Raw genomic sequence first — 140,835 nt, forward strand, 5'->3', positions numbered from 1 at the left:
GAGTTCAGCCTACATAACCATGCCTTCATCTACCATAATAATAAGAGGAGAGCAGTGCCATCCCATTACTCAAAGTCATCCAACTACTACCTAGACATACTATTTCTAACTACAGATGATTAACATGACTTCATACTAATTCTAACAGCACTTGGCAGCAAACTAGCCTAACTACATATGTTGACATGACTTGATACTACTAATGAGGAGTGTCATCCCACACCTCTACACAAGTCATGCAACAAGGACACCAACAGGTGCGAACAAAATCCAACGCCTACAAGGTAAACTGGCCTTGGTTGAAGCCAGCAAACCTCTCTGCCACAGCGAACTGGTGTGGATAGATGATCCCTTTAAGCCATCCAACCCTGGTTCCTTGGCAAGGGCAATGGTGAGCAACGTTCTTGTTGTTGGTGTAGGTGCCGTCTAGGGGGCGTGTGCCCTCGCTAGCACATGCGCCCTGGCATCAGCCTTGATCCAACCACGGGCCTAACGGTTGGGGCAGATGGGGCACACTAGGCCGCCATAAGGGCTAACATGCAAGAACAGATTTGGACCTAGGAGAACAGGCATTGCATAGCCATGCAAACAATCATCCTCTGAGTCCATTGTGACATAGCCGGAGAGCCGTTGGACTCGAACTCAGCGTAGGCCAAGATGTCGGCCACGGCCTCAGCCTCGGCCAAGGTGTTGGCCTCATCGTCGACCTCGACCTCGACCTCGGCAGATGATGAGGGGGACCGCGATGGTGTAGGTGACCCACCCACATAGGGAGTGGATCTGGCAACGGAGAGCGGACCCGGCGATAGCAAGCAGGATCGCACTGGGGCTGGCGGTGGTGAGCTAACCACCAGTGCCGGTGGCATCAATGTTGTCACCGAGGGTGATGGGGAGAGCAGCAGCCTAGGTGATGGCATGAGTCTCAGTGATAGGAATGCCGATCTATAGGGACTAGACATCACCGCCGCCTCCACTGACACCAACCCAAGGTGCGCCATCAGACCCGCCTTCGTCGGACAACTAGAGGAAGCGGGGACTGTAGCTGGGCCACCGACGCCCTTCATGGCAACCGACGGGGTTGCAGAGGTGGGTGGCGAGGAGAGCGCTTTTGCATAATGGAAGGTGGAATGGTAAACAATATGAATTGGGGTGAGGCCAGGCTTTATGTATACACAGGTGCACTGTGGCTTCTAAGACAAGATACTTCATAAAGATTTATTTATACACATGGACGCTAAGGCTTCTAAGGCAAGATACTCTATGAAGATTTATCTTTCCCGGAGGTGGATGCCATCGTGCTCGCTCGGGAATCGCAATCGTATTTACATCGACGGTTGTAAAAACAAAGCACGTCTCCTCCATTTACGCTGATGAGATAGCGTGAGTCTTGGCTCGACGACATCAATTGTGTGGCCACCGGACTTTCTACCGTGCACAGTAAAATTTCATAGTTTGTGATCGACTACACTCACTTGTCATTTTATCCAATATTATTATTAATAGTAGTAGGGGCATGGTCACATGACCGTGTTCTCCTTGGCTTTTAATTTAATAATTCCTAAAAGAAAGTAAAGTTTTTCATAATCTATGACATGGAGCCAGAAGTACATTTGCACAAATGTGTACGACATGTATACTATCTGACGCGTTCAAATATAAGGTGGCAGGACTTTCTTGAGTGTGCAATAGAATTTTCAACACCTATGACTCATCTATTCTGCATTAGGCTAGGTTTTCTCCTCTCAAAGAAACCTTGCTCGTTTGCCGAGAATGAAGTGAATGCAGGATGAAAGCTGGACAGGAGTGAAAATTTAAGAGATTTTGACCACCATGACATGGTTGAGACTTGAAATCCTGGTGTGGTTGTGATAGGTCTTTTCACTCCTATCCAAGCAGTCACAACATTCGAGGGGCAGACAGTAGAGTGAGGAGGAGTTGCTTTGGTAAGTAATTTCTCTTTTGAAGAGACATGCAGCGGCTAGCTAGTGATGGGTACACTTACTATTCAATGAAAGATCCAATAGACAGCGGGGGACTTTCTGGCGTGTGCAATAAAAATGCAACATCTATGCCTCCTCCATTGTGCATTAGATTGAGTCGAGACTTGTTCAGATGAACTCCTCACTGCATGGCTGTTACAAGTTCAACAATTTTTATCAGACACATGCAAATAAGACAAGTTGGGTTCATGACGGATCAGAGCCACTCATTTTGAGCATGATTAGAGCGACTCATGACTACTACCACTACCGATATGTGTTTGGTTCACCAAATCAAGGCACAATGCAACCATTGCGCGGTTGGCAAGAGTGAGATGTGTCCGGCCCAGTTAGATTTACAATGCTCGGACTATCACGTGTTCAACGAGATAATGGTAAATGTTCCTTTGTGAACAAAAATGTTTGCACAAATGCGTATGACACAAATACTATCCGACACGTTCAAATATACAGCGGCAGGACTTTCTGGTTGTCGAGACTTGCTCCTCTCAAAGAAACCTTGCGTGGTTGCCGAGAGCGAAGTGAATGTAGGATGAAAGCTAGACAGGAGTGAATTGACCACCATGACACGGTTGAGACTTGAAAGCCTAGTGCGGTGGTGATAGGTCTTTTCACCCATTGTGGGCTATCGCACTCCCTTAGGAACCACAGCTAGTCATACCGCAGAAGGCATGTTCATCCAGAGATGTAGGAGTATTGACGTTCCTAAGCGTACACTGATAAAAACAGAGCATGTCTCCTTCATTTACGTCGATAAGACGATGTCAGTCTCAGCGCTAGTTTTTACTGTACATGTTAGCTCCTCCACTGATGCCCCAACACTGTGTGCACTCCTTGCATTTGTGACAACACCAAAAACATAGAAAAAGAAAGCCAACCCCACACCTCTCCCATGAGAGGAGAATGAGAACAGAGACATACCAGCAAGGATTCCTTAAGACTGTCAAGTTCCCTAGTTGGCACAGCGGGGCTACAAGAAGACATGGCAGGACTGAGCTAGAGCAACCTAGAGTGCATGAAGATCCTTCTTCCTAGATTGTATGCAGAAATGTTGGCAAGTGCCTGTTTTCTATGTGATGAATCTGATCTGCTAGGGTTTGCCCGTTTTCTAGGCATGGCCACGACATCATAGGTGGAGACGGTGTGGACGGAGCTATCGTCCGCATAGGCGGGCACATCTGTGGTGGGGCAAATAGTGGAGGCCGCACCTGAGGCATCCTCGATGGACGTGGCATGGCCTAGCACAGCCACGATGTCGTTGGTGGAGACAGCACAACCGAGGCCATCGTCCGTGCCGACGGCTGCACTCATGGCGGGGCAAACAGAGGAGTCCATGCTCGGTGCATCCTTAGCGTCACGATGGCGGGATAGGCTTCCTCATCCGCATCACCCATGCCCTTGACTGTTGGGGGGTGTCCTAGGGTAGTTGCTACCACGAGAATGATTGGCACTGCCTGGGGTCAGCGCTGAGGTGTCCTGGCCTCTAGTCTTGGTCGGCGATGACCCACACTTTTGGGGAGGACCCCAGATCCAGTGGCCCGACTGGTGGAACCCAGGGGCGATGCTCTTTGCCCTCGACGATGCCGCAGAGGAGAGGGAGTGGGGGCATGTTCACTCGGGGGTCGGGATCATGGTCAACAACAGGACCACCACGTTGAACTTGCTGTAGGATGTCATCATGCTGGTCGGCTAGGTATGTCATGTCTGTGTCTCTGACCTTCATCTCTCTCCTTTGTGCCTCTTAACTCATGTCCTCTCCGTAGTCTCTCATGGACCACAGTCGGGAGAAGTCCCTGTTGCTTTGTTGTGAGAAGGATGTTTGGGACCGCCTTGCCAAAGAGAAATGGTGGCATGAGGAACTGGAAGCATAGCTCGCTGTTGCCCGTCAGGAGGTGGCTAAGCTTGCCCCCATCCGCTAGGAGTTGGCTAGTCTCTAGATCAAGGAAGTGGAGGCTCGCATTAATGCCTAAGAGGCTAGGGAGAAGCTCGAGGCCCTGCTTGAGAGGGCATGCATGGATGAGGCGGAGGCCAAGCAGCTATGGAAGGAGTGGGACAACCTGCTCCAAACCATAGAGGGGTTCCACACAGAGCGTAACCTGGCTCATTAGGAGCGTGCCAATGCTCAGCAGCGGATCTACCTCTAGGAGGGTGAGCTTCAGGGAGAAAAAGACCTAAAGGTTGTAGCGGAAGCATTGACCACCAGACTTGCCATGGAGGCCAGTCAATAATGGGAGTAGATCCAGAACCTAGAGGCCAAGGTGACCCAGCGACGTGATGAGGCGCGCAAGCTCTAGGCAGATGTGGACGGTAATCCTCTAGTTTGCCTTGTTGTCCTTTTCCCTAGAACCAGTGGTGAGTCCTTTAACGTGGTCATCATATGACCTAGACAGGCCTTGATGGTAGGCTCATGGTGGAGGTGATGAAGAGCCATAGCCAAGAGAAGGAGCTCGGAGAGGTAAAGGCCACCCTCCTAAAGGAGAGCGAAGAGCACAATGCCCTATGCGTCACCGTCCAACTGGTCTACAGTCACCTCAAGCTAGCCTAGGCAAAGGAGACGAGCTCACTCATGGTTTACACCATCCAGATCATGGATTGGGCACATGCCATTGCGAGGGACACGCTCCACTTTGGCGTCAATTGGTCGTTCATGATCGCTCGCTCTCACTATGAGAACATCGATCTAGCAATGATGAGCCAGGCTTCGCGCCCAGCTACTCCAACGCTGAGCTAGAGAACATCAAGAAGGAGGTGGCCCCTCGAGCACAGGACTTATCTACTAAGATAGAGGATGAGTCATCCCCCCCAAAAAATTAGTTAGTTAGATAAACGAAGTGGTGGTCTTGTAATAAATGAACAAGTTTTAGTTCTTTCGTGTTATAAAAAGGTTACTGCATTCTGACCCTTTTGCGTTGTTAAGGCTATAGAGCTTAAGGCACAAGGAAAGAACCCTGATCACGCTGGTGAGCAAGAATGTCGTAGTCGCTGGGTCATAGGTTCCTTATAGTCTGACCAACTTTACTTAGTGTTTGTTTCCATAGCTCTTGCTTTTAGATCTTAACGTGAGAAGGTGTCGGGCACAGCGATTGTTTCTGAGTAGGTATGCTCTTATCAACCCTCGGGTGATGCATGGCCCCATGCCATTGCTGGGGTTGGGCGTCACTAAGGATCGAGGATGAGATAGCGAAAAAGAAAGCATTTTTGTATTTCAGAAACATTGTTCTTAGTTTTCATGATTACATGCATATGCTAAGGGTAAAAGGACATAGCTACTTGATGTTCCATGCATTAACGAAGACCTTGCCCTCGATGGTCTTGAGCTTGTAGGTGCCGAGTCGGAGCACTTTTGCGACGATGTATGGTCCCTCCCACAACGGAGAGGGCTTGTGATGGTTTTTGTTGCTCTAGACGAGGCGGAGTACCAAGTCCCTGACATTGAAGGCCCAACCCCATACCCGATAGATGTGGTACTGATGCAACGCCTACTGGTATTTAGCCAAGCAAAGAAGGGCAACATCGTGCACCTTGTTGAGCTGATCCATGGCATCCTCGAGGGACGCCTTGGCTCCCTGTTCATTGTACACCCTAACCCTCAGTGCTCCATAGTCGAGGTTGGTCAGGAGGATAGCCTCAGACTCATAGACCATGAAGAAGAGTGTGTAGCTAGTGGCCCAGCTGGGGGTCATCCTCAGGCTCTAGAGCACCGTAGGGAGCTCCATGACCCATCATCTGCCAAACTTATTCAACCGGTTGAAGATCCTTGGCTTGAGGCCTTGTAGGACCATGCCTTTCACTCGCTTGACCTGCCCATTCTTGTAGGGGTGTGCCATGGTGGCCCAATCGATGTAGATGTGGTATTTATCGTAGAATCGGAGGAACTTTTCCCGGTGAACTACGTGCCATTGTCCGTGATAATGGAGTTTGGGACTCCAAAGCAATGGATGATGTTAAGGAAGAATAGCATGGCTTGCTCGCCCTTGATCATAGAGATCGGCCGAGCCTCTATCCACTTTGTAAACTTGTCTATGGTGATAAGCAAGTGCATATAGCCCTCAGGCACTCTTTAGAGAGGTCTGACCATATCGAGCCCCCAGACCATGAATGACCATGTGATGGGGATCATTTGGAGTGCTTGGGCCGGCAGGTGAGTCTACCGAGCATAGTATTGACACCCTTCGTAGGTGTGCATAATCTGTTTAGTGTCAGCTACTGCGATCGGCTAATAGAAGCCCTATCGGAACACATTTCTAACCAGGGTCCTAGGTGCGGCATGGTGCCCACAGACCCCACCGTGGATATGTGGCAGAACCGCCTAAAATAACACATTTTCAGAGGCGCTCGTCTTCATCTCTTCTCATTAGTATCCACATGAGTCCTAGCATACTATGCAAGATGGTTGAAGTTGTTCACATACTCCATCATAGTCATGTTTCCTTGCTTTAGCTCTAGAAACTCGGATAGCTTCCTATTCAACAAACCAGCAGGAATATAATACTAATGGAAAGCAGTGGTAAACTCCCACCAAGTCACATGGTGGTCCATAGGCTGCATGGCGTTGAAAGTGTCCCACCAAGCACTGGCAGATCCCAAAAGCTGTTGTGCGGCAAAGTGCACCTTCTGCTCGTTAGTCACATTGAGCAGCTAAAACTTCTGCTCTAGAATACGAAGCCAATGCTCCACGTCCAGAGGCTTAGCAGTCGGCGTGAATGTGGGTCGGTGTGTCCCCAAGAAGTCCTGATAGGAACAAGGCCTCTTGGGACCACAGGCACCACCCCTATTCCCGCCATTACCACCGGGGCCTCCACGGGCGAAGCCACCAATAGCCTATGCCAGCATCTCCAAGGCATGGACCAACTCACGATGAGCAACCAACATCTCTACCATCATCTTGGCATGGGTCATCGGAGGCGGTGGTGGTGACGGAGGAGGAGGACCAAGGAATGGGGCCTTGTGGCTCTCCCCATTGGCATTGCTATGATCATTGCCACGACCATTTTCGCCCTGGTCTTCACAAAGACCACAGCCCGTCCCAGCACCAATGCTCCCACGACTAGACCTTAGGTTCATCTATAAATAGATAGGAACCCACCATTAGGGACAAAGACTCCATATTTAGAAACAAAAGGTTAAAGAGATGATAAGGCCCAATAAATGGTTATTAGCGAGACTTTTTCCTTAAGAGTTTAAGCATTTCTCTTTATTTATTATCCTATCAATTTACTATCCAAAAATTATAAGTGTGCGGGAGTTTAGTTTAAGCAAGATTCGCTTTTCATGATGCATGGATCGACCTATTCATTCACTCAAGTCGGAATATAGCAGCATTCGTATGTAATTTTTGGCATAGCGCACACTCACTTCCCGTCCGCTAAACGATCCTTATGCAGCGTAAGTTAGTGTACCTACAGAAGATTGATTAGATAAAACCAGTGCCACTATCCTAGATAGACCATATTACTAGGGCTTATACTTATTTACATAATTTATCGCATCCTACTTTTCGCAAAGCTTTTGTTGGTCAAATTTTAGGTTTTGAAAAGAGTTTTTAAACTCGTAGACTCATTATTGGGCTCTGATACCACCTATGGTAGAACCACCTGAAATAACATGCTTTCAGAGGTGCTAGTCTTCCACTAGACACTAAGCACGCTGAAAGTTAGCTATACCGGACAGTTCCATCGAGCACACCCCAAGGGAGAACTCGAAACAATCAACGTTTACATCCAGAATCCGATAATGAGTACGAGTTTACAATACTTAGTCTATTTCATACAACAAGAGTTCTTAGAAATTATTTATTACAATACCAGAGTTCAAAGTGCGATAATGAAACATCAGAATAAAAATAAATATCTAGCAGAAACGATACAAGGATTCGTCTATGCCCACCAGAAGAATTCTCCACACAAGAGCTACTCCTCAAGCTACACCTGCAACAGGGGTAAAATAAACCCTAAGTACACAACGTACTCACAAGACTTACCCGACTAGTGGGAATAGTTTCCTGACTCCAACTTGTATGATAGGCAATATGGGTTTGTTGTTCTCTTTTTGTTTGGGAAAAGCTTTACTAAAAGTTCATCCTTACAGTCAAGTTTTATTAGCAGTCATGATTACTTCATTAGCTAACCATTTTAGGTAAGCACCTATTCTACTTTCAAGCAAGGGTTGAGCCATTAGAACCATTTTACCATCTTTCATCTTCTAGTTCTTACTATAGTGCTAGACCATAGCCAAGTCATACCATCTCAAGGAAATGATGATTAAGGAACCAATGTATCCTAGCTGGGTACCCCAAAACACATGCCCTGTTTATACTCTAGGCACAAATAAGACCAATCCATTCCACTCCTATCACAGGGTCTAGGTCTCCGTCCAAACTTGGACTCCAAGCCCCCACACTTGAGACCTAGTATCAGTATGGTGCTTAGACCTCCACCTTTCCCCACCTCCAATCAGTTGGTCTCGAAAGAGCTGGAACCCATGACAAGAGCATAACGAGCCTTCCCGCTCCCATAAGCAAGTATGTGCTTAGGGTAATAAGTATGTGACTTGACTACCATCCACAGCAATGAACGGTCCTTAATTGACATGAACATGGAAAATAGTGTAACCAAGCTAAGCCCCGTTGGCTGCGGGACACAACCTATTACATCCACCAATACCAATACCATATCCCTACCATGTCTCCATTTTATCTTTCATCATTTTATCATGAAAGTAATTATAATAATCATCTATTGTGAGTAACATCAGGTTACTCACGCTACCAAAAATCTAAGCATAGCAGCTACTTGAACCTGCACTAGTTAGACTCTTAGGACAGATATATTTATGTAGGTGGTTTTCATAAAATTCTTATAACGTAAATGCGCATTATATATATATATTCAGTGATTATAAAAAATAAGGGTCATTCACCGGGTGATGAGGACATGACACCCATGCATATGACCATGTTTGGCACATGGTATGGAGGGGTAGGAGGCCAGCAAGGGTGTCCAAGTCAAGAAGGAGGTCCAAGGCTAATTTGGTTCGAGTCCTCGAGGTGGAGGCCCAAAGCAACTCAAGTATGAGTCTGTCTCGGCCTCTAGGACTAGTCTACCTTAAACTGGTCACCCAGGACGCATCTAGACTCCGTTTTTAACGATCCACATATGGTTGGAAAGCTAATTTGATAAGGAAGCCAATCCAAGTGGTTTCACATCAAAAGACCATCGGAATCAATGGGAATCGTCGAAACAAGTCAGCATCCAGAATCTGTCAGGGTGCTGCAACACCGTCTTTTGGTTTGTTGGACCGTGTATCGTGTTTGGGCCCATTAGGGGGCACGTCTAGGGGGGTGACACCCAAGACTCTATAAATACCAGCCATCACTCTCCTTAGGGTTTGTATTTTGTTTAGTTCTTGATTTCCTCATGAAACAGACGTCGTTTTGCTGCAACTGTCGCCGCCAAGGCCGCTGGCTGTGAACCAGGGCCCCAGTTCTTGATCTTGTTCACCTGTGGCGATTAGTTCTTTCGAATAAAGACTTGAACTCCTTCTTGTTATTATAATCCTCATATTTATTTGCAATTTTAGATTGTGTTCATCTCGTTTTTGCTTGTGTTCTCAATTCGCTTGTAGGAAAGCCTTCTCGGCGAGGTCAATCGCGTTCGCGTGGTTGATAACCAACGGAGCAGTGGTGTAATGGTTGTGGAGGTCCGAATCAGTCTTGGTTCAAAGCCTACATCATGAACATCGAGTCTCCACTAATCGACGCTATCATACCTATCAGAAGATCGGGCCTAGTCTACATCATAGGGCTTGCCTTGGGCAGGTGGGGTGTCTGCTAAGTCAGTCGTCGGTGGCTATGAGAACCTCCTCCTATACGAGAACCTTCTCCTCGTACTCCTCAATCACCTCCTTGTACTCCTACTCTCTGGTGGTCACGAACTTCACCAACTCGTTCTCTATATGCATGCAATGATGATGCAACCCTTAATATTAAGGCAACAACAATTCTTAAAATAAGAATACATCTACTAAGCAATTAATCTAGCTCTAATGGCAAAGATACTAACTACCTATCATTTCCATCAAAACAGGTATGGATTCATCTAACAGGTATTAACTTAGCAACTAAAAAGTAATCTTACTCTTATTAGCGATTTAACTTATATAACAACAAGGAGCACCTAACTATCCTAGTGCTTAGCCTATTCTAGGGCTAAAAAAATTACAGGAGCACATAATAATACAATGAAGCTACTGTAAAATTTTCAAAGCTAAAGCTATCACCATTTTGCCACAAAAATTCCCACAATATTTAAACTAATAATATTAAGCATCCTAATTAATTTAATGGCTCCTAAAGTCAACATATATTTGCACAAAATAAATACACCAATAGATAGAGAATAATTTTAGGAGTCTAACAAAATTTATTTCACAATTTTTGGACATCTACATAATTTTAGATTAATTACACAAAACTGGTTCTTAAATAAAAATACAAAATCATTTCTAATTCTTTACTAAAAATATGAACCAAATTGGCCCAACGTGGCCTACACGGGGCGTGGCCCACATGCGGAGGCGGCCCACGGCGAGGAGCCCACGTGCAGACTGACATATTAGCAAAAGCACCCCTAGACTCTGAACAAAACAACCCATCGTTTATGTTACTATTCCTAAAGACAGCACCTATGCAAAAAGACCCTTGCACTCTCTCCTCTTTACAACAGCATGGTCACTTGCCTCCCCTGCACTCTCCGGCGCGGCAAGTGATGGTACTGGCAACAGCGTCGGCACCCGAGACCCATGCTAACCTAGCTAAGAGACTGAATCTCACCAAGGGGGTCAACACAAGGCGATGGGCGGTGGTTGCACGAGCTGGGACGCCGTAGAAGGACCTCCCCATGACGGCGGGCGACCTACGGCGGCGGCAACCGTCTTCTGGTGAGCCACAGCATGCAACAAATAATAGAAGTGATGGGTAAGCATTAGTGACGCACCATGATCCTACCCGTTGTGGTGGCATGGACGGAGATGCCCCGAGGAAGTCTAATCGAGTGCGCGCGGTGAGCTCAACGACGAACCATAGCGACACAGCCGTGTCAGCGATGTGGAGGCGGCTATAGGGCTATGACTTGGGTGCGCACGATGAAGAGGGGTTCTAGGTGGGGCTAGTGTTGCGGTCAATTCGACGCGAGATGGCGAGGTTGGAGCTGGCCACAGTGAGGCGGGCTGGGCCTTAATGGCGCGGTGGTGGGAGCAAAGCTCCAAAATTGGAGCTCGGCATGGCCATAATCAAGGCGGGGTAGGGGCGGTTGATGAGAGGCTGTGAGGACAGAGCTATGGGTGCTTGGAATTGATGGGAGACGACCCCTCGCAGGCAGGTGCATTGGCATGGCTTGACGAAGCGAACCTTGGTGGGACGCAGTTGATGCAACCAGCGTGGCCTGCGCCAAACGCTAACCGTCAGGCGTGCATGCTTGCGACCGACATGGCCCATACACCGTAGTGCCATAAATGGCATGGCGATGGCGGTCTAGCCTCGTGCGGGTGGCATCAAAGTGGCCTAGTGACGTAGCATGGTGCAGCGGCAAGCAACACAGTGTGATGTAGCGGGTAGGCGCGAGCACAACATGATACGACAGTAGTGATAGCAGCTGCGTCTTGGAGCGAGGTGGGTTGGCAGCGCGACAGTGTGCGGGGTAGGGGCAGCGCCGCTCAGCCGAGCAAGCCAAAGCAACGGTGGCTCCTCGCGGTCAAGTCAGGGCAACCAGGCCAGCCAAGCGCGGCAGCGCACGTGCGCACACAGAGCACGCCAACGCCATGATGGCACGCCCCCACGGCCTGGTGACCATGCCTAGCCCAGAGGGCTAGCCCGAGAACATGTTGTGCATGGATTTTAAAGCAGTGACTACCACTAAACCATTGCCTCTAAACTGAAACCGACTTTACCACGATCAAACTTATACATGAGGCTGCTCAGACGAGCTAAAACACCGCATCACCCTCTACCCAATCTCTCAAAATAATTTGCTTAACATAGCAATGTCTAGCTGTTGACAGACTTGAAAATTTTCTAAGTTTTGAGCTGAATTTGATTTTAATTTATGATTTCTAAGCTAGTGGAAATTTTAGCTAGTAATATCACTTTTCGACAGCAAGCATTTCACTGTCATCTACAAGGTTTGTCTTCAAACTTTATTTACATGTCACATATATGTTCTATAGCATTTTTGTTCAACAAAAATTAGTTTACACCCCTACTTGTTAATTGTATGAATCATGGAGCAACTTTCGTTTCGCATTTTTATTGATCATTTTAAGTTACAAGAAATTTATCTAACTTTTTCTATCACATGCATTAACACCTAAACATGATGCTCATGACATGTTTTGATAATTGATTTAGGGTGTAACACCGAGGGTGTTACAGGATATCTCTCAGCAAGTACTTCCCTTATTCGATGGGGATGCAGCGCTGCAGGATCCTAGTGTGGCTTTGCTTGTAGAGCTCTCCCTCAATAACAATGAAGGACTTGGCATGACGCGTGAGCCATCAAGCTCTTCGGAGGTGACAATTGCCGTGGTGTGTTCGCAGCACACGACCTCGCACTCGTAGGCACGCTAGAAGGAGGTGCCGACGGTAATGACCCCACATGGACCTGGCATCTTCAACTTCAGATAGGTGTAGTTGGGGACGGCAATGAACTTCGCGTAGCATAGACATCCTTGTATGGCATGGTAGGTCCTGTGAAACCTAACCACCTCGAAGGTAAGGGTCTTCATCCTGTAATTGGTTGGATTCCCAAAGGTGACGGGCAGATCGATTTGCCCAAGCGGCATGACCTACTTTCTAGGCACGATGCCATGGAAAGGTGCCTCGGTTGGCTAGATGTGCGACCAGTCGATGCCCATGGCGTCGAGCGTCTCAGCATACATGATGTTAAGGCCGCTGCCACCATCCATCAACACCTTGGTGAGCCGCTTCGTGCCGACGATTGGGTCGACCACGAGTGGGTATCTTCCCGGTTGTGGGATGCTTTTTTGGGTGGTCAGTCCAATCAAAGGTGATGGCGGACTCCAACCATCGAAGGAAGGAAGACATGGCTGACTTGGCCACATAGACCTCGTGGTGCGTAAGTTTCTGGCGGTGCTTGGAGTTGTAGGCCATTGACCCCCCGAAGATCATGAGGCAGCCATCCAGCATTGAAAAGTCACCGTCCTTCCACTCAGTGTAGTCTACCGCTAGCTTGCGCTCCTTCCTATGCTCTCCCTTGTTGGAGCCACCGGACAGGAACCGCTTCATGAGGGCACAGTCTTTGTATAGGTGCTTGATGGGGAAGGTATGGTTCGAGCATGGCCCTTCGAGCAGCTTCTCAAAGTGGCCTAGAGTACCATCAACGGGCTTCCAACCCCCTTGCGGATGATAGTGGCCACGAATGAGCCCTCGTGCCCTTGCTTGTTCTTCTTCTTGTTGGGGCAGTTGGAGGCACGTTCGCCAGTGTCCTTGTCCCGCTTTGCCTTGCCCTTGGGATAGTAAAAAATTGCTCTGACCACCTCCTCGCCCGAGGCATGGCTGGTGGTGATGTTGAGGAGCTCCTTGGTGGTTCATGGGCCCTTGCGTCCTAGCTTGTGAACTAGAGAGTTGCAGGTGGTCCTGGATAGGAAGGCTCCTATAACGTCGGAGTCGGCGACGTCGGGCACCTCATTGCACTGCCGAGAGAAGCGTTGGATGTACTCATAAAGAGTTTCCTTGGACTTCTGTCGGTAGTTTTTGACATCTCACGGGTTTCTAGGACACGTGTATGCACCCTGGAAGTTTCCTATGAAAATCTCCTTTAGGTCCGCCCAACTTTGAATCTAGTTGGGCGAAAGGTGCTCCAACCATGTTTGTGCCGAATCGGCCAGGAACAATGGGAGGTTGTGGATAATGAAACTGTCACTATCTGCTCCACTGACTTAGCAAGCAAGCCAGTAATCCTTGAGCCATAGTCTAGGGTTTGTTTCCCAAGAGTATTTTGGGATGTTAGTCGGTGGTCGGTACCGCGGTGGGAAGGCGGTGTTGAGGATGTGTCGACATAAGGGTTGAGGTCCTAGTAGGTCAGGGCTCGGGCTCCGGTCCTCGCTGATGTCATTGCCACAACGAGGGTGATAGCCACGGACGGCTTCTTCTCTCTCGCGCGCTTTGTCTATGACTATGGGCATCTAGGGTGTTACGTGTGTCACAGTGGAGGCCGAGACGCTCATGCACCGGGGCCACGGCACGCCCCCATTGCCGCACAGTGCCTGGTGGACAGACAGGTCCCTGACATGTTGTCCCGAGGGCGTGCGCTGACTGGCGTCGAGCTCGCGTCACTGAGACAATGAGCTCTCCGCCTGCTGCACCACCGCGTGCTCGAGCAGCATGTGGATCTCGCGATGGGCTCGACGATCCTCGGGTGTAATGGGCTTCAGGAGCCCTCGAAGCAAGGCTGATGCAGCAGCGATGTTTTGGCTTGCCCGGGCAAAGTGTGGGAGGGCTCCATCGTCTTCGATATCCTCCGGTTCGTGTCGCGGGCCATGGTGCGATCACGCCCACCGTCTCCACGGTGCTCGGTCTCTCGCTCGAGCTCTATGTGCTCCTGCTCGAGTTGGAGCCATGCATCCTCGAGCTCCTGGTGCTGCGCCCTTAGCTGTTCTACCCGCATGCGAGGGAGGGCCCCTGTATCTTCCTCGACCTCATCATCGAGGTCGTTTGGTGGGGTAGCCCCTCCCTTGTGGACGCTTTCGATGCGTCCCTCGGGGGTACCTACCATAAAACATTCTCGCGAGGGGTGATGGCTCCCCCTGCTGGAGTTAGAGTTGGAGAGCGACACTGAATCTCCTACAAAGAAGGTTGTGGAAAGATTCTACGACGTATTCAGTCATCTCCACAAACTCGTCATTCGTAGGGGATGGGTGCAAGCGCTGCGCCATGAGGTGGCCAATAGTCCCTGCAGCATTGCGCAGACCGAACGAGAATGCTGCCGGGGCGCCCCGGGTGAGGTGTTCCGGGGAGAGCGGTTCCCCTCCGGCGAGTTGCATCACGGCGTTGGCGAAGGAGAAAGTAAGACAGCGTAGCTCCTCTTGGGACGGTCGGGGTCCTAGGAAGGCGTCGAGTTGGCACTCCAGCCTCCCGTAGTTGAAGCCGAGGAGCCGGTCGCTACCGGGGACACGGGCCTCTGGCGCGTGCAGCTATAGCTCCTCAAGCGCCTCGACGATCGCGTCGAGGCTGGTGGAGTGGAGAGACTAGACAGCAGCGAGAGTCTACGCCAACTCTCCCTCCGTCGTGGCGATGAAGTCCATACTCCTAAAGCGCATGTGCACGTCCAGGACCCAGCTGACGCCGTGACTAGCCATCTGAGGCCTAATGTGGACGTCGAGACGCGCAAAAATCCCCTACCTGGCGCGCCAATCATCGATGTTTCGGATTACCGGCTAGTAAATTTCTAGTTTGCGTGTCTGGCCTGGATGGTGTGCTCGAAGAACATAAGGATTATACTAGTTCGGGCAGAACGTTCTTACGTCCAGTCTACTACTGCTTGTGTTACCGGCACTGTCTGTAGTAGGGGTTACAGATGGGCGAGAGAGAGAACAGATTCCAGGTCTCTGGTGAAAGGATTAAAAAGTGCTGAGAGTTTATTCAGCTGCTCAGCCGTGTGCTCGTGCCTATATCCCTGTGTGTGTGTGTTGCGTTGTGTTCCTCCTTTTATAGAAGAAGGGGGAGATGCAGGTTACATCAGGAAAAGAGAAGAGAGAGAGAGAGAGGGAGAAAATCGAGGAGAAGAAGCCCTCTGGGACCGCCGCATCCTTCTTCTCCTTCATGAGGGCCCCACCGACGTTGTAGATGGTGACAGGGACGGCTCCACGTTGGGCTCCTGTTCACCACTGGTGCTATGCCCCGACGTCATCAGCTGGTCGTGGCGTTCCATCCCGTCCCAGCGGACAGCGTGGTGAACCGACATGCCTGTCAGCGGTCGTACGGGGATTATGCAGCACAACGCCCACACATCCATCACTGTTGGCGATGCAAACCCCCGGGCATGGCCTGTCGTGGCCACGGGTCATGTCAAGGCATGCCCGCGCCACTTCTGATGTCAGAGGCTTGATCCAGGACCACACGCTTGGACCCATAGTGGTTGAGGTGGTACGGACCCCGCCGGGCGAGGCGCAGCCCGCGCCTGAGGGGTTGGGCCAGAAGGAGCCTGCGCCCGAGGGGTCGGGCGAGACGAAGCCCATGCCCTCGGGGTCGGACGACACGGGGCCCGTGCCCGAGAGATCTGGCGAGGCGGAAACCGTTTCTTCAAGATCGGTCGAGACTGAAATACGTAGTTGAGTATCTAAACAAGTTGTCATCCGCGGTCGTCAGATCTCTTGTATGGTATCGCTGATAAATGCGGTCGACGGATACCTGAATTTGTGGTGCACCCGGCCATCCAGGCGATCCCAATCCAAGTCCAAAAGCAGAATTAGGCCTTGCATGCATTTGCTGTGGACGCAACGCAATAATGCATACGCCATCACAGCGCATTAAGGGGCACGGTGCCGTCTCCCCTGCGTAATATTCCATTACGTCCTGCATACGTGTTGCATCCGCCAATTCCGGCCGCTTCGTCGAGCTGCCATGGCCCATGGGTGCTAGTGCTACGTCGCCTAGCTAGCTTCCCTATAAATGCATCGCCAATGGCGGTCCAACGGATCCGCGCTCATCAGACGACCAAAGCACGTCTCAGTCTCTGCTCTCGTTTTCCTCTGCTCGCTCTGAACCATAAATGGCGGCGAGCAACGGTGGCGCCCCGCTGGTGGTGTTCGACTTCGACAAGACCATCGTCGACTGCGACAGCGACAACTGGGTCGTCGACGCCCTCGGCGCGACCAGCCGGTTCGACGAGCTCCTGCGCCACCTCCCCTGGAACCACGCCATCGTAAGTGCCGGCCGGCCGCTACTGGCTGCGCATTCCTGCATGCTCTGTTTTCACGGATTTGGAATCGTCGTTTAATTTTTCGATCCATCACTGAAGAAAGGAGACTGAACAGCTTCGATTCACCGATGGATCTCCCTGGCTGCAGGATGCGATGATGGGCGAGCTGCACTCGGAGGGCAAGACGGCCGAGGACATCAGAGACAGCCTCAGAACGGCGCCGCTGTCCCCGCACGTCGTCGCCGCCATCAAAACCGCCTACGCCCTCGGGTACGTGCTCTCTGCTGCCTGCCGGCCTGCGCTGCGCATGGCCCGCATGGGTTCTTTCTTGATCCACTTCCACTCCCGAGTCCAGATCCTCTCTTTTTTTCATTCACCCGTAATGGCGATGTGGCGATGCGAGCGCATGATGCATGCAGGTGCGAGCTGCGCATCCTGAGCGACGCCAACGCCTTCTTCATCGACGCCATCCTCGCGCACCACGGCCTCGCCGCCTACTTCTCCGGCACCCACACCAACCCGGCCCACGTCGACGCCGCCGGCCGCCTCAGGATCCGCCCCTACCATGAGTTCGGCGCCGGCGCACACGGCCACGGATGCGCGCTCCCGACCTGCCCGCCCAACATGTGCAAGGTGGGCATGCATGTCCGATCAGTCGCTTCTTGGCCATCGGTTGCCGGACCTGGCTCGCTCTTGACGCCGATCATATATGTTACTTGCTTTCGTTCAGGGCAAGGTGATGGAGAGGATCCTCCGCCAAGAAGAAGAAGCAGCCGCCGGGGCGGCCAGCACCACGAAGACCCGGAGGAGGAGGACCGTGGTGTACCTCGGCGACGGCCGGGGCGACTACTGCCCGTCCCTGAAGCTACGGGAGGGTGACTACGTGATGCCGCGGGCGGGGCACCCCGTGTGCGACCTCATCGCGGCCTCGCCGCCAGCCGCCGCCGTCCGCGGATGGGCCGGCTTCGAGGACCTCGCCAGGGTGCTCCTCGGCATTGTCGACGCCGAGATCGCCCGCGCCGCTGCCGCCGCGGAAGAAGACGCTGGCGCTGGCGCTGGCGCGGGCGTGGGCGCCGTCGTGCCGGCGGACTGCCGCACGCTGCCGGCGCGTCAGGAGGCGCTCATGCCCCAGGCGGTCCGCGTTCCCAACTGATGGACAATGCGCGCCAAATTAGTACAAGTATTAATAACTCCAGGCTCCATGGATTGTGCTGAGTGCTGACGACTGGATCATGCTGGAAATCTGCTGCTTCGCCTGAAACTGAAAGCCAGTTAATTGCTGCTTTCTTCAGTATGTACCATGATATATACTAGTACAAGTGTCCACCCAAGATATTCCCTTGCTGCTCGATTCTGAGTGATTCGTTGCGTCAGGCTAATTAACCTTCATCTTAAAAATCGACAAAATTCAGAGACGCGGGCAAAACGGGACAAAAGTGATCGTAAGAAGAGCTAGAAACGCCGGCTTGAAAATGGCATGGATTTTAAGGTCCAACGTCCAAGCAATTGGAGCAGCTTCCACTGGGCCTTTTTAATTGAGTCAACTGTCTCTTTGTTATTGGGCCTAGGGTGGTTGCAATAGAGAATGGGCTTGCGTCAAAACCTGACGCCTGGTTGAAAACAATGCTCCTTCGTCTGGAGAAATTCTGGAGGAATTTGGATGGTTTGAAAAAATTTGTTTGAGAAAAATATGGTTTCAGATGAAAAAAAGAAAAGGATGCTAGGTTTAAAGGCACGCGAACGAGGCCAAAGAAATGTTGGCCTGGACGAAGATGTTGCTCAAAAAAGAGAAAAAAGGATAAGATATTCGTTATTCTCACAATCCCTTTGTACTTTGCACGTTCAACTAACAGATTATGCGAAACGTATCTTCTTTTTTTTGCGAATTATGCGAAACGTATCTACACCCATTGTAAACTCAACTTTGCTAATGCCAGCCATGCACCTAACCCAAAGTCATCTATAAGTGTTTTACGGACATTGGTGTTTTACGAGTTAGGTTCGTATCACAAAGCATGCCATTGCCATGCATACGAATGGAGGCAGCGACTCCGGCTGAAAACAGTCTACATAAATCGTTCCGTTACGTATCAATAATAGCTTAGTTCATAGGTGTTTTGCGGACATATGTGTTTTACCATAGATAAACAAGATGTCCCACTTTTAAAGGTTCAATAGTACATCATTCAACCACACTATGGCCTCGTTCGTTTCGCTAAAAAAATAAGTCGAAACACTGTTCCGGCTGATTTGGTGTGACAATTAGACTTATGTGTTGGCAGAGTTATTATACATCATGCCAGTTAGACCACCGGATGAAACCATGTTAATGTTTTTCTCAAATACGCAAAAGATTTACATATTTTTTTAATTAAGTTAGAAGAGTTTAAACATACGAATGTCGCGCTTAAGCGAGTGCCCTAGAAGGTCTAGAAGAAGCCGCGTAAGGCCAGACCGTCCTAGTATAATGATATGAGTTACTGTATTACTCAGAAGCTAAACATCCAAGAGACGGGCGACGCTTCAATTCAAGAAACAGCCTTCTGTCGACGCTGCTTCTTGCATGTCCCTGCTCCCTAAAATGTAATAAACATGGACGTAAAATGTAATAAACATAATCCATGTGCATCGATGCAAAAGGTAGGAACACCATCTTTATCTCAAAAATCTAAAAATGACTAAAAACATTTCAACACTAGCAATTACTTTTAGAAATTATTATTTACAAGAATTTTCGTTGGCATACCAGATACCACGTGCACAACAAAAACTATCGAGGTAGCATGAACCACGCGTGTCTATTTTACTCTATTTAAAACATTCTCATCTCGGCGGCCACGGCTGACCGGCGGCTTCCTTTCGCTTTCCGCCGCCGCGTCCACGCGGCCCCACACTGCTTCCACTTACACGTGGGCCCCGCGCCGCTTGATTCGCCTGATTCCCTTCCGCCTTCCGCCCCGCGGTCTCCCTCCTCCCTTCTCTTCTCTTCTTCCACCTCAATTCGCGTCGCCTCCGCCTCCCTCTCGCTCTCCTCCCGCCGCGCGCCCGACAGGAGCGGAGGGGACGAAGCGGGCGGGGGCGCGCGCGGCATGGACGCGCGGGCCAGGGAGGCCGCAGAGGCCAGCGGCCCCGGGCTGCCGCTCGCCGTGCGGGAGCTCCTCGCCGGAGGCGTCGCTGGGGGAGTCGCCAAGACCGCCGTCGCGCCGCTCGAGCGCGTCAAGATCCTGTTCCAGGTGCGTCGCACACACGATCCTTGCGCACCCGCGCGGCCGACAAGTTTGTCTTTGACAACGGATAGCGATGTATCTTGGTTCAATGTTGCCGTGGTATAATTTGCCTCTCTGGGGGCCGGGAGCTGAGATGCGTTTTCGTGTGGCGGCTGTTCTCGCCCGATCTTGGACGGTGGATTCTTTCTTCGTTCGCGCACTGTGTTGGGTTCTGCAGTATTTATTGTAATTACAATTATAGATGCAAGTTGCGTGATCACGGAATCTTGAATGGTAGGTGAACTTCAACAGTCATGCGACAATCTAGTTACAGTTTGCTGGAGGGGATCGGTTCTTGGTAGAGGCTTTTAACTGTGCCATTATAAAAGTCGGTAATTATCCATAAGTCATTAAAAAAATTGAGTTCTCATATGTGCCACAGCTCTGAACTCTTTTACCCTACACGCCACTTTCGTCAGATTTAGCACTAACGGTGTCCAACTACGGACGTAAAAAGTCAAAAATACTCTTAGGTTTAAATATGTAATTAATTTTTTTGAGCATCTTAACGATCTTAAATGAAAAAAACTCAAAACTAGAAAATTATAGATCTTATCAAGATCTACAATATGTATATAAAAATTATTTTCATTTGATTCTGTATAAAAAATGTGATTTTTCTAAGACATATTAATCATATCAAATCATTTTTTACGGAATTAAATGAAAGATAACTTTTTTACAAAAATTGTAGATATTGTCGAGATCTACAACTTTCTAGTTTTGAGTTTTTTCATTTGAGGTCATTAACATGCTCAAAAAAGATTAATTGCGTATTCAGACTTGAGGATATTTTTTACTTTTCACACCCACAATTTGACACCGTTAGGGCTAAATCTGACGGAAGTGGCATAAAGGACAAAAGAGTTCAGAGCAGTAGCACTTATGAGAACTTAACTTTTTTAGTGACTTGAATGTAATTACCAACTTTTATAATGGCACACGGGTAAAAACCTTTTCTTTGTAACCCGTAACTCATTCTTTGTTCTTGGGCAGTATTGTGACTGCAAGGGTCTGTATGACAAGAAGGCCCCGTTCGCATGCCCTTAAACCCGGCTTGATCCGCTTCTTTTTTCATGTGAAACAGTGTTTTCCTCTCACAAATTCCTCCAAACCGTCCAAATTCCTCCAGAACCATACCATCCGAATGGGGCCGAAAGGTTTACGAAAGTGGTTGGTTTCTTTGTTCTTGAGATTGAATGTGGTAGAAACATGCTCCATTGGTAAATTAGACGGAACCTCTGATAAAATATGAACTGGAACAAGATTGCAGCGTCTTGATTGATGTGATCATCATGTGTAGCAGTCTGAGCTTCGATGAAAGGAGATCCCCATTCGGTATTCTATCTTAGATGACTACTGTCTCTCTTTGGTGAACTCTCTGTATTCAGGTGAAGTATTATGTTGGGACAAAAAATGGGTGCATACAGCATCCACCGAGACTCCATGCATAGTGCGCCTCAACAGGTGACACGTGTGCGTGCATATCAGAGACTCCTCCGCTCGGCTTGAGTCATGACGTCAGCCGATGCACGAGCGACTAAAACAACGTGGAGAGGTGCTTGACAACAAACGTAGGATCTGCAGGCTCTCCACGCCTCCTCCATCGGAAAGGGGTATGTACGGAGTTCGGGTGGATGCTGTATCCACCCAATTTTTTTCCATTATGTTACAGCAAACTACTCCTTTTGGGAAGGAAGTTATGTATTACAGCTTAGCAAACATTCCCAGCAACCTTGGTATCAACTTATAACTGTCTGCTAGGTTGGCTGATAGTTGGAATTTTTCTTTCAGAAGTGTCTTGTATGTGCATCACATTTAACACTGGTAGCTAAGAATTGCCATCATGAAACTTTGCTTGTTGTCACTGTTTGAAAGAATTATAGTCCAAGTCAATTATTGTCATGCTTTGAACCTGCGCTTATAAAGAGTCCTGTTCCTCTATATCACTATGAATATTAAGTAGCCTTCTAATATTTAAAACTATGTTGGAGCTTCCAGACAAGAAGAGCAGAGTTACGTGGTTCTGGATTGATTGGAACCTTCCGAACAATCTATTGGACAGAAGGTCTTTTAGGGTTTTACAGGTTTGCCTCTTCCTAATTTGCATGACAAATGGTAGTCTATTAATACATGTTGCACACTTGAGCTTGACTTTTCAATTGTCTTTCCTTAGGGGAAATGGAGCTAGTGTTGCTCGAATTGTTCCTTATGCAGCTTTGCATTATATGGCATATGAAGAATACCGCCGGTGGATCATTCTTGGCTTTCCTAATGTCAAGCAAGGGCCTGTTCTTGATCTCGTGGCCGGATCGATAGCAGGAGGAACAGCTGTCATATGCACATATCCTCTTGATCTAATCCGCACAAAGTTGGCTTATCAGGTTGGCATCCTTCGCTGAACTGGAAAACCACACTTCTGTTGGATTTCAAGTCACATTTGCTGTACTGTGTATCAACATATTCTCTGAAAAAGGATATGATTAGCATAATTTACTTATGAACATATGTCCCATTTGATTGTTTATACCTTTGTAATTAGTTGTCCTCTCTGCAGGTAAAAGGTGCAGTGAATGTGGGTTTCAGAGAATCTAAGCCCTCTGAACAGGTTTATAAAGGGATCATGGATTGTGTCAAAACAATATACAGACAGAATGGATTGAAAGGCATATACCGTGGCATGGATATGCATGTATTTGCATTTCACTCTTTTCTCAAGGCCAGTTTCTGATATACACCCAGCTATTAACTAAAATGTATTGTTCTTCAGCTCCTTCACTATATGGAATCTTCCCTTACTCTGGTCTTAAATTCTACTTCTACGAGAAGATGAAGAGCCACGTTCCTGAAGAACACAGAAAAGATATCATAGCAAAGCTTGGTTGCGGATCAGTTGCAGGTTTGCTAGGTCAGACAATAACATACCCCCTGGATGTTGTTAGGCGGCAAATGCAGGTATTGTTTTGCTCATAGCATGTGGCCATAAAGCATTTATATGTTCTAAATAATATGTGGCGCATCATTTTCAGGTTCAAGCACTTTCATCATCCAGCCTTGTGGGTAAAGGAACATTTGAAAGCCTGGTTATGATTGCGAAACAGCAAGGTTGGCGACAACTATTCTCAGGAGTATCTATCAACTATTTAAAGGTGAGATATTTCCTTTACTGTTCCAGTAAAAGTTTATTTAGTTGTTTTTTTCTTTCTAATTTTGGCTGCTAGACGAATGTGACAGGTAAGCAGAAGCTGTTAAAACAGTGCAATTCCCATGGTCTTGACTGTAGAACTTGACTTTGGCTGAAGTTCTGATTTGTATTGTCCCTGGTCTCCAAAGTTATTTCTTCATTTAAGAACTTGCCTTTTGATGTCAATTAATTAATTAATTTAGCTGAATAATGGAGTTGTTAGAATGTTTTACCAAGGGCTGTGGTTCTGGTTGTGTGATCATTATTTACTAGTACTGCTATTTTATTTTGGACACATCTGCATGTTTTCCTTTCAGTTCTGTGCTGCTGGCATAAAAGAAAAAAAAGAGTGGCTTACATGATCTGCATATATTGATGACTTATGAGTACTGCATATATAATGTTTATCTCTCATTATTAATTAAGTCAGTAAAGTAAATATGCTGAATTTAATGTTCAAAATATACGTCTTACACTTGCTTTCACAGGTGGTGCCATCTGTAGCCATAGGATTTACTGTTTATGACTCAATGAAGGTCTGGCTAAAAGTTCCATCAAGGGAGGACACTGCTGTTGCTATCTTGACAGAAGAACGAAGTAATACAGCTCCTATCCCCTCCAGTTAGGATGAGTCTTAACTCTCCTGGTGATGTGATGCGATGCATACCATTCATAAGGCGTGTAGCATAGCATTCTTTGTTGGAGCTGCATCACCCATAGCTACTAGTCTTCTCCAACAGGAGGAATAGAATTCCAGGCGGATTAGCATTTCTGTGTCGAATTCCACCCTGTACAGACTCTGTATAAAGCTGAATAGCTTGTGTCAAACAGAGAAGCTCTTGGAGAAAGTCTGAATTCAGAGCAAACATGCTCATGTTCATGCTTTGGATCTCCTACTGTCATAGTACTAGGTAGCTTCTTACAGTAGGTTCGAGCCTGCAGGTTTCGACATGTATGCGTCCCCCTTTTGCAATGAGTACAAAGAATCTATGCCTAGCATTCCCCACCCTGTTGGATTCTTGCGGGTTGCACAACACGGCATCTAGGATTTTGGCCAGATTCTCGCAAATTTCAGATTCCTTACCTCTAGTATGATCTACTATATGGAAGTAGCCTCTAGCCTGTACTGGTTCTCTGGATTCTTTCCAAATCGAATTCACATTCACATTTACAGTTGAAGTTTGTATGAATGTACAGTACTACCCAGTTAACTTGGGTAAGGAAAGCTTGTGTTCTGCTCCACTATTTACGATTGAAGAAAAAAAATCTGTCATGTTCGCTTGGCTGATAAGTCATAGCTGAAAGTATTGTCGGCTAATTTATTGTGAGAGAAAAATATTATTTGTTGGCTGAAAAAAGTATGGTTTATAAGCCAAGCGAACAGGACGAAGGTTTCAGCTTTGCAGCATGTGGACTTCATATATTGTATGCTTGACATATGATAAACAAAACTGCCTTTGCATTACTTGAGAGGTTCTCAAAAACCTTCTGTGACCATCGCTTGAGGCTTGTTAAAATCGTAGAGTTGTTCACGCGAGAAGGAACGGTAAAGTTGTTTTAGTACAAGACGTACAGTACTGGTATGTACCAACTACAGCAGTGGGTGATCATTCGCGTCACGCGGAAGGCTCTCGGCATATCCCAGAACCTCAGTTTTGCATTGCCATGTGTAGGACCTCGATGCTTCACTTGCATAAGCCACCAAGTAATATCTTCAATCGCAAGATAAATCTATCTATATTTTTCTTTAGTTAAACATTTTTCCCATTTTATTTTTGACAGTTAGAAAATGGTACTCTGTTGTCTCAAAAAGTAGTTCATTTTAGCTTAGGTATATAATGTTTGTTATGCACCTTAATGTTGTTTAGATACATAGTATATACTCCCTCTGTTTATGAGAGAATGTAATTCTAGTACAGTACCAAGTTAAAGTACATTGAGTTTGACTAACTATATATATATAAATATTATAATATTTGTATCTATATATTTAGTCAAACTTTAAACATATTAACCAAAAATACACCTATGGTTTTGTGACAAAGGTAGTATTTATAAAAGTCAAAATAATCTATAATTTAGAATAGGGGTAGTATAAATTGATTGATGACACATGGGGTGATGTTGTAAGGAACCTAAAGGAAGGGATAAGGGAGTGGGGGGGATTAAAAGAATTAGAGGTCAACCACATAAAAAATCATTCAATAGTTAGGGTTGGTTTGACACTGCTTCTCCTCGAGTGCTCCTCTCAAGAAGATGTAGTACCTAGGATGAGGAGTCACTTTTTTAACTCCAGCTCTTGGCAAAAAAAAAACGACTCTGGCTTTTTTAATATCAGAAAATAACCCACCCTCCTAAAATATTTGGTACGGCTCCCTCCTAGAAGATGCTATCGAAGCTGGAATTCGAATAGACCTTTAATCCGGACGTGCAATGCTACCCATGTGTTAATCTTTTACAAGTCTGCGCCCTTCTACCAATTCTATTCTACAAAACCATACATGGGAATCAAGAAAAAAGATAGTACTCTGTCATGCTTTTTTTTTTCCGCCTTCGCTGCGTTCTGTTTGCATCTTCGGAGTTAAACCTTCGCACTAGCAAACATTGTTTGCTGTAATAAATTGTCGCTCTATATTTCAGCACTACTTCAGTAGTATTTTTAGCGAATGAATAGTGTTTTTCCTCTCACAACAAATCAGCATCAGCAGTCTAATTTCGGCGAAACAAACAGGACCTATCCCGTTATTAATCACCAAAACTGTATCAGAGGGTCGTTGATTTCTTCCGTTACTGGTTTACGACGCGCGAGAGTACTCCTAGATGGCTAATCGTAAATGACTATAGCTGATCACATCTCCTGTTTCAGAGCTAATCGTAGATGACTATAATCACATCTCCAAACACCGAATATCTGACAAATTGCATCACGGGCAACACATGTTTTATATTAAAAAATGAATACTGTACAGTGTGCAGAAAGGCAACAATAATAAGAGTTTTTTGTCTGGTGGACACCGTTAAAACGTGGTTTTGTGCCAAGCACACTCAATTTGCCGTTTTAGACTCCTGGACACTGCAAAAGGCATCAATTTGTCTATTACACATCGGATCCATTAAAAAATGATTTCCTGGTCGGAAGGGTGATGGCGTAGCCTAGGAAGACCAAAATACCCCCTTCAGATACACCACCTGCACACCGGCTCCGCATCCTATCCAGATTATTCACGGCACCATCCTGTAGTCGCAACGCATCTCGCCGCTGCCTCCGCAATTTTTCTCGGCTTGCCATAATCTCTGGCGACTCTTCACCGACCGCCACCAATCACACACGCCATGCCTCCTGCCACTGATGCAACTTAGCTCCAGTAAGTTCTCTCCATCCGCGAGCTGCACTAAGAGACCAGGCCCGATGGTTGCGACTCGGTCCCCACTCCCCGGTCTTGGAGTGGAGCGACTATGCAGCGATGACTCCCTAAAGAAGGTGTCAGACCTGTCCTGGGTTCCTGACGGGTAAGATTCAAATTTCCCCCAAATGATTTGAGGATTTAGGGTTCAGAACATGACATGGGTTCATGAGATTTGGGGGCCTAGAGTTCGTTAGATATATATTTGGGCTTTAGCAGTATCCTTATAGGAGTTGATTTCATCTGTGCTTGTAGGCTCGGGCTCAGCATTCATCAGCCGCCCATAGAACAGAGCATACATTCTGTTTCTTGTGTAGTAGCAGATCCGCATGCACAACCCACACAACAGAGCGCATGTACCACTCTAGCAGATCTCTCTGATCCTGTTATTAAATCTGGGACTGAGGAAAACCCTACAGATGATGATCCTTGGGGCGAAAACGATGAAACTGAGTATGTTGGTGTAGATGGTGAGAAGGTCTTTCATGTTGACTTGATTTCTGATGATGAAAATGAATTTGATTGCATTCCTGATTCTGATGAAGACAATGATGATTGTGCTGTTGATGGTGAACAAGGCTGTGAGATTGTTGACCATGTAACTGACTTAGAAAATCCAAAGATTGAAGTTGGTGTGACATTTGAGGATGGACAAACCTTTAAAAGAGCAATTAGGCAATATGCTATTCTAAATGAGATTGAAATTGCAGCTCCTTATAGTGAAGCCAAGAGGTATAGAGGATATTGCAAGGCCAAAAAGTGCAAGTGGAGAATACATGCATCACAACTGCAAGATGGAAGGACATGGATGGTACCTCCTTTATTTATGTTCCTTTATTTATGTTTCTTAATTTTGTTCCTTAATTTTCTATTTCTTAATTTATAGCCAACTCCTTTAAATTATGTCATTGTTTTTTTGTAGATTAAGAAGATACCTAACAAGCACTACTGTAAAAGCACAAGCAAACTGGAGAGCAATTGTATGGCTGACCAGTTTTGGGTTAGGGACAGGGTAGTTCAATGGCTCAGGGAAGACCCAACAATTGGCCCTGCTGCTTTAAAGAAGCTGGAAGAGAAGTACTTGATCCAATTATCATATTGGATTGTCTACAATGGCAAGGAGCTAGCTATTGATGAGATTTTGGGCAAGTGGGAGGATAGTTTTGAACACGCTTTTGCATTCAAGGAAGAGATAGAAAGGAAGTCTCCTGGAAGTATAGTTAAGATAGATTATGAAAAGGTTGGGTCCAAGATCAGATTTAGCAAGATGTTTGTTGCTTTGAAGCCATGTATAGATGGATTCAAAAATGGATGCAGACCATACCTAGGCATTGACTCCATGGCTCTTACTGGAAGGTGGAAGGGGCAACTAGCTTCTGCCATAGGTATTGATGGACATAACTGGATGTTCCCTGTGGCATATGGAGTATTTGGATCAGAGACTAAGAAAAATTGGGGATGGTTCATGAGTAACCTAGCAATGGCAGTTGGATCCCCACCTGGACTTGTTATCTCAACTGATGCTGAGAAAGGCATTGACATAGCGGTGACCAATGTCTTCACCAATGGAGTAGAGCACAGGGAATGCATGAGACATTTGTACAAAAACTTCAAAAAGAGATTTCATGGTAAAGTCTTTGAGAAGAATCTATGGCCAGCAGCAAGAGTTTACAGGAAAGATTTGTTTGACATGCACTACAATATCATGAAGAAATCATCGCCAAAAGCATTGAAGTGGATTGAGGATAATCACAAGCATTTGTGGGCAAGATGTTACTTCTCTACAACCAGCAAGTGTGATTATGTGACCAATAACATTGCTGAAGTCTTCAACAATTGGATTAAACATGAGAAGTCGCTTCCTGTGATAGATCTAATGGATAGAATTAGACAAAAAATCATGGATAAGTTATTTCAAAGGAGAAGACTTGCCATGAAGCTCAACAGTAAAGTGCTTCCACACATTGTGAAGGACCTCAATGCAAAAAGTAGAGGATTAGTTGGGTATTCAATCCACAAAGGTGTCGGACACACAGCAGAGATAAGTGGTGTTTACAAGGACTTGACTCCTTGGAGACATGCTGTGAACCTAGAAAAAAGAACATGTACTTGCAATAAATAGCAAATCACTGGACTACCATGCACCCATGCAATCAATTTGATATGCTCTTACAGGGGTCTAGAGTTGGAGGATTATGTTGACAATTGTTACTCTATATCTAGGTTCAAAGCTGCATATGAAGGTTGGATTGAACCTATACCAGACAAGACACTATGGCCTCAAGTGAACATAGGATTCAAGCTATGGCCTCCAATACTCAAGAGGTCAGCAGGTAGACCAAGGACAAAGAGAGTGAAAGGAGCCGAGGAAGGAGGCAGCAAGAATAGGAAGAAATGCAAGAGATGTGGTCAATTTGGGCACACTCAGAAAACTTGCAATGAGACTATGTACGACTCAAATGCTCCACCACCAGCACCACCAAAACCTAAGAGAAAGAGAGCCAAGAAGCAGAAGGAAGTCATAACAGAGGAGGTAGCCGCCAATACAAGTACACCTAAGGAAAAGAGGACTAGGAGGGAAGTCATCACAGAAGTAGCAGCAACAGCTAGCCCTAGTACACCACTTAGGCTCCTGTAGGGATCATCAAGCCCATTTGACCTTAACTGTAGTCCTGGCGCACTGACTAGGAGGTAATTATTTTTCATTTAACTAATAAGCAAAGTTGATGAATTTGAAAATAAAATTCTCCTTACTTATTGCCATCTTTCATAGCCGAGCTAGGAAACTTGATGAGATTAACTGCAGTCCTGGAGCACTGACTAGGCAGTAAGTATTTTTTTCATTTAACTTGATGAGATTCAACCAAACTTGATGAGATTCAAACTAATATTTTTCCTAATCCATGCCATTTTTTGCAGCCGTGCTAGGAAACTTGCAATAGAGGAAGCCGAGGTGCATGGTATAATGGCACTAGACCATCTCATGTAGATATGATATTTGTGTATGCGTGTACAAGAAAACTGGAAGAAGCATTTTGACATGCCAAATTGATGTAAATTTGGGACATGTTAAGGTTTTTTGCACCTCTGTATGATGCTGCTCACATAGAGAAGACTTTAGTTTGTGACAAGTTATTAAGTTGTGCTCTGACGTGTGAGGCCATGCACTTGTTAAGCTATGCCGGTTTAATTAAACTTTGTTTCATATTGTCTATTTGATGCTGTGCATAAATACTGTCATTTGATATTGTACCCAACATGTGAAATGTTCTTGAATGGGGCTGGCGTCCAGAATCTATCTCCATTATAAGTGAGGTCATTTTGGTCTTTCATGTGGCACTATGTATGTACCCAGACCAGAAAAGCATTTTTAACCGTGATAATGTGTAGCGTACAAAAGCCTCATGTTTGCAGTGTCCAGCAGCCTAAAATAAACAATGTAGTGTGTTTGGCACAAAATCACGTTTTCGTGGTGTCCTAGAGAAAAAAAAACTCCAATAATAATGTAAGCGTGCAGTGCAGACGCAGCAGAGGGCCGGGAACCAGCCCTGCACAGGTAGCTAGGGAGCAGTGCAGTGAGCGAGGGAGGGGGCAAGGCTATTGCCTTGCACCTCCTTGCAGTGGATTATGGGGGCGATTGGTTGCCCTGCTCGTTTCGTTCAGAATCCCATCCGCTATTCGTCCTGTTCGTTTATTGGTTTCAGTCAGCCTAAACCAGCTAGCCAACAGTATTTTCTTCTCACAATAGACCAGCATCAGCTAGCCCAAACCAGCCCAGAAACCAACCAGCGAACAGGCCGATTAAGTGGTGCACTGTGGTGATGTTAGGTTCCTCTTTTTATACGTTTTGTCTGTTTTGTTTTATTCATCTGCCCCCTTTATCCCGCACGCCTCCATCTTTTCAATTTCATCTTCCCTCGTGAGCCGGGATGGCTTCATACACGTATGATGCAGAGGCCCATGTGTCAGACACTTAAAACTTTGATGCATGTGTGCAACCAAACACGATCTCATTTTGTATTGGACTAACAATAAAGACAATCAAATACAACAAAGTATATAGTCTTATCATAGAAAGAGCCTTGACAGCCACTCCATCCCGGCTCGCTAAACTTGGAGCAACCAATCACCCCCTGTGTACATTGTGCAGTGGCGGGGGCAGGCGTAGGCGTGCAGCCCTAAAATGGCCTGGGTACACGAGACACACCCACCACTTCGCATCAGCCGCGGTGAAAAAATGGAAACGGTAACAAGTTCGGGTTTGGTCGGTGGTTGATTCCATCTGAAATCGGGAAAGGGTACTAGTTTTTTTTTCATCTGAAATCGGGAAAGGTTACTACTTTTTTTTTTCCTTTCCATTTTGTTCATTTTCTGTTTTTAGGCCCTGTTTAGTTCCAAAAAATTTCACCCTAAAGTGTCACATCGAATCTTGCGGCACATGCATAGAGTACTAAATATAGACGAAAAAAAACTAATTGCACAGTTGAGTGAGAAATCGTGAGACAAAAATTTCGAACCTAATTAGTCCATAATTAAACACTAATTGTCAAATACAAACGAAAGTACTACGGTAGCCAAAACAAAAAAATTTGCCATCTAAACACGCCCTTATTGTTGCTGATTCCGGTTTCAAAAGAAGGCAAGAAATAGGCAAAGGAGGAGCGCCCCGCCTCCATACAGAACAGCACGAAACCACGGTATGTATCCTCTGGTGTGTCTTCCCAAGGGTAGAACAGTAAAATTATACTTACTACTTCGTGGTTGCTGCCAAAAAAAAAAATCAAACCTAACTCTATCTTTGGTCAAACTATTTAAAACTTTATCAAACTAGCATCAATATTTATGACACTAAATAGGTGTATTATAAAATATTTCATGATAAATCTATTGCTACTTATTTTGTATGGTATTATTAATATGAGTAGTATGCGTCGTGGGTCCTTGGACTTGTCTTGGGGTGCCACTTAGGTCTACAAACTCTTAAATCGTACTTCTGGCACCCTAATGTTGTTTAAGTATACCACTTAGATCCATAACTCATCGGAACCAGGTTTTGGCCGACGTGGCGTGGACAACGTGGCGTAAGCGCACGTGAGCTGCGCGTGAGCCTGCGTCGTCCGCCGGAACTCGCCGACGTCGTGAGACGGGTCGCCCGCGTCGTCGTCCTCGACGAAGATCTTGCAGCTGCCGTAGCACGTCTCACACGGCACGAACTGGACGTCGCCGCAGGCGGCGCACGCCTCCATGTACCCGAGCTTCCGTGAGGGCACGGCCTCACACCCCTCCAGGGCACGCCCGAGCTCGACCGCCTCGTGCAGGAAGTGCACATCCTCGGCGGCGCCGAGGTACTGGCCGTCGACGAACACGCGCAGGAGCGCGTCGCCTGCGCAGCCGGGCCCGAGGAGCTCCACGAGCTCGGCCTTGAAGACGACGTCGCGCTCGTCTAGGCGCACGCCGTAGCGGCGCAGGATGCGAGCACGGAGACCAGCCCTACCCTCCTCGCGCGGCCGCTCACCGGCGAGCCCATGCCCCGGCGACTCCTCGTCCCCGCCCCAGCGCTCCCCGGCTCTGCTGCGGCCTGCACCGCACCGTCGCCAGCCACCCCGGCCTGCTCTACTGCCGTGCTGTGCTCGGAGCCTGACTCAACCCCTGACCGTCGCAACGCGGCGTCCGTCGAGCTCGCATGCTGCCGTGCTGTGCCCGGAGTAGGATGAACATAGTCCGGCTCCGGCGCGGCGTCCGTTGAGCTTGCATGTGCGCGACGGGGTGGCCATGCTCCTGACCGCATTTGCCGGTGGCGACGTCGTAGCGGGACACCCAGTCTAGTAGAGCGCGCTTCTCCGTCCTGTGTGCCAGCGTGTGTGTTTGGCCCGTGTTGCTGCGGCGACGGCTGCGGCTAACCTGCGCATCGGCGCTCGTCGTCGGTGCTCGCCCGTGCGATCGCGGCAGCTGCTTGCTCGCGCACACCTTTGCACCACCGGCGGTGGCTTCTCGCCTTCTCGCTTGCGCGGTCACAGCTCGCGAATGTGTCTATGCGCACCGGTGGCATCTCGCCCGCGCACATGTGCGCATGCCTGTCCGGCTGCTCGCAACACACATTCGCATCGGGAGCCAACGGCGCAGAACGGCAAAAGGAAGAGGAAGGAACCGGCGGCAGCGGCACCCTCCCCCTCAGCGAACCTCGCAGGCACGACAGCTCGCCTCCTCGGCCCTGCGACGCTGCGCGAGCACGACCTTTGCGCGGCTGCGCCCAGCTCGAGCGGCCAGCACCCGATGGCGGCGACGGCGGGGACGCCGCGAGCGCGGCACCCGGGCAGCCCATGACAGTCACGGTTTGGGAGCCGGCTCGCCCGCGCGCCTGTGCGCAGCCGCGGTTGGTGCTAGCCTGCACGGCGGCGGCTTGGGCGTGTGCCTGTGCACAGCCGCGGGCTCGCCTGCGCGGCGGCGGGTCGTGCATGTTCCTGTGCGGCTGCTCGTGCATGTAGCTTGCGCCGTGCCCCTGTGCATGATGCTCGCCCATGCCCTGTGTGGCTGCTCATGCATGCTGCTCGCTGCGCGGCGGCTGCTCGTGCATGCTGCTCGCCCATGCCCCTGTGCGGTGGCGATGGCAGCGGCTCGCCTAGGGAAGACGATGATTATTTTCAAAACAGTCCCCCAAACCAGGCTCACGCGCGGCTCACATGAGCTTGCGCCACGCTGTCCACGCCACGTCGGTCAAAACCTTGTTCCGATGAGTTATGGACCTAAGTGGCATACTAAAACAATATTAGGGTGCCAGAAGTACGATTTAAGAGTTTATGGACCTAAGTGGCACCCAAGATAAGTTCAAGGGCCCATGCTGCATATTACTCTATTAATATCTTTGTTTATATAGTTTTATTATCAGAAAAGCTATATGTCAACCGGCTGTTTCCCTTTCATCTGTCAAATGAATTTGTGATCGTCCGATTTGCGCTTGTTTGGCATGGTGGGCGGCCGATCCCGTATCTAGCGGTGCTGCCCTTGCCGCACCTTGTAGGCTCTTCGGCCTCACGGTTTCGTCGCTCCCAGACCGCTATTGGCGCTCCGCCACCGCCCCTAGGCCAGCCCTTCGGCCCCGCCTCCGTTGCTCCCATTCATTGGCCACCTGCACGTCGATGTAAAGGGCCTTGGACCGCATCCTGGCATGCTACCACTAATACAGAGATGGGCTTTACTCCCAGTGGGGAACCCCCTCTAGTCCCGGTTCCCCACCCGGGAGCAAGCATCCGGGACTAAAGGGGAGTCCTTTAGTCTCGGGTCAGGATCCCGGTGCGTAACACCAACCGAGACTAAAGGTCCTCCTAGCTTTAAAAAAAATAATGCCTCCCACCGCTGCGTCCCGTGAGATTCGAACCCAAGACCTCATGCATTGCCTCGCGCGTAGCTTACCACCCCACCTACACAACACATCTAACCATGGATGGGATGCTTCCCTTTTAAACTAACCCATCGGGGGACCTTTAGTCCCGGTTGGTGTTACCAACCGGAACTAAAGGTCCTTTAGTTCGGGTTGGTGTTACCAACCAGGACTAAAGGGTCTACCTTTAGTCCCGGTTGGTGTTACCAACCGGGACTAAAGGTGTAGAACTTTTAGTCCCGGTTGGTGGCTCTAACCGGGAGTAAAGGTCCATCTTTAGTCCCGGTTGGTGTCTCCAACCGGGACTAAAGGTCCCCTGCCACTGTGCCGAGCGCAGTAGCCGTTGGGCAGGGACCTTTAGTTCCGGTTGAAGACACCAACCGGGACTAAAGGTCTCTCTAGTCCCGGGCGCAAAAAATGCCGGGACTAGAGCCCATTTTTGCCTCGGATAAAAGGTCTGTTCTCTACTAGTGTACGAGCCCCTCGTCTACCTCCTGCCTCAGCCCTTCCACGCACTGTGTCGTTGTCGGCATAGCGGACGTTGCACGGGACCTCCTCAAGCACGAGGCCAGCATTCCGGAGCAGCTGTCACGGTCCGCACCACCACGGGCCACCTAACGTCCGAATCGGACGTAGAAGAGATGGGTTCGATCTGCAATTTGATGATATCTATGAGCAATTTGATATATATTCTCTGATATCTAGAATCCATACAATTAATTTGTAAAATTTTCTGGAAAATTTAGCATATATTTGTATTGTCCTCAAATTACACCACTGTGTTCAATAAATTACACTGAAGAAGTTAGTGTAAATATAGTAATAAGTCAGTATAAATATAGCTAGAAGATAGTGTAAGTATATGAGAAAAAATTAGTTGATAGGTGGGGTCAAAATAACCGAATGTCGCCTAGACAGATCCTTTATTATTAGTCGAAACAACTGTTTAGCTGATAGTTTTTACGACTGATAAGTCAGTTGAAGCTAATTTTTTATAAAAGAAAATATTGTACCGTGATAGATAAGTTAAGCTAATAAGTTCAAACAAACTGTGCCTTAATACGATAGTACTGGTGTTAGAATAGTCCCGAGGGGTGCAAAGGAGGCCAAGGGAAAGCGGACAAGCCAGATTCCTTGGGTTCGGCCGTTCGGGGCTCGCTCAACAAGAGAATTGAGGCCGCGTTCAGAAGCCAAAAATTTTTGGTTTTGGTTACTGTAGCTCATTTATTTGTATTTGGTAATTAGTGTCTAATTATAGGCTAATTAGGTTTGAAAGTGTCGTCTCGCGATTTCTCACTTAACTATGTAATTAGTTTTTTTTATCTATATTTAATACTTCATACATATGACATAAGATTCGATGTGACAAGTATTGCGCAAAAAAAAATTGGGAACTAATCGGGGCCTGAAGCGTCCCTCTCCCTCCGTCCGTAGCCAAACCTATGCAACACAGTGCCTCTTTTCAGTTTTCAGTGCCCCCCTTTCCCCGTGCATGCTGCTACAGTGACATGCCATGCCAATGGTTATACACGAGGCCCATGACTACCTTCTGTACTCCACGTTAGAAATCTTCGGCTATTGCCCATTGCGTGCAAAAGCACCCGACCAGTTCGTTCCACGGAAGATGCATCATGCATGCTCCGTTCTCTCGTAAGCGAGCCAACTACTGGTTCGAAGGGTTCTTTGTTTCTCTCGTCCCACTCACATAGTTAGTTTTTTATTATTAATATATAATCCATTTATCTTTCTCACAAAGTTTTTTGTTTCTTGTATCAGAGCCGCCTGTAAGCTCATATACCACTTGTCTTTTCTCTCTTCTTCTTTCTTCTCCACCTTAACATTTAGCCAGCTTATAGCCTCTTATTATACTGCTCTAAGCTAGCTGACCATTGAACATGCATATGCATACGAGTTAGAGAAAGAGTAATAATAGAGCGGCTATAGGTTAAGGGGGTGTTTGGTTCTATAGTCGTTCATAAAATTCATGTCACATCAAATGTTTAGATACTAATAAGAAGCATTAAATATAGATTAATTACAAAACCAATTACATAGATGAAGACTAATTTTCGAGACAAAATTTTTAAATCTAATTAATCTATCATTAGCACATGTACTGTAGCACCACGTTGTCAAATCATAGACTATTTAGGCTTAAAAGATTCGTCTCGTAAATTAGTCACAAGTTATGCAATTAGTTTTGTAATTAGTCTATATTTAATACTCTATGCATGTGTCCAAATATTCGATGAGTTAATGAATAAACCAAACAGCCCCTAAGTTATTGTATCTTCTATTTGTTTAAAAAAATATAATTTGTGTAGCCGGGGTTGGAAGTATCGTTACATGAATCACTGTATATTTTGGTAAGGAATTTATTGCCAATCTATAATCTATGGCTGCGTTTAGTTCGTAAAATGAAAATTTTTAAATGTCACAGCGGATGTTTCGGTGATGTCAGAGGAGGTTTTCGGATACTAATAAAAAAACTAATTACATAGCTCACCTGGAAACTGCGAGACGAATTTATTAAGCCTAATTAATTCATCATTAGTTCATGTTAGTACTGTAGCACTTATGGTTAATAATGGACTAATTAGTCTTAAAACATTTGTCTCGCGATTTTCAACCAATCTGTATAATTAGTTTTTTCGTCTATAATTAATACTTCATGCATGTGCCGCAAGATTCGATGTGATAGTTTGGGACGAAAACTTTTGGAACTAAACCAGGCCTGTATAGAAACAGCTAGCTAGCCTACTACTCGTAGGAGTAGGCACCTGTAGCAGGCTTGCTGTGGCTGTGCAAGTGTGCATGATGAGGTCAGTCACAGACAGGGTCCATCTCTCTCTGTGATACCAGTACTGCTCATCCTTGCTTCCCCAGTCCCACCGTCTTATGGCTAGTCTGCCAGAAATCTACTCGCTAGATTTTGCTGACATCATCGACATGTCCATGCCTGTACAGTACTAATCTTTTTTTTGCTACGAGCATGGTACTCCTACTACTCCGTTGTACGGAGTAGCCTTCAGGATCGACTCATCGACGTCGATGCAGAGCAATGCACCCTTTTCTTCCACAGTCGTCCACGCTACGCTCCAGGGGTATCCATCCGGGTGGAACAAGGAACGGAACAAGAACAACCTCATCTTTCCATCCAACAGCTCTCCGTAAACGCTCTTTTTTTTTCTGAGGTGTTTGGGACTTTGGGTCGAGAAACACGTGAAGGTCAGAAGGTGACCTGTCTGCCACCTTCTCACGCTGCTGTAGCCCTCGTACTGTTGTTGTTGTTTTGTCCCGGAAAAAGACCATCGTTTAGGATCGGGCACGTTTACCAAGATCAGTGATAAATTACAATATTGCCCCTGTAAATATGCAATTGCTCCCAATCTTCTGTCGCCTCCCACCGTTGTCTAGCTCTCGAATCTTCTCCGTTCTTCCGCGTGCGTTTGATTCGCCGGCCGCTCCCCGAGGTTCGTCGCACCTCCTTCCTTCTCTTCCGTAGCCCGATTCCATCGGGCCACTCGACACCATCCCCGCGCCCCTCCCCATCCCTCTCTACCGCCTCTACCATCGCAGTCGCGGCGCCGCGCCGCCGCCGGGATGGCCACGCTACGCCCCTGTGCGCCGATAGGCTGGCTGCGCCGAGCCCCGCGGGTCGCTGGGCTGGCCGCGCTGCGCCCCCGGGCAGAGTGGGGACGGCCCAGCCATGGCCGCCACCGGCGCGTCGGCTCCGTCCTGCCATCGCCGCCGTCGAGCATGGGCCTGATCCCCTTGGCCGTAGCCGGTGCATGGAGTCCGACCTGCAGTGGCCGCAGCCTGGGTGTGGCTAGGCTCAACAGAAGGAGCTGGAGATTCGATGGCGAGTGGGGAGGTGCGGGAGCAGGAAATGAGTGGAGGAGAGTGCGGAGCAAGAAACGAGTGGCCGAGAAGTTTTTTTTTTATTACTACACCGGCCCGCGCACGTGAACTCTCCCGCGACTAGCCCTGACTAGCCCTGGGCTACCGAGCCGAACCGATCGGTTCTTCGGTTTTTGAACAAAGTTCGGTTTTCAGAAAACCAATATCGATTGGTTTTTTCAAAAAAAATATGGAACCGACTAAGTTCGGTATCGGTTCTTTTGGTTCGGTTCCGGGTAGAACCAAAAAACTGAACAGTACCCAAAATCCATGTGACAGCATGTTCAATAACAAATTTTGACAGCATTTCAGCAGGATTGCATACAAAACCACAGTGACAAATATAACAGTCAAACAGAATAACAAATATATAAATAAAGTGCTAACTTCTGAAGCAAGGCATCAGCATTCAGCAAGAGTGCAAGACACTAAGACAACACACTACTACACTATTTTCGGTTCCTCGGTTAGTTCGGTTAACCGAGGGGGGAACCAATTTTACCGAACAAATTTTGGTTCCTCATAAATGAGAACCGAATAGGGAACCGAGACTTCGGTTCTCAGTAAATTCGGTTCGGTTCTCGGTTTTTTCGGTTCGGTTCTCGATAAAATTTGCCCAGGGCTACCCGCGATAGTCTTTGTGGGAAAAAATTTGAACTGGTCGATGACGGTCTTTTGGGTACGGAGGGAGTACTTGAGAGGAGTGATCCCATCCGTATCTCTCCCCCTTCTCAAAAAGAAAGACAATATATTTTATCCTAAACCAAAAAATATATTTTAAGTCATACTATTTCAAAATTTAATCAAGTTTATATAAAACAACACCTAAGTGCCATTAGATTCATAATAATAAAATAAGTTTTATGATGTTATAAAATTATTTTTTATAAACTTGGTCAAACATATATAAAATAGTTTGATTTAGGATAAAACTAAAGAGTCGCTCTCTTAGATCGAGATAGCATTTATCAACTTACATAGACCACTCTTGTGAAATAAAGTGATCACTATATAAAACCAAACAACCCATTTGTCAACCGGCTTCGACCTCCTAACTTATTTGAAATAAAAAAAAAATTGTCAACCTCAAAGTTATAGATCTCTTTGAGCTAGATGACTTTGATATAAAGTTTGTCCTCATCTTACTTGATTTCAAAAAAGTTATGATCTTTTTGTGTTGCGCCTAATTTTATAGGCGGACCACATTGTCAGCCGTCTCTAGAAATCAATTTCTTAGAGACGGGTGGAGTTTCTAGCCGCCTCTAAAAATGCTTCTATTTTCATAGGCGGTTGGAAACTCTAGCCGTCTCTACAAATGTGATTTCTAGATGTTACTGGAAAACTAAAAGCCTATAGAAACCGATTTCGAGAGGTGAGCAATTTTAGAGATGGTTTTTTATTGAACCGTCTCTAAAAAAAGTATAGAGTCTCTCATTTAGAGCTCATTCAAGGTATCAAACTAAATGATCAAATAGGACCATGCTTCCAAAAAAAAAGACAAATGCAAGATGACCCAATATCTCCAATTCTATTCAATATGATTGTAGAATAGCGATTATTCTTGCCTAAGCTAAGAAAGATGAACAAGAGTAAGGTGTAGTGCCACTGTAGTAGAAGGTGGTCTGTATATATCTTACAATATGTATACGAGACAAAAGGTTATATATATTTATGGACCATACTATTGAGCTTGAGCAAGATAAAACGTTAAAGGTATTACTTTGTGCCTTTGAGAGCTATCGGGTCTCAAAATTAACTTTCAAAAAAGTGTTTTTTTTCCTATTGTAGCAAAAAATTCAATTTCGTTGTCAATATCTAAAATTGTTTGGTTACAAGTCAGGCACCTATCCCTTTAGGAAACTCAGGGATAGATCGAGATTACAGGGTTAATGAACATAGGTAAAAGTGAGTGAGAAGGAATACACTTGTTGATCTAGAGAGGCTAATTTTGATCAATTTGGTTCGATCTAGCATACCTATGCTTATGCTTTTTAATGATATTCCTAGATGTACTATGAAAATTTGGAGTATTTTAGATAAAGGATTTTTTTGTTAAAATGGTCAACACGGAAATAAATACATATGAGCATAATGGACCATTATTTTATTAAAAAGATCAAGGTGGGTTAAGGATTTAGAATTTTATGTTCGAAACAAATTCCGACCACACATATGGTTGTCTGAGCTATTATATGAAAAGGGAGATTTGCAAGAGTTACTAAAACACAAATATCTCAAAAACCAATATGATTTGGGTCAAGCACAAAAGAAACCATGAGACTCAATTTTGAATAGACCTAACATGAGTTAATGAGCATTTTCTAATCCTAGGGAGCAGCCAATTAAATGATGTCAACCAAATTAGGTTTGCACGATTATGGATTGGAATCAACCCCTCAAACACAAATTCCCATCTTTGTTTAATATTATTGTTGTCAGTAAATATAAAGCAATCGACAAAGTTTTAAGTAAACATTGAATGTCCTTTTTGGAAGAGCACGGATGGATAACAAATTGGAGGAGTGGCATAATTGGTTGTATGTACTATAAATGTCTAGTTAAATAAGAGAACGATATTATCTAGGGTGTCCACAAAAATGGATAGTTCACTATTAGATAAATATATAAGTTTCTAGAGTGATTCTAGAGTGAAACATTTCGTGCTTTTGTACTACGGGAGAGAATCGGTGAAAAGGTGATTTCTAGTGATTCTAATTCTTCCTTTTCACCTCATATTTTTTTTTTCAGTTAATGCCTTTTAAGTGGGACAAGTAAAAATATGTTGTATTTAAGTTGTTCTTTGTCCACAAAATGATTTGAATTTTTTGAAGTATATTGTAATTTCTTGGATTATTTATAAATCAGAATAAACCTATCAGCCAAATGGTTTCACATAGGCCCTGTTCTGCTGCACTATTTCAGCAGTATTTTTCAGCGAACCAGCAGTGTTTTCCTCACACCCATCAGCATAAGTCATCTGCCATGTTTTTTTTTGAGAGAATCTGAATCAGATACATCAAGAATCCAGAAACCTTGATATATAAGACGTTTTGGTTTAGATATGTAGCTTTTGCTATGCACCTTGATATATACTGTGCCTAGATACATAGTAAAAATAATATATAATATATCTATGGAAAACCAACTTATCTTATAATTGGAACAATTATAAAAGGCTTCTTTGGATCACTGATTGCAGCAGGGTGGTCGGTATTTGACAGCACAGGCTTAGACACCGTTTGGATGATTTTAAGAATCTCAATGAAAAATTTTCAGAATTCTAAAAAATCCAATCCAAACAGGCTATAGATTCTAGTGGATTTTAACACACAAGCACTGAATATAATAAAACACATCAGAATTTTTGTAACCCAAATTCATAAAATCCCTTTGGACCAAACAAGACCTTAGAATAAGGTAGCTTATGGGATTCAAAAATTTGAGATGGATTGATAACAGAGGAGTGAAACCATGGTCTAAGGTGTTAGGATCAGCTGTGTTCTACTACTGTCTGGGTGGATGCAAACGTAGCCTTAGCTGCTGCTGCGTCAAGGCCAATAGGCAGGTAAGTGCATTGTTCCTGTCCAGATTACTGGATCTTTCTTTCATTAGACTAGCTTGATGTGATACACGCCAACCTTGCTTTGTTGCTTCAACTCCTGTGGATGATGAGTGTTGTCCACTTGGGAAGTGAAACGCTTATTTAGCCACGTGCATGACGCACCACTTGCACTTCGTTTTGTAGTGTAATGCAGCTTCCGTTCTTGTCCAAGAAGGATGTACTATATTACTAAACACTGCAAAACAGTGTGCGTTTGGATTAGCAATTTCTCTATTTCGTGTAGCTGAGGTTGGCCAATCATGAGATGAGGTGATAAACCCCATAAACCTCTTATCCTGTCCCCTCACACCCTTTCTTGCAAGTTGTTGAGCATAACTAAACTGCTAAACTGAACAGGCCTCAACTCTGATGCCATGCCAATGCCAATGCCACTGTCCCTCTGCGTTGGCCCAGTACTATATAGGATAGGCGTGTGTGCCTGTATGGGTGCCAACATATTGCCCAATTTTTTTTTTAATTTTAACCTCTTTTTTAATATAATTTTAAATCTAACACTGACGATTTTTTTTAAAACTAACACTTTTGGCCGCGCCATACTAACACTTTTGGTCGCGCCTATTGCCCTGGCGCGGCCAAATGTCTGTGCCGCGCCATGGTGGCGCGGCACAGGGCTAACGTGGCGTGGGGCGGCCGGGGGGCCGCTGACGTGGCCGGTCCTGCCGCGCCACCCATCATGGCGCGGCACTGCCGCGTCCTGATCCACGGCGCGGCAGGGCCAAATAAATATAGCGCGCGAGCCCCCCGCCCGCACGCACCCCTGCCCACCCGCGCACGCCGCCAGCCAGCCGCCGCGCCCCGCCGCCGCCCAGCGCACGCCTCCCGCGCCCGCACGCGGCCGTGCCCGCCCACGCCGCGCCCGCCCGCGCCCTCGCCGGCCACTCCTGCCAGCCGCGGCCACCCGCGCCTCGCAGTACCCTCGCCGGCCGCGCCACGAACGCCGGCGCGTCAAGGCCGCCCGCTCCTAAGGTACCTCTCTCTTGATTTAAAGTTATTTTGATTATTATTGTATTAGGATAATTAGTTTGTGATTTACGCAGGTAATTTTTAGATTTTAGGTATTTATTATTTAGTTTGTGATTATTATTGTTTTAGGATATTTAGTTTGTGATTGATTAGGTATTTATTATTTAGTTTGTAGTTAGTTATTTAGTTAGGGATTGTAGCGAGCCGATCGATGGATCGTAATTCATTCGAATGTTTCGATCGTGGGTTAATCCTACCGTGGCCGTAACACTGAGCGTAACTCGCTCCCTCGCTTCTTGGTTGGTGTTTATTTTACGATCTCTAGCCCCTATCCACGTCCATAGCACATGACCATCGGGCTTTACCTCTTTTGCTCGCTTGTTTATCCTAGCCTTGTGCCGATATATACATGTGCTTTCATATTGTATTACAAGTAGTTCAAATTTTGCAATGCTACATAATGTTAATTTAAATTTTGTTAATTTAAATACTCTAACGCTTTGTTTATCAATTTGTAACAGGATGGCTCCTCCCACGCAGCACCCGTTGTATCCCATTCTGGAGGTGGAGTACGACGACCAGCACCGAGCACACATCTTGAGTAACAACGACGCAGAGGTGTCCTTGCCTCCTTTGAGGCTCCGCACTCATACCAGGGCGCATCAGTGGAACGAGCATTATACACCGTACATATGGCGTGTCGGCTTCCTCGAGCTTGTCCGTGTTGTCAACCATAGTCTTCCGCTCCTTGACCCAGCACTACTTACTGCAGCTGTAGACAGGTGTGAGTGCATTCTTTGTACGTAAACTTTCTTGTAACAAATTAGAGGCAACTAACAATCGTTCTATTCTTATAACTGGTGGAGGCCTGAGACCCACACGTTCCACCTACCTTATGGCGAAATGACCTTGACGTTGCAGGACGTGAATGCTATTTTAGGCCTTCGGTTGGGGGGCTTCTAGTGACAGGGATAGTTGACAACGATCACTGGAGAGAGCTGGTGGCTTAGTTTACTGGTTTTCTTCCACCGGACGACGAGGCTTCCAAGAAAAATAAGTGAGAAATTCAAGCCTATTTAATACTTGCATTGCTTTCCTGCAGCAATCGGGTCTCATTTTCTTTGATCAATTACAGGAAAAGTTCTGGTGTTTTGTCGTTCTAGATCACAGAGCGCTTTGAGTACTTGGACCCACAAGCTGAGTAGGCACAGATCGATAGGTTCACTCGAGTGTGGCTCTGGCACTTTCTTGGTGCTTTTCTCTTCCCAGACGCCTCGGGCAATACAATCAGCTGGATCTTCCTTGACATACTTCGCTAGTCGTGGAAGAACATAGCGGAGTATAGCTAGGGTAGCGCAGTCCTGGCATAGACGTATTGACAGCTATGCGTTGCCTACCATCGTACCTCAGGACATGCGAACCTTGGGGGTTGCTCCTACCTACTCTAGGTTTGGTGTTGGGAACGATTGCCCGTTGAGAGGCCCCTTAATAATGGTTTACCGGTAAGTACTTCGGTTCATTATATTCTTCTAGGCAGTTAGATATGATGAGATTATTTGTTGCTAATTCATTATCGTATTCAATGCAGCAATGGAACGGGCATGATACACTTTCTACAGCTCTGTATATCTGGACGGAAGCACAATTAGTTAGAGGGAATGCGTGGCGTAAGTACAAGGAGTATACGGACGGTCTCGACGTCCTGACACAGCACTATGTTACGCTCTCTATACTATCGTAGCAGTGTCTTCTTCGATGTACACTATATCACAATCTAACACAATTACGAAATTTCAGGTGTTTTGGTGTCCTTGGGATTCTCCGGAGCTCCAAGACTATCAGAGTCCTATCACTAGGGATGAGTCACACGAGTATCGCTGCGACGTCCCTCTTATTTTCTTCCATGTGGTCGAGATTCACTTGCTCATCCGGGTCTGCAAACAGTTTGGAAGAATGACATGGTGCCCACCACCACTTTACTCCACCAATCAAAAATTGCACGGGTACGTTATCGATTAATAACAAAGCTACAATTCAGAGGTGTGTTTGGTACAACTAACATCGTTTTGTTGTAGGTTTGACCGTAGGAAGAGGTACAAGACTAAGGATTGGCGCATGACACACAGCTCGTACATCTATTTGTGGTAGACCAGGGTACCACATGCGGTCCTTGAGGGTTTTCCACACGATCAGCACACCTTCGACGAGTACCTGCGGTGGCTTCATAGGTCTACGAGGACATATATCAAGCCCGCGTACACTGACGTAGCGATTAACGAGGACTCGAAGGAAGATGTCATCGAAGATGTGTATGACGTCACCACTAGGGAGGACACACAGCTACAGAGAGCCCCACTTCAAAGATACGTGGTAAGATACTTAAATGGTATAATTTATTATCCTTTTGGTATTAAGTATGTGTACTAAAACTATCCAACCGTGTTTCTATACTCAGGCGACACAATTGTCAAGGCTGTCCAACAAAGCAGCATTCTGGCTTCACGAGTCTAGAGGGCAGGGGCCAGGCGTTCTCGCGGCTTTTGTGGAGGTAAACATAAACTTGTCCGTTTTGGAAATATTTCTTTATTGTATATGCGTTTGGCTAATGAACTAACTTTAACGTCTATTTATGCAGAAGGTGAAGAAGAGCTGCAGGAAGCTAGCTCAGAAGTTGAGCTGCATGGACATCCCTTATGAGGAACCGCCACTCCCCACGCGGTCGTGTGGCACGTCTTCAGCCTCTTTGAGGACACCAGCCGGCTCTTCTCAGGCGATGACGCAGGGTGCCACTTCCGCGGTGCGTACACCACCACATCTTAGCGCTGGGAAGGACCCTGTAGCCGAGGACGACGATGACGACGACGACGAACCCCCGGGCTTCTGCGGACAGCACGGCCAGTGGGACGAATGGTCGCATAACGAGATCGGCATGTCTCAGCTAGGTGGTGCCCCGTTTGGCACCCAAGGAGCCTCACAGGTACTAACAAAGATAGTTTGTTTCAGTACGTAGGCTCCATGAACTAACGATCATAAAGAATTATAAGTAATCGTGCGTATCATATACCTGCAGGGTACGAGCCGTACGCACCATCGACGCGACCATACCGACGTTGGCTACACTCCCAATGTATTGCCAACAAATCCGAAGAGACAGAGGCATCCGAGAGATCCTTACACTCCTGGGTCTTAGTTTGTTTTGGTCAAACGAACATTGACATCCAAAACTTGTGGGGTTATTTGGTTATTTTATGTCAAACTTATGTCAAAACAATGAATACGTTATGTGGAAGTTTGTCAACTTGCTTCTTATTTGTTTCGTTGAGTCGTGGCAGCACCGCCGGCGAGATTAAGTACCATGCGTTCGGGAACCGGCAGTCCCGGCGTATCTGGACACCGGTGGTAATTTTTCGTAATTGATTAGTTAAAATGGTGCATAACCGTATTATGAAAGACGAAAAACTAATCATTGGCTTATCAAATTCTCTATTCGGCCGTGAAAAAACTCAACAATATACTGGCGCGACGCGTTTCGATTCTACCATCCAGGTAGCCCGGGCCGGCGGCGGGCGCAGCGGCAGGTGTGGCTGCTCGTGCGGTATGTTTGGTCCAGCCGCGCCACGCAACACGGCGCGGCACTGCCGTGCCATGATGGATGGCGCGGCAGGACCGGCCACGTCAGCAGCCCCCCAGCCGCCCCACGCCACGTCAGCCCTGCGCGGCACAGGCATTTGGCCGCGCCAGGGCAATAGGCGCGGCCAAAAGTGTTAGTTTTTTTAAAAAAATCGTCAGCGTTAGATTTAAAATTATATTCAAAAAAATGGTTAAAATTTTTAAAAAAAATCGCCATTGCTGCATCTGCTTGGGAGAAGCACAGTGGGGTCCCTCCATATTTCCCATGGTTTTGTGACTTGTGAGCAAGCCCAGGCCAAACACATCTGACCCAGCAGCGCCAAGATCCGGGTCCAGGAGAGAGAGACCTGCTCCTGCTCTTTAATCTCCATCGTCATTCATGCTTGCTTGCCTGATAAGTGATGTCGTCTCCCACATCCCCAATTGCTGTCTTGCTCCTTGTAGGCGTTCCATTTGAAGTGCTCATCTTTCCATTTCAGGACGTACTCCTACATGGGGAGTTGAATCTTCCAAAGAGTTTTGAATTTTTTTTCCCTTGCTGTCTGTCTCCCTTGGTTCTTGTGTTCGTCTTAGGCCCTGTTTAGTTACTGCAGTAACTCCTAAAATTCCTATCAAATCGAATGTTTGGACATATGCATAGAGTATTAAATATAGACTAATTACGAAACTAATTACACAATTTGCGACTAATTTGCAAGACGAATCTTTTAAGCCTAATTAGTCCATGATTTGACAACGTGGTGCTACAGTAAACATGTCCTAATGACAGATTAATTAGGCTTAAAAATTGTCTCGCAAATTAGCCTCTATCTAGGTAATTGATTTTGTAATTAATCTATATTTAATACTTCTTATTAATATCTAAACATTCGATGTGACATAAATTTGAGGAGCGACTAAAGAACCCAACACCCTTTAGCATATTTTGTCGCTTCTGCTTGCTGTGCCTCCCCTGAATCATTGCCCTACTACTTGTTTAGTTTCATCCAGGTCCCTTGCCATTACTTCTCTGTTTATCTCCGTACTGATAATTACAGTAGTTTATTTGTTCATACACCCATTCCATTCATATGCTTGGATGCAGTTTGGCTCTATGTGCCTTGCAATAATGACAAGATACTAGTAGAGTAGTAGTAGTTATCAAAAACCTCTTTTTCCTTCCCGATGAATCATTTCGCAATCACCATGGGGATCTCTTTAGGACCAGATTGCTAGAGATCCGGCTTCAATTAAAACAGTTTCAGTTATAACTTCACTGGTAGAGCAGATTCAGTCGTGGAGCTAAATTAGTTTTTTAAACCGTTTAACAAAACAATTTCGCCTGCTAGTCTAAAATGATGAAATATTCATAATACCCTCTTTTTTTTTCTTTTCTTTTCTTTTTTCTTTTTCTAATTTCTTTTCTTTTCTTTTCCAACGTTATCTGATTCCCACACCGTCTGTCGGTGCGAAAAGTGACAAACAAGTAAATATCTGTAGTTTTGTCGTACGTTGTGATCGGATGTGGCCTAGCACCCAATGACACAGGATTTATACTGGTTCAGACAACGTACCCTACGTCCAGTCTTAGTCGGTCGGTGACTTTATTCCTGAGCCTGGGTGCTCAAAGTTTGATGTGGGGTTACAAACGGGTAGAAATGAGAAGGGGTGCTAAAGTCCTAGTCAGACTATGAACTGAAGCGGCGAGAGTGACGGGTGCTTTAACGTGCGCTAATTATTGGAGCATATGCTCGGTGTAGCTGTTCAATTCTAGAGCTGTTGAGCTGTTCGAATGCTCAGATTATCTAGAACCAGAGAGAACGTCCAGCCTCTTTTCTTTTGAGAGCCGAGAGAACGTCGTGTGTCGAGAGAACGTCTAGTGCCCAGCGAACGTTCCTGGAGAGGAGAGAGCGTATCCCATTTTATAGTTTGAAGGGGATTGTCTTACAAGTCAGAGGAAGAGAGAATGGATACGTGTGCTACCTAGTCTTGTTGCCCACGCTGTCGGGTACGAGATGATCGTCGGCGCCCATAATACTGTTTTATGTCAGACGCATGTGGCAGGCTCTACCGTGTTCGTCTGGTACGGCAAACGTCGACGCCTACAATACTGTTCGTGCTCTGACACGTCTGGAAGGTTGCAAAGTGCCCGTCTGGTATGGCTTGGTGGCACCGTCCTGCAGATGTGCAGGGTATGACAGGGTACAGTTCTCGGTATTGCGGTTGACTTGAGCGACTTACCTTATCTGCTCTGCTTGATCCCCGGGCCCTCACCGAGCGGGCGTCCCCAGTCGAATCCGACCGTGTCGGTCGGAGAAGAATCGCGAGCAAAGGTCCAGCGTATCCTCCGTCAAAAAAGGAGGTCGAAGTCAGACCGTGTCCCCACCTTGGCCAGAGCCTTCCGGTCGGGGACCAGATCGTTACCATGGCCTGTCATTACGTATCTGGGCTGTCCCGGGAGGTGCGCGTTGTCGCAACGTCATCTGCTGGGCCGAGTTTTTTTTATAGGAAAGCGAATCCATTGGGGACCCCGAGTTTATGAACCCAACACCGTCGTATCCATACGCAATCCCACCGCATCCACATAACCGCATCCCCTTCAACCTTATCTCCTAATCACGCGGCCGCACTCTCCTTCCTAATCTCCATCGCCACCGCCAGGAAGTGCGTCGCGGCTCGACATCCTCCGCCAGTCCGCCCCCACGCCCGACGGACACAGCGACCTCGGTGGCTCGCATTAGCGGCCCCGCGACCAGCGGCTTTCGAGTAGTGTCTCTCGGCGACCCCGCACGGCCCACACCGGCAGCCCCGCGCGACCCCAACGGCCCCTGAGCGGCGTCCCTCGGCGGCCCCGACCTCCCCGTGCCGCCTCCGTCTCCCCGTAGCTCCCCGCCCGCCCCTACCTTCGCACGGCTCTGGATGGCCATGTCCGCGTGCTCATGCTCACGGCGAGGGCAAACTCGTCCAGGGCCCATGCATCTGTCGACAGGGGACCGAGGGAAGCTCGATTTTTTGGCTTCATCTCTCATCTTGGCTCTGTCTCAGCGCGTGTTTAGTTTCAGGAAGTTGGAATTTGGGGTTACTGTAGCACTTTCGTTTTTATTTGGCAATTAGTGTTCAATCATGGACTAATTAGGCTCAAAACATTCGTCTCGTAATTTCCCGCTAAACTGTGCAATTAGTTTTTTTCGTCTACATTTAATGCTCCATGCACGGGCCGCAAACATTCGATGTGATAGGTACTGTAGCACTTTTTAGGAATTTGGGGTGGAACTAAACAAGGCGTCAACGTAATTTCCATAACTTCTCCGATAAAATTTATTGATCTGTTCGGCTGATATTAAAGTCGACTGATAAATCAACTAAAACTGATTTATTATGAGAGAAAAATACTGTAGATTCTTGCCGATAAACGTACTAAGCGAACAGGCCTTGTGTCCTCGCACCCGTTTAACATCAGGAGTCGTAAACCGGCTCCCGGAGCCGGTCCGGGAACACTACCAAAGGGTCCTTGCGCGGCTCATCTTCTTACCTTCTTTTCTAGCGCTACAATTGATCCGACAGGAAAACTGCAGAGAACAACGAAGTGTTCAGTGTTCTAATCCGTGCTGCTGTCCGTAGGAGTGCTGAAATCACTACAAAAAATTCAATATTCCCTGGCTGGCTGGCCTACAAATGGAGAGTGATCCGTCGTCGTTCTCGCCAATCGGGGTGGACGCCATGAGCGGCGGCTACTTCATGGCCGGCAGCAGCGGCGGCGGCTATGGGGGCGGCGGCGGCATTATGAGCGCCGAGGTGCCGCACTTCCACCCCGGCATGCTTCTTGACCACGGCGGCTTCGGGTTCGGCCTCGGCGACGCGGCGGGATGCGGCGCCGGCGCCGCGACGGCGACGGACCTGGTGGGCGCGCACTACGCGGCGAACAACATCGTGCTGGCCTCCTTCGCCAGCCAGCTCTTCGCCAACACCACCGCGCCGCCGCCGCCGCCGCCGCCGCAGGATGATCGTACCGGCGGGAGGACGCCTCCGGAGGAGATGGACGACGACGTGTACGGCGTTGCCGGCAGCGACGGCCGCGTCGCGGCGAGCTTGCGGTGCCCCAGCCAACCGGGGGCCATGGCGGTCTGGTCGTCGCCATCGTCGTCCAAGAAGCCGTACGGTATCTGGACCAGCGCCGGCGGACCAGTAGCCGTGTCGGCCCATGACCCGTACCACCTCGCCGGGGCCAGGCTCCCCGAAGCGGGAGGCGGGTTCCACTACCCGCTTGCCGCCGCCTGCAGTGGCGCCAACGCGTCCGCGGCGCCGGCGAGCGAGCTGTCGCTGACGCTGTGCTCCAAGTCCATCTTGTCCTCGGACAGCGCACTGAACGCCGTGGAGCAGTGCTCCTCGGGAGGGAGCCGCTCCGCGCTGACCGAGCTCCCGCAGGTGCTGCACCCGCGGGCGCGCTCCCGGTCCGGGATGGTGCCGCACTTCACCGTTGTGGTGGCGCGCTCCCGGTACGCGGCCGTGGTCCAGGAGGTGCTCAACGACGTCGTGGGTCACATGCTGGACGGCGTCGCCGACGTGGCCGACGACTCGTGCAGCGGCGTCGACGGCGGCTCGGTCGGCGCGCCGTCCGCGGTGAGCTCCAACCGGTTCATGGTGGCCTCGTCGGCCGACGCCGGCGCGCGCTGGGGAGAGGCTCAGAGGGTCCGGAGCAAGCTCCTCAAGACGCTTCAACTGGTGACCATTCGTTCGTTCACACTAATAATTAATTACTCTGTCAAATTTTGGATCTTTATTGTGTTTGACGATGATCTGCAGATGGACCAGAAGTACAACCAATGCTTGGACGAGATCCAGAGCACGACGGCCAAGTTCAACAGCCTGATGCACTCGCCGTCGGGCGCCGGCAACGGCGGCAGCATCTGCGCGCCATTCGCGCACTGCGCCGTGTCGGCGATGTACCGCGGCCTGAGGCGGCGGCTTGCCGGCGAGTTCATGTCAGCGGCGAGCAGGGCCAGCTGCTGGGGCGAGTCGTCGTCGTCGGTGACGGTGACCGCGGCGGCCAGCGGCGGCGTGGAGCGGAGCTGGGAGTCGGCCTTCATACAGAAGCACTGGTCGGCGCAGCAGCTGCGGCGCGCCGAGCAGCAGTGCTGGCGGCCCCAGCGCGGCCTGCCGGAGAAGTCCGTCGCCGTGCTCAAGGCCTGGATGTTCGAGAACTTCCTGCACCCGTAAGTCCGTCTGTTCACGATTCTTGCTGCGCGAATGCTGAAATGCGTTTGCCAAATCCGACATTGTTGACCAGGTGCTCTGCTCAGGTATCCCAAGGACCATGAGAAGGACGTGCTGGCTGCAAGAAGCGGCCTCACCAGGAACCAGGTAGAGATCGAAATCCCATCAGACTTATTTCAAGATCAGTGTTATGGGGGATGGATTTGAGTGAGTTTTGCGTTTTGCAGGTGTCGAATTGGTTCATAAACGCACGGGTTCGTCTGTGGAAGCCGATGATCGAGGAGATGTACCAGGACCTGAAGAGGAGCTCGGGCGCAGGAGGAGGAGGAGGGCAGGGGCCGGCGATGGAGCAGCAGCAGCAGCACATGAGCAAGCGTCGACTCTGCCAGCTAGATGATGGTGGCCAGTGAACCAGTTCCATAGCTGCATTTAGAGCTGTTCAGCTGCTGCCGTCGATCGATTTACCATTGGGCCTTGTAATTCCCTTGTGCCATGTTTATGTACAGTACATATCATTGCCAACGCCAGCATTTTCAAGTAAGATCAATCATCTGTGCATCCTGGTTGACTGGGAAGAGCAGGGGAGGATACTGCTGAATCAGGTTTTGAATGAATTGAGCTGAGCGTACGCTCTGTTCAGTTCATCATTCAGATGGTTGGCAACGTGGGCAATTTCAGATACAGCAGATTTCATGCTTTCTTTCTTGTCAGATTGCACATTGCAGTAGGCAATTTCAGCAAAAATTGGAGCTTGATAATTGCTAGGATCATGAGCAAATCCCAGTTTCAGCAAAACACTTGTCTCGGCATGTGCCATGTCTCTAGCAATTTCACACTTTCACGTCCCTGAAACTGCTAAATGGTTCATCCTAAGGTCCAAAACACATGATAATTTGATAAATCATTTTGAAAACGTGCTGTGCTATGGTGACGTTGACGCTAACAAGGCGTATGTCAGAGAGAACATGGAACAAGTGCTATGACAACATGGATGGATGCAAACAACTAAACAAGTCGTAAACCGGAGACTAGGGTAAACATGGAAGAAGACCATGGTATGGTAAGCATTAATTAGTAAGGTCCAGTCCTTAGGTGAACCACTTACATTAGGGACATTTTTTTAGAAATTCAAAAGGTTCAGCTTACGTGACTGCATACAGCCAAGTTGTTGCAAAATTTTCGGCTCAACTATTCTTGAGGACCGAGGTGACCATTGTCCAAGCTCAAAGATTTCGACGACAGGAAGTGGGAAGCCCAAAGACTTCGTCAATCCACAGCAAACGGAGCAGTGAAAATGTGGGAAGCCCAAAAGACTTCGACAACATGGAGTAGAGTATGCCGTCAAAAAAAAAAAACATGGAGTAGAGTAGTGAGTTAAAATACTAAGGCCAAAATTTGGGGCAACATATTATATCTACATACGCAGGAAAAGTTACGTATATATAAAGTGTAGAACAACTTAGAGTTTGGAATGGAGAGAGTATAACTATTAGATTAGATAAATAAAATTCATAAAATGCAAAGAAAAACGTAAAAAAAAGTTCAGTGCACACTTCTCTCTCTCTCTCTCTCTCTCTCTCTCTGTCTCTCTCTCTCTCTCTCTCAGTATTCTCTCTTTGCTCCTTGTGGACATATACCGCTTTATTTTTGTTCTAAGTTAAATTTATCTAGATTTTAACAAAGTTTTCAACTGTCAAGATATCTTTCATGATGAATTTTTAAAATCGATTTGATGTTATATATGCTAGCGTATTTTTATAACTTAGTTAGAATTAAAGAAATTTAATTTAGGACAAGAGTGGCATGCAATTTGTAGGGAGGGAGTATTTTCTTGTAGATAGGCTTTACGATTCCACCGAATGTTTCCACAGATTTGAAAGCCTCGGTTGCCCAAAGTACAAAGCTATGCTGTTCTAGATTGAACTATCTGCATAACTGCGTTAGAACAGTCAACAGGAGTGCTACTTCTTGAATCCTAGCTAGCGAGCTAGTGCCCCGTTTCTTGACCCAGGATGTCGCCCCAAAATTCGGCACATGAAGGCACATGAGATGTTGGTCCTGATTCATTGTGTCTTCACACAAGTTGAAGTTGTCGTCGTCTGTGTGACATGACACTTCATGAAAACGAAAAATATTAACAATCATGCAAAAACAAAAACAGAGATATACAACTACACCACCATCGAGGACGTGTGCAAACGTTCCACGCCGCTGGATCATCGGATGTTACTTAGGACGTGTTTGGCATAGGATTCTGTGGGGACTCGCTCGTAATCTGCCCGTCCGTCTCAATTCGACCTCACTGTGCCCGCCACCATCCGTTCAACCCGCCTCGCAGGCACACCCCGTCCCGCCGTGCCCCTGACTGTCGGCCCAGCGTGCCATATGCTACGTCCGTCGGTCACCGGCTCGTTGCACCCCGTTCCTCGACAATCGTGCCGTGCCACCATCACTCCTCTCAGGCCCCTTGACTCATCACTCCTCTCAGGCCCCTTGACTCTCCGAACGGAATGAAACACGTGCAACATTAAACATTTAAATATAAGATATGAAACATCTGCAACATATATATGAAAACATATGCAATGTCCTGATAGAACATTTGTAACTTGCAACATGAAACACTTGCTGCAACGGAAGACTGAAACAGATGAAACATTTGAAACATACTGTTGAAACATATGTGTGAAACATATACAACATTCAGATCAAAACGATTGCAACATATGCCTAGAACAGATGAAATATTTTGAATAAACCCTTGCAACATATCTCTGAAATACTTGAAATATATGTAACTCTGATCTATTTTTGTAATATCTATATAAAATAATTGTAAGTCTAAAAGACTTAAAATATATATTTATAATTGAGGTGGGAACCTGCGGCGCGCGCGACGGATAAAGCGAGCACCACTGGCGCCAGCGCGCGAGCACGAGAGGACCAGAGAACGGGACTCGAATACCGGTCCAGACGATCATCAGTGTCAGACGGTGTAGCCGTGTAGGAATGCTGTGAGCATTGCATTGCGTTCTGATGAGCATGAGCTGACGGTTCATGGGCTCATGGCAGAGGCTGCAGGGCATGGCAGCAGTGTCTGGGCATGGGTCCAAACATGAAGTAGCAGTAGCGCGGTAGGGGACGGACCTGATTGTGCGCGTCAGTTATTTCGAGATGGACACATCATCAGCATCATCGCACATCCACGAGCGAACGTAATTGTCGTTTTTTTTTTGAACTTCGACTAATTTTATATAAAAAAGTATTAATATTTATAATATAAAATAAGTATTATTAGATTAGTTATAGAATATATATTTTTATAATAAATTTATTTAGAGATATAAATATTAATATTATTTATTATAAACTTAGTTAAACTTGTACTTGATCGGCACGTTTTCATAATTATATTTTTTTGCGGGCAAAGAAAGTACTGTACTGCTTGGCGCTTGCGAGCTACCCAAATGAATGGAATGGAAATTGGAAAGTCGTCCTCTCACGTGCCAGTTCTGCTTGACCGCACGTGACCGACTTAGCTTCTGGTACTAGTACTAAGTACGCCATTAAGGATATGTTTGGTTGGTTGGATTTGTATGGATGTGATTGAACCATCCATGGATCACTGGCGTTTGGTTGGATGAATTACTGGGACTAGTAAAATCATGGATAGGGAATATATCCCGAGATGCTGGATTTTTTGGTTCGTAAAAATCTTGCGAACTAGCTTATCCATGTCTTCTAATCTTTGTCATTAGTAAATAAATTAAGGATGATTAGTATGTTATATTATTACTTAGTAATTATGATGGTAGGGTTAGTTTTGATAAGTGCTAATACGTTGATTAGTGCATGTTTCGTGTGCTAACTAGGTTATTAGTTGTGCTAATTAACACATTTATTTTAAATTAGTGATTTTCATGGCAAAATTAGTATTAGTGCATATTTATTAGTGTCTAATTAATTGTTATTGTTTTTAAATAATAGATATAATTAGAGAACTATTCTAATCTCATCCACTTTTATCCATCTAACCAAACAAAAAAAATAGCTCGTCCTATCCATCCAACCAAACATATATCATGGATATCCTTATCCCAATATCCATGGATCACCATATCCCATCCAACTTCGTCCTCGAACCAAACGCACCCTAAGTTCTGCTAAACCTATCTTAGGAGTATATAACATCCCAAGAAAAACTTACCTTATATGATAATGAAGTGCTATAAGAGAATCGAGATCATCTCATGGCACATTAGGTTTACTACAGTACATGCTCGATGGCAATTCCTTGGCTTGGCTGGCAGTGTTGAGTAGTAGTACAAGTATTATTATTAATGAGTAGCAGGGGTATATCTCTATTCTCCCTGCTGGTATGGTGGTATAAAACGACTGCAAGTCAGGGATGTTGACTACACGCTGCACCAGCATCACACTCGAATACAGAACCATGCATGCATGCAGCTTGCAGCAGAGAAAGGGGGCCTCTTCCTTTTTGAGCTGGGACAAGCAGGCCACAGGGCCGTCGGAATCAAAATTCAGGCGGCACAATCGCATGCCAGCCCGGTTTTTTAGCTGCTACTGCTAGCTAGCGGCTGAGACAGCAACTGCATGCTTCGCTCGTCTTGTAGCTGTTGCAAGCAAATATACTTGTCAGTGACACAGACGCAGAGACTTGTCTCGTGTACACACTGTTGCGGCGCTGCTGTGCTGAACACCAACTCTCCCTTCGACTCGTCGCGTCAGGTCGTCAGGGCGGTCACGGGAAAGCCGTTGCGCCGCCTGCCCCTTCCGCGGGCCGAATCTATACCCAACTGGCCCAAGCCCATGCTTGTGGAACAGCCCGCCTCCAATCTCTCGACACTGATATGCATATGCACATGCTTTCGTTCAGGTACTAGCGGTTGATCAGAAACTGTAAATCTGCATTAAACAGTACGTTGGAGGAGAACTTCTGTACGAAGCCGGAAATTAGCCTAGTACAAAGTTCCGATGGAGTACTGAGGTAGGATTGTGATTTTAGGCCACATGTTGCTGAAGTAATTGTTGGTCAAAGTTTTATCATACTGAAATAAACTATATGTTGTGTTTTCCCAAAATAGTTGGCAATTTAACTATAAATCTGAATAAATGCTGGTTGACACTTTGTTACAAATCTGGATAAACATTTGTTCAGATTTATTCTAGCTAAATTAACTATTTTAGAATAAAGAAAATATGTTTTTGGCCCTGTTCGTGTGCCCTTAAACCCGGTTTGATCCGCTTCTTTTTTCATCCGGAATAGTGTTTTTCTCTCACAAATTCCTCCAGATTCCTCTAGAATTCCTCCCAGCGAACGGGGCTTTATAATTTGAAATGGAGGAAGCAGCGCGTTACAGGAGCGAAGTAGAGATGTGCAGGTGGCGAATTGGAAAGGCAGGCAATGGCGAGTAATCAACAATGGGTCAGACAGAAGTGAGCAGCAACAAAAGCTGCCCAGGGTAATAAACGTGTCATTGATTTACCGAAGCGACTAGCGTCCGGACGTTCGGACGCGGTGTTCGTCCGGACGGGGCTCCTGTGCCCGCGCCCGACGCACACCCACCCGCGTCCAACGCACGCTTCGCGCCCGACGCACGTGCTGTGCTCATCCCCGCTCAGAAGGCAGCAACCGTCCGCGTCTGCGCCCGAGCGCACGAAGAATGGAGGCATGCGTCCCATCCTGCCCGATGCGCCATGCCCGTGCCATCCTGGCCGATCTACCGCTGCATCCCATCCCTGCCGCTCTCATGTTCGCGGCCTTCATCTTCGCCACACCAGGGGCTCGCGGAACTGGACCACTGAGGGCTTAGGCTTTCTCCACACCTACATCCAGATCTAGTTTTACAACACTCAGATGAACACAATTGCAACATAAGCCTGAAACGGATAAAACATTTGAAACATACACTTGCAAGATAGTCATTTGCAACATATGCAACATCCATATAAAACACTTGCAACATACGTCTGAAGCAGATGAAACATGTCTTGAACACATGCGTGTGTAGCCATAGTAACATATGCAACATCCAGATCTACTTTTGCAACATCAAGATGAAACACTTGCAACATAAACATATGAAACATTTAAAACATAGTACGCTTGAAACATGCATGTATAGCCGTTACAACATATGCAACATCCATATGAAACACTTGAAACATACGTCTAAAACAACTGAAACACTTGAAACATAGGCTTGCTACATGCCCGACAATGCCTGAAACACATCGTCGCAGGCGGTCACGACCTACCTGGTGGGAAACTGCGGTAGCACAGGCCTCCCATTCCTGCCGACGATGCGAGGTGGATGGGGGCGCAGGCATAGGCCTCCCCCGCCTCCTCTTCTGCGATGGGCGAGGACGCGAGATGGCTGAGGGCACGGGCGGGACCGAGCAAGGGCGTGTGGGCAGGTGAGGCGTGAGGCGCATGGACCTAGCGGGGGCGGACGAGGCGTGTGGAGCAGTGGCGTGGGTGACGAGGGCGGTCCGTCCAGACGGGACGGACGCCCGTGGCGTATCATTTCCGTTGATTTATGTGTATCGTGACGGAGCCAGGCCATCGCCTTTTCTTTCGGCACAAACATTCATCCGATTCGTATGTACCCCTTTCATCCTTAAATAAATCAAATTTTAGATTTTTTAAGTTATATTTTTATATTAAATTAAATTAATAGTAAAACAAATATTTGAATTAACTTATGTATTTATTTTTAATATAAATTTAGTTGAATAAAAAAGGCTTAAGATAAGTTTATAGCAGTTGTGCCAAAACTATCCAATTTATAAGCGGTAAAGTATGATGACCGACATCCATTCTGAGGACTAACAACAGCTACCTACTTGAACTTTGAACCCATATAAATCCGATACTCTGTCGAGTGCAAGACAACCAACGTTTACTACGTCATGTTCATTTCGCTGAAAAGCCAGGTTGAAAAGTATTGTTCGCTGATTTGTTGTGAGAGAAAAATATTGTACCATGGCTGATAATTAGAATAGTAAATTGCAGAGATATAAAACCAATCCATACTTAACATTTAGAGTTAGTATATATATTGCCACCTGTATATGTGTACACACACACTAACTTGGGCTTATGGCCCCGTTCGACTGGCAGAATTTTGGCTGAAACTGGCTGAAAAACACTGTTCTGGCTGAATTGTTGGGAGAGAAAAACACTGTTCCGGCTAAAAAAAAAGAAACCGAACAAGTCAGATATGGGATAAGCCGAACGGGGCCTATATGTGGTTGTGTCTACTAGCTTACTTTCAAAAACCAGATTTCAAACTCTTCACTATAGCTCGATTCTATTTTAGCAATAGCTTTAGAAATAAAAAATAGTTTTTAAAAATACTTAGGGGAGTGTGTTCTACTCAATCCTAGGCTCTGATATAAGCAAATAATTTATTTAGTATTAAAATAATATATTGTATGCTAATGATAATAATTTGATATCATAATCTTCATGTTTTTATGAACTTGGTCAAACTTAAAAGTTTAATTTAAAACAACTTTAAAAATTGATTTATTCATAAATGGAAGGAGTATATTACAAGCCACACCAGTGTTCGCCTTTGGTACTGTTCTAGCGAGTCATCATCATACAAATACAAATCTTTAGATTCTGGGACAGCACCATCGTCTACAGCCCCACACTCCGCTCATAGGTTCCTGCCCGTCCGATCCATGTTGCCAACGGCTCTGCGTTCCTACAGTACTACAGCGCCACGGCCTCGCCAGGCCCTCCGATTCGCAGCGCCAGCCCCATCCAGCCTTCCAGCTCCTTCGTCTCCTGTCCGCGTCGACTCCGACCCCACCTGGCCGCCGCACCCGCTGCCCCCATCTCGTCGCACGCGCCGCTTCCGTATCCTCCCTCTCCTCGACAGCTCCATCGTGGCGTCCGTCCTCCCTGCCGTCGTGCTTCAGCGCTCCGGCGATCCTCCCTCTCCTCGACAGCTTTGCCGGCGGCGTCGGCCCCCCATCACGCGCCGCACCTGCGTCTTCCTCCAACCAGCTCGCCACGCATGCACCTCACCCACGGGACGCTCGCCTTCGCCGTCGGTGACGCGTGCAGGGCCGCCGTGCGCCTCGGCCACCGAACAGCGCGCCGCCGCACGCCAGTTGCCCGGGTCCTCTCGACGGGACCTTCTTCGGCGACGAGCACCCTACCAGGTATGCCCACCCCTTCCCTTGCCGTACTGCTGCACGAAGCCAGAACACCGAAATCCTAACCTATGCTATTTGGCTATTTCTATTCGGCTCTCATCTGATTACTGAATTTACAAGCGTGTTATGGCTATCCTGAAGTAGCTCTTACATTTCCAGTTAATTGATTGGGTTGTGAGTGCCATGTCGATACGCTAAAAAAATAGCTCTTATGTGACCATTGTTTCTACACAGTTCTAAACTTCTAATGCTGACAAAATACGTAGCAGCACCCAATTTTCATGATAAACTTTTGCAGGTTGGGATGAAAAGAGCAATGCCTAAAATATATTGGTTATCAGGTCCAGTTGTTCTACAGCTGACACAACTGGATGTAGATCAACCCCTCCAAGGTTTGGTCCCTTCATAGATATGCTCATGATAAATGTATGTTGTTGTTCCCAACATTTTCAGCCTTCCATTGGGTTATGCTTATGTCGAATTTTAGATTGCGTATATGCATGTTCTTATTTATGGAGCCATCCAATTTCAGCACAAAAATTTTGCTCAACTATTACCATAGTTACCATTAAAATTTGTTCCTTACACTTCATATTTATATGCTTATTAATTTCATTGATTTACATGTTCTAATTTCTATGGTTGCTATTGTCATATAATATAGTATCACTACATATGAAAGACCTTAACTGTTTGTATGATATTTTCAGCAGGGCCTCATAATCTATTTGCTTCTACAAGATTCCCAGGATCACATCATCCAAGAGACCAAGACAATGACCGATAACTATTAAGCTCAATTCTATACATACAAAACAGACCATCTTGATTGCCTGAGTCATTACTATGGGCTTCGACATACTGAGCCTGACATAGCCCTTCTTCAACAACAAAGTTTGTATTTGGGATGTAAAATAATATGAGCTTGTGCAGTTTTGAAATGTTATTTTTACCGTTCAATAACAAAATCCGTGCATCATGGACACAGAGCGGGAGCTCTCTGCACTGGGTACGCCCTTTATGGAGATTGCCACGTTGTAAACAGATAACTAGGGATCACACAGTTTCTTTGATTGCTCAGTAATAGCAATTAGCTTAGCCCTTCAGTTCTACTAAAATATATAGAGCAACACATTTTGGTGCAAGTTCCAGTTCAATTAATTTTTTCAATTGTCTTAAAATTTTTCATTTGTCTTCTATTTGGTAGGTTTGCCTCATTTGCCTAATAAGCTACAGGTACATGGATCTCCATTCTGCAGATATCAGTTAAGGTATTTACAATATTACATGTCTTCTGGATTTTTTTGTTCAGATACCTAAACTCCGCTGTTACCCCCAAAAGGTACCCAGTTTAATCCTGACGTTGGGGATATGTACTAGCTAGAATAATTCCATGAGTTCAATTATGCCCTCCATATAACTTCAGAAAACTCTATGCCTACATCCCGATTCTATAGCTACATTTAGATAACGATGTTCTTGCAGGTTAACTGCATCGCATCACCGAACAGAAGACCTATTAGGTTCCATCTGCCATTTGCAAAGGTCACTATGGAGTGTGATATCCCTTCTCATTGTTCCATGACATCCATTGGTACCAAGCAGGTATGATGATGTGCGTACCGTTTTGGACATATATTTTTCTAAATGCATTGGCTTCCTCTGAAATTGAGACATATATGCAGCAAAATAGCATCTCCATGCTATAAATAGAGAAATCGGTGGTAGGTTTGGCATTCCCCTTTTCAGTGTACAACCACTCAAACATAACAGGGAAATATAAATAAGCTCACCGTAGTCTGTACCAGCAAGATATTTAACAAATCTAGCTATCACCACTTGCATGCGCAACAAAGGTCAAGAATTGTCTTAGTCGTTCAAAGCCAACGTCATTCAAAAGTCTTATTTTATTTTCAATTGTCACTCAATACATATTATACCGCTCACTTAGTCAGTAGTAGGATTGCATAAAAAAATGCATGGTAGCATTAACTGATATTCATGAAACTATGCTAACGGGCTTTTACTATATGCCTCAAATAAAAAAGCCGAACTGTGTCCTTTTCTTACATTCCTTTTCCTATATGTTTGTTGATGCCAAACCATGGTTCTGTTCGTGATGGTCCTTCGCGAAAAAACTGCTCCAGTTAGCTCCATGCCTTTGCTTCCTACAAGAAAATGTGGTGCCCGGAATAGGCCAAATGTATCTATGTAGTATGCTATATCCCATTTGTTGCAGTTGTTGCAGTGTGTATTTTGTATTTGCCTGCTACGATGAACAGTTATGCTTCTGACCTTGCAATTGCTATCGGCTTGATTGCTATCGGCCTGATTGTTTTGGCCTATACAAACTATCCTCTGAATTTTATTTGACCTCTAACAACTTCCCCTCTTAAATTACTTTGCACGTACCTACTGCTCACTACAAAATTTCCACTTCCTAATGTGCTAATCTAACTTTTTTAAATGCATTTTTCTCTTCCATATATACCCATACACCGCAGCAAAGCGCGGGGGCCAACTAGTACAAATTTTAGTTCCGAAACCAAGGTTCACCGGTGCACTGTTCACACCCACAGTTCCAGTGTTGCACTGTTCATATCCACAGTTCTTTGCATCGCATCCGTCCGTTCCTTCTGCCTCCCCCGTCGAGTCCGTTGGCGTGGCCACGTCTTCCTACGTCAGAAGCTTCCCTGGATACACCTCGCCTTTATCTTCCCCACGGCACGCGGCTCTCGCGTCGCGGATGTGGCCCCCGATGCCGCGGCGGGCGGGGAACGCCGCTGCCCGCTCCCCGCATCGCCCCCGCCGGCCTCTTCGTCGCTCTCCCTCTCCCGATCTGTACACGTGTGCCTCCTCGCCGACGAACGCCGCCACTGCCTCTCCCGAGCAGCGTCCCCATCCGCAGCGGCGTAGCCTTTACGTCCCCATGGACCTACCACCACAACACCATGGTCCATGGACATGGAGCAAGGTACGTTTCATACTCCATGCATGGCTATTCCACTATTGCATCCTATGTGTTCGATGATATGCCTCTGTGCTGTGATGGTTAAATGCTACTCGGTTTTCTCCAGTTGTCTGGTGCAGCTAATAGTGGTTTCAGCTTCATTCAAGCAGTCTAAAAACCCTTGATGTTCCCCCCTGAAACGAAAAAAATAAAATTTTAACTGCAATGCCTGATTAATAAGAAATCGCAGGGCATTTAACAGGCACAAAATGAACAGGCTTACCTGCAGCTGGCCGCACTAGCATAGGCTTACTAGGTTTGAGGAATCTTTCAGTCATGGACGTTGTGGAGGACTTTCATGTATTGGTACACCAACTGATCAATAACTTGTGATTACATCATGCTTGACTGCATAATTATCACTTTATCAGCTTAATTGTGCATGACCTCTGTTTGTGTCTGCCGGTTGATTGTTCAGGATTTTTGTGTAGTAGTAGATTCAGCTCTATGCTCCATGGTCGAGTATTTTGATAAACTTTCACATGAACATGTTACACTGCCACACATACATGTAAGTTGTCATCTGAAGCAGCAACTAGCTGCATGTTAATTGGCTTCCGCTTTGGTTTTATTTGTTTTTCTTAATTACTGTTATTGTGCTATCAAATAATTCGTCGTGTCTTCAGGAAGTAAACCTCTGATACTTTTCATTTGGGTTCTTTACCTACCGCCAAGCTACTGGAAACTGTCCAGCCGCCTGATGTTCATCTCACTGCCATAGCAAACAAGAGGTCGCTGCTCTTGAGGGCCACCTTCATGGCGGTGGCCCTCAAGGTCCCCAAGGAGAAGACTGTCCCTGTTCCCAAGTTCCACTCAAGCACACAGGCATCAATCAGGTGCGCCCTTGATCTCTGCTCGTCTGTGTTCGGTATGTCCTCGGATCCCCTCATCTTGTCATCTCTCATGCAGGATGTGTTCTCATCAAAATAAAAAAAAGCAAGGCATCACCGCAGGAACCCCGTGAGGCCACACAAACATGCGTGCACTCCAGGCCCTGTGCGTAGGGCGGTGCCCACACAAACGCAGTGGCCATCTCCTCGGTCAGGTGCCTCCTTGGTTGTGGAGAGATCAAGATATGCATAAGGTATTTGCTTTACAGTCTCAGCTTCGATTTGCTTTCACTTGACTACCATGATTTTAACCTGTGCTACGGCCTAGGCGCGTATAGCAGTTCCTGTGTTCCTTCTAATGAAAACTACATGTGCAGGGTTTCTTTCAGGGATCCATTGGAAGGTCATGATTTTGACCTGCGCTACGGCCTACATACATCCACCAATTCCTGTTCCTACTCACCAAACTACATGTGCGAGGGTTCCCTTGCACGGATCCTTTTCAAGGTTCAAGGTATGCCAATACAATTCCTATCTCCATGTTATTAATGTTGCCTAATTTGTAGAAACGTTAGGATCGTCAGACTATTTAGCTTTGGAGCTTTAGGTAAATGATCCACAATGCTAATTGGGTTCTATACAACAGCATGTGCGTTTTCTTTTCTTCACAAACATTCCTAAATTAGAGAAAATAATACATTATCTTTTGCCTCATGGAAACCATATGGCTAAGATATAATCCTCTATATCATACTTTTGGGTCCACCATTTTTATTGGCAAAAATTTGGTATCACCATCCGAAGGCCATTATGAGGCTTTATTTGTTGCCTCATCCTAGACAACCTTTCATATCTTTCAAAGTTGGACAAAAAATCTTTTTATTTCTATTCAGGCACAAATCACAGACATTGCTTCTTGGAAAGCCTCTCCCCATACTTTTGCTTCTTTGTCATATCATCTGTGCATTAAAGTTTCTCCAATGATGATATGACTTGAAGATGCACATGCTGGATTAGAGTACAAAAACTGTCACAGTATCATGCTGATTTATCCCTCCATCATCCAGATCATTGCCATTTGTATATTGAAGGTGAGTCCCTGTCCCCCCCAATCTTGTGATCAGCAACATTTCTGTGGTGAGGTTATGCCACCGCTGAGCTGCAGGTACCCCCATTGCTACTACCTGCTAACAAAAATGCCTCAGTGCTTCCTTAATTAATATATAATTGTCACCTTCATGTTTTTTTTTTTGTTGAGACATACTCTGCACTTCCATCTCATTGATATTGTTACTGACTTGCATCCATGCCAGTACAGCTTTCAATGCATTTCAAGCAGGAAAAAAAGTCCTACCAGCATGTCATGTGAAAAATGAATCAGTTCCTGCAAGCATAGATTATTTACAGATATTGGGGAAAAGAAAGGTTCAGCATTTGATCTGTTTCGTCCAATCACAGTGTACTTTTGTGAAATCTGTACTAAAATACCATGACACCATATTTTGGCTTTGAACCATGGTGCTCCTTTAACAGAGAGGGACTAAAGAAGTCATTTACTTAATGCTATACATGGGTGTCTCTAATTTTTTTGCGCTTTAAGTTCACTAATGGTTGTTTCATAGTATATAAGTACATGTTTATTGTAGTCATAGCAAAGTTAGTCATACCGGATCTCAGTTATGCTGTAAATAAATAATCTACCCTGTGAGTTCCTCAATTACCTGACTCCCTAATTTTTCTTAATTAATATCATTCTGTTTGATTTTCAACCATTAACAAGAGGCAACACATCACCTTCTGTTTCCTATCCTGGCTACATGTACCAGCAGTTTTTCACAGGGACGGGTCTGTGAGGCCATTAACAACACACTGATTATGTTGCAGTAGTTAAGATCATATTTCAAGCTTTCTTCTACCTGCAATTTAGTTTGGTTAACATACTACATTGATGTCCTCTTTCTAGCAAGGCATCCGTTGTCTAAACTGAAAGCAAAATGCACTGGTAGTTAACACTGTTGATTCCGTGGTAAATTGTAAATTTGATAGCCCTGTTCTGGGCTCAAACAAAGTTTTAATATGCAAACTGTAGTTATAATTCAGCCTGCCCGCAGCGAAGCGCGGGGTGCCATCTAGTATCGTACAGATCCTTAGTTTCTGAGACCAGATCACTGTTCCACTGTTCATCGCTGTTCCAGTGTCATCCGGTCCGTCTGTTTCACCACCGGCCTAGCAGCCAGCCGTCCGTTCGTTCACTTTATTACCGGCCACATTGGCCGTCCTCCCCGGAAGCTTCTTGACGCTCGCCCCGCCACCGCATTGCCTCCAAAGCTTGCCCCACCGCCACATCGTCTCCTCCGCACCCTCTCCCTCCTCGCGGAGGCTCGCCGCCCTCGTGCTGCTCCACGCGGACGACAGCGGGGCTTGCGGCGGCGGTAGCGCCCTCGGTGCGTGGGCCGGCGGCGCCAGCGCACTCGGCACGTGCTTCGCCGCCTTTTCCTCTCCCCCAACGTCTGCGTCGTGCAGATGCTCGCCGGTGGCGGCGCGCAGATGTGCAGTCCGTGCGTACGCCTCCGCTTCTCCGCCCGACGCTAGGTGCCCAGGCCTCATCTTCGGGACTTTCGCCGGTGACGAGCACCAAACAGGTACGCGCATCCCTTCTCTTCCGTTCCTGCTGTCCGAAATCGAGTACCCAAACCCTAGCTATCTGTAGTTGGATCTTAAATCGAGTACCCAAACCCTACCTATCTGTATTCGGATCTTATCTGATCCAGTTACAACTGTGGATACATGTATTGTGCCTACAAACTTTTTGGGTTTCCTTTTGGCGAGAAGGATTGGATTTACATGTGTACAGCCATGCCTTTTACTGGATCTGACCCTGCCTCGATCTTAAACTGATTCACCCTTCCTTGGGTTTGGTTAGGTTGAAAATTGAAATACCTCGACGACAGTGGGGCGCACGGTGCCTTCCGATGAAAGGTATTTTTTTTCTCGCTGCTTTCTGCGGTTTGGGGCGTTTCGCCTTTTTCGTGCAGATTTGTGTGCATTTGCTGATGCAAATTGGTGCCTTTGGAACCCTACAAGATGAGATCGAGGCCAACGACACGGAAGGACAGGGATGATATGGACAGCATGACGATCACGGCGACGATGATGACGCCTGGTTTTCCTCGCAATTTCTGCGTTGTCTTCACTCTGGCTTGCGCTGCTTGTGGGGTGTGCACTTTTCTCCCAATTAAGGGAGCAGTTTTCCTTATTATTTTTTCATTAGTTTTTAATGCTTTGTTTTTGCTGTTTTTTTATTTCCACCTTTTTTGGTTAGTGTCAGAATATGATTTCTCCTACGGCTCACGATGAATTTGAGAAGGACGACTTCAGAGTGGATGACGGCAAAGAAGAAGTGGAAGGAGACGAAGAGGACCAAAAGAGTGATGATGACAGGCGAAGAAAGAAAAAGAAAAATAAGAGGTACCTGCATTTGTTCCTACTACAAATAGATGTGAATGTATTCCTCCAGCATATTTAGTTATGTGTAGAAGCATATTTGATCCGATTAAAGTTTTGGCTCCCATCTCTTATTGTCTCAGCCTGAGCTATTTACTCCAATCACGTGATTCACTTCTGTTTTCCTTCACATCATAAACTTGGATACTGCTTCGACGGCTACATTCAGATATACCTTTTCTTATAGATGCAAATGATATCTGTATTTTTAGTTTGGGAAAACAAAGTTCTGCGAATTAATTACTTGCGGTTCAGCGATGCGAAATTCTGATTATGCATGCTTGCAGGGCACACAATTACTAGGTGCTTTAACTCTGATAGTTGTTTATATCTTGGACTCTTTTATGTCCAGTTGGTCATTGCATTAAAACTACAGCGCTCCTAGCAGTTCAATGATATTGTCAATATTGTCAACAGCCTCCGATTCAAATAGGTTTTGTTCAAGAATTATAGTTGCCCCTCCATCCATTACTCCATGTTGCTTCCTACGTGCACAGGAGCATATGACTGGACCCTATTCTTTTATTTTCTTTCTTTCAAAGACAGAAGTACATGGTTGCCTCATCTTTGATTTTGTTAGCTGCATAAACCGCATGATATTTATGCAACAGGAGATAGGGTATGCAGGATGCACGTCGTACAGGTAAATTAAAAAATCGTTATGAACAACTGATTCTTTTCCTTATCTTTGTGTCTACAATAGTCCCTGTTCTAGCCTTATAGGAGACATACAGTCAGACTTTTCCCCCTCTCATATCAGGTCCATCTACCATTTGTTACTGATTTGTGCTTTGTTCCTCCAGATGCTGTTTCTGTGGCTTATAAAGCCGGCTGATGCTGTTTTGTTGTGAGAGAAAAACATTATATCATAGCTGATAAGCATGGCTGATACGATCAAGCGAACATGGTGATTGTTTTTCCATGTATATTGCAGAGCAATAGGACAAACAAATTACTTGCCTGCTTCTTTTGTTCCCGAGATAATTCTAGATAAGTTTGGATCAGTTACGTACTTACATTAATATTGACCTTTAGGTTTCCTTAATGGGTTCCTAGCATGTCTCCCAAGCTAAAACATATGTTCAGATAACACAGAAGAAGCATCTTGCAGGGTCATGATGCCTGAAAAAATTGTCCTTACATGTTAAAGAATACTACCTCTGCATTTTCTACATTTTGTCCGTCGCGGGTCTATCAGGTTTCCTATATGTCTGAATCGATTTTGAGTCACTATGGTTCACGTGCTTTATTATTGGTATAAGTATCTGTGCTTCATAAGCCAGAATGGTATAAGTATCTTTGTTGCAGACATGTAGTTGTTGCAATGAAGTTCCATATTTTACTGCGTTCTAAAAGTACTCTGGGTAGAATTATAAGGCACCGCTGCACCATCAAAATGTCTCCTTTTCGTACACTACCTGCTGCCCAATTTCATACGTAATCCTACATGGTCAACGCAATAAACTGTTCTTTCTACATGCCAGCAACAGCACGCCACTTCAGTTAATCTGCAGATGACTCATACCATACTGGCCTATAGATTTGAAGGATGGCCTGCAGCTATTTTTGGCCTTTTTATCCTTTTTTTCCCCTTCAACGTCTCTTATCATATGCTTCCACCATCGCCTCCCTTCCAAACCATTTTTTTTTACAAATGAAGGTTTCTAGGCCACTGTCAGACATGCCCCGTGTTCTCTTTAGTTTAATTCAGTTCTATGTTGTTTGTTATACATGGAGCATTTTTTCGAAAAATGATGTATGATGCCCCAATTCCTCCTACCTGCTCAACCTGCTGCTATTATTGCACACCGCCCTGTCCGAAAAACGCTGCTATTGTTTCCTTTCATCTCCCCCCTTGTGTTTTCCCTTCTCTGTTTCATGCCTCGTGATTGCAGACCACTAGCCCTAATGGATGTGTTATGAAACCCATCATGTTCATGTTTCTTACTGAAATCATGAAAACTTTTTTCCACCTTTGCTTCTCTTTGCTATCACATTGACAGTTTGCTACATAGGCTCTTTATTTTCCTGACTAACTTTGTACAATTAATTTCTATGTATGATATCCTATTTCTCACAATGTGTAGTCTCTGCCTACCTTACATAGTGCAGATATCAAATTTTGGACTATGCATCTCAATTTTTTGTGGTCCACAAGGGAGCATGTTAGTCGATGCCGGCATTCAGCTACCCAAGCTACAAAGAAATACTTCTACTCCAGCAAGAAAGGCACTCCCTGCCTTACTCCATATCACGATACATCTAATGACATGTAAAAATTAGATGAATAATAGTGATAGTCAACGTTCCAAAGAGATGTCTCATCATTTTTGTTATTAATTAATCATGTAAATATTAGCTATGCAAAATTTTACCTTTGCTTCGTACAGTTCTATTGATCTCTCGGTACCATGTCAATACTAGATACGGTAAACACACGCAAAAAAATTACCCTGTTCAAAGCGTCACTTTTCCTTCAGGTGCTCTAGCTACAAATATAATATATTTATTACATAATGATCTTATTCATGTCTAGTATCTATTGTTGTTTTTTTTGGCAACGGGCCAACGGTCCTGGTTAAGCATACGATACGATAAACGTAGACTAAATCGTGTATGTGAGTCCACCAATTTATGCTCCCCACGGACAAAAAAATCACAAGATATAAACATTAGATATTAAAGTTTAATAACTATAACTACTACATAATCAAAAATCACTGACGGTTACCAACCATATTTATATTATTATTGTCGGTTTTATCAACTTGTTGCAATGGGCAAGGGACAGCGCTAGTTTCACACGTCACTTTCCAACGGTATCCTCCTTTCTGGTTTCCACAGCACAAAAAAGAAAGAAAGAAAAAAGCTTTCAGCCGCTGCAGTTCTCTGTTCTCTCCGGCGGCAGCGGCGCTTCCGTTCTCTCCAGTCCATACGTGTGTGTCTGCCTGCCGGCTGCAATGTGGGCTACTCTGTTGCTGGGCCTTAGTTGTGGTGGGCTTTAGAGCTAGATTGATTTTTCTTTTCTGGATATACAACATACCCACAATTAGGTGGACTTTAAACAAATCAGACTAGCTGGTTCTGTTGGCTAAGCAACAACTTTTATCTTTTTTTTATTTAATTCTTTTTTTTTTCTAATTTACATCCCGTGATCATGAACCTCATTCGACTCATCGACCTCAAGAATATTGGATCATGTTGCCCCTTTCAAGCCATTGTTCCAAAGAGGTACCCGACGTATCGAGAACATGAAAAGTATCAATCCTTGACATTGATCATGGACCTAGATACAATAGTCAAACCAAGTTTGAACCAATCAGACACAACCAGTCATGATTGACATTGAACCAGACCAAGCACTAATCAATTCAAACAAATAAGAACCTAGTTTTAAACACTAAGGACCCAATTGGAACCAGACCCAACACCTACCGGTTCGAGGAGCAACTCCTAGAGTGTTTTTATATCCTTCCTGAGTGATAGGAATAGAGCTTTTGATGAAACCTCCAATAGCTTCTTTAATTAGATATTCAAATATTTCTATCCTTTATTCCAAATCTCTCGCTAGCCAAAGATAGAAAGTGGGGTTGACACTCTAGAGTGCGCAGAAGATATAAAAAAATTGTTGTAGGGTGAAAAGATTTATAGAAAGATTTTTATTCAAATGACTCTTTAAATAATGATTTAAAGAGTGAGTTTAACAAAGACTCTTGGAGATGCTCTAACCAGACTAGTTAGAACCAATGAGAATCCAGTTGGCACCACACTAGCAACAACTCGTTTCAGCCAGATGCACTTTGAACCGGTCAGAATCTAGTTTGAAGAATACACCCAAAGCAACAAATTTCACCCTGACCTAGTTTGAACTTTGAACCAATCAAAAACAGAAATAACCAAAGATCCCGGGACAGCTATCGTCCCCATGCTCGGTGTCGTGCGGTGCCCTGAGCCAGTAGGGCCGCTCTATAGCCAGTTGTCAGCTAGGCCAGATAGACAAATTAAAGTCAGCTGGAAGAACTCGCTCGGTTGGACGGCCTGGATGTCTCTCTGTATGTTGTGCTTCATCTAACGGACGCACCTTCAAATACCAAGAACTTATTAACAGGTGGTGTTAGCTTTGTTTCGTGTTGAAATAAAAAGCAGGAGACCTTTTCTCTAAAAATATAAATATGTATGTATAATATAATGTGCTATATATCAGCACAAGTCAGTACCATACAGCGTCACGAAAACAACATGTAGATAATGAAGGCAAAATGTTGTTGGCTTGGATTAGTTCAGCAAACTTAGACTGCAGGAAACCATTAAATAATTCTGCAACATTTGCCTCCTTTTTTCTTTGTGTTTTGCATTATGCAAGGATAATAACTTGTCTTGTGATGACCGTACAATTCACTATAACGCAAGTTGCATGTTTCTAGATGCATCATATTGTTGTTTAACCCTATTATCAAGAAATTGACACATCTAAATATGTGTACTCTTTTCATGCGTACTGTATAAGCAGTTGTCGTCGTGGCAGTTGACCATCTGGTGGGTCCCGTGTTGCGTGGGGAAAACGCCATTTTTAATTTTTCTTCAAGGTCTTCTTTTGCATCGTCCATTAATTGCTGGGGCACTGCCGCAGCCTGCAGTACGTTGCGTTGCTTCGCTTACCAAGCAATGCTGGCCACAGCTTTTTGCAACTTGGCCCTTATTTTGGGATGTACACACATGATTTGTTAGGTCATAGTTTCCATCTGAAAGGCACTGGAAACAATAAATAATCTTCCAATTGGTATTATTTAAACAACTTTTTATTTGTTATATTAGTTAAAAGCTTATTACTTGTCGAAGGGAGGCCCTGCAAAGCTAGATTTGGATTCGCAGTACTTCTATTTTACTCCCTCCGTTTCTTAATATAAGCCATATAGTTTTTAGCACCAATATTAACGCACGGCTTAGGAAAGGATGTGAGACCGAGGAAAAAAAGAAAATCAGGCTATCTTCTCTCTCCCAATCAGATTGCTTCCTAAATCTAATGGACTGGTTGGGGCATGTGCTATGTACGGTGGAAAAGTTTCCAAACTAATCGGTGTGGGAGCTGATACGTACCTATATTTTAGAATTTTCTTTAGAAATCTATATGACTTATATTAAGGAACGGAGGGAGTATTGTTTTGAGGTCTTCTCTTTGTTGTGTGTCCACATATATGAGGATCGTCAACACATTTGGAAAATCAGTAGGTGACCACACCGGTTTTCTCGTGAAGGGCACACAAATATAAGTAGTTGCATTATTTTGCGAATTACGAAAGCAATGAAATCATGCAATGGAAACTCTCAACAGCTGATGATGTTTTTCTTATGAGAAGATCTAAATAACAATTAAGTTATGCTAGGACGGATACCCTTTATGTATGATACGTCTATAACAATTTTGTCCAATATTAACATATGTAGGCGCTTCCACTCAATTGAAAGTTAAGTATATGTTGCTTTAGAATTCATGTCAGTTGAGCCTTAACTTTGGTTAATAATATATAAAGAACTGCATAATTTGGTAAAATAGGATAGATGTTACTGGTTTCACCATGAAAAGTAGTTTCAAAAATATTTAACTAGCTTTTGTTTGTAGTCAAAGTACCGACTTGGCTCACCACGTTGATATTCGGACGTGTTTGGTAGAGCTCTTGCTGTTTCTGATTCTATGTGAAAAGTGATTCTTTGAGAGAATTGGTTATCTTGGATTATCTAAGATAAACTATAGGTGAAAGGTGATTTTGTGCGATAATAAGTGAATCAAGAGAAACTAATTTTTTCTAGCTCCCTTGTGAATCATGTAAGCACCGGTGATGAATCAAATATTTGGCACTCGTGGCTCCGTCATATTAATTTTGGTTGTATGCCACAGTTAGCTAGTATGAGTATAATCCCCAAAATTTAATTTGGTCAAAGGTTCTAAATGACATGTGTGTGTGCAATCCTCACAAGGCTGCGGAGGCAAGGGACCTGGCATTGTTAAAACTTGTTCATTCCATGTATTAATCAAAGGTGGTAAAAGATATTTCATGATACTTATAGATAATTGTACTAGAATTTGTTAGTGTACTTATTAAACTCAAAAGATGAAGCATTGCATAAAGATCAACTAGAGTACATAGAAAATCAACATGAGAGGAAAATCAAATGGTTACTGTCTAATCGAAGTGGGGAGTTTTTTTTTTCAAAAGAGTTTTCTGAGATTTGCGAGAAACATTTGATTATTAGTTACCATATTTATCGCTTCCTCTTATGTTTTGCTTGTGTAGCCTTTACATTCCTAGATTAGCCATAGATCAGGCTGCAAAACTTTTTTGTGGGTTAAGGGTAAGTTAGAGCACACTAGAACCTTAAGTGCACATCTTGCTAAAATAATTTATGGTTTTCTATTGGTGTTTTAATTTGATCCCTAGAATTATGGTTTGAAATTAGAGGCACCCAATTCAACCTCCCTCTTGGGCTCTCATGGGACCTTACAATCTTCATATCTCATTTCTCGACCTTTTAATGTATGACCCTGCTCAGTACAAGGTCCATACATTCGCCTTTTGGTACATTCATCTACTCCCTCCAGCATCTCAACTTTTAGGTCACTTTAACTTTGTTTTAAGTAAACTTTTTCTAGTTTTGAACAAATTTATAAAAAAATATATTGACGTCTATAATACCAAATAAATGGACTACGAAGGTACACACCATCATGGCATGACCGGTGCCTCCTCTCTGTCTCGCGCACAATCAACACCTAGCACACCATTGCGTTCTCTCTGTTGCAGTTGCTTCTAGTTTTCCCCGCCACAGCTGCACACACATGCGTTAGGAGAGCAGGCTTCTGTAACCGTTGCCCATCTGCAGCACTTCCTTAGGTATTATGGACGAGTAGGTTTTTGCAGAGCGCACCATTGCATGACTACTCGCTCCATATCAACGTCTGCTGTTCACAGCACACTTCTGTTCCTGGTGATTCAGTACACAGCGAAGGAGAATGACTACTTCTAGGTGACGTTCCATACATGGTGTCCTCTCTGCACTGCATCAACTATTGATCATTTGATCGGCTACATCAAACAACCTATTATATTGACTAACAGGAACGACACCACCGATGTTTCGACACTGGTCCCGGCCACTTTGAGGTATACCACTATAACTTCTATTGTTGTATCTTTTGTTCATATGATCAGGGCAGCAATCACAAGTAGATCATGGACATGCTTGTCATAAATATCTTGCTTTTTTTTTTGAAATGTTTGGAAGCTTCGTGGACATAATGTGCAGACCTATGATTCATACTTTTATTTCTAGATTCTCTAATTTGACAACTATGTACCCCATCCTAAATGGTAAGCGTGTTTTGATTAGAGAGAAGTCATACAAAACAGATTTTGACTTAATTTTCTCTTATGATATGTTCTCATTTTCTAAAGAATCAATGTCATTTCAGAGGTACTTTAAGCCAAATCTAATAGATGCAAGTTTTAAGTTCAAAATTTGAACACTTTGTTGACCAAAGTTTTACTTTTCCTTATATAAAATATTCTTATCGTTTATTTTGGATGAAGGAAGGTAATATATTTTTGTCGACATTAGCAATGTTGGGGTGGCAAAAGAACTTGGGGTGCCATAAAGCGGCGATGCCGGCGAGCCATGGCCGGAGAGGGTGAAAGCAGCACTCCAACAACAACCATGAGGATCGGTAGAGAGCTTCATCAATTGGCAAGCCTGGCCTATTTGGAACGTGGAATTTTTTTTTGTGTTCCTACGTTTTCCTGTAAAATTAATAAACTGATTCATGTGAAACTCTTGCACGATTTTTATGAAATCCATGTGTTCCAAATAGGCCCATGAATTCTTGCATCGAGGCGACGAAGGTGAAGGCTGAAGGGCCCTTGCCCGGAAGTCCCTCATTTTGTACCCGTAGCAATTTTGCCTAGATAATCCAGGCATCACATGATCCATTTGACTTGAGGCTAGGGAAGAAGAAAGGTAAAGTCTCAGCTGAAGCACATGAACACACTTTATTATTTATACACATCTAAATAAGGTGCCATAACATGAACATTTAAGTGCATGCCTTCTAGTTTGCTCTTTCTTCTTCGTCATATATATATAAACTTGAAGAGTATTATAGTACAAAAGAATCAAACAAGAAATAGATGTCTTAAAAGTATGGGTACCAGCTACCCGGATCGACTTTATTGACAAAACCAAATAGACTGACGGTATTATGACACTGCAGGGATAAGGATAGAGCAGAGACGACGTATATATATTTACAAAGAAATAAAAAACCAAGGATAAAATAACACCAACTTGCACCCCCTTTCGATGTCACCAATTCATCAGATTTGCAACAACAAAAGAGGCTGAATTAATTAAGATGAACAAACAAGAAAGAAGAAGAAGAAGAATGCTTCGCCATTTGATTACGGTCGTTTGTAGCAAACTGTTGGACAACATTTTTCTCTCTAGCTTCTTGTTTGTTCCAAAGAGAAACGAAAACGATCGAGAATGAGAAGCAAGCAAGAAGCATCGATCGTCACCATGCAGCCATTTGTAGTGCATGTAAATAGTACACAAGCAACGAATCGAACAGGCATGCCTTGAACGCGGATGGATGGATTATATATAGCTAGGCCTAGGAGGAGGAATTGGAGGCCGAAGACGAGGTGGCGATGGCGGCGAGCTTCTGGAGGTTGAGCTTGACGACGGTATCGGTGAACATGCGCGTGTCCTCCTCCGTGTTCCCCTCAGGGACGTCGACGACGTATGACTCGACGACGACGCAGTACGGTCGTCCCGCTCCCTCCGCCGGCGGCTCATCCGGCCCGTGGTGGAACTCGGTGACGGAGGTGACGGAGCGGTAGTTGCGGAGGCGGTGGTCTCCCCCGACGACGCGGAAGCTGAGGATGTGGCGGTCGTCGTCGAGGATCTCGAGGCGCTCGGTGCTGGTGGACGCCGGGAGGCCCGACACGACGGTGACCTCGCGGACGCTGCCCACGGTGGCGCCGTCGCCGGCCCTGAGGTCGCACGACTTGATGAAGTGCTTGTACCGCTGCGGGGTGGCGAAGCCGCGCACGATGGGCCACACGGCGGCCAGCGGCGCGTCCACGCGCTGCGTCACCAGCGACGTGCACGTCCCCGGCGCGCGCCCCGGGAACGTGTGGTGCGCCCGCACCACGGGCTCCAGCTCCCGCTGCTCCGCCTCCGACAGGCCACCCTGACGCAGCGCGCTCTCCATGTGAGGCTCCATGCCCATCTGCCGGCTGCTGGCTGCTGCTGTTGCGAGCTCTCAGTCTGTCTCTCTCTCTCTGGACCCTCCGTGGGTTGCGATTGTATTATAGCAGTGTCATCAAATGGAGTAGTAGTGCTCCTCCTCCTCCTCCTCCTCTCTCTCTCGGTACTGTAGCGGGCTGGCTGGCTGGAGGATTGATTGATGATTGTTGTACGTTGGGAGGTCGGTCAGGAGGTGTCTCACCTTTTATGGCTGCCTTGTTTGGGTTTAATTTGGTCCGTTCAGGTTCAGCCGGGCGGAGGGACCATTTGCTCAAATCATGAGGAGGAGCTGTTCGGTTGAGCACCGGATTTTTAGAAGAAAACATAAACTAGTTTCATATTTTTATAATTCAAAATAAATCAATTACGACCTTTTAGAGATCGAACCGAATTTTTATTATTATTAGAAAATAGAAAATCGCTTTTGAAACCAACCGATGACCAAATTTGTCTGGTTTTGACAGTTGAAGGGTGTTTGTTACCCGGTTTCATAGTCGAAGGTTGAAAATCGAACTTCAGTGCGAGTTGGAGGTTGGAAAATATATTTTACCCTTTGCTATGGTAACTTTTGGCGGTAGAATATTTGCCAAGATGACGTTATGGCCCTCATAGTTTCAAGTTGTTCGCTAATTTCCACGTACATAAACATCGATTAAATTTACTGAAACAACCGTGCAAGATCATAGACAATGTTAGAGACACAATATTTGCTGACGACATTCAGCCAAACCCGTGTCCACGAGACTAAGCCGGGGCAAAATACCCGATGCCCATTACCCGTACCCGAATTATCCAAACCTGAACCCGAATTACCCGAACTCGAGGTACCCGATCCTAAATTCGTACAGCAATTCTTATTACCCAAAATAATTTGGGTAATTCAGGTAATATCTCCCGGTACACGAACTACCCAGACTATCCGAATATGTGTCTGTGTCTTTGTGTTTGTGATGTGTTGTCAGTTGAGCACTTGAACTTATCATTTTATTAGTATATGATTCTCTTTGTTTGAACAAGTGACTGTAATATATTAGGATTAAGTCCACTTTTGGCCCCTCAAGTATATGGTTCGTTTAATTTTAACTCTCAACTACAAAACTGTCTAGCGGTGATATCCCAACTGTCAAAACCATTTACTTTTAGCACCTAGGCACGGGCAGAGCTGTTTTGTCCTACGTGGAGCGGGTTTAACCACCATGTAGGATGCCAACCTCCATCTCAGTGACATATGGGGCCCACAAGTCACCCACTCATCACCTCCCTTCCCAACGAAGCCACGTAGGGCTGCAAGACACAGGCGCCTCAGCCAGGAAGATCTGGCTGTGGGCTTCGGCTGCCGGGGGTAGCCAGCCGCAGGCTTGAAGGCTATCGCATATTTTGAGAGGGAGGAGAGCGCCGACAAGGGCAGCGAAGGCGCGTGGCCAAGCCGCTGCTACACCTACACGCACAACCATGGCGGTGGAGGAGGCCTGCCGGCGAGGAGGCGGGGCGTGGCCTGCTGACCACGCATGCTAGCAGCCCGGCGGCCACGATCGTGGAGGGGAGAGCTGAGGAGACCCCTGGCCCCCCATGCTCGTCGATGTGGCGCCCACCGGCACGGCGCGGTTACGCCGAGCAAAAGAGCGATGCGCCGGCCAAGCTAACGAGTCTACGAGCATATATGGACCAAAACGAAACCCTGGGCGGCGGTTAGAAGTTAAACGACGAACTCTAGCGCTCTGACCATGCCGACGGTGAACTGGTATGGCGGGCGCGACTAATCCGGCAAGCCTAGACAGTGAGGGAGTGGTAGAGATTGAGTGGGAGCATCCACGTCTTACTCTAGTGCTAGCAGTGCCTACGGTTGAGGCCGAGGGTGTTGGTTAAAGGCTGGCCACGTGCGGCAGTGAGATCGGCGGTGCTCCGCGGCGGACACAGCCGCCTTACCGGTCGAACGGCTACGGTAGAGGTTCAGGCGAGGTGAGCACGAGCTATATCAAGTCTCGGCGAGTCTATTAGTGATATTTTATTGAGAAAATTTCTTATTTGGCCCTGATTGAAACTTACCTTTCTTTCTTGGCACTGAAACAAATTTTCTTATCTATTTGGCCTCACTTGAACTTTTGATTTCTAATCTGACCTTACCGTCACCTCCGTCCAAGTTCATCCAGATTGAGTTGTTAGGTTTTCATTAAACTGACAAAAATGTCCCTGGATACTACAGGGCCCAAGGAGTTAGGCATGTCTCTCCTTCGTGTCATCTCCTCCATCTATCCCGTCTCCCTCCCACTCTCCCTTCTCAACCCTATCGGTGGCAGCGGCGGGGCGGCAGGCCGAGCGATCTCTGTTCCACCTTCCTCCTCCTTGGCTTTTGACCCACTCGGCGGCCTCCAGCTTTCCCAGTCTCCACCACAAAGCCAGTGGAATCTTTCGGCAATCGAGCAAATCGATCTCCGTGCAATTCCACCTCCCGAACCGAATCCCTCCACCGACCCAAACCCTAGCGCGCACCCACGCCCCTTCCCCTTTCCTCGGTGTTCGGGCCGGTGTCGATGATGCGGGCGCTGCTCGTGGATGGCGGGATGGCGCTGGCGGTGGTGCCGGAGGCCAACGAGTCGTCGGGCGATGCTGCGGTGTCGCTGGGGCCGTTATGGTGGGCGTCGGAGTGCCACGGGGTGTTGTACAGCCTGGCGGTGATGCTGCCGTCGCTGGCCTTCATGGGTTCCTGGCGTGGTAGGCGTGGCGGAGCTTCTGTAGGCTCAGCTATGGCCGCTCTCATGTCGTCATCGTCACGTACTACGCGCTCCTCTCGGCCGTCGCCGTACTCAACCTCCTCTGGTGCTTCCTGCAGGTTCGGATTGGTTCCTTGTGTTGCTTATCTCTAAGTCCCGTGTGCCTGGTTATGAAACTCTCCGTGCTTTGATTGGGTTGTTGATTTGGTTATTTGATGATCATTAGGGGGAATGCTTTCCATTAAAAAAAGTACTTTGCTGTGCGTGTAGTTTAAGTTATGACTAGTGAAAGGCAGGGGGAATTTCTTCTTGAAAAGTAGGGGCAAGTGGAGCTAATGAGAGATGAACTTGTTGGTAAAACTGAGCTGTGAGAAATCTATACCAGATCATGACACTTTTGAATTGTATTTTCAGGTTTGAATGATAATCAGTAATGTTTGTATGTTTTGCTAGTGTTCAATGGCTGAGTAGAATAAGTAGGTAAAAGACTGGAAATTGGGAATTAGGTGAACTTTTGGTCAACATTAGCTATACTCAAGTAGTCTTTTGATGTTTCAACTCGATAATGAAATAACTAAAGACCACATCGTGATCGAATCCTATGGGTAGGATGGGTAGGCTAGGAGCTGGTCACTCGCCAGGGAGTCTCAATGTTGAGCCAATAGCAAGGCTTGGTGGGTTTTCAAAAAGGAAATAGCAAGCTCCTAGGGTCATGTTATAGCTGGTAATGATGAACAGGTGGGAAGCTCAGCTGGGTTAAGGAAAATTAAAATCCCTGATGGCGGGTGTTGATGTCAAATAATATTTCACATTGGTCTGGTTATTAGGCTTAGATTTGTGGTGCACATCTTGGTATTGCTACTAATGTAAGTGGATTAATCCATTTTTAGATTTGATATGGTCTTGCTATACAGAACTACAAAAGGAAAATCAGATGAACAATCCTGACTTATGAATCCAAAATGTATGCCTGACAGGGCATTCTCTTGGAATGTACTATCACTGTCTACAAAATCAGGAATGTTATTCTTGGAAGTCAGTCTCATAGCCTTTCTACTTCAAGGAAATGATGCCAGTGGTTTTGAATCTTTGGCACGAACCTTTGTTATCTCTGGAGCTGTAGTTGCTGCTGATGTATTGCTCAAGGTATGATCTACTCCAAAATTCAGGCATAGCGAACAGTAACTAACTTTTCTTAGAAGTGATGTGTGTTAGGTTTCATTACTTAGTTGTTGCAGTTTTTGGAATTCAACTAGAATTTTTTGCGATGTTGTGTTGTATTTGCTTTCTTAGCAACATTCTAAGTTAATTGACTGGTGTATCTGGTCCATAATGTTAATTTATTAGAGAACCTAACCTGACACACCTTTCCTTGTTTCAATGTGTTAAATCATGTTGCAAGTGGAAAGCGGATTAATACTCTAGTTTACTTGTTGCTTATGGATTCTCCACAAACTTGTGCTTACTGGAGTCTATGGCCTGATTATTTTCATGCATCATTCAAGATGGAGAGACAGGCTGCCTAGTAATTTTATATGTGTAGGAGGAAGACATGCTCCTAGAGAATGTCTACTATTCTGAAATGAAGGATGCTGGGTTCTTTGATGCTGACTGGGATTGATCTGTGGCTGCTGCGCTGTATGAACTACGCTGTATTTTTGTTATCTGTGTACTGAACATAGAACAGAAAATGTATGTAGCTAACCGTGGTAATGAATGGAAGTATGTAAATCTCACTGCTGCATACTTCAGATATCAAGTGATTTCACCATTGAGATTGCCACCCCAACGATGGGTGATAAATTCACGTCTATGATACAAAACTATGAGGTGGACCGTCTGATCTGCGTTTTTGCAGGCTCGTTTATAAATGCGATCTTATCACCTAGGATTCTATCAAAGAAGAGTATGTTTGCTAATGCTACGTGCAATACTACATTGCTTTCTCAGAGCCTTGTACGTGTACCGCGAAAATTGATGCTCGTAGGTTCGCTTTTCTTGTCTTACGTCTGCGTTTCATTCTGAGGGGTAAGTTAAGGCTATATTAGAAATCAAAACTTCAAATGAGGCCAAATAGGTAAGAAAATTTGTTCCAGGGCCAAGGAAGAAAAGCAAGTTTCAATCAGGCCCAAATAAGAAATTCTCTCTATTTTATTAGACTCTACCGTACGGTGGAGCTCAACCCCCAATTTCTACTGTTGCGACGACTGAAGTGACCGGAGGGTGAGGGAGAGGTGTAAGGGCAGCAGAGCGCATAGAGGAGGCTCAGCGCGGGCGGCATTATTGTCGCGGCGCGTGCGGTTGCTCTGTCCACGGTGGGCGCAGTCGCAGCGGCAGAGGGCAGACGGCAGACGACTGCTCTGTCGTGGCGAGCTCGCGTGCTGCCGTGTTGCTCGGGCGCCGTCGCCGCAACTTGCTCGCGAGCCACCGCCCTGCTCGCGAGCCGTTGTCGCCGCCTGCTCACGCACCACGGTAGCCTGCTCGAGCATCGTGTTGCTGTGCTGCTCGTGCGCCACCGCCCATAACCTACTCGCGCGCGCCACCCTACTCCCGCACTGCGTCCTCCGCTGCCTCCTTCACGCGCGCAGGAACGGGAGGAAAGAGGGCCTGCGTAGCGGTCAATGCCAGCGGGGCATGGTCAAAACTGCTCCACGTAGGACAAAACAGCCTTACCTGCGCCCAGGTGCTAAAAGTGAACGGTTTTGACAGTTGGGATATCACCACTAGACGGTTTTGTAGTTAAGGGTTAAAATTAGATGAATCCTACAATTGAGGGGCCAAAAGTAGACTTAATCTAATATATTATTCTCTACAAATTGTTGTTGAAATTTATACAAATCGCTGCTGAAGTTATGTATAAAATTGCTATAGAAGTTTTGTGCAGTTTGCTCTTTTATGTGAATTCGGGTATATCGGGTATACCCGAATCCGAATTCTGAAATTTCGGGCAGTGTTATTTTGGGGTGAATATGGGGTAGCAATTTTCATTACCCGAATTTTGAATTACCCGACAAAAAAATCAGGTAACCCGAACGCCCAGGCCTGCCCGAGACATGACTATGCACACTCCTCCCGAGTATAGCAACAGAGGCCCCTTATTTGACTACTTGAAAAGTGAGATGTGAAGTTATTTTGAGATGGATAGAGTAAAATACTAATACATTTATCCTAATATACTTAATGGTTTAGTTTTATCAAAAATCAGATTATCTAAAGTTTGACCAAATATATACAAAAGAATATTCGTATTTATATATTGAAATAATTGCCATTGGACTCATCATGGAATACACTTTCAAATTATAGTTTGTTAGTGTCATAAATGTTAATAATTTTTTCTATAGATTTCATTAAACTTAAGATAGCTTTACTTATAGAACAAAATTAAAGCATTAATTTTCTGGTACGGACGGAGTATAAACTTTGGAGATAATGTTGGTTGAGGCCGGAGCTTTTCCTCGCCCCTCCCCTAAGCAAGTTTGGTTTGCATCTACATTGAAATCGAAATATATATACTTGCATGTGTGTGTGTATATATATATAGGCAACGTATCAGGTGCAAACTAACTAACCTGTGCAAACTTGAAAATTACCCATCAAGACCACTAGATGTTTATCCAATGGATGGGGTGAGAGGTGGGATTTTTTTGCGCTTAAGCCCCTCACCCGCCAGCCTTTTTTTTTGGGGCTCTTGCGTTTGTACCCTTGTTTTGTATCGAAATTGTGATTTTGCCCCTATTTTTTTGACTTTGTGAATTTACCCCTACTGTGCCATTCACGAAGCACCAGTTTGCCCCTGCTCCGTCATCCACCCCTAACGGTGTTAAACTTTGTACAAAAGACATGAATGCCCATGCGATTTTGCCCCTTGTTTTTATGCCTAATTGTGATTTTGCCCCTGTTTAGCCGAAAGGATTTGGTGCCTCTTCCTTCATGTCAAATGGACAGTAGAGCAGCTCAAGGTGCACCTGTTTTAATCATGTATGCCACGAGGAAAATATTATGTACCTCTATGACAGCACCCCCGATGGATGATAACAAGGCATGGTAAAGCTTGTTCCTCAAAAAGAAAAAGAAATAAGACTATTTTCTAGGGTCAGGGAAAGGAAAAGTGAGCAGTGCTGCTTTCATGAAAATCAGGCTCACCTGACCCCGATCTTTCCTGTCCCTTTGAATCTCTAGATCTTTTACAAGTTTTAGCTAGACATCCTTCAATTTGCCTGGTTGTAGATCCTTCAGCCTGACTTGAGCACAGCCAATCAATTCAGATTCTTGAATGCCATCATCATAAATCTTCACGGTTACACTCTGAGTATCAGCATCTTCAACAGTAAACTCAAAGTGTTCATTCCAGATAGAGTTCAGATCATTGTTCTGTAAAGTAGTTGAATAAAGCGATTAGAAATAACCCCAAAAGACAGAGCTCACAAACAAGCAACTAAACTTACAATTGTTTTACTTCTCTTCATTTTGTCTGGTAATAGGCGTACATATACAATGGCAAAAGGATCCGATTTTCCTATCAGATCTTTGTTTGTCAAATCTCTTGCCTGCACAAGCTTGACTTCCAAGGTACCAACAGGCTTCAGTTCCAGATCACTGTATATATAATCAGTTATGAATTATGATCTTTCCTATGTGATTTAACAATACAGGCTAGAATGACATTAGGATCCACGAATCAAATTACCTGTAATCCCCAGGTATAATAGGAATGACTTTCCTTACTGGCCATGTAATCGAATCTCTAGAAAGAAACAACATCCCATATATGTCTCATCTCCTTTCACGATTCTCCACGATGATGCCAGTTTCTAGTTCTTGCTATGGCTAGCTACCTACACAATGTTCAGGAATATCATCATGCCAACAGACTCCAAACCCTACAGAAATTGCAATCCTCACCATTTGGCGGTTTGAGAATTGAGATGAATGGGTGAATTTCTATCTCATTGTACTTTTACATTGAAACCTCTAGGTCACATGATAGGAATATTTGAATACATCTATCTACATATATTTATACTTTTTGACAACAATTGATTGACGTCCATTTGACACCTGAGATCATTTCAACTTCAACACAACCGGACACAGGCCATATTTTAACCATACTGCGATTTTGATCTGCTAAAGTGCTAGATGCCGCTTACATTACTACAAGCATCTGGCTATCTGCTATAGGTTGAATGCCAGATTTTGCTGCAGACAATGCAGCTTTCATACTCCCTACTTCCAACTCACCTCGGATACCAGTATGGCAAAAGTTGCAAAACCACATTAGTCCTAATCAAGTCTGAGCTCTAGATATCAAAATCAAACATAACCCAAGGTGGAGTCAATTTGCTGGTTCCTCAGAAAACAAGAACCAATTGAATTGTTTGTTCTGTATGCATCCTGAAGCATCATTTTCGAACACACAGATACGGATATGGACTTACATTAAGTTCTTACGGTCTTGTCGGCCGGATTTGGACGCCACCGCGCTCTGCGAACCCACGCTCCCCTGCACACGAAAAATACAGTTCAGTACACCTGTCATATACACCAAGTTAGAATTGAAAGATGAGGAATGAGGAACGCATCGCACCGGACCTGGTCGCCCCGCCGCAGCAGCGAGTAAGCCCCCTAGCGCTGAGGAAACGGGAAACCACCCCCAATGTCAGCAAAGCCTCAAGCGCACCAGCCGTGCATCAGGCAGATCTGAGGCCGGAGGATCCCACCCGCACTGTGGGGCAATTGGCGGCTAAAGCCGCGGCACGCAACGACGAGAGCGAGGGCCGAGACCCGAGAGGGGTCGGAGTCGGAGTCGGAGGAGGAAGCAGCGCCGGGAGGAACGCGCGGAAGGAGCTCCTGCCGCTGAGGCACAGCGCGTCCACCAGCGCGGAGGGGTCCATGTTCGCGCACGCCGCGGCGACGGCTCGTGTCAGAGCCGACGTCTCTCCGCCGCTTGCGTCGTGCGGATGCTGCAGCCACTCCCCTTCCTCGGCCTCGTCCTCGCGGCGTTCTCTGTCTGCACCGGATCCGCGCCGGGAGGGGCTCGCCTGCCTGCGTCGGGAGGGGCTTCGCCAGATCCACGCTGGGGAGGGGCTTCGCCAGATCCCGCGCCGGGGAGGCCTCACCTGTCTGCGTCGGGGAAGAGAAGCCAGGGACGCCGCCGTTGCCACCCGGACTCGCTGTCGCGAGCAGATAGCAGCGAAGAGAACGAGCAGATAAGAACGATGAGGAAGGGCATTTAAGTCATTTCGCATTTGATTTTATGTGTTTTATTTTTTTTAAATCGTTTAATCAGCCCCCTAATTAACGGACATCCAAATCAGGGGCAAACGGCTCCTTCGTTTCAAAATAACAGGGGTAAAATCACAAAGTTGAAAAAATAAGGGCAAAATCACAATTGAGCTTCCGGACAGGGGCAAAAACACCGTTTTCCCTTTTTTTTTTGCGCTGAAGCCCCTCACCTCATCCATTGGATCAGCATCTAGTGGTCCTGATTGATAGTTTTCAAGTTTACACAGGTTGGTTGGTTTGCACCTGATATGTTGCCATATATATATATATATATGTTGCCATATATATATATATATATATATATATATATATATAATAATTATCGAAAAGGGTCATGGGTGGGAAATAATGTGCTTAGGAGCACTTCCTTTTTGTTTGCGGTGTGAAATTCGTACGGATTACTTTACTGAGAATATCAACTGTTTCAAACAGGACCAAAATAGAAGATACAACCTATAAAACCTTTGTCTTTCAGGCTTCAGAAGATATAACGTGAGGATGGGAATAAAGGGGCAAGTGTTTGATAGAGATGCGATGCACGGGAGCGAAGGCTGGGGAAAGTCCACATTTCACGGAATCCTACAGGCTCATTGTGCATGCATGTGACTGGCAGTGGAAGTATGATGCGACACAGTTGACCATCACTGTTCACTGCTAAAAAAAGCACTCAACTCGTTTTGCTTGGTCGCAAGATAAACAATAATCGAAGACCCCTTTTGGATTCTTAGAATTCATTTTAATAATAATAATTTAGACACATATTAACTAAGCTAATATGGCTGTATATGAATTATATTTGTATATTATTATTGGCTATACGAGAGAAATATTTATGTGTTGTATTTCTACCGTAGGGGGGCGAGTTAAAGAGCGTATTATAAGTTGCAAAGTAGATGATCTATAGAATTAAATTCCTCCCACTATATGAATTTGAGATAGACTTATATTTGAACTTTGGAAAGTGGAATGTCAAATTCCAAACAAAATAGCCTAATTTATTAAGTAGATTTCAATTTCTCCAAATAAAAGGATCCAAATAACCCCTAATTAAAATACACCCTCCGTTTTTTATTTTGTAGGTATAACCTGCGCTATCTAAGTTTAGTCAAGTTATAAATAATATTTTAACATTATAATCATCAGAGGTATGCACTATAAAGTACAACATATTTTATAGTTTATTATCTGGTGAATCTTGTTTGACGTTATAGATATTTATGTATTTTTTTATAATAAATTTAATCAAAACTAGAAAAGTTTGACTTAGAATAAAGCTAAAACAGCTATAATTTGGAAACATATGGAGTATTTTATCGTGTTATGCCAACTCAGTTTTTCGGATGTGCTCATAGAAGTAGGGTGTGCGTGCGTATGTTCATTGGGGTAAGTGTGCGCTCGTGCATATGAGGATCTGCATCTGTACCCGGGTCTCGTAAAAAATTCGTATATGACAATTTAAGGACCACTATATGGAAACAACTGTTTTTTTAATCCATACGGTAATATGAACAATTGAACAAATGCAAGGGTATGCACGGGAGCTTTGGTACGAACTACTAGGACACAGGTGATGTACTTTGAGGAAAACAGCAGATGCACACGTGCATACGGAGGCTGTCCAAAGGGAGGAGGAGAAGCCGTGACATTTCTAGGGCACGTGAGCCTGACAGCGGCAAGCTTAAGGCAAAGGCAGCCACTGGCTGGCGGCTGGCCGCTGGCCAACTACTACTCTTCCCCAATTATTGTCACTTACTTAAACCCTGCTATTTCTATCAGTCGATAGAAAACGAATTGGGGAAGGGGGAACTAATAACTAATAAAAGTCTCCAAAAAATGATTGGACTGGGATCGGTGTCATGCTCTTTTTTTTTTTTTTGGCAATGTAGTCCTAGCAAATTCTAATTAGCAATTATCATGGCATGATTAGTGCCTTAAGTCTTAGTGCATATTGATTAGAGTGATGAGAACGTAGCTCTGCATTGTAAATTTGCAATATTATTATTTGATCGATACATCTTACTCATTCCACTCTAAATTATAAATCGCTTAGATTTTTTTTAGTATATTCATTTTACTATGCAGTTAGATATAATATATATCTAGATATATATACTAAGCTCTATGTAAAAAAGTCAAAACGATTTATAATTTACATCAGAGGGAGTACATGAATACCTCCACCCTTAGCGTCAGTGCCCACGTATGACATACATACACTGTTCGACAACTGATACAGTTGACTAGACCATGGCGACTTCTTGCAAATTACTGTATTTGATTTATTTTTACCAAACATGTCCCTTATGGGGAAGATTGCTTCTATTGAAGCAGTGGACGGCCACCGCTGCCACGTGTCCAGGTGCTTCACCACCGCTTTGACCATTTCATACTCTTGATGGAACGGCTGGCTGAGAAATTCATCTACAGGCATCCACACTACAAAAGAAAAACCCAAAAGTGTTCGTTTCTTCTAACAGTGAAAAGACAAACATAACCATCTTTTTCAATCTGAAAAGCATCCGGATCTTGACGAGTACCATTGTAGCCTTTGTGATGTGAATCGACAGTGGCTTTGAGTGTGCAAAGAAACATTATATCATAATTCTAAAAACAGGCTTGTGCCCAAACGGACAGGGTATTCGGACGTCTACACCTACAGTTATTTTTCGCACCGTTTCGCATGCCCACGTGAGGTTCGCGCCGTCTCGAACGTCACCAGCATCGAGAAGAGAGGGAGGAGGTGACGGATGCCTAGACGACGCCGGGAGGAGACACTGAGACGAGGCAGCAGAAGGCTAGGAAGGAGATACAACACCCGATCTACTTTTGAAACATTCAAATACTACACCTGCAAAATTCGTCCGAAGGCATATGAAATACTTAAAACATGCACCAAAACACTACAAAAACACCTGAAACTATTGCAAAAACATACGCAACATCAAGATAAAATACTTGCAAACATATGTGTAAAACATATGCAACATCTAGATAAACACACTTGCAACATACGTCTGAAAAAACAAATGAAACATTGAGAACAAAAGCTTACAACATACGATGTGCAACCATTGCAACATATGCAATATTTTGATATACTTTTGCAACATTCATATGAAACGCTTGTAACATGCCTCTGAAACATCTAAAACACTTGAAAGAGACGCTTACAACTTGTGCTTTCAAGTGCAACATCTACTTGCTGCTTGGACGAAAATGGAGGCTCGTCGATGCAGAGCTTGACGTCGGCATGGAGCTCGATGCTACATAATGGCGTGGAGGTCGCCAGTGTGGAGGTCGTCGGTAGCACGAAGCATGGCAGAGGCCACGCCAGGTGGATGGAGCACTGCCCAATGAGAGGCACGAGTACGGGCAAGGGCGGTGCGGGGGAGGGCGAGATCCGTCCCACGAGCAGAGGTGCGTGGGGGAGGCCAGGATCCGTCCCACGAGCGGGGGTACGCGGGGGAGGTCAGGATCTGTCCCGCGAACAGGGACGCGTAGCGTGCAAACGTCACAGAGCGAGCTTGCGATGCGGACAGAGGCGTCGCAGACGGGGTCCTTTCCGCAAGCCGGCAACTCGGGCAAGGTCCGTCCGTCGGTCCAGACGACGAACAGGAGCATTACCGTTCTAAAAAGTGACCTGGAGTGCAAAGGAATTTTCAGTGGAATGGTTAACGGCCAATGCTGCTACTTTAGCGGCCACAGCGCTGCCGCTGCTTCTTTTTATTACTGACTGAACCAGTCAGTGGAACAAGTCAAACCATAGAGGAGAATAATGCAATTACCTGAGCCTCTTCTCTTTTTTTCACAAACACGCAGAAGAACTATGTATCTTTATACAGTACTAATGCGAAGAACAAAAAAGGGTAAAAGAGCCCTTACAACACACACCCCCATAGGCCCATACCCTTTTGGTTTCAGAGATTACATTCGCGCATGTGCCAGGAAAATAACTACCGGACCAGACTAACCACCCATCTGTGAGGAAATTAGCCCTGCTAAGCCCCATAACATCATCTCCTCGCTGGCCAACAGATGATTGTTTACCAGGTTTGGTGCGGCTCCAACGAAAACACATCAATTGCAAAGATTCCATGGTGACCATACCCCTAGTATGATTATGGAACTGAGACCTTGCCGGACTTGACAGTCTATGGCATCACTTTTTCTTGTCCATCACTCATCAAATGATAAATCATCAGGCTGAGGAGACAATGACTGCAAACCAATTTTAAATAGTACGAACCAGAATTGCTGGGCAAACATGCAATTAACCAGCAGATGGTCAAGTGTTTAACCTTCTTCATCACAAAGCAAGTAGAGTGTGAGGTGCTGACCACGTCGAGCGAGGCAATGAGCCACATGAAAAAGTGACATTTGCCCGATGCTCAGGATTTCCAAATTCGCTACCATGGACCAAACTCCATAGCACCCTGAAATAAGCCAACATAAGTAGATTTTGCAAAATATACCCAGTTTCTTCTCTTATGGTCCAGCAAACAAGTGTTCAGGCTGAATGGCAGAAAACAAATATAGGGATAGTAAAAAAACAACTAAAATATATTAACAAAAAGCAACATTTTAGAAACTAAGCAAGTACATCTTCTGTTCCAAATTGTATTAGACATATCATATATCTAGGTGCATAGCATAAGCTATGTAACTAAAAAAGCCAAAACGACTTACAGTTTAGAATGGAGGGAGTATAACCTATGATGGTTGTTGCCTTATCAGTCAGTTCTTTTATTTGCGTGTTGATGATTGGATCCTTATTGACAAAACCAGTAGGAATCTTCCAAATGCCTGAACAGTGTAACGGCATTTCCTTTCCTTCCTCTCCGCAGATTTTGCGGGGGAAAGGCTTGTCTCGGTTTATCCCTTCCCCATAACTCACTCATGTGGGAGGCTCCGGCACTGGGTCTGCCCTTTTGCCCCTTTAAGGACAAGCACCTAAATCGGAAAAAGCATGTAATACAACCACAAAGTGCATAAAGAGTTATAATCTTATTCAGAAAGTAATATTACTAAGGAAATAAGTACAACCTAGAAATTGTTAACCTCTCTTTTGTCACTCATGATAAATCCTCAAACGCCAATTTGATGCAATGCATGTAAGGCGAAGCAGTAGGGCGTTTTGGAAGCAAGAAAGTTCACATCACAACCTTGTTCTGCATGTTGATAAATGACCCCGCCTGAAGCAAATTAATCTAAGGTTAGTGGCACCTGATATGATTTCTGAAGCTTAAGTTGTAAGCATTCTGTTTCCATAAGCTTGAAAGGCAGATAGCATATATGTCTAACATAAGTTACAAAATCAAGAGATTTTAAAATGTTGAATCAACAATGAACATATAACCACCCAGGGAAAGAAATGAGATTGAAGGTAGCATTTTCATACAAAAATAACTGGAACAATAATCAAAGGGGCGTTTTTCCTCGCAAAAGTATAACAGTACGACTTGCCTTTATTGGTATAGGAACTAGATCATCTTGATCTTCCAGTATCTTCAACTAGACCCCACTTTTTTGTTGAAGTATGAAACCCATCAATATCTTTATATATCCATTTATTTAATTGATGTTTGCACACATTAGCTGTTGACTCCAGTAAGACAGCAAGGACTGGAGTGATGCAGCAAATGCATTTGATGTATTTGCCTATTTGGTAAGAGAATTAGGGTTAACCACAACTGCACCATATTCATCTTTGAAGGCATCCACAGCACATCAATAACCCCAAGCAACAGTGTCATGGGAACAGCCACATGAACACCCTTCGGCAATAAATTTCCAAAGAAACATGGAGCTGTTCCAAATATTGAAGATTTCAAGCAGGGCCATCTAACTGCTGAAGTTGTCAAAAGTACAATATTGTAGGGGAAAAGTATGGGATCCAGATAGAAATTAGTTTGTAAACTGCGGCAATATATTGCATGAGAAAGGGTCATTATATACAATAATGAACTAGTTGTTTGCAATGACGAACAAGTAAGAAAACACAGAGGTTATGTGCATGAAAGCCATCATAAACTGTTGTTGCTTCTACTTTCTCCTATAGCACAAGGTTCCCCTCCTCCCCCGACACATCCCCAAACAGAAGATTTAGCATAGAATTGGTGCATTGCCACTTGCTACAGGCCTGCAAAAATCAAATTGTTTTGCATCTGAAGTCTTTGGGCAAACCAAAGAAAGATAGCACCTTAAATATGCTAAGGGGTGCACACAGAAAATGCTATTTTTTATCACTCACTAAACTTGAAGTTCAAAAGAATTGGCAACACAAAGAGGCCTGTGTCTCTTAAAGAGCATGGAAGATTGAATTAGTCACAGAATATTTGATAAGGCATCTACATTTTTTAAGTGGGCTTTGCACTATTTTATATATAAAAAAGAAGAAAAATGCATCTATCTATGGTTATGAACCCCATTTGAACCAGCACATAGCCTTGTCAAGAGGGAGTTCCTGAAAAGACGCCACATTTGCCTCCTAAATGGAATCATCTCCAAGTCTCCAACTTTCTATACAAAAGCTCCTATTGGATCGCAAACAATCAAAATAGAAAATACAAATCTATCCCGGCCAGGAGTGAGGTGGTGGTGTTTGTAAGGGGCCGATCCTTTTTCTCTCTATAATGCAATGATACGCAGATCTCCTGCGTATTCGAGAAAAATAGTAACACACAACTATAAATGCATAAATTCCAAAAATAATTCAAATAGGAGTGTAATTTATGAGAGTAAAATTAAGATTTTTTTACTTCCAAGTATCTGTAAAAGTAAACATCATAGGCAAGTTCTACAAATATAAAAAACTGCAAAATGGATCAATCTAAACATTCTTGAATGATGGACTCCAATTTTCAAACTAGAATATTTCAGTTATAATTATCATAGAACATGTAATGTATGTAAAATTTTAATCGATTTGACACTGAAAACAATCTTGTAACTATAAATTTTAAATTTTAGTTTAAGTGTTAAACATCAATCTGAATTCAGAACAATAAATTCGACTTAATTTTTTTGAAATAAAATTTATATCTATAAATTCACATTCAACCTTTCATATCAAAGCTCAATATAAATCCGTACTTCTTAATTTTTAACATATGGCTCAAAATTCAAAACTTGATACATCTAAATTCTGCAAAACCAGGATATAAATCTATACACAGAATGTCGTTCAATGTCTTGGATTGAGAGAAGACAAATTTGTACCAAGAGTAGGTCGGTATGAGTATGTCTGGCAGCTTATGTCTATAAAGGACAGCCATTTGGTAACTTCTAATGGCTGGGACTCCTTCAACCGGCAGCTTATGTCTAGCTAGACACAAATTAGAGGATTTATGACCATAAATGGCAGTTAATCAACTTGGAACCGGTGGATGCAGAACCTATCAACGTTTCATAAGCATGTGGATAGCACAGAAGTTTGGAGCTTCAACAAATCAGGCTATTTCTCAACTAGTGCTTCTATACTCTTCTGGAAAGTGAGAAGTGCAAAATCGAAGCAATTTGAGGGCGGTTTGCGACCATACGCTGTTCAACTAGTAATAACATAGCTTTATGATTTTTGCAACTTGGTTTTTGGAGTAGCATATAAACCATCATTTATACTGACATGCATTCAATATTTACTTTTCTAGTACAGTGTTCAGATTTGAGAATGTTCTTCAAGGCATACCAAGCATGTGTTCCCACACAATTTCATAATCTATGTGATGCAAGCAGTTGCAACAATGCCACTTTATTTCAGCTTCACATTATAAAGAGTAAAGTATATTGGCGGTCCTTAATCTTGTCTCTGTACGTCTTGTAAATAATTAAGCAAGAGGATCAAATTGTTCAATTATCAATTTCCAACTTACTGATGGTGAATGGGGATATAGATTTATACCCTGTCCAGGGGCGGAACCAGAAATAGACTAGGCCCGGGACTAATCCTGTGCTAATACAAGGACATGTCCTTTGAACAATTGATACTCTGATGTGTTTTGAGTGGATTTTCATTGTTTTGGGGGCCTTGGACAAGGGCTAGAGCCAGGGACGCCAGGTGCTTGGCTCCACAACTGGTCCTGTCACTCTATCTAGCCCACAAAACCATGAATACAAACCATAGTTACCTTTCTTTTCAACAAAATAATGACCACTTCATTTAATTTGGTAGCCTTGATTCCAGATTATATTAGTACGATACAATAAAGCATTGAATTGATGCAAGAAAAATAACATAGGTTTAGCTTCTAGAGAAATGACACGGAGATGAACTATGATAGCCATTCTACCTTTTCAGCTAAGTAGCAAACATTATAAGAATAGGAACTGGTTAAAATAAAAGAAAAATACTCCACTTCACATGGTTCTAGATGTCCAGATTGTCTAACAATTTGAAGCATATTCTAATGTTCTAGTGTTGCTCCTAAACACTGACAGCAACAGATCATAACCACAGAAAATTCATCCATATCTTATCCTATTGGACTAGAAAATTCTTCACAACTTGTGATAATACAAGGATACAATGAATTACGAGGTTCACAAATTGTTTTTACAAACTAAAATTTCTTTCAAAGGAATATGATTTGATTACTCCAGATCACCACCTCATTGGTGACATAGACAGCAGCACCTCATAAAATTGATGGATACTGCCATGCTAGGTAGTTGAACAAGTAGTGCACCGAGGGCGAAGTCATTTCTCATAACACCTGACTTTACATCAAATCATATGAAAGCAAATAGAACAGTGTCATGAAAATGCTTGCTGATGACAGCTCCTTTCCACTATTCAAGGATAAATTTTTCCTAGGCTAATGTATAATTGTATACATCAAAAGATTTAAGAAAAAAATACTTAGCTATGCTAAAGCTTGTTGTTGGCAGATTCAAGGAGAAAGTTATGTTTCATCTGAACAGGAACAGTTCAGGCATTCTCTCCCACATACATTCACAGATCACAGAAGAAAAGGAACTGCCAAGGCTACAGCGATGTTGCACAAAAGAGAAAAAAATGGCACGTGTCTTCTTCATAATTCCCTTCCGCAGTGCACACAAGTACACAACCTTCCATCTATGACCCACCAGTCTTAGTTTTTTAGATGCATATAAAAATGATCCAAAGACCAAAACTGAGGCGAGAATGAACTGGATCTCTGGTTCCATTTTTTTCCCAGCTAAACTGCTGGCCCGATCTGGTTTTAATAACTATGAATCTAGGTACTAACTCTGAACTTTACAAGATAGATCCTCACATCTTGAAAACAGTCTTCTAATAAGATGACAAAGTAGAGATGTTTTTACCTCTTCTCAAGATGTCCATCGTCCACAAATTGTTCAGAACCGAGATATCGACAGCCATGCAATACTATTTATACTTATCATTCTGATGAGTCAGGACTACTAGATTGTTTTCACGGTAATTGAGCAATCATTTGTTGACATTATTGACCTGCAATACATTTGCAAGTTTGCATACAGACTGTTTGTCCTCAGCTCCACTACACTGGAGGTATGCAACCGAAAGAACCAGGGTAGGTTATCATACTGGACTTATAACCCAACCTGTATTCCGACTTGGTTTACGTATTCTTACAGTTCGTTGAGATCTACTTTCCAATCTCTCAAGTATTGAGTAAGTTATCGAGTCAGGAGTCAATCCCTGTTGCTTCAGAGTTTCATAAAATTTATGAGCTTCTGTTGTCTTCCCACGTCTCTCCAAACAGTCTAATAAAATGTTATAGGTTACAATATTAGGAACACATCCCTGTGCAATCATCTCATCAAACAAGCTGCATGCCATATCAACCTTATTGGATTTCCCAAAGCACTCAATTAATATGCTGTAAGTGAAGACATCAGGATCATATCCTTTCTCTTGCATATCTTTGAAAAGCATGTGGGCTTCATCGAGATCTCCATTTTTTCCAAGGAAATTTATCATAGAATTGTAGGTGATGACATCAGGCTTGCAACTGCCATCCTCCATTTCCTCAAAAAGTTCAGATGCCTTGTCAACTAAGCCAACCCTACCAAAACTTGAAATCATAATATTGTACGTGAAAACATCAGGAACAACCCCATTGGCTTTCATCTTATCATAAAGACTGCTCATGAAAGACACCTGCTTCAGCTTCCCAAGAGCAGAAAAGATCATATTATACATTCCAACATCTGTAGTAATCCCCTTTTCAGGCATCATATGCAGTAGATCAATAGCTTCTGCTGTCTTTTCTGCATTGCATAGTGCCTCAAGCATTGATACAAAAGCATCCCGGTCTCCTTTTTCATGGGAACTCCACATACGACAGAATACACTATGAGCCTCACTTGCATGCCCAGATTTGCAGAGTGCCTTGACCAAATATGAATAAACTGACCTATTCAGATGTCCAATACAGATATCTAGAATCTCACTCAGCCTGTGGAGTTGTCTCCCTGTTGATAAAACATCCAGCATAATGCTATATGTGAATTGATTGGGCTGGCAGTCACTCTCAATCATTTTAGAAAGCATAAAAATCGCCTTGTCAACCATCTTGTTCTTACCAAGAGCCTCAATAACAGTATTATAAGCAATCAGATTAAGAACACATCCTTTGGACACCATTTCCTCCAAAAATGAGACAAATTTAGTGGTCTTCCCAGCCTTTCCAGACATTCTAATTAGTATAGTGTATGTGTATGCATCTGGATCACAGTTGTTTTGTTTCATATCTTCAAAGACTTGGTAAGCTTGGTCAACCTGCTTGAAACAAATTTCTACTTGTCAATGGATTATATGCAGTTAGGTTGAAACTTTTCTTGGGAAGGAACAAAAATTCAGGGTTCCTAGAAACAAACTTTTACTGCTGTAAAAGGACTAAAATGATGACTCATGGTACACCATCCCCTCCACCTCCCTTACTATTAGACTCTGTCAAAGCAAGTTAGCCCATGGCCCACCTGTAAGCATAGTACTAAATAGCATTGGTAGCACCCGCAACAGTGTCCACTATAGCGGTAGCAGCCCTCTACCGCTACAAGGTAGTGGACCAAAGACAGTGTGTTGGAACTTAGTGGCCGCTATTGCAAGCCGCTATTACTGTTGTTAGGCTGCTATTCGCTATGTGGATGGTTCAAGTGACATTGTGGATGATTCCAATGGTAATCAAAATAATAAGATAGTGATTTGGACCATGATAAAGAAGATGGGATGATTGATGATATCCTTTTCAATTGATATAAAAACTTAATGAAAATTTGTCTCCATGTGTCTTCTTTATATCTTCATCATTTATATGTTTCTTTGTGATTTTATGTCATTAAATGTAATAATTAATGAAAAACTTATATTTATTTTAAGAAAACATGATATTAGTATTGGTATATGCTGTAAATTTTGACTATTTTTAAAATTCCACTATTTGAACTTAGGGGCCGTTCAGTTCCATTTCTCATCAGAATCAGAAGAAACGGCTCCAAACGGGAATACTGCCACTGGAATCGGAGCGGAAATGTTCTGCTTTTCCTTCCGTGGTGGCCAAAACGCTGATCGGGTGGTTTCGCACCAATTCAGGGAGCCAACACCTTGGCTTTGTTTTGCTGAAAAAATTACAGAAGTGCCACCATCTCCATATCCATTCGGCTGCACTAGATGTCAGTAGTTAGCCTAGTGTTCTTGTTTTTTCATGTTACCTGCTATAGATATTTACTATTCTCTGTAATGTGTTTCCTTGGCAACCAAGTTGATCATGGTGCCTTGGCAACCAAGTAGGAATCATAGCATCTGCTTTATGCAGTTAGAATATGCTAAGGAGTAGGTACACCACTTGCCTATATATGCAGTGGTTAGCATCTTTGTATCTCTAAGTCATTTTTGCAATACAATCCAAGCGGCCTGTTGGCCAAGCTGCCCTCTGGCAGCCAACAATTGGTATCGGAGCCGGTTGAGAGATAGGGAAGAGCATGGCCACCTCCGCAGAGAGAGCAGCAGCAGCAGCCGCCGCCGCCGCCGAGCACCGGGCGCAGCAGGCCGCGGAGGCCGCAGCAGCAGCAGCTCGGAACGCAGCCGCCACGGCCGCGGCTCTGCGTCGAGAGTTGGTGGAGGAGGATCCGCCGCGTGATCGCCGCCCGTTTCCGCGGAGGAGTCCGGAGCGCGAGCGCAGGCAGACGCGGTCGCCCGATCGGGATCAGGATCGCCGCCGCGGACGGGCCAGGGGCCGCTCGCCGGTGATCCAGACCGTGTACAAGGACTCTGGCGCAAGTTCCACCTGGCCGATGCTCAACAAGACAAATTACCATGAGTGGGCTTCGATCATGAAGCTGAAGCTCCAGGCGCGGCAACTCTGGGATGCGATCGAGTACCAGGACCTGCCATACCATGAGGACAGGCGCACGGTGGAGGCGATCATCGCCGCCGTGCCACAGGAGATGCAGATGCCGCTGTCCGAGAAGGGATCGGCTAAGGAGGCCTGGGACTCCATCGCCGCCGCGCGGATCGTAGTCGATCGAGTGCGCCGCGCCACGCTCCAGCGACTCCGCAGCGACTGGGAGAAGCTCGCCTTTCGTCCAGGAGAGCAGATCGAGGACTTCACCCTTCGCTTGATGGCCCTGAAGCAGCAGCTTCTTCTCCACGGCGACAACGACATCGATGAAGAGCGCGCGGTGGAGAGACTCCTGCGCGCCGTGCCGCCAAAGTACGCTCAGCTCCGGATCGCCATCGAGACGCTTCTGGACTTCCAGGACCTCACCATCGAGGAGGTGTCTGGACGCTTGAAGACGGTGGACGACATGGAGGCGTTGGACGCGGAACCGGCCGCCATCGGTGGACTGCTGCTGACAAGGGAGCAGTGGCGTGCCAAGGAGAAGGAGGAGGCTGCCGTTTCCGCGTCGGGCAAGGAACCACGACGTCGTCCACGCGGCGGCAAGAAGCAGCGCGGGAAGGGAAATCGCGGTGGCGACGATCGCGGGGTAAACGACGACACCTGCCTCAACTGTGGTGATCGCGGCCACTGGGCGCGCGACTGCCGCCAGCCGCGCCGTGGTGGTGGTGACCGCGGTGGTGGCGGTGGCAACCAACGCGGAGGAGGCAACCGTGTTGGAGGTGATCGAGGTGGAAGGCGCGGTGGAGGGCGTGGCGGTGCTGCTCACGTCGCAGAAGAGGACGATGATGGTGCTCTGTTTTTCGCCCACGGCTTCCTCAAGCTTGACGAGAAGGACGAAGCCGTCTGCTCCAAGGCCACGGTCTCCCTCGACATCAACGAGCCGCGCGCGCGTGTCTTCCTCAACACCAGCGCCAACGAGGAGGCGCTCGACGGATGGTACCTCGACAGCGGGGCCACGCATCACATGACCGGCCGCCGGGAGCTCTTCGCCGAGCTCGACACCACGGCGCGCGGCACGGTGCGTTTCGGCGACTCGTCTCGAGTGGAAATCAAGGGGACCGGCTCCATCGTCTTCCAGGCCAAAAACGGAGATCAGCGCGTCCTCCACGGCGTCTTCTACATCCCAGCGCTCCGGAACTCGATCATGAGTTTGGGGCAGCTCGACGAAGGAGGCTCCAGGGTGGAGATTGATCATGGAGTGCTCCGCATCTGGGACCGGCGTAGTCGTCTTCTCGCCAAGGTACATCGCGGGCCCAGTCGGCTGTACGTCCTGCACTTGGAGGCCACGCGGCCGGTATGTCTTGCCGCCACAAAAGAGGACGAGTCATGGAGGTGGCATGAGCGCTACGGGCATCTCAGCTTCGAGGCGCTGCACCAGCTCGGCAAGAAGGAGATGGTGAGGGGGATGCCGGTGATCAAGCATGCGGAGCAAGTCTGCGACACCTGCGTCACTACCAAGCTCCGCCGCAAGCCATTTCCGCAGCAGGCGCAGTACCGCGCGCAGGCGCCCTTGGACCTCGTCCACGGCGACCTATGTGGGCCGGTGACGCCGGCGACGCCAGGAGGGCGCCGCTACTTCTTGCTGATGGTGGACGACGCCACCCGCTTCATGTGGGCGGTGCTTCTGCCGACCAAGGATGCTGCTGCGGATGCCGTGAAGTGGGTGAAGGCCGAAGCAGAGAAGGAAACCGGCCGTGAGCTCAAGGTACTGCGGACCGACAATGGAGGAGAGTTCACCGTCGGCGAGCTGGCGCAGTACTTCGCCGCCGAAGGAGTCAAGCGGCACTACTCTGCACCACACTCACCGCAGCAAAACGGTGTTGTGGAACGGCGCAATCAGACGGTCGTGGCGACCGCGCGCGCGCTTCTGAAGCAGAGGTCCATGCCGGCCAAATTCTGGGGGGAGGCGGTAATGACGGCGGTACATCTGCTCAACCGCGCGCCGACAAGAAGCTTGCAAGGCAAGACCCCCCATGAAGCCTGGCACGGACGAGCGCCGGCGGTGAGCTACCTGCGTACATTCGGCTGCGTCGCCTACACAAGGGAGCTCGGACACCTGCGCAAGCTCGACGACCGCGGCAAGGCTGGGGTCTTCATCGGCTACGCCGAGGGCGCCAAGGCCTATCGGGTCCTCGATCCGGTGACGGGACGCGTGAAGGTGAGCCGCGACGTGGTGTTTGATGAAGGGCGCGGCTGGGATTGGTCCAATTCGGCCGCCGGGACGTCTGCTTCCGCCTCCAGTGACTTCGACATCGAGTTCTGGGGAGTCGACATAGACGGAGCTCCGCCGCACACGCCGTCACCAGCTCCAGGGGAGCATGATCCACAAGCTTCCTCTGCTTCACCAGCTTCCTCTGCTTCACCAGCAGCAGAAACCGAGAAGGCGGACCCAGTTGAGTTCGCGTCACCGCTCGAGGACGACGACGATCGCCTTGATGCCTCCTACGGTGGCGAGCAGCTGCGGTACCGTACCATGCCCAACATCATCGGGGACGCACCCACACCGCTGCCGGCTTCACGTCTCTTCGCCGAGCTTCATCTCACGCACGCCGGCGAGCCAGCCAACTTCACGGAGGCTGAAGGCGATCCTGCCTGGCAGGCCGCCATGGAGCAGGAGATCAAGGCAGTTGAGCAGAACTGCACTTGGGAACTTGTGGAGCTTCCTCCCGGTCATCGGCCCATCACTCTGAAGTGGGTCTACAAGCTCAAGAAGGACGAGCGGGGCGCGGTGACCAAGTACAAGGCGTGTTTGGTGGCGCGGGGCTTCGTCCAGCAGGAAGGGATCGACTTCGACGACGCGTTTGCTCCCGTGGCGCGCATGGAATCCGTCCGAGTTCTCCTCGCGCTGGCAGCCCAAGAAGGATGGCGCGTCCACCACATGGACGTCAAATCTGCTTTCCTCAACGGCGACCTCAAGGAGGAGGTGTATGTGAAGCAGCCGTCTGGCTTCACTGTCGCCGGGAAGGAGAAGATGGTGTACCGTCTGCGCAAGGCTCTGTATGGCCTACGGCAGGCTCCTCGAGCTTGGAACGCCAAGCTGGATGCCACCCTCAAGGAGATGGGTTTCCAGCAAAGCGACCATGAAGCTGCGATGTACAGGCGAGGAACAGGGGAGGAGCTGCTGCTAATCGGTGTCTATGTTGATGATTTGATCATCACCGGTGCCAGCACTCAAGCCATAGAAGGTTTCAAGGCTCAGATGAAGAAGGTCTTCGACATGAGCGACCTCGGCCTTCTGTCTTTCTACCTGGGAGTCGAAGTACATCAAGATTCAGCTGGGATCACTCTGAGGCAGACCCATTATGCCAAGAGGATCCTTGAGCTAGGAGGCATGGATGCCTGCAACCCTGCCCATACACCAATGGAGGAGCGGCTGAGGTTGAGCAGGCAGAGCACGGCTGAAGAAGTTGATCCTACCCAATACAGAAGATTGGTGGGCAGCCTGCGATACTTGGTCCACACAAGACCTGACTTAGCCTTCTCAGTTGGCTTTGTCAGTCGATTCATGGAAAGACCAACAGCAGAGCACCAAGCTGCCATCAAGCGCATCCTGAGATATGTGGCTGGTACTCTGGAATTCGGACTTCACTACACTAAAGCTCCAGGGAGAGCAAGGTTTGTTGGATACTGCGACAGTGACTTGGCTGGGGACATTGACACCAGCAAAAGCACTAGCGGCACTCTGTTCTTCCTGGGAAGCAATCTCGTATGCTGGCAGTCTGTGAAGCAGAAGGTGGTAGCTCTATCTAGTTGTGAAGCTGAGTACATTGCCACTACCACAGCTGCAAAACAAGCTATTTGGCTATCCAGGTTGCTAGCAGACCTCCTTGGAAGGAATGTGGAAGTGGTCGAACTGAAGGTTGACAGTAAGTCTGCACTTGCTCTAGCCAAGAATCCAGTCTTTCATGAGCGCAGTAAACACATCAGAATCAAGTACCATTTCATTAGAAACTGCTTGGAAGATGGAAGTATCAAGGCTGATCACATATCCACCACTAATCAGCTGGCTGACATTCTAACCAAGTCTCTTGGAAGATCAAAATTTGAAGAGATGAGGGGAAGAATTGGGCTCAAGCATATCACTTCCAAGGACCACAAGGCTAAAGGGGAGAATTGTCAGTAGTTAGCCTAGTGTTCTTGTTTTTTCATGTTACCTGCTATAGATATTTACTATTCTCTGTAATGTGTTTCCTTGGCAACCAAGTTGATCATGGTGCCTTGGCAACCAAGTAGGAATCATAGCATCTGCTTTATGCAGTTAGAATATGCTAAGGAGTAGGTACACCACTTGCCTATATATGCAGTGGTTAGCATCTTTGTATCTCTAAGTCATTTTTGCAATACAATCCAAGCGGCCTGTTGGCCAAGCTGCCCTCTGGCAGCCAACACTAGACTGGGGCGGACAGACGGGATTCAGTAGTGCCACCGCGCCGCCTGCGCCATACCAGGAGCGCCCGCCTCTCCCCACGCTCCTTACCCGGATGGCAGCCTTCTCACGCATCCTGACCTCGCCAGGCACCGTCTGACCCATCCTCATCGGGCTCGCAATGCCCCTCTACCTTGCCACTGCCGACTGCGCCCGACGACCTCACTACCGCCACCTCGGCTTCTCCGAGTCCGCCCATGGCCCCAGCCATGGCCTCCCCCGCCGCCTTGGCTTCTTCAACCAGTAGCATTCAGCCAGTAGCTCAATAACAAGATCCGCATTTGACACTAGTAACATTCAATCTCATGATTACAAATGCTTTTATTTTGCTGTAGTAACTAAAAAAAAACTCATCATATGCCAAGGCAATTTTAGTCTATTCTACCACATTCTCCTCTCATTAGAATCTGAATCCAGACAGCTAACCAAACAATTTTAGCAAGTGATTCTGTTCCAAACAAATTGATTGAAATCATGATCCCCTTCCGGTTCTTCCACGGCATGGACCTGTTAGTGAAATCTTCTCATGTCCTGGCGATTCACCAATGGCCACGAGAAATTCTATTCAAAGAGAGTTTGTCTGCTTCCTCATGTCCCAATCCTAACCGCAGGCGACCAAGGGGTGTGAAACTTACAATGTCTAACAGATACACCTAGCAAGCAGATTAACTTGAAACTATCTTTGTTTTTATCAAAACAACATCCCCCCTCCTCTTACTGACTTCTCATCCTTTCACTTTCCTAGTCACCCATCATCTTTATATTATTCCCAATATGCCACTAAGTGAGGCCACCTCCACCAGTGCAGGGAGGGCTAATGCGGCTACATGAGCAGTGTGACACAAGGACTGCAGTGCCCGATGATAGTAGAGCAGGGCAAAGGATACAGAACAGGATGAGTATACCAGCAATGGTATGAAATAGGGCGTCTCAGAGTTCCATGGGTATACAGATTCCCCCACACGGCCACACCAGTAACTCAAACATATCAGGGACATCTATATGTAGCGAGTAGCAACACACTAACAATCAACAATTTGTGGAAAACAATAGCAGCAGAAACAAGCTTTTGTACAAGTTTGGATTCTTCCAGACATGCAAGTGCCCATGTAGAACATTAAATGGTGTCTCCCAGCACAAGAGTAGCTAGAATCCACAATCAGATAAACTGTTAATCATTCATATAACAACATCAACTAGTGTACCAACCACCTATAGACCACAGACAGTAGAAGCGCATCTTTACATACTGTGCAAGTACCATCTAAGTTGCACAAATTTTGTCCCCAGGAAATATTTGAGTAAGGTATCTCTCATACTAGTGATTCCTAATATGCTCTGGTCAAGTGGTCAATTAAACATACCAACAACATTTTTAAAACAACCATTCCTACTTCCTAAAGTTAGCACAGCATGACAAAAAAACATCGCTAAACATATGCGGTTTGTGATCATTATCATACCATTCCAGCCTTGGCAAGCGCATCAAGCAGCATGTTATACGCAAATATGTCCAACTTGTAGCCCTTCCTCCGCATCTTCTCATACATCTCGAACCCCTTCCACACCTCCCGACTCCTCAGATGCGCCTGTACAAGGCACTTGTAGGTGTACCCGTTCAGCCTCAGCCCCCATTTCTTCGCCAGCTCCAGGCACATCCCCACCTCCATGCCCATCCCAACCAGCAAATTCACGGTGGAGATGTTGCCGGGCACGCCGTCGCGCTCCATCTCCGCGACGAGCCGCATGGCCTCGGCGGGATCGGTGCGGTTGCGGAAGAGGAGGACCAGGATGCGGTTGTAGGAGAAGGCATCGTGCCGGAAGCCGGGGAGGGAGGTGGCGGCGAAGCGGAAGAAGCCGAGCGCGAGGGAGGTGTCGGGGGCGAGCGCCTTCATGACTTCGGAAGCCTCGGCGGAGGTGAGAGTGAGGCGGTGGGACCGGAGGTAGTCATTGAGGTCGAGCAGCGGGGTGGGGGACGCCGGGGAGCGGAGGATTCGGGCGACGGCGCAGATGAGGTGGCGGCGCGGTAGCGAGTAGCCGCGCGTGTCAAGCGGGGTGGGGGGCGGCGTCGGCGAGACGGTGACGGTGAGGGAGGGTCCCGAGGGGGAAGGCGTCGCCGCCGCGATGCGGCCGGCGTAGGTCGTAGCCAGGCGGCGGGGCATTTTGGCCGGCGTGGATTGGCGTTTGGGGCGCCTGAACTGTGAACTGGACCCTCTCACGCAGCTTTTACAGATATCACTGACATATGGGACCGAGTGGATTTCACCAAGATCTGGGTCCACATGTCAGTGAATCTTATCAAGTTAGCCCTTCTTAGCTGGGGTTCAACGGTTAAACCCTATCTTCCATTTTTCCTCGCAGCTTCCCCAGGCCCCGTCGTCGTCGAGCTCCTCCCTCGCCAGCCACCCTCGGGCCAAAATTTCTAGAACCTTCTAGACGCCTCGCGCGCACCACGCCAATCTGCTGCTGCTCTCGATGGTGCGCCTCCATCAGCTCCTCTCTCGCGCGCTCGCATCTCACCAAATCCTCCCTTCTACCACCTCCAGCGTCCGCTCCACCCCGCGGCTGCTCCTCCCTCTCCGGTCGCTGCCGCCTGCTCCTCCTCCCCACGGTCGTACCCTGCTTCCCATCATTGTAGCCGCGTCGCGGCAATACGCCTCGTCGACCTTCGGGAGGCGAAGGCGCTCGTCGCGGCCGCCGATGTTGCTGAGGCGGAAGAGAGCGAGGAGGCCGCGGAAGGGCCCTGGCGAGCTCAGCGTGCAAATTGGCATAGAGGAGGCCCTCCCCTACGATCCTGAAATCCTGGTAATAGCTTTGGGGGCCTAGTTTTGCAGTTTTGAACTGATGAGGCAGGGTTTTCTCAGAATAAATTGAGTATGCATTTGAAGCCACTTTGTGGTATTTCCCTTTGCATTTGTACGTAATATTAAATTAAATTGGCATTATAAATGTGTCCATCTCACTGCAAATTGCTGTGCAGAGCATTGCAGAAACTCTTCGGACAGATGTTGGGAAGGCAGCGAAGCTGGCCCTCAACGACCTTGAAGGCTCAGATTACATTACCAGAGATCCTTCTATATGCAATGTGAACAAGTATGCTAGCATTGAGGTCTCTCTGCTGCTTTGTGATGATGGTTTCATCAGGAAGCTCAACAAGGAATGGAGGGATGAGGATCATGCTACCGATGTTCTGTCAATGTCTCAGCATATCCCAGAGCTTGATATTCCCATTGTATGGCATCCTACCAAATGAGTCATTTTATTTTGGATGCTTCTTTTGACCCATTTCATTATATGTTTTGTTTTGCTTCGACAGCTGCAGTTGGGTGATATAGTAATTTCTGTTGAAACAGCTCGACGGCAAGCAGAAGAAAGGGGCCACACACTTCTTGATGAGATAAGAATTCTCATGGTTGGTTTGTTTTCCTCTCTTTATTTCCTAATAATGTTTAAGTCCAACTTCTCCAGTTGCATCAATGGATCAATAGTTGTGTCGTTGTTGTCAGATTTATCAATATAGTCATGTTCAGCTTTGCTGCAATTTGTACCTCCAAGGCTCCAAAGGCAAATGTGATGTTCAGTTCACACTGCACTTTTGAACCTTCACAATAGGGAAATACAACATTAAGAAAATTTGTATCAAAGGCATAAAAAGCTTATGGCACTATTTTAGTGGAGCAGTATCTGAAATTTAAAAGCTGCCTGCAAAAATAGAGACTACAGGTCATGGCAAGTTGCACGATGCACTAGTGCTCAACTGCGTATTTCCATCAGCCATTGTGTATCAACAGCTGAATGCCTCTATGCATACTTCTTTGCCATTACTGCTGTATTTTGTGAAGCATCCTGCATATGCCAGCCAAAGAGCTTGCACACTTTTTTTTGCTAACTGACTTAAACTTCAATAGGTGCATGGGCTATTGCATTTATTGGGCTTTGACCATGAACTCAGCAAAGTGGCTGAAGAAGAGATGGAGAAGGAAGAAGAACATATGTTAAATACTCTTGAATGGAGAGGAAAAGGATTAATTAAGAGTGCCTATGATATTGCTACTGGTATGGAACATTTACAAAATTCTATTGGTAAGTTTCTTCTGCATGTTTTAACCATTACAGAAAAGAAAATGAATGCCAATCTACGTCTCGTCACTTACCTATGGATTCACTCACTATATACAGAGGCTGATAGCAATATAGAGAAAGTGATCCTACAAAAGAAACATCAACCCAAACTAAGCCATATCATTTGTGATATAGATGGTGAGTTGATTGAGCACCTAGAAATATATTGGCTTCTAATTGAATCTTGCCAAGTTCTAGTGTATAATTTCTTCCGAATAAATTGGTAAGGTACTATTGTGGATTGTGAAGGAGGCCTGCATGAAGAATCAATAGTATCTTTGAGAGAGGCAATTGCAACAGGAGTAAATATTATCATGGTTACTGAAAAGGTGGGTACTATGCACTCATGGTATTTGTTCACACAATGCTAATGGCACTGATCTGAAGTGGAGGCTAGTCTTAGAATGATTTTAAAATTACCATTTACCAATCACATGCCAGCTTTCCCAAGACAGACAGTATGTGGAACATGTGGGAAAATTCTCATGAAAGCTGATAAGAGGATGTTTAGATCTTTATTAAGTGAATTTATTATGTCAATTGTTCCTAATTCTCTTTGATTGTATATAGGCTAGTTACATATCTTTTATTGATTGAGAGAATCTATGAAACAGATACTTTTAGAACTTATACTTTATGTTAAGTAACTCTGTAAACCTGCCAAAGAAAAATTCTATTATACAATAATTACTTTTTTTTACTGAACTCCAATAATAAGTAATACAATATCATGTGATCAACGAACAATTAAAGCGTGTCAACAACCTCTACGAATCTTATCATTTCGTATTACTTTTTTTTTGGTTTGGACATGTCCAACGGAGACCTCCAAAGGCACCGGTGCGTAGTGGAATCCTAAGCTAGGATAGTAACGTGAAGAGAGGCAGAGGAAGACCGAAGTTGACTTGGGTAGAGGCAATAAAAGGAGACTTGAAAGGATGGAATATACCCAAAGACTTAGCCTTAGATAGGAGTGCTTGGAAGACAGCTATCCACGTGCCTGAACCTTGATTGCTTCTGCTGGGTTTCAACTCTAGTCTACCCCAACTTGTTTGGGACTTAAAGGCTTTGTTGTTGTTGTTGATATTTTGTTCTTTATCTAGAGTCGGGCTTCCACCATTAGAACCTTCAAGCTTCTTGATTTCCATGAAAAAGGTGATTTTATTTCAGAGACTTCACCTGGTGTATTTTTGCAGGTAAATTATATCCAATTTATTTGAATAAGAATTCAAGATTTGTAGAGATTATTTATCAAAACTGTGTACTTGTGTGCCATCCAATATTATGCATTTGCCCAAAGCATATTTTATATTTTTATTTCACATAATTTCAGAAGTCCTTTATATATGTATGTGTGGTTCACTAGTTTAGCATAACCAAATTGAATTCCTTGTCATTAACTTTGACCAAACACTCTTTGCTTGATATTCATTTTTCTCCTAGGAAATAAATGGCTTATCAAAAAACATGTAAAGTTACATGGGTTGGAATGAAATGTTGCCTTGTTGCGCGAATATGACATAGTTAAATACTTAAATTTTGAACTATTCAGGGCAAGGTTAAGCTTCTTTAATTGCTGCCCTGTCCATGTAAGTTGTTTCTGCAATTATGTAATATATATTCCATCAGCCGCATACAAATGAAAATATGTTAAATTAAGATGTTTTCTCATGCCATCATGCAAGGATTATGTCGAAGGAAGTGGTACTGACTTTTGAGCTCTCCCCCTCATTTTTTCCTTTGTTTATCTGAACATATACTGGTGTCTTTGAATCTTCCCTTTTCTCAAATGATACTTGGTGCCCGAATAGTTATATTTCTGCTACATTTGGTTCAGGGTTCACTTGTCTGTGGAAGGGATGGCGAAGAAGTTTATAGAGCAGAACTGGATTTAGATATCTGCAAGGAGGTAATTACATAATGTCATTGAATTATTCTGTAATTTTATCATATATTCTTTTGTTAGATGTGTTTTTTTTTCTGTTGAAGTTTTAATTCTGCACCCACTATTCCTTTATTTGGAGGTATTGGCCATTTTTTTATTAATTGGGGTGTTATTTGTTATTGGTTTTGGATGGTATAGGCATGTAATGCGCTCCCCTTGAGCATGAGCTCTTTTTTTCATACCAATGTTTCCTTCGCCTCTGTTAACAATTATGTATCTCTTTTATTCATTTTTTGTTAAAAAAACTCTCTATGCATGGAAAAATCATCATTTATGTTACTTGCAAGTTTTGCAGGCATTTCTGTACTCCTTGAAGCATAAAATTCCTCTTGTCGCGTACTGTGAGGAACAATGTCTAACCTTGTTTAGACACCCATTTGTTGACTTGTTGCACACTGTACATAATGAAAACAAGGTATGACCTGTAGATATTTGCTGTACAGACTTATGTTCTAACTATGATAGGCTTTAGGCAGTTGATGCAATTTTGAATTTCATATTATCAGGTAAAAGTGATGCATTCAATTGAGGACCTTTTGGAATGTTCGTCTATTCAGGTTTGTCTTGTACTCTTACTTTAATGTTGGCAAGCATATAATGATGTATTGTATTTATAAGGCTGGTAGGCTTTTCTTTTTTGATTATTTTGGACAATATTGTTAGTATCTGGTGCATATTAGTTGAACTTTTTTAAGTTGTCACAGAAGTATGATATTAAAAAAAAAAGCTTTGAAGTAGTAAATCTATAGCCTTTGATGAGATAATAAGCTCATAGCATCCTCACTCTTAATGCTCCAAACTGTAGGTCTATTTATATAGATCATCCAATGCACTAGCAGGTAGCAGGAACAGGAAGATCGCCCTGCTTACCAACACAAATCTTGAAGCAGCACTATTAGTAGTTTAGTAGGATAAGCTTGTCAACCTGTTCTTAGGTTGTCGGTTCAAATTATCATCCTGAGTATCAGCTTGTAAGGATCCTTATTATTTCTGTACATAAAAAAACATTGAGCAACCTAGGAGGAACTTGGTGACTTATATTAGTTAAGAAGAAATAGGCACCTGAATTTGCCTTGATGAGGACACGAGCTTGGGTGGTCTGGGCGAGCAACTGAGCTAGGTTCTGTTCCTATATTATCTTTTTAGATGATAAGGTAAGATTGTTGAGGTTCTGTAGGTAAACAGAGATGAAAGAAGAAATGTAGTATAAAAAAAAGGGCGTACCCAGTGCAGAGAGCTCCTGCTCTGTGCGGGGTCTAGGAAAGGGTGTTAGTGGCACGCCTTACCCTCGCCTGTGCAATGCGAGGAGACCGCGACTCGAACTCGGGACCTTCCGGTCACAGGCGTTAAGACTCTACCACTTGCACCAGGCGGTAAGAAATGTAGTATGATTAATAAAATGTCAAGGTAGCTCATAAAATGTCTTTAGCAGATCTCTTTAACAAAAAATTGTAGGAATAACAAATACTGTTGAGCAGCACTCCGAACATCTTCAACCAATCAGATAAATAGATTTAGACAAGTTTGATTTCAATTGGATTTACACTATTTACTTGTACATGCAGAAATTGCTTCTTTTTGACAGTGCCAAAGAGGATTCATCTGTCCTATGGCAGCATTGTTCAGAACTGACCAAAGGGAAAGCACATGTTATCAAAATGCATCCAAATACAATTGATATTGTTCCCCTCAATGCTTCAAAGGGTGGTGGTATAATAATTCTACTTGATCATCTTGGAATAACAAAAGATGTAAGAATTCATTCCCATTAAAGAACTGTATTTAGTGTTCATTTTTGTGCCTTGTCTCAATTTGTGGGTTGCTCTGTTAAAAACTGGAAGTGCTGATATTAGAGTTTTCTTATGAATGTCGTTTACCTCCCTGCAGTGTGATCTTGATGCTGTTGGAGACTATACCAGATGGCTGAGCAATAAATGATTCAAATCATTACTGGATCGTTCTTAAGAAGAAAAAAAAGTGGAATGGTAGACGTAATGCATGCGCCAAAGGAACAAAATTATCACTTTGGACATGTTTGCTCTGATGGTTTAAAAAAAATCGTATGTTCGTAGCACCATCCTTTTTAGTTGGCAATTCTTGCATTTTTTTTATATTTTGGAAAAGGAAGGGGTGGTGAATGGAAATTTAGAGATTTCCTTCAGGTCATGCTTAAAATTCAAAGTATGTAACGTCAGTGGAAACTTGCCTTATAATAAAGTTTAGATAACATAAATTTCTTGCTTGTCTTCTGAACAGATCATTTTGTTTGAGATACTCCCTCCATCCAAAAAAAAACACAATTCTAGCTCTGAATCTGGACACACGTCGTGTCCAGGTTCAAAGCTAGAATTGCGTTTTTTTTTTCTGGACAGAGGGAGTACATGGAAAGAGAATTGAATGGGCCACAGCCTTGGGCAACTGGAGCTTATCTTGTGGCCTTTGCTTCTGTCCAAAGTCATCTGCAACACCATTTTAACTCTACGCAAAAAAATTTATAGTTTGTTTTGTGTAGTGTTGATAAACGCTGCTAAGAAAATGTGTTAATGGTTCATCCACTTTGCTGATATTTGTTTATATGGAAAGAATGCTGAGTATAATTGATGAGTAGGAATTCGATGGAGGCATTGTGATAAAGATAACTGTATTTTCTGCCATGTTGAGCTTTGTTATGACTCACCCTTTCTCATTACATCCATTTGATTGATCAACCTTCATATGGATCGTGAAATAAAGCACAAAAGAAATCAGGTTGATCGCAGAAGGAAACATAGTTCAGATTTTTCGTGTATAAAGCACACACGAAGCACAGCTGGTCAATGGGAAGTGGAGACTTGTCACCCTAGTTGTCCCTTCGTTGCAGATCAATATGCATGAGTGCATCTCTCTTGCTCTGGTGTGCATATGATTTAGTGCTGATGTTCAAATGGCTGGTGTTGCTAGTTCTTCGCACTATAGCAAATGAACCATTTGAGGTCTTCTTTGCTATCACCTTGTTGCCTGGCCTTGGTATGATGATTGACCGTTGGTTCATGTCTAATCCTACTGAATAGCTTTTACATGCTCTCATCCTCTTACTATATGAATTTTTCTTCGCAAGGTCTTGAACACTTGTAGCATCAGATATAGATGTGAATGATTGGGCCTTCCCTTGGTAGTAATTGGACAGCCCTTTCCTGTGGAAATTGTATTACTTGAAAATGAAGTTGAATGCTTTGCATATGCAGTAAATTTTATGAAAGTAATGTTGACTATTTGTGTTTTTATAATCATGGCATTGTGTTTATATCCACTCATTTTTTTTCCTTTCAGCAAATATACATGTGAAGTTGAACTCTGTTGCATACTTATCATAGGTCTTGTGCAAAGGGGAACCTCTACTAGTTAGCACAGAGCAGTATCAACTTTCGTTAAACTGAAAGTGAATTTGCAAGCTTTTTATAACAAGTAACAGAAGATTTGCCAGTATAACACAAGATAATAGTGCAAAGAAATCGCAAATTTATTTGAGCATTTGTAATTTTGAGGCTATATCTATCTCTACCGTTATCAGGAATGTAAAAGTTACAAAACTATTTTGTGAAGCATGGTGACACATTGTGATTTATTTGTAGAAATTGGACAAACTTCCATTATGTTTTTTTTAAGGAAACTGAACTATAAACAAGCATGGTGTTGTTTTCTCTAGATTAGTTACAGTTGTGTAGTGGAAGACAATATATGCACCTGATTGGAAGGTCATCTAGCAGTGAGGATAACTCATACAGGGGACCCTCGGCATCCAGATGCAACGTGCTCGAAGATGCTGAGGATGGCTGAGAGGGATGACCGAGTGGGGAAGCAGTTGCATCATCAGACACATTTGAAGCTGATGAGCACAAGGACCCACTGGACGCGCCTGAGAAGGAAGCCGACTCGGAGTGATCATCACCTGGTTTATTGCATATCTCCTTGTGACACAAGGGTACTGCATGAGATGCTAAGTTGTAAGGCTCTGCCATTTCATATGAAGCTCTGTTCAAAGTTTGGAAGGCAAAGGGACGCAGCTTATGTGGATATATATAGGAGAAAAGGAAGAGCTATTCAAATGGTTAGATAAGCGTCTTGTTTAGTCAGATAAATTTTGTCAACTCGGGGCCACGGAGCGAGTGATAGTTATCCTTACTCCATGTGATCTTTCTTGATAGATTACCATATCGATATTTCTTTTGCTATCTAATTACTTATAAATTCTGTCTCTTCGTTGTTGACAGGAAGGAATGGACATCAGTCAGTTATTTGGATAAATCCATGATATCCTGATGGGGGGAGCATGTGGAAACAACGCCTTCTAGCTGAGACAGAGATGCATCTTATCTCAAGCCAAGAAAAAGAGTTAACCCCAGCGGATTAGGAAGGATAACGTAGATTATGCCGGCAAGGAGGTGCTTTATGTTAGCTTGGGGATCATGCCTAGGGTGTTAATAATGGTAAATAAGAGTGAGATTAGTTTGTTTATTGTGGTCTGGTAGACTTTTTACAGCCAGTCGGCTGGATCTCAGTCAGGTCGTCGTCAACAATGGATATGCTCCCTTATCATGCACACACGTCTCTTCTCAGGAATAATGATGGTTAGTTGGTGCTGTTTGCTCCAAGATATTTAGAAGAGAGAAAAAAAAAACTTTGCTTCTCGTAAAGCTTTTATGAATCACTCCTATTCTATTAATCTACTGGCTTAGTTACTTAGGGCATTTTTGGAACTCGTTGATTTATATAAAAAAAATATTACAGTTTCACACAAATATTGCTGAAGGGTGATGCAGCCGCTGGTTCCTACAGAAACAATTGTCAGTTACGTGCATTACGCGTAAAGGGTTATGCATCTGAATTGTGATGCATCTGTATTCATATTGCTTTAGGACTCTAGGAGCCTAGGAGTGAACGCTTACGTGCAAAGGGTGATTCTCACGTTACGGTTAAGCCACGTAGAATTTCGAAATTTATAATTGCATATGATTTGTCAAGCATAAAGCAATAAAAAAGGGAAAACAAACTCTGCATTTGTCCTTGGGAGACTACTAGTAACTGAAGACTTCTCTGCAGAAACACTAAAGGCCAGAAATGCATCCACAATACTACCTGAATATCTGAAGGGACCAAGGAGGAGATACCCTTACTGCACTTGCAACGTTACGTGCAAGCTTGCAACGACGGTGCCGGACGGACATGGATAACTCAGTAACCCACACCAGGTAGCAAGAGAATGCTTGGTCGCCTTGTGTCCACTGCATGTCATGTCTAAGCATTTTTTTAATGGTTTTCAGTGTGCTCAATGGACCTGTAAAATCTACATTGGCTGCTCGACCATTCCTCTCACATTTTTTTCAGAGAAATTCCCCTCAGCAAAAAGAAATTTGAGTAGCGCGTTCTCTACAGTAATGTGAGGGTTACTGTCTCCGAAAAAAATTTGATGGAGCTTTTTTTATTTATTTTTGTTTTCGATGTGTAACGTTACCGTTATTTTTTACTACTACAATACATATTACTTATAGTACCATGTACATAAGATTATTAAGGTAACCTTGAAGACAAGCCTACACATATATGATTCCTTTTTCAAACCCGACGTTAATACGTTATAAATACCTGGCAGCTAAACTCGCTGCTGCACTAATGAAGTGTTGGCATCTGCGGCCAAGAGAAAGGAAAGGCTTCATAATCTGGGTCATTGGTCTTTGTGGCCAATCCTAGCGGACTTTCGGTTACCACGGCCAACATACTGCATTCTATTATTAAAATTGGTAGAGACACAAATACAGTGGCTGATAAAGAAAGCAAGTCAGGCTTCCATTCCTAGCTCTTGCTTGTTCTCTGGTATCTTCGACGCATTCTAGAAACTGTGCTATCTAGAGGGGCAATTTTTGTCCTATCTCTGTACTGTGTATTAAGCTTTGAATGAAATTTACCTTTTCAAAAAAAATTACCATTGATGGTCCAAGTATCAACGTTTGACCGTATTTGGTCATATCATCAAGTATTAAGCTTGCGTGGCAGATTAATTTTCCTTTTTTCAGTTGGGTCGGCTGAGTAGAATTTTTTTTAAAGGCGGTATATAGTAATTAGAGTGAAATTCTACCCGCGTTCTTAAATAGATCACAATACTTATGATTTGCACTTTCGGCATCATATATAAACTCGTCGGTTTATTGTACCACTCTAATTCAGCCTAGCTCTCCACACACCTTACTGGCCTGGTTCGGTTGCCTCGGAATGACCCATTACAAGTGGATCAGAGCGGCTTGTTTCAAAAAGGAAAAAGTTCATATTATCTCCCTCAATTTCCGCGAAAATCCGTTTTTTCTCTTTGAACTTCAAAACCGGACAAAACACATCCCTCAACTTTTAAAACCGTTCATCTTACCCCCTGACCTTGTTATAAGCAGTTTTGAAGGCAGTTTTGTTTTTTTTCTTTTTTTATTTATTTCAGCCGAATCTTGAAAAAATCATAGTAAATCACAGAAAAATCATAAAATGGAAAATCCAATTTTGTTGGACTCCACATGAGTAGATCTACACAATGAACATATAATATGGTATGCTTTAGTACAAAGTTTTTGCTGTGGCTTTAGATCTATACTTTTTTGTAATTAATTGGAATAATTCATAGCTGCAGTTTCTATGGTCTAATTGATGGGCTAATTATTGTATGATTGAATTATAGTAAAAATTTCATACTCATTGGATCATGTATAGCTTAGTTATAGATTTTTATATTTAACAAGCATAAACCTAAATAAAATCTATAACTAAGTTATACATGATCCAATGAGTATAAAATTTTTACTATAGTTTAAACATACAATAATTAGCCCACCATAAAAATTTCACCACACTTGGACCATAGAAAGTGCAGCTATGAATTATTCCATTTAATTATAGAAAAGTATAGATCTAAAGTTACAACAAAAAATTTGTACTAAAGCACACCATATTATATATTCATTGCGTAGATCTACTCATATGGAGTCCAACAAAATTAGATTTTCTATTTTATGATTTTTTCTATGATTTACTATGATTTTTCAAAGATTCAGTCGAAATAAATAAGAAAAAGATAAAACCGCCTTCAAAATTGCTTATAACCGGGCAGGGAGGTAAGATGAACGGTTTTAAAAGTGGAGGGGGGGTGTTTTGCCCGGTTTTAAAGTTCACGAAAGAAAAACGGACTTTTACGAAAATTGAGGGAGGTAATGCGGACCTTTTCCTTTCGAAAACAAGTCCACGATGAAGTCACCGTCCGGTTTAGGTTGGCTCAAAAAATAAACAGGCCGAGGATGAACTTTCCACTCATTCCACGGTCCGGAACTCAGCGACTAGTCTGACCCTCCGGCTCGGAGTCAGGCGACGGATGGGCTCGAACAATCGAAATGGAACGAACGGGCCTCATGTTGTAGAGTTTTTATTCCTGAGCCGGATTCATTGGTGACCAGGTTTCAGTAAACCGCTAGGATCCACTCGATCCAGGAGTTTTCAACATTGAACAGACGAACGAGGCCTAATGTGACAAGCCCACCGTAGTTGGGCAAGAGTTTTGGTTCCGTCTCTACTCTCTTGTAATGTGAGAGCCTAGGAATTGGAATTGAGAACGAGAAGTGTAATAAAGTTACACAAACCAAATTAGCCACGCAAGGGAGCTATTTCTACGCTACACAAGTAAGAAGGTAACTAGTGAGCTACACAAGCTAACTAATTACAAAAGCAACTACACAAACACAATGTATATAAAAGTAATCACAAGCTTGTGTAAAGGGATTCCAAACCAACGGAAGAACAAGGTTGACACGGTGATTTTTCTCCCAAGGTTCACGTGCTTACCAACACGCTAGTCCCCGTTGTGTCTACCGCTCACTTGGTGGTTCGGTGGCTAATTGGCATCACCCGCTAAGCCCGCATGTCGGGCACCGCAAGAACCTACCCCAAAAGTGAGGGTAGCTCAATGACACACTCAACTAGAGTTGCTCTTCACGGATCCCGTGGGGCGAGCACAATGCCCCTCACAAAGCTCTTCTCCGGAGCATCGCACAAGCTTCTTGCGGGCTTCGACGGAGACCACCACCAAGCCGTCTAGGAGGTGGCAATCTCCAAGAGTAACAAGCACCACCAGCTTGCAACTCAATCACCTAGTGCCACTCGATATAACCTCACGATGCAATCATACTAGAATCACTCTCTCACACAATCGGATGATCACTATCAAGCATATATGAGATGGAGGGCTCCCAAGCACTCACAAGCATGGACACAAAGACCCTGAGGTGCTCAGCACCATCCATGGTCGAGGCCACCTTCTATTTATAGCCCCATGGGCAAAACTAGTCGTTACCCCTTCACTAGGCAAAACTCGAGACGATTGAACGCTCTGGTCGTTTCGACCGGACACAGGACCTCAGCGTCCGATCAATGGATGCTCGCCACGTGTCGTCTCCATTCAACCTCAGTTACTTGATCTCAACGGTCAAGTGATGACTGGACGTAGCTGCTCAAACTGACCGGACGCAGCAACCCCAGCGTTCGGTTGAATCCAGTAAGGTACCAGTCGTGATCGGACGCGTCCAGTCGGTCACGATCGGACACAACGTCAGCGTCCGATCCTTCTCCAACTTTTCTGTGTCGCCTACATCACCGTACGTTAGCCTGACTGGATGCACCCTGCCAGCGTCCGGTCACTTCCAGTGCCAGTGTCCGATCGAAGATCGACGCCTACATGTTCTCTGCAGCCACTGACCGGACGCAGGACCCCAGAGTCCGGTCACCACGTGACCAACGTCCGGTCCACTCTGTGAACCCCTGTCTTTTCTATATAGGACGAACCCTTGCCTCTGTTCCTTCACCGAGTTGATCCACATCAACTCCAACTTTATCTCCTTTGTAAATGTGTCAACACCACCAAGTGTACACCACCATGTGTATGTGTGTTAGCATTTTCACAAACCTTTTCCAAAGGATTAGCCACTCAACTTGCCACGCCACTCAATCCTAACAACGATGTAAAGTTAGATCACTCGAGTGGCACTTAGATGACCGATATGCAAACAAGTTTGCCTCTCTTGATAGTATGGCCATTTATCCTAAACCCGGTCATCAACTTCTCTACACACCTATGACTGGTGAAATGAAATGCCCTAGGTTATACCTTTGCCTTGCGCATTCTATTCCATCTCCTCCAATGTCGATGCAACACATGCGCCAACATGATCAACAATGATATGATCCACTTCATATCATCACGTGATCATATTGGTTCATCGATCTTGACTTCACTTGCTTTTCACCGTTGCCTTCGTCCATCGACGCCAAGTCTTGCTCAAGCTTCACCGCCACGTGGTCCATCGCTCTAAAGCCTCCGACTTGCCCTTCACGCTTGCAACCGGTCCATCAAGCCAAGTCTTATCTTGATCTTCTCCACCTTGATCACATGACTCAATGTCATGTCTCATGTGCAATGAGCTCCTTCATCATCACATGTGTGAGCTTTGTAACATCTTTAAGCCATTTTCACCTTTATAGCATATGTTGCTCACACAAATGTACCTATGGACTAATGACCTGTGTATCTCACATAAACACAATTAGTCCACCTAGGTTGTCACTCAATTACCAAAACCACACAAGGACCATTTCAGCAGCGTCTCGGTAGTGGCTATGCAACAGGGTAGGAAGACAGTGGCCTCGCGTCATGCCTGGCAGGGCCGTTAGCCGAGCACCGCATCTGGTAGGGCTGGCAGTCGAGCACCACGTGTGGGAGCGAAGCGGAGCAGAGCGGAGCGAGGCGTGCAGGAGTTGATTTTGTTTTTTTATTAGGCGAGCGGCGCATGCGGCAGTGAGTGGAGCGAGACGTCTGGCCTTCTGGTTGTCTTAATGGTAGTATTGACGCATTTATTGTAAACAACATATGTGCGAATTTCAAATGAAATTCAAACATAGCCACTACTTGTGAGGAAAATGTATTTCTTCTCAGCCATCCATCTCCTGTAGCACTTACTTTTTTGAGGTCCCGTAGCACTTACTATATCCACTAGCGAAATGTGTAACCCCAAATATTGTCAAAGAAACAATGGAATACACGAATAGCTCAAACGGTTAGGTGAACCAGCGACACTCCTCAGGTCCTGGGTTCGACTCTCGGTGGGAGCAAATTTCAGGCTGAGGTTAAAAAAATCCCCTCATCCGTCCCCATGTGCCAAAGCGCAGTGGAAGGCTTCGGCCCGGTTCTCACAGGGTTACGACACCTCCTGCATTAGGATGGGGTGGGGGTTCAGGGGTTTTATTGATCTGTGTGAGAATATCTTCTTCTTAACGGAAAATCTGGGGGCCGTCATAACCCCCCACAGGTCGAGTTTTTTACACACAAAGTTATATGCTAATTAAGGCCCGTTGGGCCCATTTTTGAACTCAAATGCTTTTGTGGCCCACTACAGTACCTTTTGTGCCCCTGAGATCGAGCCTCATACATGCCTGCCGCCGTGCCACAGCGATTTTTTTTAATTTTAACACTTTTTGAAAACTAATTTTAAATCTAACACTGTCTGTTTTTTAAAACTAACACTTTTGGCCGCGTATATTGTCCTGGCACGGCTAAATGCCTGTGCCGTGCCCTGCATGGTGATGCGGTAGAGGGTTGACGTGGCGGCGACCGGATTCGCTGACCGATGACGTGGCAGGGTCTGCCGCGCCATCGACCTTGGCGCGGCAGTGACGAGCCCTGATCCGTGGCACAGCAGAGCCGAATGAAACCCCGCGGCTAGTCCCTCCTGCCCGAGCAGCAAGCCCGCTTGGCCACCACGCCCGCTGCCCACCTAGCGGTACCTGGACGGTTTAATCGGAACGCGTCACGCCGATAGTAGGAGTTATTCTAAGTATTGCTTGACATAAAATCAATAGTGGATTTATTTCTGTCTTTTGTTGAATTTTTTCACGACCGAACAGAGAATTTGATAAGCCAATGACATTTTTTGTCTTTTATAATACGGTTAACCACCATGTTAACTAATTGATTACCAAAAATTGGATCGGATTGAAACAAATATTTTTTTAAGGGAACTTATTTATTTGGCTTTTTGGCCCCATATTGTAGGATCGGCGGCGACACGACTATGGACCCCGACTTCCTTGACCCCTCGCGCAAGATGCCGGCCACCGGCGTCGAGATACCCTGGGACTGCCGGTTTCCAAACTAGTTGCTACTTAATCTCGCATGCAGTGATGTCGCGACGCATTGAAATGAATATGAAGTAAATAAATGAAGTATATGATATGCACGATTACTTAGAATTCTTTATGATTGTTAGTTCATGTAGCCTACGTATTTAAAGAAACTACATTTGTTAGTACCTGTGAGTTTCCTTGGGTACCAAGCGGGGCACCACATAGCTGAGACATGCCGATCTCGTCCAGCGGCCAATCGTCCCACTGGTCGTGCTGTCTACGGAAGCCCAGGGGGTTGTCATCATCGTCATCGTCATCCTCGGTTGTAGGGTCCTTCCCAGCGCTATGATGTGGTGGTATACGCACCGCGGAAGTGGCACCTGTCACTGGCTGAGAAGAGTCGGCTGGTGTCCTCAAAGAGGCTGAAGACGTGCCACCCGATCGCGCCGGGAGTGGCGGTTCCTCATAAGGAGTGTCCATGCAGCTCAGCTTTTGAGCTAGCTTCCTGCAGCTCTTCTTCACCTTCTGCATAAATAGACATTAAAGTTAGTGCATTTCCCAAACGCATATACACTAAAGAAATAATTTCAGAATGGACTAGTTTATGTTTACCTCCACAAAAGCCTTGAGAATGCCTGGCCCTTGCCCTCTAGACTCGTGAAGCCGGAACGTTGCTTCGTTGGACAGCCTCGACAATTGTGTTACCTGGGTATAGAAATACGGTTGAACAGTTTTAGTATACATACTTAATACCAAATGGATAACAAATTGTACCATTCAAGTATCTTACCCTGTATCTTTGTAGCGAGGCTCTCTATAGCTGTGTGTCCTCTCTAGTGGCAATGTCGTATACATCTTTGATCACATCTTCCTCTGAGTCCTCATCAATCGCCTCCTCAGTGTACGGGGGCTTGATATATGTCCTCATAGACCTGTGAAGCCAGCGCAGGTACCCATCGAAGGTGTGCTAGTCGTGTGGAGGACCCGCATGGACCGGCTGCCATTCCCTGGTCTCCCACAAGTGGATGTGCACGTTGTGTGTCACGCGTCAATCCTTGGTCTTGTACCTCTTTCTATGGTCATACCTGCAACAAAACGATGTTAGTTGTACCACACACACCTCTAAATTGTAGCTTTGTTATTAATCGATAACGCACCCATGCAATCCTTGGTTGGCGGAGTAAAGCGGTGGTGGATAGCCTATCATTCTTCCAAACTATCTACAGACCCTGACGGGCAAGTAAATCTCGACCACGTGGAAGAAAATAAGAGAGACGTTGCAGCGATACTCCTCTGACTCATCCCTAGTGATAGGACTGAGATAGTACTGGAGCTCCGGAGCATCCCAAGGACACCAATGCACCTGAACATTTCATAATTGAGTTAGGCTGTGATATAGTGTAGATCGAACAAGATATAGGTATGATAGTAAAGAGAACGTAACCTGGTGTTGTGTCAGGACGTCAAGACCGTCCGTGTACTCCCTGTACTTGCGCCTCACATTTCCTCTAACTAACTCTGATTTCATCCAGATAAATAGAGCTGTAGGGAGTGTATCCTGCCCGTTTCATTGCTGCATTGAACACGATAATGAATTAGCCATTAATAAACTCATCATATGTAACTATATCGAAGAATATAATGAACCGAAGTACTTACCGGTAAACTAGTATTAAGGGGCCTCCCAACAGGCCATCGTTCCCAACACCAAACCTGGAGTAGGCCGAGCAACCTCCAAGGTTCGCATACCCTGAGGTGCAACGGTAGGCAACGCATAGCTGTCGATATGTCCATGTCGGGACTGCGCTGCCCCAGCTGTACGCCGCTATATTCTCCCACGGCTGGCGTAGTATGTCAAGGAAGATCCAGCGGATGGTGTTGCCCGATACGTCTGGGAAGAGGAAAGCACCAAGAAAGTGCCAGAGCCACACTAGAGCAAACCTGTCGATCTGAGCCTCCTCAGCCTGTGGGTCTAAGTAATCAAAGCGCTCCGTGATCTAGGACGACGAAACACTGAAAGTTTTCCTAAAAGTTACCAAAGAAAATGAGACCCGATGGCTGCAGGAAAGCAATGCAAGTATTAAATAGGCTTCAATTTCTCACTTATTTTTCTTGGAAGCCTCGTCATTCGGTGGAAGAAAGCCAGTAAACTGAGCCATCAGCTCCCTCCAGTGATCGTTGTCAACTATCCCTGTCACTGGAAGTCCCCCCAACCGAAGGCCAAAAATAGCCTTCACATCCTGCATGGTCAAGGTCATCTCGCCACAAGGTAGGTGGAACGTGTGGGTCTCAGGCCTCCACCTGTTATAAGAATAGAACGACTATTAGTTGCCTTAAATTTGTTACAAGAAAGTTTATGTACAAAGAATGCACTCGCACCTATCTATAGCTGTAGTAAGTAGTGCTGGGTCAAGGGGCGGAAGACCGTGGTTGATAACACAGACAAGCTCAAGGAAGCCGGCACGCCATATGTACGGCGCATAACGCTCGTTCCACTGGTGCATCCTGGTGTGCGTGCGGGGCCTCAAAGTAGGCAAGGCCACCTCTGCGTCGTTGTCACTCAAGATGTGTGCTCGGTGCTGGTCGTCGTACTCCACCTCAAGAATGGGGTACAACGGGTGCTACGTGGGAGGGACCATCCTGTTATAAATTGATAAACTAAGCGTTAGAGTATTCAAATTAACATTATGTAGCATTGCAAAATTTGAACTACTTGTTATGCAATACGAACACAATATGAAAGCATATATATATATTCAAAGTAACATTAATAGACATATCACGCACTAGTAACGTAAACAACTTCACTAGGAATATATGCATTTGACAAAACTTCATGAAGTCATCAAAATCGACGTATCACGCGCTATTAAGTACCGACATTTGTAAACTAGTATCTATACCCAAAATCCATAACTAAATAACTAACTATAAACTAAATAATAAATACCTAATCAATCCATAAATCTAAAATCCTAACTATACTAGAACACACAATCTCAAACCTAAAAACTACCTACGTAAATCATAAACAAATTCACTAACCTAACTGTCCTAAATCACTAACTATCCTAAATTTAACAAACTATCATAAATCAATAACTATCATAAAACCCTAACTATCCTAAATTACTAACTATCCTAAATCACTAATTATCCTAAATCTTTAATTATCCTAAAACAATAATAATCAAAATAACATAAAATCGAGAGGGAGGTACCTTAGGAGCGGGCGGCTTTGACGCGGCGGCGTTCGTGGCGCGGCCGGCGCGAGCGCGGGCGGGCACGGCGTGGGCGGGCCCGGGCGCGTGCGGCTGGCGGCGGGCGATGCGCGACAGCGGGCGGGCTCGCTCGCGATATTTATTTGGCCCAGCCGCGCCATGCTCCGTGACGCGGCAGTGCCGCGTCAAAATCGATGACGCGATAGAGCCCTGCCACGTCAACGATCGCGATTCCGGTCGTCGCCATGTTAGCCCGCTGCCGCGCCACCCTGCATGGCGCGGCACAGGCATTTGACCGCGCCAGGATAATAGGCGCGGCAAAAAATGTTAGTTTTTTAAAAAAACAGGCAGTGTTAGATTTAAAATTAGTTTAAAAAAATGTTAAAATTAAAAAAAAAATCACCACAGCGCAGCAGCTCTGTGCCAATGTCTGGTCGCCTTATTAGAGCCGTCTACCGTCTACCCGTATATGTGTAGATAATTAGCTTCTTGGTACGGTGTTGCTTGCGTAAACATCTCTTTCAAAGGTTTCAAATGTGCTGAATAATGCACATTTACCAATCTATAATTTTGCGCTCTGCTCTTCAACACTACTTCAACAACACTTTTCAGTTAAGAAACAGAAACAACATAAGCCAAATTTCTAAAGCTTCGGGAAGTGGAGCCGTCTACCGTCTACCCGTCTATGTGTGGATAATAATTAGTTTGAGGCTATATCTATCTCTACCGTTATCAGGAATGTAAAAGTTACAAAACTATTTTGTGAAGCATGGTGACACATTGTGATTTATTTGTAGAAATTGGACAAACTTCCATTATGTTTTTTTTAAGGAAACTGAACTATAAACAAGCATGGTGTTGTTTTCTCTAGATTAGTTACAGTTGTGTAGTGGAAGACAATATATGCACCTGATTGGAAGGTCATCTAGCAGTGAGGATAACTCATACAGGGGACCCTCGGCATCCAGATGCAACGTGCTCGAAGATGCTGAGGATGGCTGAGAGGGATGACCGAGTGGGGAAGCAGTTGCATCATCAGACACATTTGAAGCTGATGAGCACAAGGACCCACTGGACGCGCCTGAGAAGGAAGCCGACTCGGAGTGATCATCACCTGGTTTATTGCATATCTCCTTGTGACACAAGGGTACTGCATGAGATGCTAAGTTGTAAGGCTCTGCCATTTCATATGAAGCTCTGTTCAAAGTTTGGAAGGCAAAGGGACGCAGCTTATGTGGATATATATAGGAGAAAAGGAAGAGCTATTCAAATGGTTAGATAAGCGTCTTGTTTAGTCAGATAAATTTTGTCAACTCGGGGCCACGGAGCGAGTGATAGTTATCCTTACTCCATGTGATCTTTCTTGATAGATTACCATATCGATATTTCTTTTGCTATCTAATTACTTATAAATTCTGTCTCTTCGTTGTTGACAGGAAGGAATGGACATCAGTCAGTTATTTGGATAAATCCATGATATCCTGATGGGGGGAGCATGTGGAAACAACGCCTTCTAGCTGAGACAGAGATGCATCTTATCTCAAGCCAAGAAAAAGAGTTAACCCCAGCGGATTAGGAAGGATAACGTAGATTATGCCGGCAAGGAGGTGCTTTATGTTAGCTTGGGGATCATGCCTAGGGTGTTAATAATGGTAAATAAGAGTGAGATTAGTTTGTTTATTGTGGTCTGGTAGACTTTTTACAGCCAGTCGGCTGGATCTCAGTCAGGTCGTCGTCAACAATGGATATGCTCCCTTATCATGCACACACGTCTCTTCTCAGGAATAATGATGGTTAGTTGGTGCTGTTTGCTCCAAGATATTTAGAAGAGAGAAAAAAAAAACTTTGCTTCTCGTAAAGCTTTTATGAATCACTCCTATTCTATTAATCTACTGGCTTAGTTACTTAGGGCATTTTTGGAACTCGTTGATTTATATAAAAAAAATATTACAGTTTCACACAAATATTGCTGAAGGGTGATGCAGCCGCTGGTTCCTACAGAAACAATTGTCAGTTACGTGCATTACGCGTAAAGGGTTATGCATCTGAATTGTGATGCATCTGTATTCATATTGCTTTAGGACTCTAGGAGCCTAGGAGTGAACGCTTACGTGCAAAGGGTGATTCTCACGTTACGGTTAAGCCACGTAGAATTTCGAAATTTATAATTGCATATGATTTGTCAAGCATAAAGCAATAAAAAAGGGAAAACAAACTCTGCATTTGTCCTTGGGAGACTACTAGTAACTGAAGACTTCTCTGCAGAAACACTAAAGGCCAGAAATGCATCCACAATACTACCTGAATATCTGAAGGGACCAAGGAGGAGATACCCTTACTGCACTTGCAACGTTACGTGCAAGCTTGCAACGACGGTGCCGGACGGACATGGATAACTCAGTAACCCACACCAGGTAGCAAGAGAATGCTTGGTCGCCTTGTGTCCACTGCATGTCATGTCTAAGCATTTTTTTAATGGTTTTCAGTGTGCTCAATGGACCTGTAAAATCTACATTGGCTGCTCGACCATTCCTCTCACATTTTTTTCAGAGAAATTCCCCTCAGCAAAAAGAAATTTGAGTAGCGCGTTCTCTACAGTAATGTGAGGGTTACTGTCTCCGAAAAAAATTTGATGGAGCTTTTTTTATTTATTTTTGTTTTCGATGTGTAACGTTACCGTTATTTTTTACTACTACAATACATATTACTTATAGTACCATGTACATAAGATTATTAAGGTAACCTTGAAGACAAGCCTACACATATATGATTCCTTTTTCAAACCCGACGTTAATACGTTATAAATACCTGGCAGCTAAACTCGCTGCTGCACTAATGAAGTGTTGGCATCTGCGGCCAAGAGAAAGGAAAGGCTTCATAATCTGGGTCATTGGTCTTTGTGGCCAATCCTAGCGGACTTTCGGTTACCACGGCCAACATACTGCATTCTATTATTAAAATTGGTAGAGACACAAATACAGTGGCTGATAAAGAAAGCAAGTCAGGCTTCCATTCCTAGCTCTTGCTTGTTCTCTGGTATCTTCGACGCATTCTAGAAACTGTGCTATCTAGAGGGGCAATTTTTGTCCTATCTCTGTACTGTGTATTAAGCTTTGAATGAAATTTACCTTTTCAAAAAAAATTACCATTGATGGTCCAAGTATCAACGTTTGACCGTATTTGGTCATATCATCAAGTATTAAGCTTGCGTGGCAGATTAATTTTCCTTTTTTCAGTTGGGTCGGCTGAGTAGAATTTTTTTTAAAGGCGGTATATAGTAATTAGAGTGAAATTCTACCCGCGTTCTTAAATAGATCACAATACTTATGATTTGCACTTTCGGCATCATATATAAACTCGTCGGTTTATTGTACCACTCTAATTCAGCCTAGCTCTCCACACACCTTACTGGCCTGGTTCGGTTGCCTCGGAATGACCCATTACAAGTGGATCAGAGCGGCTTGTTTCAAAAAGGAAAAAGTTCATATTATCTCCCTCAATTTCCGCGAAAATCCGTTTTTTCTCTTTGAACTTCAAAACCGGACAAAACACATCCCTCAACTTTTAAAACCGTTCATCTTACCCCCTGACCTTGTTATAAGCAGTTTTGAAGGCAGTTTTGTTTTTTTTCTTTTTTTATTTATTTCAGCCGAATCTTGAAAAAATCATAGTAAATCACAGAAAAATCATAAAATGGAAAATCCAATTTTGTTGGACTCCACATGAGTAGATCTACACAATGAACATATAATATGGTATGCTTTAGTACAAAGTTTTTGCTGTGGCTTTAGATCTATACTTTTTTGTAATTAATTGGAATAATTCATAGCTGCAGTTTCTATGGTCTAATTGATGGGCTAATTATTGTATGATTGAATTATAGTAAAAATTTCATACTCATTGGATCATGTATAGCTTAGTTATAGATTTTTATATTTAACAAGCATAAACCTAAATAAAATCTATAACTAAGTTATACATGATCCAATGAGTATAAAATTTTTACTATAGTTTAAACATACAATAATTAGCCCACCATAAAAATTTCACCACACTTGGACCATAGAAAGTGCAGCTATGAATTATTCCATTTAATTATAGAAAAGTATAGATCTAAAGTTACAACAAAAAATTTGTACTAAAGCACACCATATTATATATTCATTGCGTAGATCTACTCATATGGAGTCCAACAAAATTAGATTTTCTATTTTATGATTTTTTCTATGATTTACTATGATTTTTCAAAGATTCAGTCGAAATAAATAAGAAAAAGATAAAACCGCCTTCAAAATTGCTTATAACCGGGCAGGGAGGTAAGATGAACGGTTTTAAAAGTGGAGGGGGGGTGTTTTGCCCGGTTTTAAAGTTCACGAAAGAAAAACGGACTTTTACGAAAATTGAGGGAGGTAATGCGGACCTTTTCCTTTCGAAAACAAGTCCACGATGAAGTCACCGTCCGGTTTAGGTTGGCTCAAAAAATAAACAGGCCGAGGATGAACTTTCCACTCATTCCACGGTCCGGAACTCAGCGACTAGTCTGACCCTCCGGCTCGGAGTCAGGCGACGGATGGGCTCGAACAATCGAAATGGAACGAACGGGCCTCATGTTGTAGAGTTTTTATTCCTGAGCCGGATTCATTGGTGACCAGGTTTCAGTAAACCGCTAGGATCCACTCGATCCAGGAGTTTTCAACATTGAACAGACGAACGAGGCCTAATGTGACAAGCCCACCGTAGTTGGGCAAGAGTTTTGGTTCCGTCTCTACTCTCTTGTAATGTGAGAGCCTAGGAATTGGAATTGAGAACGAGAAGTGTAATAAAGTTACACAAACCAAATTAGCCACGCAAGGGAGCTATTTCTACGCTACACAAGTAAGAAGGTAACTAGTGAGCTACACAAGCTAACTAATTACAAAAGCAACTACACAAACACAATGTATATAAAAGTAATCACAAGCTTGTGTAAAGGGATTCCAAACCAACGGAAGAACAAGGTTGACACGGTGATTTTTCTCCCAAGGTTCACGTGCTTACCAACACGCTAGTCCCCGTTGTGTCTACCGCTCACTTGGTGGTTCGGTGGCTAATTGGCATCACCCGCTAAGCCCGCATGTCGGGCACCGCAAGAACCTACCCCAAAAGTGAGGGTAGCTCAATGACACACTCAACTAGAGTTGCTCTTCACGGATCCCGTGGGGCGAGCACAATGCCCCTCACAAAGCTCTTCTCCGGAGCATCGCACAAGCTTCTTGCGGGCTTCGACGGAGACCACCACCAAGCCGTCTAGGAGGTGGCAATCTCCAAGAGTAACAAGCACCACCAGCTTGCAACTCAATCACCTAGTGCCACTCGATATAACCTCACGATGCAATCATACTAGAATCACTCTCTCACACAATCGGATGATCACTATCAAGCATATATGAGATGGAGGGCTCCCAAGCACTCACAAGCATGGACACAAAGACCCTGAGGTGCTCAGCACCATCCATGGTCGAGGCCACCTTCTATTTATAGCCCCATGGGCAAAACTAGTCGTTACCCCTTCACTAGGCAAAACTCGAGACGATTGAACGCTCTGGTCGTTTCGACCGGACACAGGACCTCAGCGTCCGATCAATGGATGCTCGCCACGTGTCGTCTCCATTCAACCTCAGTTACTTGATCTCAACGGTCAAGTGATGACTGGACGTAGCTGCTCAAACTGACCGGACGCAGCAACCCCAGCGTTCGGTTGAATCCAGTAAGGTACCAGTCGTGATCGGACGCGTCCAGTCGGTCACGATCGGACACAACGTCAGCGTCCGATCCTTCTCCAACTTTTCTGTGTCGCCTACATCACCGTACGTTAGCCTGACTGGATGCACCCTGCCAGCGTCCGGTCACTTCCAGTGCCAGTGTCCGATCGAAGATCGACGCCTACATGTTCTCTGCAGCCACTGACCGGACGCAGGACCCCAGAGTCCGGTCACCACGTGACCAACGTCCGGTCCACTCTGTGAACCCCTGTCTTTTCTATATAGGACGAACCCTTGCCTCTGTTCCTTCACCGAGTTGATCCACATCAACTCCAACTTTATCTCCTTTGTAAATGTGTCAACACCACCAAGTGTACACCACCATGTGTATGTGTGTTAGCATTTTCACAAACCTTTTCCAAAGGATTAGCCACTCAACTTGCCACGCCACTCAATCCTAACAACGATGTAAAGTTAGATCACTCGAGTGGCACTTAGATGACCGATATGCAAACAAGTTTGCCTCTCTTGATAGTATGGCCATTTATCCTAAACCCGGTCATCAACTTCTCTACACACCTATGACTGGTGAAATGAAATGCCCTAGGTTATACCTTTGCCTTGCGCATTCTATTCCATCTCCTCCAATGTCGATGCAACACATGCGCCAACATGATCAACAATGATATGATCCACTTCATATCATCACGTGATCATATTGGTTCATCGATCTTGACTTCACTTGCTTTTCACCGTTGCCTTCGTCCATCGACGCCAAGTCTTGCTCAAGCTTCACCGCCACGTGGTCCATCGCTCTAAAGCCTCCGACTTGCCCTTCACGCTTGCAACCGGTCCATCAAGCCAAGTCTTATCTTGATCTTCTCCACCTTGATCACATGACTCAATGTCATGTCTCATGTGCAATGAGCTCCTTCATCATCACATGTGTGAGCTTTGTAACATCTTTAAGCCATTTTCACCTTTATAGCATATGTTGCTCACACAAATGTACCTATGGACTAATGACCTGTGTATCTCACATAAACACAATTAGTCCACCTAGGTTGTCACTCAATTACCAAAACCACACAAGGACCATTTCAGCAGCGTCTCGGTAGTGGCTATGCAACAGGGTAGGAAGACAGTGGCCTCGCGTCATGCCTGGCAGGGCCGTTAGCCGAGCACCGCATCTGGTAGGGCTGGCAGTCGAGCACCACGTGTGGGAGCGAAGCGGAGCAGAGCGGAGCGAGGCGTGCAGGAGTTGATTTTGTTTTTTTATTAGGCGAGCGGCGCATGCGGCAGTGAGTGGAGCGAGACGTCTGGCCTTCTGGTTGTCTTAATGGTAGTATTGACGCATTTATTGTAAACAACATATGTGCGAATTTCAAATGAAATTCAAACATAGCCACTACTTGTGAGGAAAATGTATTTCTTCTCAGCCATCCATCTCCTGTAGCACTTACTTTTTTGAGGTCCCGTAGCACTTACTATATCCACTAGCGAAATGTGTAACCCCAAATATTGTCAAAGAAACAATGGAATACACGAATAGCTCAAACGGTTAGGTGAACCAGCGACACTCCTCAGGTCCTGGGTTCGACTCTCGGTGGGAGCAAATTTCAGGCTGAGGTTAAAAAAATCCCCTCATCCGTCCCCATGTGCCAAAGCGCAGTGGAAGGCTTCGGCCCGGTTCTCACAGGGTTACGACACCTCCTGCATTAGGATGGGGTGGGGGTTCAGGGGTTTTATTGATCTGTGTGAGAATATCTTCTTCTTAACGGAAAATCTGGGGGCCGTCATAACCCCCCACAGGTCGAGTTTTTTACACACAAAGTTATATGCTAATTAAGGCCCGTTGGGCCCATTTTTGAACTCAAATGCTTTTGTGGCCCACTACAGTACCTTTTGTGCCCCTGAGATCGAGCCTCATACATGCCTGCCGCCGTGCCACAGCGATTTTTTTTAATTTTAACACTTTTTGAAAACTAATTTTAAATCTAACACTGTCTGTTTTTTAAAACTAACACTTTTGGCCGCGTATATTGTCCTGGCACGGCTAAATGCCTGTGCCGTGCCCTGCATGGTGATGCGGTAGAGGGTTGACGTGGCGGCGACCGGATTCGCTGACCGATGACGTGGCAGGGTCTGCCGCGCCATCGACCTTGGCGCGGCAGTGACGAGCCCTGATCCGTGGCACAGCAGAGCCGAATGAAACCCCGCGGCTAGTCCCTCCTGCCCGAGCAGCAAGCCCGCTTGGCCACCACGCCCGCTGCCCACCTAGCGGTACCTGGACGGTTTAATCGGAACGCGTCACGCCGATAGTAGGAGTTATTCTAAGTATTGCTTGACATAAAATCAATAGTGGATTTATTTCTGTCTTTTGTTGAATTTTTTCACGACCGAACAGAGAATTTGATAAGCCAATGACATTTTTTGTCTTTTATAATACGGTTAACCACCATGTTAACTAATTGATTACCAAAAATTGGATCGGATTGAAACAAATATTTTTTTAAGGGAACTTATTTATTTGGCTTTTTGGCCCCATATTGTAGGATCGGCGGCGACACGACTATGGACCCCGACTTCCTTGACCCCTCGCGCAAGATGCCGGCCACCGGCGTCGAGATACCCTGGGACTGCCGGTTTCCAAACTAGTTGCTACTTAATCTCGCATGCAGTGATGTCGCGACGCATTGAAATGAATATGAAGTAAATAAATGAAGTATATGATATGCACGATTACTTAGAATTCTTTATGATTGTTAGTTCATGTAGCCTACGTATTTAAAGAAACTACATTTGTTAGTACCTGTGAGTTTCCTTGGGTACCAAGCGGGGCACCACATAGCTGAGACATGCCGATCTCGTCCAGCGGCCAATCGTCCCACTGGTCGTGCTGTCTACGGAAGCCCAGGGGGTTGTCATCATCGTCATCGTCATCCTCGGTTGTAGGGTCCTTCCCAGCGCTATGATGTGGTGGTATACGCACCGCGGAAGTGGCACCTGTCACTGGCTGAGAAGAGTCGGCTGGTGTCCTCAAAGAGGCTGAAGACGTGCCACCCGATCGCGCCGGGAGTGGCGGTTCCTCATAAGGAGTGTCCATGCAGCTCAGCTTTTGAGCTAGCTTCCTGCAGCTCTTCTTCACCTTCTGCATAAATAGACATTAAAGTTAGTGCATTTCCCAAACGCATATACACTAAAGAAATAATTTCAGAATGGACTAGTTTATGTTTACCTCCACAAAAGCCTTGAGAATGCCTGGCCCTTGCCCTCTAGACTCGTGAAGCCGGAACGTTGCTTCGTTGGACAGCCTCGACAATTGTGTTACCTGGGTATAGAAATACGGTTGAACAGTTTTAGTATACATACTTAATACCAAATGGATAACAAATTGTACCATTCAAGTATCTTACCCTGTATCTTTGTAGCGAGGCTCTCTATAGCTGTGTGTCCTCTCTAGTGGCAATGTCGTATACATCTTTGATCACATCTTCCTCTGAGTCCTCATCAATCGCCTCCTCAGTGTACGGGGGCTTGATATATGTCCTCATAGACCTGTGAAGCCAGCGCAGGTACCCATCGAAGGTGTGCTAGTCGTGTGGAGGACCCGCATGGACCGGCTGCCATTCCCTGGTCTCCCACAAGTGGATGTGCACGTTGTGTGTCACGCGTCAATCCTTGGTCTTGTACCTCTTTCTATGGTCATACCTGCAACAAAACGATGTTAGTTGTACCACACACACCTCTAAATTGTAGCTTTGTTATTAATCGATAACGCACCCATGCAATCCTTGGTTGGCGGAGTAAAGCGGTGGTGGATAGCCTATCATTCTTCCAAACTATCTACAGACCCTGACGGGCAAGTAAATCTCGACCACGTGGAAGAAAATAAGAGAGACGTTGCAGCGATACTCCTCTGACTCATCCCTAGTGATAGGACTGAGATAGTACTGGAGCTCCGGAGCATCCCAAGGACACCAATGCACCTGAACATTTCATAATTGAGTTAGGCTGTGATATAGTGTAGATCGAACAAGATATAGGTATGATAGTAAAGAGAACGTAACCTGGTGTTGTGTCAGGACGTCAAGACCGTCCGTGTACTCCCTGTACTTGCGCCTCACATTTCCTCTAACTAACTCTGATTTCATCCAGATAAATAGAGCTGTAGGGAGTGTATCCTGCCCGTTTCATTGCTGCATTGAACACGATAATGAATTAGCCATTAATAAACTCATCATATGTAACTATATCGAAGAATATAATGAACCGAAGTACTTACCGGTAAACTAGTATTAAGGGGCCTCCCAACAGGCCATCGTTCCCAACACCAAACCTGGAGTAGGCCGAGCAACCTCCAAGGTTCGCATACCCTGAGGTGCAACGGTAGGCAACGCATAGCTGTCGATATGTCCATGTCGGGACTGCGCTGCCCCAGCTGTACGCCGCTATATTCTCCCACGGCTGGCGTAGTATGTCAAGGAAGATCCAGCGGATGGTGTTGCCCGATACGTCTGGGAAGAGGAAAGCACCAAGAAAGTGCCAGAGCCACACTAGAGCAAACCTGTCGATCTGAGCCTCCTCAGCCTGTGGGTCTAAGTAATCAAAGCGCTCCGTGATCTAGGACGACGAAACACTGAAAGTTTTCCTAAAAGTTACCAAAGAAAATGAGACCCGATGGCTGCAGGAAAGCAATGCAAGTATTAAATAGGCTTCAATTTCTCACTTATTTTTCTTGGAAGCCTCGTCATTCGGTGGAAGAAAGCCAGTAAACTGAGCCATCAGCTCCCTCCAGTGATCGTTGTCAACTATCCCTGTCACTGGAAGTCCCCCCAACCGAAGGCCAAAAATAGCCTTCACATCCTGCATGGTCAAGGTCATCTCGCCACAAGGTAGGTGGAACGTGTGGGTCTCAGGCCTCCACCTGTTATAAGAATAGAACGACTATTAGTTGCCTTAAATTTGTTACAAGAAAGTTTATGTACAAAGAATGCACTCGCACCTATCTATAGCTGTAGTAAGTAGTGCTGGGTCAAGGGGCGGAAGACCGTGGTTGATAACACAGACAAGCTCAAGGAAGCCGGCACGCCATATGTACGGCGCATAACGCTCGTTCCACTGGTGCATCCTGGTGTGCGTGCGGGGCCTCAAAGTAGGCAAGGCCACCTCTGCGTCGTTGTCACTCAAGATGTGTGCTCGGTGCTGGTCGTCGTACTCCACCTCAAGAATGGGGTACAACGGGTGCTACGTGGGAGGGACCATCCTGTTATAAATTGATAAACTAAGCGTTAGAGTATTCAAATTAACATTATGTAGCATTGCAAAATTTGAACTACTTGTTATGCAATACGAACACAATATGAAAGCATATATATATATTCAAAGTAACATTAATAGACATATCACGCACTAGTAACGTAAACAACTTCACTAGGAATATATGCATTTGACAAAACTTCATGAAGTCATCAAAATCGACGTATCACGCGCTATTAAGTACCGACATTTGTAAACTAGTATCTATACCCAAAATCCATAACTAAATAACTAACTATAAACTAAATAATAAATACCTAATCAATCCATAAATCTAAAATCCTAACTATACTAGAACACACAATCTCAAACCTAAAAACTACCTACGTAAATCATAAACAAATTCACTAACCTAACTGTCCTAAATCACTAACTATCCTAAATTTAACAAACTATCATAAATCAATAACTATCATAAAACCCTAACTATCCTAAATTACTAACTATCCTAAATCACTAATTATCCTAAATCTTTAATTATCCTAAAACAATAATAATCAAAATAACATAAAATCGAGAGGGAGGTACCTTAGGAGCGGGCGGCTTTGACGCGGCGGCGTTCGTGGCGCGGCCGGCGCGAGCGCGGGCGGGCACGGCGTGGGCGGGCCCGGGCGCGTGCGGCTGGCGGCGGGCGATGCGCGACAGCGGGCGGGCTCGCTCGCGATATTTATTTGGCCCAGCCGCGCCATGCTCCGTGACGCGGCAGTGCCGCGTCAAAATCGATGACGCGATAGAGCCCTGCCACGTCAACGATCGCGATTCCGGTCGTCGCCATGTTAGCCCGCTGCCGCGCCACCCTGCATGGCGCGGCACAGGCATTTGACCGCGCCAGGATAATAGGCGCGGCAAAAAATGTTAGTTTTTTAAAAAAACAGGCAGTGTTAGATTTAAAATTAGTTTAAAAAAATGTTAAAATTAAAAAAAAAATCACCACAGCGCAGCAGCTCTGTGCCAATGTCTGGTCGCCTTATTAGAGCCGTCTACCGTCTACCCGTATATGTGTAGATAATTAGCTTCTTGGTACGGTGTTGCTTGCGTAAACATCTCTTTCAAAGGTTTCAAATGTGCTGAATAATGCACATTTACCAATCTATAATTTTGCGCTCTGCTCTTCAACACTACTTCAACAACACTTTTCAGTTAAGAAACAGAAACAACATAAGCCAAATTTCTAAAGCTTCGGGAAGTGGAGCCGTCTACCGTCTACCCGTCTATGTGTGGATAATAATTAGCTTCTTGCATGGTACGGTGTTGCTTGCGTAAGCATGCATCTCTTTCAAAGGTTTCGAGGGTTTAAAGTACTGGAGTGTCCCTGGCTGGCTGTACCAACGCAACGTCCTCTTTTGAGCAACGTCCCACTATTTATGCTTCTCCTCTGGTTGAATCTACTGGCCTTGTTTCCCCCGAAAACACACAAGCCAAGAAGCCAAGCCCCATGACGATGCGATTCTAGTTCGATCGATCGCTGCGTGCCGGAGATGACGACGATGGAGAAGGACATGGAGACCGCGGTTGCCGCGTATATATTCCTCGTGTTCGACTGCGACCGCGGTGATGTTTTTTTAGATCTGGAACCATTGTATACTAATCTATTATCTATTACATGAAACTAAAAAATAACTATTGTCATCGTCATGTGCATAATTAATAGCTTTGTTCCCGCTGCCTATCACTGTGTCGGACACAACACCCCGTGGCCCGTGCGCAGCACGTGCTCCTGCGTAACAAAATACGCTGTTCGGCTGGCTGGCTGGCCAGCCCCCTCACGAATCACTGTTTATGTGAACCGTAATTTCAGTGAAAACAGTATTTTTCTCTCACGACAATCAGCTGGAACAGTATTTTGGTTTATTTTTCAGTCCTGCTGAATAGGCTCTCCCCGTCACACATAGCTTCGCTCCGTCACCCCGTCGCGCCCGCGCTATAAACGGAAAAAAAGAAATCAAATCGGAAAAAAAAAGGAAAGATCAGCCAGGCGTAGACCCGCGCTCCAAACGAAAAAAAATACCACGCCTCCGACACGTTGCACCGATTGGCCGCATGCGAAGCCATTCATAACAGACCGGAAGCCATGCATAACAGATCGGTCGGGCGGGCAAGTACGCGTCAGAGCATGCATTGGTCATTGGTAGTACCTAATTAAGCTACTAGGCCCATCAGGCCATCACGCATCTATGGCCTAAAAGAGGAAAAAGTCTACTTTTGCTCCCTCATCTTTTGCGCTAGTTCACTTTTGCTCCCTCATCTCTAAAACCAGGCACAAGACCTCCCTCATCTCTCCAAACCACGCACCTGACCTCCCTCGGTGGTTTGGCCTCCGGTATTCGCTGAGTCAAGCTAAAAATAGAAGACGCGAGCGCCCGCTGGTCACGCTCCTCTTTTTCCCCGAGTCCATGCGCGCCGCCGCCACCGTCTTGCCACGCCGCCATTAGGTTCGTCGTCATTGCTAGCCTGAAATCCTCCATGGCCCCTGGCACATCTCGCGTCCTCCTGCCGCAGCCTCCGTCCACAGAAGCGCCGCCGCTAGGAGGGAGCGGGCTGCCGCTAATCTGGTGCCCATACTGCGGGAAGGGGCGGATTTTGGAGCTGATGTCGAATACAGATGAGCACTCAATGGAAAGGTTCTTCAAATGCCCGAGGAAGTATAGACAGGTTAGATTTTTGAAATTTTGTGGTGTTAATTGAAAGCTAGGGTTTGTACAGTGCAAACTGATTTTCCTTTTTTTTAGTTTCCTCGCTGTGATTTCTACATGTTCGAAGAAGAATATGCCAACTTTCTTGTTCATTATGGGATGCTTCAAGAATCCGAGATGTGCCATTACCGTCCACTGGAGACGACAGATTGTGTGGAAGCTGAGGTGTATGAATAGGCGCTACCACTGATGAAGAAAGAACCTGTTGGGGTGTATGATCCTCGGAGGACTGTGGCTTCGGCCAAGAAGGGAGGCACGAAGAAGCAAAAACATTGGAATTGGATGATGTGTGTTGGCGTTGCTGTACTAGTGTTGTTAGGTTTCAATTCGGCCATTCTCCTTGTGTTGGTTGTCATGCAAATGTATAAATGACAACTGTTTATGTTTAATTTTCCATTGTAAAATGGTTCCAGTGACTTGTTCCTCAGTTATCAATGCATATGACTATGGAGCTCTTTGCTAGAGAATGACCTATGGTCCAGCACATGATATTGCATCTACTAGCCAAAATGACTAGTGAAACTAATTTTTAGCATATTCATCAGGACAATATGACCATCAGAATGAAGGAGACAACCAAACAAACTTATTTATCAGATTATACAGATTTTCACTAGTAACGAAACATCCTTGTCAGTCGGAACCAGTAACGAAACGTCGACGACAGCAGAGTATCACGAGCAACCTAACTTGCCCTTCTCCGCCTAGAGTAGTGCAGGTAAGCTGAATCCAGGCCCTGATTATGACATTGTCACGCGTCTCCGCCCAGATGGGTATTGCACCTTTCAGAACTCACCAGCTACCAACTAAGAAAGATTGTGGCACATGTTCTGCAGAAGAGAACATGCCCTGGTTGCTGCTGGGTTCGTGGTGCATATATCACTTCTTCACCTCACTGGACTCATCTGCATACATGGAATAGGCTTGCAGGTTCACTGGACTCACTGGACATATATCACTACAGGTAAGCAAGAGAACATGCCCAGATGGTTCACATAACTTAAGACAAATTGTCATACATGGCAGTTCTAGTTTACTGCGTACATAAGAGGAAATAGATAACAACAGTCTTATCAGGTAGCATACATAATTGTCATACATCATAAATGGCATATTTATTCAAGTTTGGCATACAACCAGACACACAAACACATCACAACTTATCAGATTTCTATGGAGGAAGAATCTGGAGTGGATTAGTTCCATATTTGTTTGGAATAGGCTTCTTCTTTGCTGGCTCTTGAGCAGACACATGAGCAGATGCAGTCCCACCAGTTAGCTGTACATTAACACTGCAGTTAACATTGGAAGTGGGCACTCTAGCTTGCAGGTTAATTGTAGCTGACCCAGAAGGAATGGTTGAAACCCTTGCACGTGCACTTGATTTGATGACGTTTTGTGAGTTTGTTGCCTTTGCCTACAACAATCAGAAGAAGCTAGAATTAATTTTAAATACAACTTGCATAACATAAAACTTGGAGATGTTGGTAAACATACCTTTTTCATGCTCTGTGCACTAGATACATCAGATGTGGCAGTCCTTTTTGTACCACTTGCCGTGCTCTTTTGTGTATTGGAAAGCACAACCATAGCATTTGGGTTACCTCCTACAGCTGACTGAGATCCTGTTGGCTGTGATACTGGAACTGACTTATATCCTGTTGGCTGTGATACTGGAACTGACTGAGAGCTACCTCCTGCTCTCTGAGAACCTCCTGCATGTGAAGGTCCTGCTCCACTTATGTTCGTACATGTTGACTTATTGTGTCCAGGCAAGCGGCATTTGCTGCATCTGATAATTGTTCCAGTTTTTGACATTTTAGTGGCCTTTCTCACTTCTGTTGGTTCCCTTCTCCTCTCAGTCTTTGGCCTGCCAGGCATTTTCACATAACCAGGAGCTCTAAGGGGTTCCCTATCAGATGCAGGCCAGCTATTCATACCCTCAACTGGGTTTAAGCAATGACTATATGTTTGGTTGAAGTGGTGTACAGAGTAGCAGTCAGCCACATATTCATCTAGGCAGTTGGTCTTGAATAATATACATGAAATGGCATGGCAACAAGGAAGTCCAGACAATTGCCAATACCTACAGGAACATTTCTTTGACACCAAATCAACTGTGAATCTATTGTCAAAATGCTGAACTTCAAATTTGTCGTTCCCATTGCAGATGGCATGGCAGTGTGCAGACATAGAAATGTAGACATTAAATTTTTTATTGATGTTTGGGCAGATAACCATTGTCCACTTCTGTGATTTAGTTCTTTGTTCTTGGATCCTAACCATTACTTTCCTTCTAATAGTTTCAAGCATGGTGATTATAGGAAAGAACCTAGCCTCGATGATCCATTTGTTGAATGACTCACAAATATTATTATCTACGGAGTCACAATTAGAACCCAACCTGAACCAAGCTCGGCTCCAATGCTGAGGATGTGTGTTCATTATAGCTTGTGCACCTGCTCTAGTGTGTTGTGCTAGCTTTGCTCTTGCCAAGTTGAAAAGCATCAAACAAGGTGCTTTGGCACACCTCCAAAATTTTTTCTGGTAGTCCTTCTTCGTAAACTCCTTCTTCCAGTTTGCATAAATGTGCCTAGCACAGTTCCTGTGTTCAGCTTCAGGTGCCCATTTGCTGACAGTATTAAGAATTCCCTGAACAAGTTGGAAATATTATAAATCATCTGCCTTCATAGTTACAAATTTTAACATAACAAATGTTTTACAGCAGCATACCTTTTGCTGGTCTGAGATGAAAACTCATCCATGTCCTCCCTGCACACCAACATCCCTAAAGAGCATATCACAGAACCAATCCCAATTGTCGTTGTTCTCCTTGTCCACAACTGCCCAGGCAATAGGGTACATCTGGTTGTTGGCATCCCTCCCAATAGCACAAAGAAGTTCACCGTTAGTTGCTCCTTTGAAAAAGCATCCATCTAACCCAACAACTTTCCTACAGCCAGCTTTGAACCCTTCTTTGCAAGCATGCAGACATATGTACATTCTTCTAAAAATAGGAGGCTCTACATTATCTTCCTTGTTCACAATAACGTTGCTTCCTGGGTTGCTTCTGAGAAGCTCCATTTGGTAGTCATACAGCCTAGAGTACTGCTTTTTAGTTGCATCCAAAGCTTTCTGCATCACTAGTGATTTTGCTCTCTTTAGCTTCGACTTAGAAACGGTTGCAAACATTTCTTCTTGAACTGTCTGCTGCATGTGAGGTATTTTCCAGCATGGGTTGGCAAAAATAAACTTTTCATATTTCCTAGCAATTACAGCTGAGGTCACTAGTTTATTATCTCTTCTAGGTGGACACATGTGATTATTTGTAAATGTAGATATTTGCCAACTATCAGACCTAGAAGTATTTGACAACAGACATACCCATGGACAACCTTCCCAGTCACATATTGCCCTCACCCTCTTTGGGTCATTCTTAATAAACCGAATAACCTTTCTCTCATCCAAGCCATGCTTAAGTGCAGCCTTCTTGAATTGCTTCTTGGAACTAAATTTCATTCCCAACTTAAACTTGACAACAGGCTTCTTCTTGTTAAATCTTGGATATAGGCTACCTTGCCCTGTACCTCCTAACTCATCAATAGATTCTGCATCACTACTATCTAAATATGGAGTGTTGTTGCCATCATCCTCATCCTCTTGTTCATTTTGAGGCCTAGAATCAACACCTTCATATATCACATCATCTAAGCTTGCTGCCTCACCCTTCTTTATCTTCTTCTTGAAATCCTTAAATTTCTTATGAATTTGGGTTGCTTCTTCATCATCACCAGAACTACATGAGTCTCCAGGCATGTACTCACCGTCAGTGTTAGACATCTCATCTCCATTTGTGTCTCCTGGCATGTTATTTGGAGTACAGTAAAATTGACTGACAAGGTCAACTTGCTTGTCTATTTCTTTGCTTTCACCTTTCCAAATAGTCAAAGGTTGCAGATCTTCATCTTCTATCTCATTATCCTTGGAATTTTCTTCCATCTCTTCCTCATAGACACTTGCTTCAATAGCTGCATCATACTCATGATTTTCAGCATACACATCTGCAACATCACCTTCAACAATGCAGTCAGACATGATCTGGCACACTTTGTCATCAACTAAAGCTCTCAGGCCTATGCTCATGTCTCTCCCTGGAAATAGCCAATGCAAAATTGTGCCTTCTTTGACATTGCAATGGTCACGGAGATGGCCAACAACTTCAGGCAGCGACAACTTGTCTCGGTCGATGTAAGACATAGCTTGAGTACCTCCAACATAAAACACTCCATTGCTATTCCTCAAGAACTCCCCATTAAAATGAAACCGAACAGGGAGGAAGTCGCAACCATCCATGCCTAATCACGTGACACCTACATGCAGAAGATACAGGCTACGAGGTTCAGTACTAATAAAATAGGTGCGGTAAGAACATTAGTACTTAAAATAGGACTACAAGTGCTTAAAATAGGACTACTGATGTACCCATTACTTGTTAAATTACACAATCACCAAGAAA

The 140,835-nt window shown here is 45.2% G+C and overlaps 10 protein-coding genes and 2 pseudogenes across 25 annotated transcripts in view; 7 read left to right on the plus strand and 5 right to left on the minus strand.

The window, feature by feature from the left end:
• Nucleotides 1-16,712: 16,712 nt before the first annotated feature.
• Nucleotides 16,713-18,249, plus strand: LOC136471481 (inorganic pyrophosphatase 2-like). The gene is made up of 4 exons (XM_066469211.1): nucleotides 16,713-16,936; nucleotides 17,082-17,203; nucleotides 17,353-17,566; nucleotides 17,664-18,249. The coding sequence occupies exons 1-4, from the start codon at nucleotides 16,784-16,786 to the stop codon at nucleotides 18,084-18,086; spliced, it is 912 nt and encodes a 303-aa protein (XP_066325308.1). The 5' UTR covers nucleotides 16,713-16,783; the 3' UTR covers nucleotides 18,087-18,249.
• Nucleotides 18,250-19,769: 1,520 nt separating this feature from the next.
• Nucleotides 19,770-24,624, plus strand: LOC136476106 (mitochondrial carrier protein CoAc2-like). 2 transcript variants are annotated; one of them, XM_066473800.1, is made up of 7 exons: nucleotides 19,770-20,159; nucleotides 22,194-22,286; nucleotides 22,376-22,583; nucleotides 22,757-22,882; nucleotides 22,969-23,154; nucleotides 23,229-23,348; nucleotides 23,872-24,624. In XM_066473800.1, exons 1-7 carry the CDS (start codon nucleotides 20,023-20,025, stop codon nucleotides 24,007-24,009), a joined length of 1,008 nt encoding a protein of 335 aa, XP_066329897.1. In that variant the 5' UTR covers nucleotides 19,770-20,022; the 3' UTR covers nucleotides 24,010-24,624. The 2 variants fall into 2 exon arrangements, with proteins under 2 accessions (XP_066329897.1, XP_066329896.1); XM_066473799.1 differs by having other exon boundaries at nucleotides 19,772-20,166; nucleotides 22,201-22,286; nucleotides 22,757-22,918; nucleotides 23,029-23,154; nucleotides 23,872-24,623.
• Nucleotides 24,625-26,792: 2,168 nt separating this feature from the next.
• On the plus strand, nucleotides 26,793-29,425 carry LOC136468809 (uncharacterized; annotated as a pseudogene).
• A 20,329-nt stretch (nucleotides 29,426-49,754) lies between these two features.
• LOC136471483 (BEL1-like homeodomain protein 2) lies at nucleotides 49,755-52,063 on the plus strand. Of its 2 annotated transcripts, none has more exons than XM_066469212.1 (4): nucleotides 49,755-50,981; nucleotides 51,063-51,472; nucleotides 51,560-51,620; nucleotides 51,701-52,063. In XM_066469212.1, the coding sequence occupies exons 1-4, from the start codon at nucleotides 49,935-49,937 to the stop codon at nucleotides 51,881-51,883; spliced, it is 1,701 nt and encodes a 566-aa protein (XP_066325309.1). In that variant the 5' UTR covers nucleotides 49,755-49,934; the 3' UTR covers nucleotides 51,884-52,063. The 2 variants fall into 2 exon arrangements, with proteins under 2 accessions (XP_066325309.1, XP_066325310.1); XM_066469213.1 differs by having other exon boundaries at nucleotides 51,547-51,620; nucleotides 51,701-51,824.
• Nucleotides 52,064-61,252: 9,189 nt separating this feature from the next.
• Nucleotides 61,253-67,807, plus strand: LOC136476110 (uncharacterized). Its single transcript, XM_066473805.1, has 9 exons — nucleotides 61,253-61,271; nucleotides 62,171-62,640; nucleotides 63,352-63,512; nucleotides 63,586-63,760; nucleotides 63,884-64,020; nucleotides 64,574-66,148; nucleotides 66,430-66,485; nucleotides 66,591-66,722; nucleotides 66,829-67,807. Exons 2-4 carry the CDS (start codon nucleotides 62,413-62,415, stop codon nucleotides 63,638-63,640), a joined length of 444 nt encoding a protein of 147 aa, XP_066329902.1. The 5' UTR covers nucleotides 61,253-61,271; nucleotides 62,171-62,412; the 3' UTR covers nucleotides 63,641-63,760; nucleotides 63,884-64,020; nucleotides 64,574-66,148; nucleotides 66,430-66,485; nucleotides 66,591-66,722; nucleotides 66,829-67,807.
• A 7,382-nt stretch (nucleotides 67,808-75,189) lies between these two features.
• LOC136476108 (abscisic acid receptor PYL9-like) lies at nucleotides 75,190-76,463 on the minus strand. Its single transcript, XM_066473801.1, has one exon. The coding sequence runs from the start codon at nucleotides 76,291-76,293 to the stop codon at nucleotides 75,673-75,675; it is 621 nt and encodes a 206-aa protein (XP_066329898.1). The 5' UTR covers nucleotides 76,294-76,463; the 3' UTR covers nucleotides 75,190-75,672.
• A 2,381-nt stretch (nucleotides 76,464-78,844) lies between these two features.
• LOC136471484 (protein CANDIDATE G-PROTEIN COUPLED RECEPTOR 2-like) lies at nucleotides 78,845-80,642 on the plus strand (annotated as a pseudogene).
• Nucleotides 80,643-82,712: 2,070 nt separating this feature from the next.
• Nucleotides 82,713-85,197, minus strand: LOC136476109 (synaptotagmin-5-like). Of its 4 annotated transcripts, none has more exons than XR_010763429.1 (6): nucleotides 84,617-85,197; nucleotides 84,463-84,527; nucleotides 83,712-83,859; nucleotides 83,470-83,620; nucleotides 83,168-83,395; nucleotides 82,713-83,074 (listed from the first exon to the last, which is right to left on the minus strand). XR_010763429.1 is itself a non-coding variant. In XM_066473802.1 (5 exons), the coding sequence occupies exons 3-5, from the start codon at nucleotides 83,783-83,785 to the stop codon at nucleotides 83,222-83,224; spliced, it is 399 nt and encodes a 132-aa protein (XP_066329899.1). In that variant the 5' UTR covers nucleotides 83,786-83,859; nucleotides 84,463-84,527; nucleotides 84,617-85,196; the 3' UTR covers nucleotides 82,713-83,221. The 4 variants fall into 4 exon arrangements, 2 of the variants coding, with proteins under 2 accessions (XP_066329899.1, XP_066329900.1); XR_010763428.1 differs by having other exon boundaries at nucleotides 82,713-83,081; XM_066473802.1 differs by having other exon boundaries at nucleotides 82,713-83,395; nucleotides 84,617-85,196.
• A 5,168-nt stretch (nucleotides 85,198-90,365) lies between these two features.
• On the minus strand, nucleotides 90,366-104,344 carry LOC136476111 (pentatricopeptide repeat-containing protein At1g51965, mitochondrial-like). Of its 7 annotated transcripts, none has more exons than XM_066473812.1 (4): nucleotides 103,561-104,344; nucleotides 94,610-96,050; nucleotides 90,773-91,157; nucleotides 90,366-90,501 (listed from the first exon to the last, which is right to left on the minus strand). In XM_066473812.1, exons 1-2 carry the CDS (start codon nucleotides 104,257-104,259, stop codon nucleotides 94,848-94,850), a joined length of 1,902 nt encoding a protein of 633 aa, XP_066329909.1. In that variant the 5' UTR covers nucleotides 104,260-104,344; the 3' UTR covers nucleotides 90,366-90,501; nucleotides 90,773-91,157; nucleotides 94,610-94,847. The 7 variants fall into 7 exon arrangements, with proteins under 7 accessions (XP_066329909.1, XP_066329906.1, XP_066329905.1 ...); XM_066473809.1 differs by having other exon boundaries at nucleotides 90,773-90,967; nucleotides 94,610-96,053; XM_066473808.1 differs by having other exon boundaries at nucleotides 90,773-91,115; nucleotides 94,610-96,053.
• A 99-nt stretch (nucleotides 104,345-104,443) lies between these two features.
• Nucleotides 104,444-110,413, plus strand: LOC136476113 (endoribonuclease YBEY, chloroplastic-like). 5 transcript variants are annotated; one of them, XM_066473813.1, is made up of 12 exons: nucleotides 104,444-104,902; nucleotides 105,078-105,329; nucleotides 105,414-105,509; nucleotides 106,006-106,180; nucleotides 106,277-106,357; nucleotides 106,448-106,548; nucleotides 107,323-107,415; nucleotides 108,057-108,128; nucleotides 108,460-108,579; nucleotides 108,671-108,721; nucleotides 109,730-109,915; nucleotides 110,052-110,413. In XM_066473813.1, the coding sequence occupies exons 1-12, from the start codon at nucleotides 104,573-104,575 to the stop codon at nucleotides 110,100-110,102; spliced, it is 1,608 nt and encodes a 535-aa protein (XP_066329910.1). In that variant the 5' UTR covers nucleotides 104,444-104,572; the 3' UTR covers nucleotides 110,103-110,413. The 5 variants fall into 5 exon arrangements, with proteins under 5 accessions (XP_066329910.1, XP_066329911.1, XP_066329912.1 ...); XM_066473814.1 differs by having other exon boundaries at nucleotides 106,469-106,548; XM_066473815.1 differs by lacking the exon at nucleotides 107,323-107,415.
• A 145-nt stretch (nucleotides 110,414-110,558) lies between these two features.
• On the minus strand, nucleotides 110,559-112,401 carry LOC136476114 (protein OXIDATIVE STRESS 3-like). The gene is made up of 2 exons (XM_066473818.1): nucleotides 111,888-112,401; nucleotides 110,559-111,337 (listed from the first exon to the last, which is right to left on the minus strand). The coding sequence occupies exons 1-2, from the start codon at nucleotides 112,160-112,162 to the stop codon at nucleotides 111,004-111,006; spliced, it is 609 nt and encodes a 202-aa protein (XP_066329915.1). The 5' UTR covers nucleotides 112,163-112,401; the 3' UTR covers nucleotides 110,559-111,003.
• Nucleotides 112,402-137,942: 25,541 nt separating this feature from the next.
• LOC136471485 (uncharacterized) overlaps nucleotides 137,943-140,835 on the minus strand; it is a 3,328-nt gene continuing 435 nt past the window's right edge. Inside the window, exons 2-3 of the mRNA XM_066469215.1 lie at nucleotides 139,053-140,689; nucleotides 137,943-138,971 (exon numbers count right to left, since the gene is read on the minus strand). Of these exons, the coding sequence (XP_066325312.1) occupies nucleotides 139,077-140,672 (1,596 nt within the window). The 5' untranslated portion in view covers nucleotides 140,673-140,689 and the 3' untranslated portion in view covers nucleotides 137,943-138,971; nucleotides 139,053-139,076. The remainder of the gene's footprint in view (nucleotides 138,972-139,052; nucleotides 140,690-140,835) is intronic.

Source organism: Miscanthus floridulus, chromosome 8 (genome assembly GCF_019320115.1).
Source record: "Miscanthus floridulus cultivar M001 chromosome 8, ASM1932011v1, whole genome shotgun sequence".
Classification (NCBI taxonomy): domain Eukaryota; kingdom Viridiplantae; phylum Streptophyta; class Magnoliopsida; order Poales; family Poaceae; genus Miscanthus; species Miscanthus floridulus.

What these genes read in the sequence shown, in the direction of transcription:
- LOC136471481 (XM_066469211.1), top strand. Translation starts at nt 16,784, where the DNA reads ATGGCGGCGAGCAACGGTGGCGCCCCGCTGGTGGTGTTCGACTTCGAC. An exon ending in TCCCCTGGAACCACGCCATC is followed by an intron (nt 16,937 to 17,081) that starts GTAAGTGCCGGC and finishes CCCTGGCTGCAG; the next exon opens with GATGCGATGATGGGCGAGCT. An exon ending in GCCCGCCCAACATGTGCAAG is followed by an intron (nt 17,567 to 17,663) that starts GTGGGCATGCAT and finishes GCTTTCGTTCAG; the next exon opens with GGCAAGGTGATGGAGAGGAT.
- LOC136476106 (XM_066473800.1), top strand. Translation starts at nt 20,023, where the DNA reads ATGGACGCGCGGGCCAGGGAGGCCGCAGAGGCCAGCGGCCCCGGGCTG. An exon ending in GGTCTTTTAGGGTTTTACAG is followed by an intron (nt 22,287 to 22,375) that starts GTTTGCCTCTTC and finishes GTCTTTCCTTAG; the next exon opens with GGGAAATGGAGCTAGTGTTG. An exon ending in AAGGCATATACCGTGGCATG is followed by an intron (nt 22,883 to 22,968) that starts GATATGCATGTA and finishes TATTGTTCTTCA; the next exon opens with GCTCCTTCACTATATGGAAT.
- LOC136471483 (XM_066469212.1), top strand. Translation starts at nt 49,935, where the DNA reads ATGGAGAGTGATCCGTCGTCGTTCTCGCCAATCGGGGTGGACGCCATG. An exon ending in TCCTCAAGACGCTTCAACTG is followed by an intron (nt 50,982 to 51,062) that starts GTGACCATTCGT and finishes GATGATCTGCAG; the next exon opens with ATGGACCAGAAGTACAACCA. An exon ending in TTCGAGAACTTCCTGCACCC is followed by an intron (nt 51,473 to 51,559) that starts GTAAGTCCGTCT and finishes TGCTCTGCTCAG; the next exon opens with GTATCCCAAGGACCATGAGA.
- LOC136476110 (XM_066473805.1), top strand. Translation starts at nt 62,413, where the DNA reads ATGTGGCCCCCGATGCCGCGGCGGGCGGGGAACGCCGCTGCCCGCTCC. An exon ending in GTCCATGGACATGGAGCAAG is followed by an intron (nt 62,641 to 63,351) that starts GTACGTTTCATA and finishes CCTACCGCCAAG; the next exon opens with CTACTGGAAACTGTCCAGCC. An exon ending in AGCACACAGGCATCAATCAG is followed by an intron (nt 63,513 to 63,585) that starts GTGCGCCCTTGA and finishes TCTCTCATGCAG; the next exon opens with GATGTGTTCTCATCAAAATA.
- LOC136476108 (XM_066473801.1), bottom strand. Translation starts at nt 76,293, where the DNA reads ATGGGCATGGAGCCTCACATGGAGAGCGCGCTGCGTCAGGGTGGCCTG.
- LOC136476109 (XM_066473802.1), bottom strand. Translation starts at nt 83,785, where the DNA reads ATGTTGTTTCTTTCTAGAGATTCGATTACATGGCCAGTAAGGAAAGTC. An exon ending in ATTATACCTGGGGATTACAG is followed by an intron (nt 83,621 to 83,711) that starts GTAATTTGATTC and finishes TTATATATACAG; the next exon opens with TGATCTGGAACTGAAGCCTG. An exon ending in TGAAGAGAAGTAAAACAATT is followed by an intron (nt 83,396 to 83,469) that starts GTAAGTTTAGTT and finishes ACTACTTTACAG; the next exon opens with AACAATGATCTGAACTCTAT.
- LOC136476111 (XM_066473809.1), bottom strand. Translation starts at nt 104,259, where the DNA reads ATGCCCCGCCGCCTGGCTACGACCTACGCCGGCCGCATCGCGGCGGCG. An exon ending in CGCTTGCCAAGGCTGGAATG is followed by an intron (nt 96,054 to 103,560) that starts GTATGATAATGA and finishes ATTTGTTTCAAG; the next exon opens with CAGGTTGACCAAGCTTACCA.
- LOC136476113 (XM_066473813.1), top strand. Translation starts at nt 104,573, where the DNA reads ATGGTGCGCCTCCATCAGCTCCTCTCTCGCGCGCTCGCATCTCACCAA. An exon ending in TATCATTTGTGATATAGATG is followed by an intron (nt 106,358 to 106,447) that starts GTGAGTTGATTG and finishes TAAATTGGTAAG; the next exon opens with GTACTATTGTGGATTGTGAA. An exon ending in TTATCATGGTTACTGAAAAG is followed by an intron (nt 106,549 to 107,322) that starts GTGGGTACTATG and finishes TTCTTTATCTAG; the next exon opens with AGTCGGGCTTCCACCATTAG.
- LOC136476114 (XM_066473818.1), bottom strand. Translation starts at nt 112,162, where the DNA reads ATGGCAGAGCCTTACAACTTAGCATCTCATGCAGTACCCTTGTGTCAC. An exon ending in CTAGATGACCTTCCAATCAG is followed by an intron (nt 111,338 to 111,887) that starts GTGCATATATTG and finishes CAATTTCCACAG; the next exon opens with GAAAGGGCTGTCCAATTACT.